This window comes from Ipomoea triloba, chromosome 4 (assembly GCF_003576645.1).
Source record: "Ipomoea triloba cultivar NCNSP0323 chromosome 4, ASM357664v1".
NCBI lineage: Eukaryota > Viridiplantae > Streptophyta > Magnoliopsida > Solanales > Convolvulaceae > Ipomoea > Ipomoea triloba.
Genome location: NC_044919.1, coordinates 3,546,960 through 3,672,197, shown reverse-complemented (window position 1 = coordinate 3,672,197; position 125,238 = coordinate 3,546,960). Strand labels below are relative to the sequence as shown.

Below are 125,238 nucleotides of genomic sequence, written 5' to 3'. Positions count from 1 at the left end.
GGGGGGGGGGGGGGGGGGGGGGGGGGGGGGGGGGGGGGGGGGGAATGTATTTAATGATGTCTGTAAAGCATATTGTCAGTAGTTCCCAATGTAACAGTTGTCCAGGATTATCACTTACCAGATTGATAACATTGCATGATTCAGAAGGAAGATGTATTAGAAGAGAACACTCTACACACCCCTATGGAGTAACCAGATATTTTTAAAATACATAAATCATAGCATAGATTCCAGATGCAGTAAAGAGTAGTTGCACAGAACTTAACCACTACGTAAGACTTAGAATCAGTCATTACATATAGAACAAGGCCATGAAAATCACCAAGTAGCTTTTGAATCTCATTCACAAAATCCAATTTAAAAAAATGAGTGAAAAATTGTTCACAAGTATTCCTTGTATAGAAGCCTGCGGCCTGCCATATTTCTAAATAACTCCATACACTAATATGCAGTATCACCAAAAGGGGGTAATTACTGCACCATAAATTTCACTTTATCTGCTACTAAGTACTACAGGCTATACTCCAAGCTTTTTATTCTAGTCTTATAATAGTTTTTCAAAAAGCATGTAAAAAAGGGACAAAGAGCACAAGATTAAACCAATCTGTAAAGTGGTAAACAATGAACCTTCTCCACCAGCATATGTGAGCCTGAATGAAATATTTGCTTCTAAAGAACTAAACATTACTAACATCACGAACAGTTACTTTTAAGACAGCATTTGCGACAAGCCTTAGTGAGGCTAATGACACAATTTGTGCAAGTTATACACTTATACCCTTTAATCCAAATATTCCATCTCCAGTTTCCATCTTAGATAACATGAATTATGCCATTTAGAATAAGCTGAACTAACAAAAAAAATTCTCAAAGCTGCATTTTTTTACCATGGGCATTGTGGTTTCCATTGTTGGTGTCCGGTCTCACACCTAAATCAAGATTAGAAAAGCGCAAAGCCTCCGAGTAGAGCTCCTCCTTTATAGTACCATCCATCTGCACATCAATCACAAGTGACTACAACTGAAAATCAAGAAAATGGAAAACGAATGAAACTCAAACCAATACCAAATAAGTAAGAAACCCATGATAATAATCTCTAATTCAAAGAAAGCGTAGTTTTCAATGGAAACGAACAGTGGCAGAGCCAGGATTATTCTCGAGTGGGGGCAAAATTAAAGCAATTCAAAACACAGTTAAAAAATATTCATGACAAAATATAATGCATCACTAATTAGATAAAACAGTTCGAATACAAAACGCATCTCATATTCTGTATAGCTCTAAGATTGTTTCATTCAAAATGCAATGTTCACAATTCACAATTCTTAATCACAATAAAACAATTGATCAATTATGAATAAATCTCTCAAATTAATTTTCCAATAGAATTCTTTTTTTTTCAGCAAATCAAATTCTCTAGAAATTGGTTACAAGTACAAATTACAAATCTCTATCTGTTGACATGCAAAAATCAGTTTATTAGATGACAAGCTATTGAGCTAAACTACTGTAGACAACATCAGAAACAATGGATAAGCTGGAACAAGAATTAGATTTAACAGAGTAGAATTGTATAGACCCACAGGCCATTACTGCTATGAATCAGAATTCGTGCTAGTGTGCTATGGAACACATTCGTGACCAAATGATAATCCTTTTTCCTACTCTTTATATTTATTTTTTATTTCGTGGCTTATATATATATAATATAAACTACTCTCTCAAAGCATCAAAACAGTATAGTTGCAGCAACAAATCAATAATGGTTCAAAGAAATGATAGAATATTATCAGAGTTAGGGGATTTAAGAATTAGGGATTTAGGGTTTTATATTATTAGAATTAGGGGATTTAGGAATTAGGGTTTCGGACCTGGTGCCGCTTTCCGGACGAGTGGACGACGGGAATCGCTGGCTGCTGAGTGCTAACAACGGCCTGCTGAAGGAGCACGGCTGCGGGTGTGGGGGCTGCTTGCTTGCTGGGACTCTGCGAGAAAACTAAGGAAAAACATCTTTAAAAAATGTAATGAAATTTTTGTATTTTAAAATTTTTTTAAAAATACTATTTACTCTGTTACAACGTAGTATCTGTTTATAATTATTTTCTCAACCTAATGACTCGAACCATTCATTTTCATATGGGGTGCAACTAGATGTCACTAGACCATAAGGTCATTGGCATGTGTGCAATTTTATATATATATATATATATATATATATATATATATATAGTGTAACTTTTTTGAGTGTTGAAGAGAACTCGTAGTCATTATCCGAATGTATACATAGTGTAAATCTCATCATATAATTTTAACAATAAATGACTACAATAAAGTAAATTAACTTAGGATTGATCGACTCAAATCAAAAAAGTTAATAGAGCACCCTATCAGGTATCAAACTTATAACATTGTAGTTACCAAGTCAACAATTTGACCAATTTTATTGGGTTGTTCTTTAAATAGAAGGTCAATAGACTGCTTCCCCAAGAGCCGAACTTATAACATTTGGATTATCAATTCACGAATTTAACTATCTGCTGATTATCATCACTTGCAGTTGCTTCCACTTGCTTGGATGAATCTGCTCACCATGGGCCCCTGCCTTTTTGTATCTATTCCTTTAATTTGTATGTATGGTTATGATGTTACCCATTTTTTTTGGCTAGCCTATAGTGTCAAAGAGAGTCTCTTCCATAAAAAATCAATGAGTTCGTTCAAGTGAAAAGGACTCTAGACTTTTGTAAATACAACAATTATTGAAACTATTTTGATTAATGATGTTATTCTTTATTTAATTGTTTTTCAATCTCTTAAAAAATGGAGTCTGACCAAGATTCAATTGAATTAGTTTCATTCCCGAGCTATAATGCGAATACTATAGTTAAAAAAAAGGGTTTAATTTGTGTATTTTCTCTCTTTGTGCCGTAGAGGTTGGAATAATCTCCTTAGCCACCATAAGCCTCCCACTCCAATGGTGGGTGGGTGATCTTTAATTTCTAAAATAAAGAAGGAAAGACTAAACACTACAAAGTACAAACAACCAAGAGTACTACGTTTTTGTCGTGTACCCAAAGTTCATATGATGTGAAGAGCATATCTAGGACAAAAGATTAAAATAATAAGAGAGAGCAATAAAAATAATTAATGCCACTATAATGACAACATTTTAAAGGTCTAGATATGCAGACAATCCAGGCAGTAGCATCCAAGGACCCATCACACCAAAAGTTGAGTGCTTCATCAACTTTTGGTGTTTTCTCTCCACAACCACCTTGTATTTTTTTGTCTTTGTTGTCTTGATGCAAGAAAATGGTACTAAGTGGATGGTCTATGCCTGAGACAAGTGGACAAAAACATGGGTTTCTTTGGAGGTTTTTTCCCCTTGCAATACCCACTATCACCCACTAACCAACAACTTAAGATGTTGTTTTCTTTTGGTTACACATACTTGGACTTGTGTTGCTCTGCAGAATAACACCAAGGCCTGGCCAGCTCTTATTCCCATCCACTTCATGTACTGACAAGGCCATTTCTGGGGAGATAGATAGGCTCTGGTTTTCACAAAATTCCATATTCCTCTGAAGTCCCCAAAGGACACCCCAATTCACTAAGGACAACAAATCTAGCATATAGCAGCCCCTTGTTTACTTACACAAAGCAAGAAGCCATGGAAAATGTCCCCATATTGCCCCCGTGGGGCTAGCTTTTCGACTTATCACCTTAAAGTCTTGCTCTAGCAACAGTGTGGGAACTGAATGACTGGTTAGAGGTGATAAAGACCCTTTCTGTATTGAGTGTATAAAGAAGGGGTGGGAGCCGAGAACTGACGGGGTGACTAGGCAAGGGTTCTAGATACTTAGGATTAGTCTGGCATAAGTCGAAACCTAATTATTTAAAAAAAAAATAAAAATTTGTCCCCATGACCTGCTGTGTTTTCCACTCTTTTTGACCCACTTCTCCATTTCCTCAGCCCAGACAAACTCCTTTTCTTAGGTTGAGTGCTCCTGAGTATTTGAGCATATTCCTGGTTGGATATATCTGTCTCAAACACTCTCTTGGGACATTTCAGGTTTCTGGGTTTTCAACTGCTCTTTTGATTTGCTTCAAGGTATTTTAACTAATTGGAGTAAGTATTTACCCCACCCCCACTTCCTTCTCAGTTATGCATTCAAGAAAATAAGTCAAGTTCACTTTATCCCTGTTAATTCTTGATTTTGCATGTCTCTAGCACAAGTCTGGGCATATGTTACTACTTTGCCTGTATGTCATCTGAAATTCTGAAAATTTTACAAAAGCTTTGACCTTTGGAAATTCTATGTTACTTTTAGCCTTTATCTCTTTAAGCTTTAAAGTTTCTTTTCTGCAAAATCATACCCATATGAAGCTTTGGGAATGTTAGAAAAAGTAGAGGCACTAGGAAAACTAGCAAGCTTTTTGCCTACAAAACCCACCCAAGTTGTTCAGATTGTTACCTTGGTAATCAAAAGGTTAGAAAAAGTAGTGGCCTATTGGCCTTCTTGGTTTGAGCCAGTTGCAGGCTAGGGTCATAAGGCGGTGGGTTTACTCAGTGCAAACCCTCGGGCATTGGTGAACTTTGTTGAGGCATGATTGTTTGTAGAATGTTATGATGCATTAGGAGGAAACAAGTTGAAATTTGAAGTGATGAGAACTGAAACAAGTATGCTAGTGAAGTTTTCACCATTTGGACAGTAAAAACATACTGTAATTCATTCTTTATGGTAATTAATTACATTAGAATTCTTGTGTGCATCTGTGATAGCAATGTTTTCCCTGGGCTCAGTTCATGTGTATGGCTTGTCTTGGCAATCTGTTTTCCATTTGAATTAATGAAAAGAATTTGCTTTAATTTCAAAAGCCAAATTAAAACTTGGGATTAGAAGGAATGCTTAGCTATGTTGTGAAAATCCAGGTGCCAAAATATAATCTGTTGATGGTAGCTATGGTCCAAGAGGAGGGTTCATCTTCAATTGGTTCGTCGCCACTTCAGTACTTCTCCATGATGTCGCTCTCGCCTGGAATAGGGTCACCGTATCCCTGGCTGGGAGAGATGAGGTCAGAGCGACGGGGTTTGTTCCTAGTCCATCTTCTGGTCACCTGTGTGAACCATGTTGCTGCTGGGAACATTGAGAATGCTAACATTGTCCTCGAGCACATCTCGCATCTCGCTGCTTCTGATGGCGATTCGATGCAGAGAGTGGCTGCATACTTCAACGAGGCGCTTGCTGACCGCATCCTTAAAGGCTGGCCGGGGCTGTACAAGGCCTTAAAGTCCACCCGAATAACGTCTGCAGCTGATGAAAATGTTGTGCAGAAGATGTTTTTTGAGCTCTGCCCGTTCCTGAGATTGTCTTATGTGATCACGAATGAGGCTATCATGGAGGCGATGGAACGGGAGAAAGTTGTCCACATTATTGATCTCAACGCGTTTGAGCCTGCACAGTGGATTAGTCTTCTGCAGGCTATGAGTGTGCGCCCCGAAGGTCCACCACATATCAGGATAACAGGGATTAACGAGCATAAAGAGGTGCTGGAGCAGATGGCACACCAGTTAAATGAAGCTGCAGAGAAACTGGATATCCCGTTTCAGTTTAATCCTATAGTTAGCAGATTGGAGAGTCTCAGCATCGAGAGCTTGCCCGTGAAGATGGGCGAAGCGATTGCAATAAGCTCCGTGCTGCAGCTGCATCCTTTTTTAGCATTCGACGACGAAATGCTGCAGAGGAACACCCCCCCGGTGGTGTCTAGGCACGCGAATTCTGTCCATCTGCAGAGGATCCTGCAGGTGAATCCTCGTACCTTGGGGGATTTTCTCGAGAAAGAAGTGGCTAATCCATACGGTGCTAGCCCCGATTCCACTTCCTCGTCGCCTTTGCCTTTAGCCACTGCACCTAAGATGATGAGTTTCCTCAATTCCCTGTGGAGCCTCTCCCCCAAAATAATGGTCATGACCGAGCAAGAAGCAAACCACAACGGGTTCAGTCTGATGGACCGAACCATGGAGGCCTTAAACTTCTACGCTGCCCTTTTCGACTGCTTGGAATCCACCATCCCGAGAGCATCACCCGAGCGCCAGAAGATCGAGAAGATGGTATACGGGGAGGAGATCAAGAACATCATATCCTGCGAGGGACTAGAACGAAAGGAAAGGCACGAAAAGCTCGAGAAATGGATCCCAAGGCTCGAGCTGTCTGGTTTCAGGAAGGTGAGATTGAGCTATCACATCATGATGCAAGGGAGGAGATTGTTACACAGCCATAACTACGATGGATACAACCTTAAAGATCAAGACGGGTGTTTCCTCATTTGCTGGCAGGATCAACCCCTCTTCTCGGTCTCGGCCTGGAGATTTCAAAGGTACAGCTAATGTTAATACCATAATAAACACATTGTTGTTCTTTTCATCCTGTTCTTTTACCTGTACAAAGGATTGGATTGCAATTCTTCCATTGTAGGCCTATGAAAGAATCAAGCATTTCAGACTGCAAACCATATATAGGAATTGTATTATATTTTCAAAAAGTACAAATTATCTCGGGCTGTAATGCACATGGGTCAAACCAGACTAAAAAACTTAATCCAGTCATTCAGCTAGTCTAATCCATGACCTTATAAACCCATATGTTTCTGTCTTATTTTTCAACGTGGGACTCTTAACGCATTCCATATCAATTCCCTATTCCTGAAACCAAATGTGCATAGAGAATTTGAGCCCAGGTATCAGGAACACCAGCAAGGCACCAGTGTGTGCAGTCCATGGTGTTTAATCCACTGTAAATTGCAGGGTGGCCATCTTTTCTGAGCTCAGAAAGTCTGGTTATGTCCAGCAAGTAAAATGGTTTGGTCATCCTGTTCTGGGCTTGTTTCACAATCTTTTCTCCCACTGGCAATCCAACTGCATAAGTTGAACCCTTTATAGGCCTGGTTTCTTTCAAACAGTTCCTCACTCCCGGCTCGCCCCACTCCGCTCCCCTGTCGAATATAACGTCAGAGTTCAAACCCACGTGTATGCAGCAATGCCATTAGGCGGGTTGAGCTCGACCAGATTAACCTCATCCCGCCAAAGACCTTATGGTCAAGCGGCATGAAGTCATGGGTTTGAGTCTCAGTGGGGGCGATATTGACTCGCTGACTTCAGTAGGTTGAGAAAGTATATATGGACAATACTACATGTAACAGAGTCAATAGTACCTTTAAAAAAAAAAAAAAAAAAAAAAGATTAATCTCATCCCGGAAATTCTTACTTGTAATGTGAGGGAGTTACACCTTGGTAGATTACATGGGTTTTGGTGTGATTCACTTCAGTTTCAACCCATTTTGCCCAGGTATCCAAAGCTGCACTGAAAGCTGCAACTCTGTTCATGTCTTTTACAACCTTGCCATCATGTTCAATATAGTCCCACCTGCAAAAACCAATAATGTTCAGAACTCTAGTTTACCTTAATTTCCCAGAAAGTCCAGAGACAATTTGTCAAGATCATATCAAATCAGATCCTACGGCTGTCCCTGCCCTCTCCTCCCCCACCACTGCCAAGTGTTAAAGATCAGAACGTCTGCTTGCTTCCATACATCGCCATTTTTAAGGGAGTGGAGCTTCAGTACACGTCCAATGTCCTTTCTTTCGATGTCTACTAGGAAATTAGTGTGAAACATTTTAACTTCCACTCCATAATCCTGCAAAGAGGAGCACGTATTTATACATAGCAACAGAATCTATGGATTATAAGTATCTCGGTCTTAGAGCTAAAGCTAAGGGATCGAGGTTGTAACAAATAGCCTTGGGAGCGTTCTATTGCCCTTCTCGATTTGAGCAAATTAGCAATGGATAATCTAGACTAATTTATCTCCGGCTAAAATCATAGGGGTTTATCCCATGCATACCTTTAGATAGTTGTGGTGGGTTTTTCTTGTCTCCACTTTTGACTTTGACTCACCGGAGACTGCAGCGTTGAGCAAACATTTAAGAGATTCATAGAAATTTAAGCTTATGGAATCCCCAATGAACATGATTGTCTTGCCCTTGAATCTCCTCAAGAAATCTCTTCCATCAAATCTAGAAATGATTAAACAAAAAGTAAAAGAGAAATAACTTATAAATTGTTTTGTAGTTATGTCTATCTATCTCACACGTTCTGATGTTAGTATCTTAAAAAATTGTTGACATTTCAGCTAGATACGATTTAACTTGGTGAGATGTTCATTGTATTTTTTGTATACAACATTTGATTTTTTCACCACTATCAGACTAGTCAGATTTTGACCTACGTCAAAAGTGGTGATTAAGTGAGTAGAGTATGATTCTTGTATGTTGAGTTTGATTCTTGTTGACTTTTCTTAGTCAAGCTTGTCGATCAAGTCATCACACATGATATTTCTAGTACAGTTTATTTTTCTTGTATGGTTTAATTTGCGAGTTATTACAAGGAAACAATATTTACCATGTGCATGTTTTTGAGCAGTGACTGCGGATTGATAGTGCCTATTATTAACCGTGGGACCAAATTTAACTTTTGGGGTACCTGGGCAAGTCACAATCATTAGGTTGCCATCTGTACTTAAGGTATTGGAGATTGGTTCGTCCATATTTAACGCAGTTGAAGTCGTCGCGAATGAAGGGACAGGCAGCGGAGTTATACAGAGGATATGAATCGTCGTAAACCCAGCTTCCCTCGAACATGTTACAACAACTGTGGCTCATCCTCGTACGCTTGTCGTCATGTGCTTCCGACAAGAAACATGCAGAAACCATGAAAATGGCTGCGCCCACCAAACTGCAGACCCCTTTTCTCATATTGGATGAGTATTTTGAGGACGTATGATGGTATTGGGTACAAGAGGATTGTACCTTTGATGATTTATATACGGCATAAATGGTGGTTATAGTTTGCTGTATTATTTAAGGTTTTAAGGCAAGGAAAAGGCTTACATGCAGGACGAATGATAGTATTAAATAAAACATCAAAATTTGTCATTTTTCGAGTAAAATAATAGAAACTCGCAATTACTACCAAAACTGTTTATTAAATAAATTAAATCAAAAAAATTTCAATAGGTCACTCCGTAAGAGTCAAACTTGAAACTCAAAAAATTAAATACAAACTCGACCCATTTCGGCAGGATTGGACCCGCCCGTTTGCTACAATAAATAAGTTAGGGCAAGCTTGTTTTATACTACATGTAGAGTTTGACTTTAATTTTTGGTTCGTGGACCGGACCATCCCGTTGACCTATACATTTTTAAATAATATAATATGAGTATATATATTACTGTTGAGTATAATATAAATGTATAAATGAATAATATGGTACTTTCCCATCAATAATTAATTTTTTTCTCAAAAATACTTTCCAGTAATGTATTCAATGGGAATAACTTTGCTGGCCGGAAAATTTAATTAACATGTTGGGTGTTACGTTACCGGAAACATATATAAGAATTAAATTACCTAGAAAATTAATTAAGATGTTTGATTCGTTTAAACTTTTGTAGATTTTTTTAATCACTAATATATCCTTACTATATACAAATATTTAAAAAAAACATAAGAATAATTGATAGTTTAATAAATTACTTTTAAATTAATAAACCATATGTCAAAAGTTTCAGTCTACAACAAGAATATTCAAAATACAAAAAATACTTAATGTAAAAAGGTGTTGAGAGATAAATTTCTTCGATAAACATTGATGCTATTATCATTTGTATGGTGTAATTGAAGAGACAAACTTCTTATATTTATAAAATATTTTTAACTTTGTGCCAAAGGCTCAAAAATGATAAATATATAATTGAATAAATTTGATAGATACTCAGTCTCCCGTGCAAAAAAAAAAAAATCTTACTTGTCCTGATAGAAATATCATGAAATTAGATTTCCAATGACTTACATTTTTCTTAAATCAAAGACTGCACTAATGTTTTAAATTTTATGGAAAGTTGGAACTTTAATTTCCTTGGTATGAAACGCCTTGTAAGACAAATTCATATGGAGAACATTGCATTTTTCTTACTAATTAATTTAATGAGCTGCATTCAAAAAAAAAAAAATTAATGAGCTAGATTTCCCTTGAATTGACTACTACACAGACTCTGTTTGGCAGAGTTTATTTAGGAGCTTATAGCTTATTTTAAGTTACTAATAAGCTATAAGCTCTGTTTGGTAATGTTCTCAAAATAAGCTAGTAGCTTAAAATAAGAGTTTATTTTGAAACGCTACTTGGGGTAGCTTTTCAAAATAAGCTAGTAGCTTTTTAACTTTTTTCCATCTTTATCCTTATTATTTTAAATAAATGGCATCCTTTACCCCTCTCAATTAAAACCCTCTTGACATTTTTTTTTTGAAGATAAACGTAGCTATTCCATTAATTCATAACATAAAACGTTTACATCAATGATAAATGAAATGGTAAACCATTCCTTACAGTCAGACATAGAAACAACTTTTCTAACTATGCTATAAAAAACTTGAATCACAGACTGTTTCATAACTATGAAGCTATGTTCCTTCAGGGAGCTTAAAGCTTCTTCACAGATCTGGGTCTTCATCATTATTCTTTTTTGCTCGCCCAGGATAAGATCAATACTTGCCGAAACCAAACTAAACGATTTATGCTAATGAAAAATGAAAAGCTCGTGAAAGTAACGAGAGGAAAAATGCTCGTGAGACTAACGAGAAGAAAACACAATAATAGAGAAATAAAAAAAGCAGGTAAAGTCAAAGTAGGGTTGGGAGTTCAAGACTACTAACACAAACCCTAATACCTACCTACTATTATTTTATTCAAAGGGAGAGAAAACGGAAGAAGAAGATCTGTGGCGGTGGTCGGAGGCGGACGGAACTGCGACGGTGGTCGGGGCGGAAGAAGAGCGAGAGCAAACATGGAAGGTGATCAAAACCGCCGGCTCAAAGCTCCATTAGAGCTCCGGCCGGAGGCCGGTGGTAGAAGCCAAAGTTGAGCGGCAGAGAAAGGTGTTTAGTTTTCCTAACGTAAAGGAAAGATGAAAGGAAGGGGAACCGAAAATTCAAAAAGTTGCAGATGAGCGCAGATTTGATACGACAGAAAATTCCCTCTTGACATTTTCTTTTCATTATATTTGGTTGTAATTTCAGTTTGATATTTATGTTTGAACATTAATTTTTGTATGAACTAATCTTATGAATTATAAATATTTTTTTTTACGTTATATATTTTCAAATATATGTTGTTACTTTATATTTTATTTAAATATATTAATTTCATTATTTTATATTTTAATATATAAACAAACCTATTTAAATTTAAAATTATTTAAATTGTATGAAGATGTCATTTTTAGTCTTTTTACATTTATCAACTTATCAAAAAGTTAATTTTACCAAACACTTATAAGCATAACAGTTCTTCAAATTTCAGCTTCGAGCTTATAGCTTATAGCTTATCAATTTTCAGCTACTTTTCAACTTTCAGCTACCTTTTCAGCTAAGTTTGCCAAACATAGTCACAATACAACATCACATATTTACACGCATGAACGAGGTACACATTTGCCTGAAACATCGGACACACATGCATGAAACAGTTTCATTGAATTCAGACGTCCATCTATAATCATGTGTGAGTGTGAATTCATATTGCAGACGCAGCATCATGTTCATAGTTGCCTTCCCCCTTTCTTCAACTTCCATTTCAGGTCCCAAGTCGACCAATTTCGTCGATGAGCGCCGCCGCGGACAATTCGCCGTCAATTGAAATGGGGAGAGAATACGGAGGGTGGTGAAACTGAAACCGCCGCCGTCGCCACTGAGACATCGGCGGCTCCGACCAATGTTGGGTCGTCGTACACGTCGTTGATGAAAGTTGTTTGTCTCAAACTTTCCAAGAACCCTAATTAATACTTATGCATGCTTTCTTGGTCTGATTTGGGCCCTCATAGCCAATGAGACCAAGAAAACATGCATAAGGTTCAGGGTTGTTGGAAAGTTTGAGACAAACAGCTTTCATCAACGACGTGTACGACGACAACAACATTGGTCGGAGCCGCCGGCGTCTCAGCGGCAGTGGCAGTTTCAGTTTCACCACCCTCCGCATTTCCCTCGGAGGCGATGAACGGATAGTTAGTTCTGTAGCTAGCTAGGGGTCGACTTGGGACATGAAATAGAAGTTGAATTGAAGAAACAGTTGAAGCTAGCGGTTAATGGCGTCGGAGGATTAATGCTCTTATAGGGGACATATATATTCGTGCAAATATTGCCCTGCCCTCAATCGGTTTGTGTGCTATGAATTTGCCAAATGAATTGAATCTTTGTGTGAAGCTCCAAATTCACTGCTTCATTACCGCGTCACAAAAAGAATATATTACCCTTCCCACACCAAGGCCTTGTGGTCCAGTGGCATCAAACCCTTCTTTGTATACAGGAGGTGGCGGGTTCGAGCCTCAGTGAAGGCGTTGCTGTCTCTTTGTGCTCTGTAATAGAGTCCGTAGCTTTCAAAAAAAAAAGATTATATTACCCGCCCCATTGCATGCCCATACATCCTCCAAGAAGGTTTCTTATCTCCTTTATGCACTCTAGGAATAAAAGATTATGGAAAGGGCACATCTCAAATTTTGTGAAAATGTATATATGATCGTTTACAATTTTGTGTTTTTCATTTTCTATTTTTCATTTCTCCAATTTTTTTTCATGTGACAAAAGAAACTCGTAATCACAATTTGAGGGCATGTATTGAGTAAACAATTGTTCTGTTGACTCGACTTTGTGCTTTAGTAGGTTAGAAAGTAACTATGAACAGATACGTACTCAAAATTTTTTATTATGAATTCTAATTTGTATATAATATTTATTTTAGAACTTTGTTAATATTTGAATTTAATTTAGAACTTTGTTAATATTTGAATTGACATTATTATTTTTTCCATATAGTAATATTGTTTTATACCTTATACCTTATTCAAGTATAATAGTGAGATAGTGTAGCGAAGCGAATGCACTGCCATTGTGCTATAGAGGCTAGGCAATTAAAAATAATTTATTTTGCTTTTCTACTTACTATCCACTCACCCGAAGAATACTTAAAAAAAAAAAAGAATAAGGTTGAAATAAGCTCTCAATTTTTTTATTAGAACAATGCAATTGGTGTATTACTTCGAAAAACTTCAAATTAATAAATCATTAAACTTGAAAAAAGAAAAAAGGCAATTGACCTCATTGTTACCAATAATCAGCATGTTACACTTCTAAATTAATGACGTGAAATGCTTTTATTGACTTGACACAACATGTAATCTAATCCCTTCCTAGCTTTGACGAAGGTTGAAGGAGGATTGGTCCTCCATCGTCCAATCTACATGTCTAGAAAGGAACACATGCACACGATATTTTTAAAATTCATGGCTCTATTATGGTAGTGCTTAAATTATTTTCTTCATCCAAACAGACAATATAATAGATAATGGTTTGAAAGAAGAAGTCTTCTCAATATAAGTTTTCTATTAATAATTATTCCCTTTGCGAATACTATTTTCATGAATGAAATATGATATAAAATATTTGCTAGGAAACTAGAGAAAAAATCCTTCACTTGACTGGCATTCTCGTTTAGCAGGGTCCATATAGTTACCAATATTGATTTCAAAAGAAAACAAAATTTTAAAAATTACTTGTTTAATCCTTATTTAAATTGTGTGAAATTGTTATGAAAATCAATTGGAGAATTTCACTTTTGGTTCATGAGTTACAAAGTAATAATGGATTTAATGCATATGCTTTTGCTTAAATCAAGGTCAATAGTTAACTCCACACTTGTGTGGGGTTGCCCAACCCCATTATAGTTAATTTTTCGAAACATAGTTTACTAGAGTTAGTAATATCATATCCCATCCAAATTACAAATACAAAAATGTAAACCATACCACTAAACATTTCCCTTGTCCCATTTTACATCTTGTTTACTATATATTCTTTGTCAAACTAATTCTTGATCTTTTTTCTTTCCTTATTTTCTTTAGTATTATTTCTTATTATTTTTAAATTTAGATTTTCTTTCTTCTATCAATGCTTTTAAGTTTTAACTTAGCTTTTTTTTTTTTTTTTTTGAAAACAACTTAGTTTCTAAATGAGAAGTGCTATAAAGTATAAACCACGGCCTCTTGTAGTAATACTAAACTTATAAATAATATCAATTAAACTTCGCTAATGGAACAAGACACATAACAAGAATTAATTGAAGTAAATTTTTGTAAAGCACGTGACAATAAGTTTTGATAGATCAAAAGTACAGTGTCCCTCCCATAACACATGAATTAAATATGTTAGTTATTACCTTACAACTCAAAATTTCCATCACTTTTTATTCTGAGAAAAAAAAACATTTTTTTTTTATGTAAGACATCATTTTAAGCAAAACAAAAGTTGCTTTCATTTAATTTGTCAACAAAAGCTTATTGTTTCACTTAATATTATTATTGCTAGTGCTTATGTAGTGCTGTTGTTGGTCATCAACTAGTCAACTGCTAGCTACCACTGTAATAAGCTATTGTCACAAATACCTTTAATTAATAATTTCATATAAAAAAAATTAAATAAAACATTGATTTTACAATCTAGGTAATGTTACATCTCTTGAAAATGTCTCATACAGATATTAATTAAGGATGTCCCATAAAGATATTAATTAAGGTAAAAGGTCCAGAACAACGTAATATCCGATCAACACGGGTAAAGAAAGGATGGTGCCAATGATGATCCTGCACAAATTAAAACAAAGAAAAATATATATTAAAATCTAATTCACCACATGTATATATATTACGGAGTATTATAAATTTTGAAATAAAATGTAAATATTTTTATTTAATGAAATATCTTACGCTGTGCTGAGAACTTCGGCATGCAATCCATATTCTTTGGCATAAATGAATGTCGTCACAGCTTGCGGTAATGCAGACTGTACATGCATATATATATATATATATAGAAGAATATCAATCACATTAATTAATTAACAAAAAATTTGGCCCGAAAACTTTTATTCTATTTTGACTTATTATTCTGCGAATTAATATTATATTGTTGTCTATTAATTACCTGGACTATAACTATTTTCAATACGTCACCGTGCAGACGTAATATTCCGGCACCAATCGCCGAGGTAGCCGGTCCGATTAGAAACCGGAGAACTAAACCGTACACGGTTAAAGCCCAACCGCACGATATTATCCTGTCTTGCAACGCCATGAAAAGCCCTATAAAACATGCAAATTTTTTTTAAAAGATTATTAATTGGGGAAAAAGCAGCTAATTAACAACTTTGGTGAACATGTTGGTAATGACAGGAATTAACATTTTATATAAATCACACTAAAAAGACTGAAATAGAGTCCTCTACTAACCAAGGGTGTGTAATGGGTAAACACTTATAAAATAACAATTTAAATTCTCCACAGTTGACAGGTGGTCGGACTAGAACTTGAAATGTTACAATTACCCAGCTAATAGGTTAACCAACAAAGAATATAATATATTCTTGATTTGATAAAGTCTTGAAGAAGCTAACAGATACTCCCCTGGTCATGGGGCATAAAACAAGGGGTAGATATACGCAGAAAATGGAAACCTATTAATCTACTAATCTGTCACAACTGAATTGAAATATTATTGGTATGAATATGATGTGATTAATTACCTGTACTGAACATGGCAACACCACTGCCTGCCTTGGCCATGATCAAGATAGAGTTGTCTACTATGCTAGGCATACTTAAATGCCACCTGACATTAAAATCCAACAATTTAATCACATTCAAATGCATATATAAAAAAATTCCGAAATATCAATATAATCAGTACCACCAGTATCTTTTACACCGAGTATAATACCTATTGGCAATGAGGGCCCAAATCAGACCAAGAAAACATGCATAAGTATTAGGGTTCTTGGAAAGTTTGAGACAAACAGCTTTCATCAACGACGTGTACGACGGCCGAATATTGGTCGGAGCCGCCGGCGTCGCGGCGGCGGTTTCAGTTTCACCACCCTCCGCATTTTCCTCGAGATCTCTCCCCATCTCAATTGACGGCGGCGCATTGTGCGCCGCCGCGCTCAACGACGAAATCTGCACCAACCGCGTCCGCCGGAACTCATGCCCGAACAGCAACAACGTGAACCACAGCAACGCCTGAATCGCCGCCGCCTGGAGGACGAGGTCATAGCCCAATTTCCCGTACATGGCTTGCATCAACGGCACGCCGACGACGAGGGTGTTGTTGAGGGTGGATAACGAGAAAGTGGTTATTGACCAATCTAGCCCTCCGTTCTTAACGAAATTCGCCCATATCACCAGCGCCACCACCACCATCGCCTTCGCCACCGCGTCGGAGGCGATGAACATATAGTTCAGGGTGTAGGGGTCCACTTGGGACATGAAATGGAAGTTGAAGAAAGGGAGGATGAAGAAACAGTTGAAGCGGTTAATGGCGTCGCAGTGGTCGGGTTTAAACATGTGCCACCACCGAATTGAACCGTAACCTAAGACCATCGCTACGTATAGCGGCGCCATGGCCACCACCACCTTGTATATGTCGTCCCCCCTTATCATTTTTCTTTTTTTGGGTTTTTTTTTTCTTTAATAATAATTTTGTTGTAATCGTAATTCGTAGGTTGTAATTGTGTGGGTGAGTGAATGAATTAAGGAAGGTTATATAGTGTTACGCCACGCGACTTTATTGACTTTTAAGTTTTAACACCTTCCTCCTGTTTTCCAGTGAAGCAGGCAATCTTAGTGGCATTCTCAAACCTAGGGAAATTAGAAAGTTCTAACTAATATGGGTATTATGGATGGTACTTTTATGATTTTTTATTATTATTAATCAAATTGTCCGGTCCAGAAAGAAATAATAAGGTTATGTACCATGGCGTAGACATTGAAATTTTGATAAAAATAATTATTTTTTGGGATAAGGGTCAAATAGACCCTCAAACTATAATCAATTGTGCAATTAGGCCCTCGAACAATAAAAAGCTTCAATTAGGCCCTCGAACTTGTTATTTTGGGGCAAATAGACCCTTTAACCTATTTGTGACCTATAATTGCAGGTCACCAAAAATTCCGGCCAACCCCAGCGATTGTCCGGCGAAGTTCCGGCAAACAACACAAAACCATCAACCACCGGCGACCTCACGGTCGCCGGTGGCGTCCGGCAGCGGAGATGGCGACCAAGTTGGTCACCATCTCCGTCACTGGGGATGGCGACCAGTTGGTCGCCATCTCCGCTGCCGGACGCCACCGGCGACCGTGAGGTCGCCGGTGGTGGATGGTTTTGTGTTGTTTGCCGGAACTTCGCCGGACGATCGCTGGAGTTGGCCGGAATTTTTGGTGACCTGCAATTATAGGTCACAAATAGGTTAAAGGGTCTATTTGCCCCAAAATAACAAGTTCGGGGGCCTAATTGAAGCTTTTTATTGTTCGAGGGCCTAATTGCACAATTGATTATAGTTTGAGGGTCTATTTGACCCTTATCCCCTATTTTTTTATTAAAATATTTGAATAATATATTTTAGAGAATACTGATATTATTTAATTTGTTTAATTAGATAATATCAAAAAAGTTTGAACTTATCAAAACTCTTCTTATTCTACAACTATAAACAGAGCTCTCATTCATCATATCTAGAAATCATTATGGGTACAATTTGGACCATATAAATATAAAATAAAAAGAGAAAAGTGCTATTTTAATTTACCCCTCGGTCAAACTTGTGGCACAAGGTCTTTCTAGTTTAATTTGTAGAGTTTACCTGTGCATAAACTCAAGTAGTGGGGACATGCTTTTATTGTCAGCCAAAAAAATGTTAAGATTTCAATTTACACCCGATATGACAACAACAACAATAATAATTAGTACTCAATACAACTAGGCCAGCATGTAGCATTTTGGTGTGCATCTAGTGCAAATTGATATCTTACACTTTTCTAATTTCAATTTTATTATCATAATTAATATTTATTGGTCAAATTAACTTTTTCTTCTTTTTTTTTATAGCATTTTCTTATTAGTTTTAAATAGCATTTTTATATTAATAATTAACTTAATACTATTAAAATCTATAAATATATAAAAGACCAAGGGATGTAGCGCATCCAATCAGTTTCTGCCACGTGTTTGATATGTTATTTTAGGGTTTCATTTAACTGATCCGTTTCAAAAAATGAAGAGTCTCGCCTATTTTTGTGTATCAATACTGAATTATAGGGTTATGGTCAATTTGATAGAGGTGGCGTGTGGTTTTGGTTAATTGGTTAATTTTCCCGCCCATTAAAAACGGCTTCGTTTTCATTTTTTAATCATTGTTTTGCAAATCCAAAACTACGTCGTTTTGGATAGTTTATTTTATTTTTATCTTGAAATGCTTGTCAGCTTATGTTCTTTTCACACATGTAATTAAAACTACAGCGTTTCGTTTACCCATAGACATTTTGTTTTCTTTTTCTTGGAATGCGTGAAAACTAATATTCTTTAGGCACAATTAATTAAAATTACGTCATTGATTACCACATGTAGTATGGCTCAAATCAAGAAAACCAATAAGTCGCTTTCCTTGGGAGTCAAACTTAGAACATTGTGGTTACTTCCAACTAATTAAAATTACGTCATTGATTACCACATGTAGTATGGATCAAATCAAGAAAACCAATAAGCCGCTTTCCTTGGGAGTCAAACTTAGAACATTGTGGTTACTTCCACCTTTTTTTTTTTTTAATTCATATATAAAATTTTGTATGTATATTAAATTATACCAATCGATGAAATGTGTTTGAAATTCTAAAGGCTATTTATTTGAAAAAAGGTAAGCTATCATATTTGTATATATTAGTTATTTTATTATGAATTCTAATTTATATATTATATTTATTGACAGTGTAGTGACTAAGTTGGTAAAAGCCTCTAGTGAGGATCGAACTCACAACCTTTCGCTTACGAAGCGAATGCACTACCATTATGCTATAGAGGCTAGGCAATTAAAAATAATTTATTTTGCTTTTACGTACACTTACTATCCACTCAACCGAAAAATACTTAAAGAAGAAGAAGATCGAAGAAGAAGAAGAAGAAAAGGGCGAATAATGATGAAATAATCCCTCAAATTTTTTATTAGAACAATGCAATTTGTGTATTAACTCCGAAAAACTTCAAATTAATAAATTATTAAAATTGAAAAAAGAAAAAAGGCAATTGACCTCCTTGTTACCAGTAATCAACATGTTACACTTCTAAATTGGTGAAGTGAAATGTTTTTATTGACTTGACATAATGTAATCTAATCCGATCCCTTCCTAGCTTTGACGAAGGTTGAAGGAGGATTGGTCCTCCATCATCCAATCTATAGGTCTAGAAAGGAACACATACCTACGTTATTTTTTAAATTCATGCATGACACTATTATGGTAGTGCTTATTTTCTTCATCCAAACAGACAAAGAGATAATGGTTTGGAAGAAGAAGTCTTCTCAATGCATGTAAGTTTCCTATTAATAATTATTCCCTTTGCGAATACTATTTTCATAAATAAAAAATGATGTAAAATATTTGCTAGTAGACTACAGAAGAAATCCTTTACTTGACTAGCATTCTTCGTTTAGCAGGGTCTATATTGTTACCACTGATTTCAAAAGAAAATAAAATTTTAAAAATTACTTGTTTAATCCTTATTTAATTTGCGGGAAATTGTTATGAAAATCAATAGAAGAAGTTCATGAGTTATAAAGTAATAATGAATTTAATGCATATGTTATATGTGTCGCTACTACTTTTGCTTAAATAATCAAGACGACCAATAGTTAACTCCCACACTTGTATGGGGTTGCCCAACCTCATTATAGTTATTTTTCCGAAACATAGTTGACGTACTAGAGTTAGTAATATCATATCCCATCCAAATTACGAATACAAAAATGTAAACCACTAAGCATTTACTCCCTTGAACCATTTTACATCTTGTTTACTATATATTCTTGATCAAATTAACTCTAACTTTTTTTCTTTCCTTATCTTCTTTAGTATTATTTCTTATTATTTTTAAATTTAGATTTTTTGGTCTAATAATGCTTTTAATTTAGTTTCTAATAAATGAAAAGTGCTATAAACCCCTCCTATACTAATACTAAACTTATAAATAATAATATCAATTAAACCTGGCTAATGGAACAAGAGACATAACAATGGGCAAATTGAAGTAAATTTTTAAAAAGCACATGACAACAACTTTTGATAGATCAAAAGTGTCCCTCCCATAACACATGCACTAGCTAACACATGAATTAAATATGTTATTACTTATTACCTTACAACTCAAAAATTAAAAAAACAAAAATTCTTATACAATATTAACATCACCCTCACTTTTTACTCTGATTTTTTTTTTTTTTTATGTAAGACATATTAAGCAAAACAAAAGTTGCTTTCATTTTGTCAACAAAAGCTCCTTGTTCCAATACTATTTTACTTATATTATTATTGCTAGTGCTGTATGTAGTGCTGTTGTTGGTCATCAACTAGTCAACTGCCAGCTACCACTGTAATAAGCTATTGTCACAAATAACTTTAATTAATAATTTCATATAAAAAAAATAAAACATTGATTTTACAATCTAGGTAATGTTACATCTCTTGAAAATGTCCCATACAGATATTAATTAAGGATGTCCCATAAAGATATTAATTAAGGTAAGAGGTCAAGAACGACGTAATATCCGATCAACACGGGTAAAGAAACGATGGTGCCAATGATAATCCTGCACAAATTAAAACAAAGAAAAATATACATTAAAATCTAACTCAGATCACCACGTGTATATATATTATTATAAATTTTGAAATAAAATTTAAATATTTTTATTTAATGAAAAATCTTACGCTGTGCTGAGAACGTCGGCATGCAGTCCATATTCTTTGGCGTAAATGAATGCCGTCACAGCTTGCGGTAACGCAGACTGTACATGCACATATATATACATAGAAGAATATCAATCACATTAATTAATTAACAAAAATTTGGCCCGAATTTTATTTTTCTATTTTTGGCTTAATTAATATTATATTGTTGTCTATCAATTACCTGGACTATAGCTATTTTCAAGACGTCACCGTGCAGACGTAACAATCCGGCACCGATCGCCGAGGTAGCCGGTCCGATTAGAAACCGGAGAACTAAACCGTACACGGTTAAAGCCCCACCGCACGATATTATTCTGTCTTGCAACGCCATGAAAAGCCCTATAAAACATGCAAAAAAGAATAAATTAAAGATTATTAATGGGGAAAAATAAGTTAATTAACAACGTTGGTGAACATGTTGACTATGAAAGCAAATATATTCCTTCTCCTTTTTTGTTAAGGTGAGAAGTCTGCCGTCAATCTGCCTGTCATTATATAAATCACTCTAGAAAGACTGACATATTTAGCAGGGAGAGTCTTTTATTGACTACTATCTGATGGTGTGCACTGAATAAACACTAACTTATAAAGAAGTAAAACAACTTAAGTTGTCCATAGTTGAAAGGTGGTCCAACTCAAACTTAAAATGTTACAATTAATTTGATAAAGTCTTGGAGAAGCTATCAGATATTCCCCTCGTCAAGGGGCACAAAACAAGGGGTAATATACGCAGAAAATGGAAACCTAGTAATCTGTCACAACTGAAACATTATTGGTATGAATATGATTTGATTAATTACCTGTACTGAACATGGCAATACCACTGCCTGCCTTGGCCATGATCAAGATAGAATCGTCTACAATGCTAGGCATACTTAAATGCCACCTGACATTAAAATTCAACAATTTAATCACATTAAACTCTACATATAAAAAAAATTCTGAAGTATCAATATGATTAGTACCAGTATCTTTTATACAGAGTATAATATATATATTTTGAGTTATATCAGATACGAGAATACCTATTGGCAATGAGGGCCCAAATCAGACCAAGAAAACACGCATAAGTATTAGGGTTCTTGGAAAGTTTGAGACAAACAGCTTTCATCAACGACGTGTACGACGGCCCAACATTGGCCGGAGCCGCCGCCGTCTCGGCGGCGACGGCGGCGGTTTCAGTTTCACCACCCTCCGCATTTCCCTCGAGATCTCTCCCCATCTCAATTGACGGCGGCGCCACCGCGCTCAACGACGAAATCTGCACCAACCGCGTCCGCCGGAACTCCAGCCCAAACAACAGCAATGTCAGCCACAGCAACGCCTGAATCGCCGCCGCCTGGAGGACAATATCGTAGCCCAATTTCCCGTACATGGCCTGCATAAGCGGCACGCCGACGACGAGCGTGTTGTTGAGGGTGGATAACGAGAAGGTGGTTATTGACCAATCTAGCCCTCCGTTCTTAACGAAATTCGCCCATATCACCAGCACCACCACCACCATCGCCTTCGCCACCGCGTCGGAGGCGATGAACGGATAGTTCATGGTGTAGGGGTCCACTTGGGACATGAAATGGAAGTTGAAAAAAGGGAGGATGAAGAAACAGTTGAAACGGTTAATGGCGTCGCAGTGATCGGGTTTAAACATGTGCCACCACCGAATTGAACCGTAACCTAAGACCATCGCTACGTATAACGGCGCCATGGCCACCACCACCTTGTATATGTCGTCCCCTCCTATCATTTTTTTGGGTTTTTTTTTTCTTTAATAATTTTGTTGTAATCGTATGTTGTTGTGTGGGTGAATGAATGAATTAAGGAAGGTTATATAGTGTTACGCGACGCGACTTTATTGACTTTTAAGTTTTAACACCTTCCTCCTGTTTTCCAGTGAAGCAGGCAATCTTAGTGGCATTCTCAAACCTAGGGAAACTAGAAAGTTCTAACTAATATGGTATTATGGATGGTATTTTAATCATTTTTTTTTATTAATCAAATCGCCCGGTCCAGAAAGAAATAAGGTTTATGTTATGTACCGCGGCGTAGAGATTGGAATTTTGATAAAAAAAAATTTATTAAAATATTTGAATAATATATATATATATATATATATATATATATATTTAGAGAATTAAATATCGATATTATTTAATTTGTTTAATTAGATAATATCAAAAGAATTTGAAACTATTAAAACTCTTTTTATTCTACAGTCATAAACAAGAGCTCTCATTCATCATATCTAGAAATCATCATGGGTATGTACAATTTGAATTGAAACTATATATCTAGAAATCATCATGGGTACAATTTGAATTGAAACTATCTAGAAATCACCATGGGTACAATTTGAATTGAAACTATGTGACGTAATTTTAATTATTTGTGTGCAAAAAATATTAGTTGCCACGCATTTCAAGAAAAAAAAAAGAAAACAAAATGTCTCTGGCTAAACGAAACGACATAGTTTTAATTACTTGTGTGAAAAGAACATTAGCTGGCAAGCATTTCAAGATAAAATAAAATAAACTATCCAAACGAAGTAGTTTTGGATTTGCAAAATAATGATTGATTAAAAGGGAGAACGATGCCGTTTTTAATGGGCGGGGAAATTAACCAATTAACCAAAACCACACTCCACCTCTATCAAATAGACCATAACTATATAATTCAGTATTGATCAGCCTAAAACAACACAAAAATAGGCGGGACTCTGGCATGTTGTGACTCTCTTGGCAGGTCATGAGATCGAGTCTCAGTGAAGATATCAAGTCAAGCGACGAACAATTATATGCTAAGTCTTGGGGGGTCATGCATGTTTTTTTAATCCCTACAAGGGTACTCGATCTATCGGATCAACTTGATCGAAGTTGCCTCTCATTTTCGTTTCTCAACTTCATTAATAATAAACTGACTACTAGTACTAGACGATCTATTGGAGACATTATTTCTTGAAGAAATGGAGGGCGTTCTATATTTCGAGCTGGCAATTCATATATAGTTTGGTGGTATTTGAAAACAACACAATGGGCATTGTTTTCAAAAAAAAAAAAAAAAAAAAAAAACACAATGGGCATTTAATAACAGTGCTTCAATTTCCTTTATTTAGGTGGCTCTGTCATATGCGACTATAAAGATGATGCCGCGTCTGCAATATGAATGCATGCAATATGCATGTGTCCCATTTATGGATTTACGTTGTATGTAGTCGAAAGAAATGTGTACCTCGTTCATGCGTATAATATGTGCATGTCCGAGTTGTATTGTATAGTTGTCAATTCAAGCTAATTAAGGGAAATCTAACTCATTAACTTAGTAGAAAAATACTATGTTCTCCATATGAATTTGTCTTTTGTTTTCAAAAAAAAAATTTGTCTTTTAATGTTTAACTTCTGATAAGTTAACATAACATATGTTTTGTATTTATTGATTATTGTTTATGAATTGACCGAACTTACCTTGCTCAAATTATAAAAAAAATAAAATAAAATTATATATACAAGTAGCTAATGCTACATAAAATATGAATATTGATGAGATAATGCCCTAACGGGCCGGGGCTTCTGTCTACCAAAACAAAGAATATGAATATTAGAAGGGAAATATAATAACACTTGTATTTCCCTCTCACATGTTTGATTGGTTATTTTACTCTTTTTTTTTATTATTATTAAATGTTAGTGGTGGCAGTTAATTCATGGCACCCAATAATTATAAGTTGTCATTGAAGGAATTTAGGAGGAGAAAAATTAGAAGGGGTATTAAGAGTTTTCCATAAAATAATGGGTGACAACCCCAAACTAAATTTGATCTTGGTAACCATAAAAGTTCCAAGTTACTTTGACTCTCCATGGAAGTAGCTTATTGACTTTATTAATTTGAGCTGGTCAACTGAATAACTTAGGTTAATTTACCTTCTTGTACTCTTTTGTTGATTAGAGTCACAATGTGAACTTCACACATAATACATTTTTAGGAAGAGGCTTTAAGAAAATGATACCTCAGCTCTTAGTCTTAAATTGGAATGTGATTCCCACCAGTATATATATATTTATATATACACACACGCACGCACATAATTTCTTCCACTTGCGGAGAACCTGGTATGGGTATTGATCGAAAATGGTTTTGATTTCGTAGTTTGTGGATTCTGATTCAAAAGCTGACAATTTACTAATTATTTCTTGACTAGTCGTCACTGTACTAATGCTCTGGGTTGGTGAGTATCGAATGAATGGCAAGCATCATTATTATTATAACTTATAAGCCCCAATCCTAATTAATTTCCTCTTTGAACGGTAATGCATATATGCTACTAGAAAACTCGCTCATGTTCGTTGCATGATTGGACCTGCAAAGTTAGGTATATTATATTCGTCGAGAGACCAACCGTTGTACGTGTAGATGTATGGCTTAATAGTTAATAATATTTGAGTATGTTCCGTTTAATTAGAGGTGAATAATTGTGTAGATAAATGATGATTAACTTTGAGTATGTTCAGTTTAGTCAGAAGTAAACAATTGTGTATATTAAATAACAATAATCAATTTTGCGTGTATATGTTAACTTTCGTCAGAAGTGAATTGTTGTGTTAATTGAACGATGAACAATTGTGTAGATTGAATGATGATAAATTTTGAGCATGTTTAGTTTAGTTAGAAGCGCACAATTTTGCAGATTGAATGACAATAAATCTTGTGGCAGAGGTTTTGTTCGGTTAGGGTTCAAACTATTTGTTAACCTTCTAATAATTTCTATTTTTGAAATTATCCAAGTTTAAATTTCAATAATTTTTAATTCTAAAATAAAATTTCAATCAAATATTAAAAATTTTAAATTAAACAACAATAAGAACAACAATTTGGATTTGCATGATTTAATTTCAAATTTAAAATTACTCATTTATTATTTATTTTTCCAATTTAAAATGGGAATGGTGATTCCGGTTCTTATATTCTTGAAACCAAGTAAGACCAAAACCAAAACGGTACATATAGTTCTGATTCTAATTTTATAGTATCCAGTTCAATTCAAACCGGACGGTTCAAATCTAGCCATAGTCATCTTTATTAGCTCTTCATCACGTTTTTATAGATTTATTTTAGTGGTTTTTTGTGTTTGTTTTGTGTGGTTTATGATTTGTGTTTATAATTTCTGGGATTCGTACGGAATTCCGGTGCAAGTACATTTCTCCCATACACCAAAACTGTGTACTTTCAACTTTCGCTCCTGCATTTTTGTTATCTTTTATTATATATGATAGTGGAGGAAGAAGAAAAAGAAGAATGGCATACGTTACTTGCACAATACCATGCTTGCTTAAAGTGGTGGACCATAATCTCCAATTAACAAGTGCTTGCACATGACAGTTAAAATAATATATATAATAGGTATTGATTATATATTTCTTAATACAATTTATTTCAAAAGAAAAATATACAAACATATTTGTCACGTTGTAATTAAATATTTAAATTAGAATAATTAATAGCCCTTATCATCTAACAGTTTTTTGTTTTCTTGATAAACATAAGCGATCATCCATATTAATCTGCATGCATGGCTTATAGAACTTGGTGCTTGCTCCTGTAAACCGCGAGGAGAAGCACAACATTCTGCAATTTTTACGACAATTTTCAGGGAAGACGAGGTTGACTTTACTTTTCCGGTGACATCATGGGCACACATCCCACGCCTTTTTCGTTTATTTAACTACTTTTGACTTCATAAATGGATCAGAATATATGTCAGATGCAACTGAGTCACGTCTCCGATCCAGTACTCTAATTTTGAATTTTTTAAAACCAGGTTGAAAAACAGTGAACTTTCCTGTCGGCGGCGGCGGCGGATATGGGGGTAGGCGGTGGTGGGAAGCTGGCATGGCAGGCGGCGTAGCTTTTGCCTTTTGGTATTAGCTCATGCATGGCTGGGAGTAATTTTAGAGATGACATTATAAGTATTTTTAATATGAAGTATTCAGTTGGTTCGATAAATGTTGTCATCATATTGAGAATGATACTTCAATCAATCGGTCACTCCTTTCAAAATAGCTTATTCTTGAGGGTATTAATAATATTGTCATAAATTTGGATTAGATTAATATCGATTCTTTCCTCCTCTCATATGATGTACGAAAATTCTTAAAGAAAAACATTTTCACATTTCAAATGGGTTTAATTTTCATATTAGAAACTCGCTAGAAAAATCCGAACAAAAAATATGCCACGGCCATTTACATGATTAAACAAGTTTTTGGAGACATTTATTCAAAAAAAAAAAAAAAAACATTTCATGGCATTAAGGGTCTAATTGGAAAATTTTGGGTAATAAAAACGCCACTTCTTATAATTCTTACTTACACTTATATTTTTTAGAAGTATGCTATTTTTCCTCCTAATTTTGCCTCATAATATTTACTTCCTAACACTACAATAAATTTATTTTTATTTATTGATTATCGTGAATTTATAAAATTATATAAGAAAGGTGAACATTATGAAAAAAATGTAGTATTACTCTTTTATTTTTATAAGCATATATCCTCGCTAATTACTTTTATTACTCTAAGCTAATAAGATATTAATATTTCTCCATATTTAAGGAAACTATATTTGCAACATACCTTATATTTTTCATACTAATACGTTTCCTCACATTTGTGTCCTACATTTTCAAAAGGAAAAAAATAATACTTTTGGTCAGTAAATTATAAGAAAACAATAATATTTGTCATCACTCAATTATTTGTGAAATGATAATTTTTATCTATGTATTTTATTAAAATATAATAATATCCTCTCATAAACAACTAAAAGACAAAATTGACAAAAACATAATTGAAAGATTAAAAAAAAAACTATTTCACTATATATTATTCAAAATATCATTTTTCTCTGATCTTTCAAAATTATCATTTTCTCGCATTTAATTTTCCATTTCTTATTTTCCATTTTGTCTGATATAACCTAACTTCCAAGGAATGTAAACCCCCCACCCCCTCCCTCTCCCAAGAAAAAAAAAAAAAGAAAGAAAAAAACTATATAAGAAGCTAAAAGGTGTTTAATATGCAAATATTATTTTTATACATATAAATTAAAGGAAAGAAAAATGGTCAAATGAAACTAAGGAAGCATGAGCCCATTGTTGTGCTGACCTGTGTTGAGTCTTCGCCTTTGTCGTTTATAGCCACTTGCAGTGAAGAACACGTTTATGTTTGACTTTTAGACTTTAGTGGTGGAGGTGAGGTGAGGCTCGAATAAGGAATTCCAATCTCAAATAAAAACACAATTTTATATTAATCTTTCTATATTCTATTTATTATTTTATTATACTTATATTATATTGTATTATATTTTCACTCAGCAAAATGGTAATAATTTTATGACTAAATTTCGAAGTATAATTAACAATAATTGTCTAAGTATCTCATAATTATACCAACATGCATGCTCTATTGATCAGTTAGGTGTCTCATAGCCTAGGAGAATTCATGTTTTGCAAGGTTGTCAATAGTGTTCTACTTGAGTTAATTTCTTTCTAATCTTTTAAAAAAAAAAAAAAAAAAAAAAAAAAAAAAAAAAAAAAAAAAAAAACTGAACTAGTTACATTGTAAGTACAACGTAACTTTACATAATTTTTTTTTAATGTGATAGGACGTACTTAGACAGTTCTATCCAGACCTTGCTAGTTGCCACCATAGGCTAGCTAGTCTTCGCAAAAGTTCCGCCCATGGCCTTGACCCATCATCTTTCAATACATTTCCACTCATGAGCCATCTTACATGCTTAGTCCTCAACCTGCATTCGTGAATTTTAAACTCTATCTATTAATATATGCAACTCAATAAATTAAATTTTCACTAGATTTGAACTCTATTTAAATCTAAATCTCAAGTTTTCAAAATTTGAAATTACATTCTATCTTTTTCCAACTAATCAATCGAAGAAGATGAAAAAATAAAACCATTTGCATATATTGACTACTCATGTGAAACTTCTCTTATTTTATTTAGAGAATTCCATTTTTATAAAACGGCTGGTGTTGCAGTACACTCATAGTTTATGTACATTATGCATTTATATGGAATTTTTGCTCAAAAAAGGAAAAAGTAGTTTTCAACCCCACACGCTCTCCCAGTCTCCCTCGAATCTAAGTACTTTAGTAATCGATTCGTCGTGGATTTTGAACGTATAACATTATAGACCGTCAATTTCTTTAAGTTCGTTCTGTTTCTATAATAAAATGACTAATTTCTACGAATATTTACTTTGAACAATTTGCTTCAATTGGTGTACTCTGAATCTATCTATCTATACACTCCAATATATATATTCACTCCGTCCCATTTTATGTGTCTAGTTCGGTTAACGGGGCTTAAATTAATATATATGACCATGTTCATTTTTATTGCTAAATGATCAATTTTCCCCCCTTTTTAAGGTTATTTTTATACCTTTTGTATAATTGAAGCATGTGTTTCATCTCAACTAAAAGACTAAACTAATAATTGGATTGTACATTTATGTTTATATATTATTGGCTCAACTTGCATCACCCTTTTCTAAGTACTCACTAATTAATCTACAACTCTATTTTAAAAAAAAATAAATTTATTATGGAAAAGAACACTTCAAAGTTACAAACAATAAACTCAAAAAAATAAAAGTTGAGCATTTAACATAATCAAAATTAACATTTACGTACGTCACTTTAAGGACTAATTTAACCACAACGTTTTTGGATCTTCCACAAAATTAAATTCCATAATCAAATTCTTGACTTATACTCCAACTAGTTTTAAATCAATTAATAAACTTTGCACATGACAAAATAATCACATTTGAGGGGAAAGAATATTGAGTTTGGTTTATATATGGACTTTGGTTATGGATGTGTCTAATTTTTCCATTTAATTGATTAAGAGCATTTGAATTTGTTATAAAACTATTTTTATTCATTACTTAATTGCATGTCTATAAATTGATTGATTCAGTCCCTAATAAGCTAAAGAATGAATTCACTTAATAATCAAATAAAACAACAAATCTTAATTGAGTATTGTCACAATAATGAGTATTGCATTAGAATGTAAATTTAAGAAAAGAAATCAGGAGAACTTGTGAAAAAAACTAATTTTCAAAAATAGTATTACTATGGAATCTTGCACAATAAATAATTTAAAGTTAAGTAATGTAAATGAGAAAGTCTGCATTTGCATAAAATAGCGATTTCAGTCCTATAATTGTTTGCATAAACATTATTATGAACCCTCTAACTATATATAAAAGATGGCGGTTTTGGCTCATCATCAACGTAGATTGTTAAATATGTTACCTTAAATTAAATTATATGTTGGAGCTTATTAGTTAATTTAGTGGTACAAAAATGCCATAATATTCCTAAGTACCTCTAGAATGAGGTCATCAGTGTAAAATTCCTAAAATGCCATAATATAAAATCAATAATGGGACAGAAACAATAACTGTGCCAATTATAATCCTGAAACCAAAAGAAATATATACCATCATTAAATTAGTTTTCTAAAAAACATAATTAAATCCTTTAATTATATTTTTTGTTGATAATAATATAAGCATGTGCGCATTGTCGCAAGGTGCAAGGTTCGAATCATATCAATGACAAAAATAAAATAAAATTAACTTTGCTATAAGCACTACATTCATTTGATGGTCTATAGGCTAACTAAGACGCATCACACAAACCATAGTACCTATGCAGACCCATGATTGCGGCAATTTGTATCGTGGACCACGGTGCACAATGCATTGTGCACCCCGTACCAAAATGAGTTCTGTGTATTCTAAGTAATTGTTCTGTGTATTCCAGACAATCGTTTTGTGTATTCTAGGCAACCGTTTTGTGTATTCATGTTTAATTTGTAGCACATGTTGTGATGTGTTTGTGCATTCGAATGTTTAGGAGGTTGAGTTCTGTGTATTTTGTGTCAATATTCTGTGTATTCATGTTATTAACACATATTGTGATGTGTTTGTGCATTCGAATGTTAGGAGGATGAGTTCTGTGTATTTTGTGTCAATATTATGTGTATTATGGGCAAACATTATGTGTATTCTAGGCAAACGTTCAATGTATTCTAGATAATGATTATGTGTATTATAGATAATGAATTCCTTGGAGTCATTCGCGTCCGCGTCCACTAACATCGAAACGACGTCATTTCGGACCATGGTCCACGATATAACGATTGCATGATTGCCTACATGGCCATAACAACCATAGCCCTAAACCAATCATTATTACATGGACTATGGTCCACACAGTTGTGTGGACTATAAATAAAAAGTACATTTTTAATAATATTAAAATTACATTATTTTTGTACATAAAATATATTATTTAAGTACTGAAAAATGAAAATACATTATTTTATATATACTATCAAATAATGTATCTTCAGTATACCAAAGACCTTGTGGTCAAGTGGCACCTGGTGTCCCGATTAACACTTTCACATTGATGATGGGAGTGGGTTCAAGTCTCAGTGGGAGCAATTGTTAAAATAATTTCTTGCCCTAAACGTTGCCCCTGGCACAGCCAATTTGGGCTTATTTAGTGCAATAACTTTGTAATTATTCTACAGATTAAAAAGGCTTTAATTTCTTGATAGCCCAATATCCAATGTTATTTTTCTTGTATCAATTACCCGAATTGTAATCCAGTTTATAATGGAGCTAGCCCAATAAACTATATATTAAAACTTAAAAAGAATACAATATTTCTATTTATACTCCATAAAAAAAAAAACCCACGCACGACTTCTTTGCTACTTCAAACTCTTCTATCATCTCTTCTACAAACCTTGCTCCTTCTTCAAGTTTTGTTATCAAGTCTTCTACTAACTTGGCTATTTGTATTCTTTACTTCAATTTATTTGATTTTCATTTGAACAAAGTTTCTCCTTCTTAAAGAATTCTTTCAAGTTGACACTAATAGAAATTTTTGAATTTTTAATTTTTGAAATTAAAATACACTTTGACATTTCGCTAATCAAAATCTAAATACAATTATTCCTACACCCTCTGACGTTTGGCATTGTCTACTGAGACACTGAGTTACTGTGATTTACATCCTGCCAAATGCTCTGTCGGACTAAGGTTGGGGATCCAACCTTTTGGGACAAGCTTTTATATATTAAGTATTTGGCTCGAGTTGTACTAATCCTAAATTCTAAAACTCTGCTAAAGACCTTATGTTCAAGCGGCGTGGAGTGACTCTCCCAAATGGGAGGTCATGAGTTAAATTTCAAATTATCACAATTTCAAAATAGGTGATGCATGTTAGCTACTCCAATGTTGTTATAAAGACTCCCATCTTGCATTGTATGTGTTTTGTCTTTCTTCTTATTATCTCTCTGTTTTCAATACATGCTCTTTACTTATTATTATTATTATTATTATTATTATTATTATTATTATTGGAAATGAAAATATTTCACCATTTTACTTTAGGTTGGCTAAATGAACTTGTGCAAATAGATGTATTGAACTAATTTTACATTAGTTTTTTTTTTTATACTTATATATTGATTTTAAGTTTGAATTATAAACGCATACCTTAATTTTGTAGGTTAAGAGTGTCTTTTTTTTTTTTTTTTTACTATACACCCTAGGCTCATATAAAATGATAAGGCTAGCTGCCTAACCCAACCAAAACATATTGGACCTAGCTAACTTCAATGTGGATTGTTATACCTTGTGATTAATTACTCTTAGCCTCATTTCCTAATTGTGTATGTCAAGGACCTTTTATTTATTTATTTATTTTTATCTATATGCCTTCAATAATCGACTTATAAAATGATAAAACTGACTCGAACCCAAGCAAAACATGTTTGACCAACCTTCAATGTGGATTGTTGTACTTTGTGATTAACTTCCTGTGACCTCATTTCCTAACACCCCAATGCAAAATTAAGATGACTATTACTTGTTTGTGATGATTGAAATTAAGATAACTATGCAAAATATATGGTGATCAAACAGAGAATGTGTGATTCCCAAAAAAACAGAGAATGTGTAACTACGCACTTTAGAACCTGTAATGCTGCGAGAGAAGTCTGGTACAGACTGATCTCTAGAGAGAAAAACAAAGACAAGCTCACCTCTCTTTCGACTCTTGGTTATCAGCCAACATTATGGAAAAGTAGGTGATAAAACTGACACCAATTGGAAAAATACTTTTGCTATTGTTATATAGTGGTTGTGGAAGTGGAGGAACACCACGACTTTTCAAGGCAATGTGTGAAATATCCAGCGGAAAATTGATTGGATTGAGAAACAAAGGCAAGACACTAGAAGAGCTTTTGCTAGAGTTTCTAAACCAGGGGACCCCATGTAAAGTTCGGTCCCAAAAAACTTAAGTGGTAGCCCACGACCAATATTGCCAAATTCATTTTGAACGTAGACGGCAACTACAGAGATAGCGACAACATTGCGGGCGGAGGAGCTGTTCTCAGAGACAAACATGGTAATTGGATTGCGGGATGTGCCCAGAAGTTTCAGACTGCGACGCCCTTAGAAGCAGAGTGGAAGGCCTTGGCGATGGGGATGCACTGGGTTAAAAGCAGAGGATATGAAAACTGTGAAATCCACATTGATTCTAAGGAGATTGTAACTTCATGCATGCACCTCTCACAACAGGACACCATCATGGAACATCTCAGGGAGATGAGTATTGATGGAGGGTGCAAGATAGTGCACGTGTATCAGGTAGCGGATGAGCTGGCTAAGCTTCCACTTGGTGGGGAGACAGACTGGATGGAATTTGATGAGCCACCCTTGGGATGTAGAAGCCAGGTTTGCAATGACCTTATAGGTGTCTGTACGGGGAGAGTTGTCTTGCTTGACGCTTAGTTTGTGGTTGGTGGATTGACTGGGTTCCTCCCTCGTATGTCCAAAAAAAAATATATAAGAGCTCTCTTATCAGGTATTTGAGGAGGTTATGCAATTGCAATTTGCAAATATATATGTATGATTCACATTCTTCAATTCAGATATGCGAAGAGCATTATATGAATTTAAATATATAAAATAAATAAATAAAACATCACAGACTACATACCGATGGAGAGGTGATTTTCTCCTGGACTCCGGAAAAATGAGCGATGATGCAATAACTTCTACACCGCGAAGAATAGGCCGACCCGGCCACTGTTGCCGTCGCCACCATATATATATTCAAATTAAAGTAAACATTAAACATGTAAAAGAAAGTAAAACATCAAACCAAGATGACAAAATTAAACTATAAACAAATAACCCCCTGACATGTGAATGAAATAAATGAAGAATCTAAGGAGGATATATATAAACATACGTACCCTTTTATGCTTTTATTCAACTATGTCGAAAGGGACGCAGAAGCAGAAGGATTTAGGGAGAAAACCAAGAAGAGTTACTGTTTCATTGAATACTTGCATTTACAGACTGATGCTCTCAACACAATTAACTACAAGAATGATTGAATATTTTGCAGGGAAGAAAAATAGAAGTATTTAAACTCTAAGCTAACCAAACTAACTCTAAACTAATCTAACAACTGTCAGTTACAGAGTTAGTTAATTAGTTTGATGTCAAATGGATGAAGTACTGTGTTGGATGGTGAAGCAGCTCAAGTTTGAGTGCCAACTGTTGACAAACTATGGCTCAAGTTCATCATCAGAGCTGGAGAGAGGCTGTAATGAGTCATTGAAAACAAATTACATATTAGGATATGATGAAACTCTATAAAGAGAGCGAAAAAAAAGAGGCAATAGCAAAAGGGTAAAGGAGAGAGATGGACCTCTATTGTGTCTTCCTCAATGACAACCATATTATCATTTCCATGCTCATGTTGTTCTCTTTGAATTTCCTTGGCAGAATCCACCGCAGATTGAAGACATCTATGCAATTCGATTAACTTCAAGTTTTGAATTTCTGCAAACTCAGCTGGGATCATTTCCAATTCTTCGCACCAATGAAGGACTAGACGCTCAAGATTCGGAAAATGACAATCACTTGCTTCCCAACGCTTAAGATTACTCGCAATAATTTTCAAATAAATTAACTTGTCAAAACTCTCATTTTCGAGTAGTTCCCACCCTCCACCGATCCACTCACACTGTATTAGCAGTAGCACCTCAAGTTTAGGCAACTTGCTAAAAATATTAATTGCGTTCCCCTCAAAGCTCACATAAAGCAACCTCAACTTCATAAGATTTTTCAAATTAACAATGCAGTTGTTATTTGGAATCAGAATCCGATGCCTATTACTTAAAAGAAACAGACTCTGGAGTTGGTGTAAATAGGCAATGTTATTAATGCAATCATTCCAACCTCCTTCAGATTCAATCTTTACCTTCTTTACGTATGGAATACTGGTAAAAAATTCTTTTGTGCAGTGATCAACTCTCAACATACCAATGCTCTTCAAGTTTTGATGAAAACATATGGGAAAATCCATAGGAATTCCGAGACTACGGAGATGTTGTAGTTGTGGAAACTCTAAAAAGCTCATTTCATCAATACGGCAAACGGAAAGTGTTTGAAGATTCCAACTACGAAATGGAATGGTAGAAGCTGCCACCCATGACAATATGCATCTCAAATGGACAAGATAAGCAATCTCACACTGAGTATTATAGAGTACTCTTAATAGAGGGCTAATTTTTGAATTTGAAGATGTATGCGGTCTAGAAAAGCAGAAGATGGATCGACAGTTTATTAAAGAAGAATATAATGTTTCTTTGTATAACCTTCGTGATTGGATGCTTACCCATCGGAAATGTTTCTGAGGGAATTTGGACCCACTTTCATAGACAACATGTAGAAGATTCTCCTTTTTAGCTTCCCTCACACAAAAAGAATGCAATAAATCATGCATTCTAAATGTCTTTACTTTTCTTCCACAACTACTTGGCTTACTTAAAACAATTAGGTTCCTATCCTTGAGTTCTTGAATGTGCCTTCTTGCCACTGCATCAAAGCTCATATCCTTAGATGTCTTTACAAGCCCTTCAGCAACCCATAACTTTATAATTTCTTTAACATCGATCTCCGCATCTTCTGGAAATATGCTCAAATATAAAAAACAAGCCTTCAAATTGTGAGACAAGTGATTGTAACTGGATGAGAGTATCCTTGAGCATTCTTCATCAATTGTTGTTGTTGTTGCAGATGAATTTAGAGCTTCTGCGACATTCTTCCACTCGTCTAGCGTATAAAGTTTGGAAAATAAACCTGCAGCAACAACAATTGCCAAAGGCAATCCTTTGCATTTCTCAACAATCTGTCTCCCAATCATATCGAATTCAAAACCCTGAAATTTGCCTGTCATTTCATGAAATAGATTCCAACTATCACCTTCTCCTAACAATTGTATTTGATGTGAAAAGTCATTGTTAGAGCCTATAATAGTAGCCACCTTTGCAGAGCGAGTGGTCAACAAAACTCGACAGCCATTTCCATTATCCGGAAAGCAAGCTTTGATGGAATCCCAAGCCTCTACACTCCAAATGTCATCTATCACAACCAAGTACCTTTGCTGCATCAGATTTTGGTACAGTTGTTGTGCTAGCCGATCCTCTTGAGTGCCACTAGCTACACGACCCGTTGATTCAAGAAGATTTGTGAGCATTTGTAACTTATTATGATATTGTGAGGCAACAGCCCAAGCTCGGATGTCAAAGTGGGAGACAACTGATGAATCTTTATAAACTAGTTTAGCTAAGATTGTCTTGCCGATGCCTCCCATACCTTGAATGGAGACAATTTCCAGTTGCCTTGATGAATGCTGAATTAGCATAGCCTTTACAATGTGGAAGTCATTGTTTTTCCCCACCATTATGCTGCTGCCGTGCAGGGGCTGGGCGTGTGAAGCGTGTTGGTGATGGGAGGAATCCCCCCCCCCCCCCCCCCCCCCCGCCATCATGGTAGAAGCTTCGGCAAGTGTAGTTGTTTTCCTTGCTTGCAAGGCGGCTGTGACACGCGGCTTGTACTCCATCTTCACTTTGGACAACTCTTTGTGGATGACATCAATGTCTCTTATTGCTTCTTCCAAAATACAACCAAGTTTGAATGAATACCCTGTTTCCCCAAAAAGATCTGCAATTCCCAAATCTTCTTCTTCATCATAAAGATGTACGATTTGGAATTCAATTTCATCTTCCACTCGGAAAGCCACATCTCTGAGCTTAGTTTCCAATTCTTTAATAGCTTGGATATTATCCATCCTGTTCTCATCGAACAGCTCTATCAGATTACCAAGCTTCTGGTGGAGATTTTGGATCAACTTTTCATTGCTAGGGATGAGTTGCTTTTGTAGTACGATTGGGCGAGGTTGAGGTTGCAAGAACTCAAGCTCAATAGTTCTCACAAGAGAGTTTACAGCTACACAAGCCATTCAATTCAATTTGCTCTCTAATCTGATCTGATCTTCTTCTCACTTAGTATGTGTGTGCGTATAGTAATTATCATCAACTGGGAATTGCCTTATGGCTCTAAGTGCAGTGCCATAATTGCAAGATAGACGAAAATCATTTTTAATTGCAAGAGGGCAGTATTTTATGTTAAAAACTCTGCAACTTGTAAACATTAATTAATGTTAGATAATGACAACATCGTATATATTGTTTAAAATAATGTTAGGTGGGAATCTTACAGCTACCGCAAATCTCTCTCGATCTCTCTATATATATAGTTTTATTTTATTTTGTATGTGTTCATACAAAGCCAAGTACATCTAAATCGGATGGAGGACAACTAAGTCACAACTTAGAAAGAAATATTATATACAAAATATTTATTTTTGATCTAACTACTTAAAAATAATACAAAATTTACAATTCATCTTAAAATACATTAATTTTATCTCAAATCACTTTTCTCTCCTAATAATTAGGACCTAATTAATTGAGCATGTTAAAATCATTCTGTTTCTCTAAAGGTATCTGCATAGATAACTTGAAGTAAAAATCATATATTTTACGTTTTAAATTTAAATATTGCACTTATACTTTTGATAGAGTCTCATTTATTTACAAAAATGGGCCACAAAAATCTAAAAACCCGCTCTGCCATTATACAAAAAAAAGACATTCAATTACAAGCTAATTCCTGTTTAACGATCCGGGGTCCACCCACGTTCGCTCCGGGAGGCACGGGAGCTGGCCCAGGGGGAATCGTCACTTGTGGAAATTGAACCCGGGTTCTCCCAAAATTCCTCCCCACAAAGAGAGCTCATTAGCCACTTGAGCTACCCCGCTGGGTTAGCGATTATATTTGTTCTTCATTCTCTCATTTTAGAATGAAGCTAGAACAAACTCCTACAATCAGCCAAAGATCTTGTGGTCCAGTGGCATCAAACCCTTCCTTTTATACGGAAAGTGGTGGGTTTGAGCTTCAGTGGAGGCAATACTGACTCATGTTTCAATAGATTGAGAAAGTAGCTGCATTCTAATAGAGTTAGTAGTATTCAAAAAAAAAAAAAAAAAAAAAAACTCCTACAATCAATGGACAAAATCTAGAGCAATTGTTCAAAGGCTACTCAAAGCCACTCTTTCCTTTCTCTCGTTTTTGCTATATTTTCTTCCCATATTTCATCAATTCACTCATTAGTTCATATTCATCTTTCATGTATACACTACATACACACATGGTATATTTACAACCTGTAGTCAATAACACCATCAAAGTTAAAACTCTAACAACAATAACACCATCAAAGTTAAAACTCTAACAAACATTCTATAACTTATTGTGTAGAGTACGGTAACTGTGAACCACGATCCAAAAACACATCAAATACATTATTTTAACTCATAAAATATATTAATCTAACACATAAAGTATATTATTCTAACTCGTAAAATACATTATCTTACCTCAAAAATTTTATTATTCTAACACATAAAATACATTATCTTACCCTAGAAATTTCATTATTCTAACACATATAAAATACATTATTCTAACACATAAAGTACATTATTCTAACTTATAAAATGCATTATGTCATCTCAAAATGTTCATTATTTTAACGTAGACGCGGAGCAAGATATTTTTTTTTAAACATCAAAATTTGTCATCTAAAATCGGATCACACAATAATTTGTCATCTAAATCGGATGAGAACACGTGAGTCACAACTTCAATTAAGAAATAATTAAGAGACACAAAAGTGTTGATAGGTTCATGCATGTTCACAGACCATGACTTTTAATTTCACGTGGTATTGCCATCCCAATATGAAAATCAACTTTTTTTTATATGTATAAAAAATGAGATTTGAAAGATTCAAGATCATATGTGAAAATTAAAATAATAAAATAAAATGAGATCTCTGAAACATTAATAAAATTAAATGAGATCTCTGAAATATTTTGTTTTATATATTTATATATTATTATAGTTCTAAAATTTTTAATTATCTAAATTATACCTACTTTTTTTGAAAACAAAAGTATACCTACTTTTTTTAATTATCTAAATGAGCAAATACCAATTTTAGTCACACAACTATTAACAAAATGACAATTTTGGTCTAAATGTTTAATTTCTACCAAATTTGGTCCCACGACTTTGTTTTAGTACCAATTTTGGTCCCACGACTATTGTTTTAATGCCAAAATTCATCACGCGGTCACCCATCCGTTTAAAACGTGTCGAAATCTAAAAATTTTAAAAGTATTTTCGTCCTTTTCAACTCAATATTTCAATTTGAGCATGAATAACGAGATTTAAGCGCTAAGATTGATCATAATTCACAGTTCTCCTCCTCAAATTAAAGTAAAATGATGAGGAAAACTGCGAATTTTGATCGATATTAGGATTTAAATTCATTTATTCATGTTCAAATTGGGATATTAAGTTGAAAATGACTAAAATATCATTAACGATTTTAGATTTTTGCACGTTTTAAACATATGGGTGACCGGCGCGATGAATTTTGGCACTAAAACAATAGTCGTGGATGAAAATTGGTACTAAAACAAAGTCGTGGGACCAAAATTGGTAGAAATTAAACATGTGGACCAAAATTATCATTTTGCTAATAGTCGTGGGATCAAAATTGGTATTTGCTCTATCTAAATTATACCTACTTGTTTTCAAATTATACCTACTTTGGCTTCTAATTCTGCTTTAGCACTTTGTGTTTACTGGGACGTGCAATTTATATCGTGGATCAGGGTTCACATAGCATTGTGGATCCTAGATTAAAAGGACATTGTTTGATATTTAAGCTTTAATAAACTTCGTAGCTTCCCATTTCTCATGTTTCAACACAAATTTTAATTTATTCTAGATACAAAATCCTTACACTTAAGGTATAAAATAGCGTAACATAATGTACAGAAACACATAACACGAGATACGTATACACTTGTTTTCTATTTCTTTTATTCTTAGATATGATTTATGTAAATAATTTATATCCTATAGACACATAATTTCATAATACAAGACATAAATCATATAGTTGATATAATACAAATTTAATAGTCAAGGACCAAAATTGATACATATATTATAGTTGAGGGACTAAAAATGATATTTGCTCAATTCGTAAAATAAGACGCACGTTTAAGGTACAGAATTGCATAACATAATGTACAGAAACACATAACACGAGATACATACACATGTTTTCTATTTTACTACGTGATACATAAACATGTTTTCCATTTTACTTATTCTCATATATGATTTATGTTATTTCAAAAAATATATATATGATTTATGTAAATAATTTGTCTTATAGGCACATAATTTCATAATACAAGACATAAATTTGTTATTAATAGGATAATTGGTAAATAAATATATAACATTATTTTGTATTAAACCGGGAAGCCGATCTCATTGGTCGAGCATCTCCGTGGCTTTCGCTTCCTATGTTGCAGTTCTTATATCGTGGACCGCGGTCCCAAAACGACGTCGTTTTAGTAAGTGGGAGACGGAGCCCCGTAATTGACACTACAGTTCATTCCAAAAGATACTGCCTTACATTTGTTTTGATATTATCGAATGAAACTGTAGTTATATCAAAATGTAACTGTAGTTGTGTTGAAATATAACTGCAGTGTATATGAAAAGATACTGAATAACAGTTTTACATTTGTGTTTGATATTATCAAATGAAACTGTAGTTATATCAAAATGTAACTGTAGTTGTGTTGAAATGTAACTGCAGTGTATATGAACAGATACTGAATAACAGTTTCACTTTTGTGTTTTTATATTATCGAATGAAACTGTAGTTATATCAAAATGTAACTGCAGTTGTGTTGAAATGTAACTGAAGTTGTGTTGAAATGTAATTGTAGTATATATGAAAAGAAAGTGAGTGGCGCGAATTCATCCGTCTGTTTTCATTAATCAAAACGACGTCGTTTTGGGACCGCGATCCACAATGCATTGTGGACCACGGTCCACGATATAATTTGGGCCTATGTTGTAGGTGATCCGACCCCAATGGCCAACCCCGACAACATAATAGTTTGTGTGCTCAATTATTTTGTAGTAAAACTCATTTTTTATCTTGAAAACTATACTACAACACTTTTAGCGTATTTGAGGGATTAAAAATAAAGTTTTAAGAAAGAATGTGAGTTTCAAAACTCGAAATTTCAATTTTACTTGTCTGTTATCGTTATTTCCTGTATTTTGTATATAATTATTCATATATAATTAATACGAGAAGTTATTACTCTCCCTCCGTCTCTAATTGATTGTCTCATTTACGTTTTACATGCTTTTCAATTATACCCTTCACTGTTTTCACTTTTGGAAATAAAAGCAATAAAGAAAACAAAAGTCATAAGAGTAAATTAAAAAAAATAGAATGATAATGATGTTCAATTTAAAAAAGATGATAATACTTTGAGACAAACTAAAAATGAAAGTAAAACAGCTAAAATGTGAGAGAGAGAAATAGTTTTAAAACACCAGTTTAAAGTCTGGCCAAAAGCTGGAAAGGAAGACTAAAGAAAGTGGGGACTGGTTGACTCGTTGACTTGAGACTCCAACAATCAAAATTGACGAATTAAATATATACGTCTTTGATCTGAGAGTAGTCTAAATTGCAAACAGTACAAAGAAATTGTTGGCGAAACAGAGGGAGTGAGTGAGACGATGGAAGCAGCGGTGAGCGTGGTGGCGGAGGCAGTGGTGAATGTGCTAGCGGAGACCTTGACGGGCTTATTGTCCGAGAACTTCCAGCTAATCTCAGGCGTAGACGACGACGTTCAGAAGCTCCTCCGCTCCGTCAATGGCTTCAAGTCTATCCTCAAAGAATACCGGAAAATCAGGACGGAAAACGAAATCGTTAAGCAGCTGGTGAAGGACATCATGGACGTCGTCTACCGATCGGAAAACCTCATCGACCAATACGTCGTCGACGCCAATATCCACGCCGAGAAAAAGCTCACCAATTTTGTCGATTTCGGGAAGAAAAAGGAGGTTGCGAAAAATATCAAAACTATTCTCGATGAGATCAAGGTAATCCAGGAGAAGACGGAGTACCAGAAAGTGATTGAAAATAGCGTCTTGCCCCGAGAACATGCCCCCTCTGTGCAGCAGAAGGTACACTTTTCCTTCTAATCATTCCTCACATAAAAAGTTTATTAGTTTCAAAACTTTTAAGATTGATTTAGCATAATTTTGTCTAGGGATGTGAATTCTGGTTCGGGTTACTCCAGATTTCAGTTTGTTATTAAAAATCAATGGCTTCTGCATCCGACTGTATCGGTTAGGTTCGGTTTTAACCCAATCCAACCAAAATCAATAGGTTATATATATATTATATGCACAAGGCATAAAAATACATGTTCAATTGATATTAAAACATGAATTATATTAGGACAAAAATAATTCAAAAGGATGAAATTGTAATTTGATTATGATTTTTGAAAATTGAAATAATCAAATATAATAATTTCCATATATTAAGGATCATAATCATGGTAAATTATCAAAGGTCCTGTGGTCAAGCGGTATAGCTGTGACTCTCCCAAGTGAGAGGTCACAGTAGTGGGGGCATACTGTGGGGGCATACTGCTTCAATAGGTTGAGAAAGTATGTATGAACTGATACTACATTATAACAGAGTCAATAGTATTCAAAAAAAATGTTAAAATTTTAATTATTATTATTATTATTTTTTAAATAATAGTATTTCTTTTTTTTTTTTTTTTAATCATAGTTGTAGAATATGTATTATATTAAAATGAATATATTACTTGTTATAATAATAATAATAATAATAAGTGGTGATGGTGTCAGTAGTACTCAAAAAAAAAAAAGTGGTGCTGGTGGTGGTAATAATAATCTATAAACTAGCTTCAAGAGAGATGGAATGAAAAATAAGAGAGAGATAGAAAACTAAAAAAAAAAAAAAGACTTTTGACTAAAAATCTAGGAATATATTTTTGTGGAATTAGATTTTTTTCCGTTGACCAATATTTTTCTTTGACTCTATTTTCTTTGAATATCCAAACAGGGACAAATTCAAAAAATGAATTTTACTTTGTATGGTTGAAGTGGTTTAATTGGAAAATATATTGGCTAAAGACTCGGATCTTGGTTTAACTATAAAATAGATAGATTGGGCATGTTTTCACAAGTGTTACTTGTTTGTTTTGGTAACTTAGATTAATTATTAACCCTATTAACCCTAAAATAGATAGATGGGCATGTTTTTTTTTTTTTTTTGGGTAAATTCACGGGGTCTTTTTCCGTCCATTTAACTGTCCGGGCCCACCCACGTTCGCTCCGAGAGGCACAGGAGCTAGCCCAGGGGGAATCGTCGCTTGTGGGGATTGAACCGGGTTCTCCCATATGTTTTTTTTTTTTTTTTGGTAAAATAGATAGATGGGCATGTTGAATAATGCAAATGCTAACTTAGATTATTATTTTATATTAACCTTAAAAAGGCACCCAAAGTGGAAGAAGAGTATGTGGTGGGGTTTGATGGAGAGGCGAAAACAATTATCCAACGTCTTAGGGACGAATCAAGTTATGAAGTTATTTCAGTTTTGGGTATGGCTGGCCTCGGCAAAACCACATTGGCCAACAAGGTATTCAAGTCCCAAGAAATTGAATATCATTTCATGCATCGTGTTTGGATTTATGTTTCTCAATTGTACAAGAAAAAGGATGTCTATCTGCAAATTCTAAAGAAACTACAGCAGAGCAATGATACTGATACCAGAGTGACTGAAGAAGAATTAGCTCTCAAGATTAAACAAGTTCTGGGGCTTGGAAAATATCTCATTGTACTAGATGATGTTTGGACTAAAGAAGCATTCGAAGATATCCTGCATGATGCTTTTCCAGAGAGGGCTGGTTGTAAAGTCTTAGTCACCACTCGGAAAGATGAAGTGGCTATGATGGTAAATTCTTTGGGAGAGCCTCATCGCTTGAAATTTCTAGAGCCCGGAGAAAGTTGGGAGCTACTTGAGAAAAAGGTTTTTAAAAAGGAAACCTGCCCGGATGACTTAAAACCTTATGGAGAAGAAGTAGCAAAAAAATGTGGTGGTCTACCACTAGCAGTAGTGATAATTGCTGGTGTTTTGTCTGGCAAACCAAAAATTCTATCAGAATGGCGTAAAGTGGCCAATAGTTATGATTATTTCTTTAGCAATGAAATACAGAAGAGCTACGAGGACTTAATACGATTGAGTTATGATGATTTGCCAGATGAGTTGAAGTGTTGCTTCCTTTATTTGGGAGCCTTTCCTAATGGCAATGATATCCCTGCTGCAAAACTTATGCAGCTATGGATTGCAGAGGGATTCATTGAGGAAGAAGGAGGATTAAACATGGAAGGCATAGCATGTGAAAATTTGTGTGGTTTGGTGAGTAGGAATCTAGTGATGGCAACAAAAAGAAAGCCAGATGGTGAAATAAAAACTTGTCGCGTCCACGACATGTTGCTCCAATTTTGCAAAAAAGAAGCTAAGGGTGAAACTTTATTCAATGAAATTAATGAAACTAATGACATGAATCAACAACAGGGTTCTTCTTGTCGCCTCCTAAGTGTTCACTGCGCTTTTGAGAAGTTCATTTCTTCTACAAAGCCAAAGCAAAAACACCGGTCCTTATTATGTTTTGCGGCCTCAAATGGAGTTCAGGTTCCTCCAAACACCATTATATCACTCCGCAAGGCCTTTCCATTGCTGAAGGTGTTACACTTTGCACCAGATGATTCTGTTACTTTCACTACTTGTCATAAAGACATTTTTCGGTTATTCCATCTCAGGTACATTGCTATCTCCACTACTGTCCAAATTCTCCCTAAAGAGATTGCGAACTTGCAGAATGTGCAGACTCTTATAGTTAGGACAACACGTCCTACTCTTGAAATTAAAGGAGACATATGGAACATGCCAAGGTTAAGGCATTTTCAAACAAACGCTTCTGCCAAGCTTCCTTCGCTTTCTGCTTCGAAAACCAAGAGAGCTCCCTTTGCAAATGAGAACTTGCAAACTCTGTCTAAGGTTTCACCATTTAGCTGCACCCCTGCTGCACTTGCTAAGGCCTCCAATATCAAGAAATTGGGCATCCGGGGGACTTTGGCTAAACTATTGGAGATAGACCCAACTAGTGGATCTAGTTTGTTCAAAAACCTGGGAAAGTTGAAGAAACTGGTGAATCTTAAGCTGATCAATGACGGGGAAAAACTACAGCGCCTTCCTCAGAAATATGAATTTCCAGAGAATCTAAGGAAGCTGACCCTGTCTAAAACTTCCCTCCAATGGAAAGAATTAACTGTATTGGGAACACTAGAGACGCTTGAAATCCTCAAGTTGATTGAGCGTGCAGCGGAAGGAGAGTATTGGGAGCCTACCATTGGCGGTTTTCTTTATCTTCAGGTTTTGCATATTGATAGGACGGATTTGAGGTCCTGGAATGCTTCAAATAAAAACTTCCCAAGACTCAGAAGCCTTGTTCTTAGCCACTGTGAACAACTTGAGATGATTCCACTTGCACTGGCTGATATAAGCAGTCTTCAAGAGATAGAGTTGAAACATACCAAGAAAGCAATCAAGTCTGCACAGGACATACTCAAGCAGAAACAGAACCCAACTGAAAAAAGTAACCGCAGATTCAAGCTCACTATCTACCCTCCTCTGCCTCGGGATCCTTCTCAAGCGATATGATCGAGCTACTTTAATTTTTCCAGGTACGGTTGGTTTCCTTTAATTTTATGACTAATTAATCACGTTTATATTGTACTATACGTCGTTTTTCCAAGTGGTGCATCTAGCAAATCTGTATGATTGAGTTACTATGATTAATATAATTGCCTTCCTTGCAATGTTGGGATGGATATGATTATATATGTTTCTTTCCAAAATGTTAGAATCCTCAATCTCAAAGGCACCACTCCCAGAACGGACAGAGCATATGGGAATATGTAAATCATGATAACTCAGCTGCACAGAGGATATGGTTATATATATTACTTAAATGGAAGATTGTGCTAGCTAGCTTGCATATATGATTTTATTTATTTATTTATTTTAATATTCAAAACCAAATAACATAGAAGCTAGCTAAGGGTTCTGTTTGGGGATTCCTTCTCTATCCATATATAGCTGTCAACATGCATCTAAATCCCACCTCGATATACAGAGTATACACTACATTCATTCTGCACTTTTAATTTGCGGCTCCAAATTTATTGGTAAAATATCAAAACAATATAAATCAGGGGTTTTTATATTTACCATTTTATATTTTTTGCAATTATATATGTTTTTATTAATCTCTAATTTATTCCTTTGTATTAGTGCTGGATTATTGCATGCAGTTTTATTAATTGCACCAACCCACTTTGATTATATTTCTTAAGGTGATGATAATGGCGGGAGTTTGATCTGATGTTTGGTTGTTGTGTGGGACAACTAGTATTTCAATTCTTCGGATGTTTGATTGTTGAGTGGGACACCTGCTATTTCGGATGTGGTCGTTTTGATGTTTGATAATTGTCATGTGGGACACTTACTACTTCTTCGGATGTGGTCGTTCTGATGTTTGATTGTCGTGTGGGACACCTACTACTTCTTCGGATGTGGTCGTTCTAATATTTGATTGTCGTGTGGGACACCTACTACTTCGGATGTGGTTGTTCTGATGTTTGATTGTCGTGTGGGACACCTACTACTTCTTGGGATGTGGTCGTTCTAATATTTGATTGTCGTATGATGCACCTACTACATACTTCTTCGGATGTGATCATTGTTTGATTGTCGTGTGGGACACCTACTACTTCTTCGGATGTGGTTGTTCTGATGTTTGATTGTCGTGTGGGACACCTACTACTTCTTGGGATGTGGTCGTTCTAATATTTGATTGTCTTGTGATGCACCTACTACATACTTCTTCGGATGTGGTCATTCTGATGTTTGATTGTTGTGTGCGATATCTACTACTTCTTCGGATGTGGTCCTTGTTGGTTTCTTCCCAAAATACTATATATTTCCAAATAATGCAACAAACGTGGGAGGCAACAACCCAAGCTCGGATGTCAAAGCGGGAGGCAACTGATGGATCTTCATACACTCGTCTAGCTAAGGTTGTCTTGCTGATGCCTCCCATACCTTTAATGGAAACAATTTCTCGTTGCCTTGATGAATGCTGAATTAGCATCGCCTTTACAATGTGGAACTCACTGTTTTTACCCACCATTATGCTCAGGGGCGGAGGCACATGGTGATTACAGGGGGCCTTGGCCCCACCCCCCCCCCCCAATTTTTTTTTGGTTTGTTTTTATTACTATTATAATTTTTTTTTGACCCCCCTCTACCCATCCAGAAGTAAATTTTGTAAAAAATATATATTATAATGGCTTTTTGGCCCCCCTGCCCCCTCTAGCGCATCCTATTTTCCCTTCCATTCTATTATTATATTATATATATGCATATGCATTAGGTGGACTTGAAGACAAAAGGTTTGGGAAAGCACCAAGCAATATTTCATTTCGGCAGTCACAGTAGTGGAGAAAAAAACAAGCAGGCAACAAGTAATGGTACTTTGTAAAGAGGAAAGCCAACCATTTTCTTAAATTTCGGTAGAAGAGTGGAATTACTCCGTATTATACTCCACTATTCCCATTCATTGTATTCAGTAGGTGAGCAGGCAGCAAGCAGAGAGAGGAAAACCAAGTTCGTCTCTCTGACTCTCTCTCTTTCTCATTTCTCTTTTCTTAAATTTCTCATAAATTTCGAGATTATTCCATCATTGACTTCCTTAATTTATATTTGTATCCCTTTCTGGGTGCCATTGAAATAAATGCAGGAAGAAAAAGGGAAATTATGGGTATTATGAATTGGAGAATAAAGCTTTGAGCAATTAAGCCTGTTGATTGCGAGGCCTACAGTGCACGTAATTTCTCTTCAATTTTAAAGGTCCAAGTCTATAGATAATTTTTTATCCATTCTCATCATTGCAAAAAGTCTAGATATTATAGTTAAATGATAGTTAAATATCTCTTAGAGCACTATACTTTTAGTGCTAAGAAAAATGAAATACACTACAATTGTTGGCCCCGGCACCAACAAATCCTGGCTTCGCCCCTGGCAACAACCCAAGCTCGGTTGTCAAAATGGGAGACAACTGATGGATCTTCATAAAGTCGTCTAGCTAAGGTTGTCTTGCCGATACCTCCCATACCTTTAATTGAGACAATTTCCCGTTGCCTTGTTGAATGCTCAATTAACATCTTTTTTACAATCTGGAACTCATTGTCTTTCCCCACCATTATGCTGCTGCTCTGTTGGTGATGGGAGGAATCCCCCACCCTCGCCATCATCATCACATCACTACAACTAGATGTGGTAGAAGCGGCAACTACTGTATTTGTTGTTTTCCTTCCAATTCCAATTCCTTGCAAGGCGGCTGCGGCATACTCCATCTTCACTTTGGATAACTCTTTGTGGATGGCATCAATGTCTCTTATTGCTTCTTCCAAAATACAACCAAGTTTGAATGAATCCCAACTTCTATGGGCATCAGTAGTTTCCCTTGTGGTTTTTCCACAAAAAGACCTGCTATTCCTGCAAGTAACTCTTTATGTTCCTCTATCTCATGAAGATGTACGATTTGGAATTCAATTTCATTTTCCACTCGGAAAGCCACATCTCTGAGCTTAGTTTCCAAGTCTTTAATGGCTTGAATACCATCCATTCTGTTCTCATCGAACAGCTCTATCAATATTAGGATAGAGATTGAAATTTAAAAAAAGGCAATAGCAAAGGGGTAAAGGAGAGAGATGGACCTCTTTTATTGTGTTTTCCTCAATGACAACCATATTATCATTTCCTTGCTCATGTTGCTCTCTTTGAATTTCATTGGCAGAATCCACTGCAAACTGAAGGCATCCATACAATTTGATTGACTTCAAGTTTGGAATTTCTGCAAACTCAGCTGGGATCTTTTCCAATTCTTCGCACCAACTAAGGATTAGATGCTCAAGATTCGGAAAATGAGAAGCACTTGCTTCCCAACGCTCAAGATAACTCGAACTAATATTCAAATAAATTAACTGGTCAAAACTATCCTTTTCGAGTAGTTCCCACTCTCCACCGATCCACTTACACTTTATTAGTACTAGCACCTCAAGTTTAGGCAACTTGCTAAAATTATTAAATGTCTTCCCCTCAAAGCTCACACACCTAAAGTTCAACTTCATAAGGTTTTTACAGCTAACAATGCAATTGTTATTTGGAATCAGCGGATACATAAAACCATAAAGTGACAGACTCTGGAGTTGGTGTAAATAGGCAATGTTATTAATGCAATCATACCAACCTCCTTTAGACTGAATCATTACCTTCTCTAGGTATGGAATACTGGTAAAAAATTCTTTTGTGCAGTGATCAGCTCTCAACCAACCAATGCTCTTCAAGTTTTGATGAAAACATATGGGAAAATCACTCAGAGGGTTGTTACTACGCAAATGTTGTAGTTGTGGGAACTCTAAAACGCTCATTTTATCAATACTTCTAACTGAAAGTGATTGAAGATTCCAACAACAAAATGGATCTGAAATGACTAAAGCTTCTAGGAGTGCCGGTCGTGCCGGCGGTGCCAATAGGCATCTCAAATGGACAAGATACTTTAGATCTATATTACAGTTATAGACTACTCTTATTAGGCGGCCAAATTTCAAATTTAAAAATATATATAGTCTGTCAACAAGGGAGTCAAAAACAAAGATGGATCGACAGCTTTTTAAAGAAGAATATAATGTTTGTCTGTTAAACCTTCCTGATTGGATGCTTACCCATCGGAAATATTTAGGAGTGGAAGTGGACTCATCATTCTCATAGACAACATGCAGAAGGTTTTCTTTTTTAGCTTCCCTCACACAAAAAGAATGCAATAAATCATGCATTCTAAATACCTTTGCTTTTCTTCCACAACTACTTGCCCGACTTACAAGAATTAGGTTCCTATCCTTGAGTTCTTGAATGTGCTTTCTTGCCACTGCATCAAAGCTCATATCCTTAGATGCCTTTACAAGTCCTTCGGCAACCCATAACTTTACAACAGTTTTAACATGGATCGCTTCGTCTTCTGGAAATACGCTCAAATATAAAAAACAAGCCTTCAAACTGTGAGGCAAGTGATTGTAACTCGATGAGAGTATCGTTGAGCATTCTTCATCAATTGTTGTTGTTGCAGATGAATTTAGAACTTCAGCAACATTCTTCCACTCATCTAGCGTATGAAGTTTGGACAATAAACCTGCAGCAACAACAATTGCCAAAGGCAATCCTTTGCATTTCTTAACAATCTGTCTCCCAATCATATCAAATTCAGAACCAAGAGATTTGCTTGTCTTTTCATGAAATAGATTCAAACTCTCACCTTCTTGTAACAATTGCATTTGATGCGAAAAGTCATTGTTAGAGCCTATAAAAGTAGCCACCTGTGCAGAGCGAGTAGTCAGCAATACTCGACTGTCATTTGCATTATCCGGAAAGCAAGCTTTGACAGAATTCCACGCATCAACACTCCAAATGTCATCAATCACAACAAAGTATCTTTGATGCATCAGTTTTTTGTACAATTGTTGTGCTAGCTGATCCTCTTGAGTGCCACTACCTACACAACCCATTGATTTAAGAAGATCTGTGAGCATTTGTAACTTATTATGATATTGTGAGGCAACAACCCAAGCTCGGATGTCAAAGCGGGAGGCAACTGATGGATCTTCATAAACTCGTTTAGCTAAGGTTGTCTTGCCGATGCCTCCCATACCTTGAATGGAGACAATTTCCTGTTGCTTTGATGAATGTTGAATTAGCATGGCCTTTACAATGTGGAAGTCATTGTTTTTCCCCACCATTATGCTGCTGCCCTGCTGTGGCTGGGAGTGTGAAGCGTGTTGGTGATGGGAGGAATCCCCCACCCCCGCCATCATCATCACATCAACTCCTCCATCACTAGATGTGGTAGAAGCTGCAGCTGCGGCAACTACTGTACTTGTTGTTTTCCATCCAATTCCAATTCCTTGCAAGGCGGCTGCGACACACTCCATCTTGACTTTGGACAAGTTTTTGTGGATGGCATCAATGTCTCTTATTGCTTCTTCCAAAATACAACCAAGTTTGAATGAATACCCTGTTTCCCCAAAAAGATCTGCAATTCCAAAGTCTTTTTCTGCATCATAAAGATGTACGATTAGGAATTCAATTTCATCTTCCACTCGGAAAGCCACATCTCTGAGCATAGTTTCCAAGTCTTTAATGGCTTGAATACCATCCATTCTGTTCTCATCGAACAGCTCTATCAGGAAACCAAGCTTCCGGTGGAGAGATTGGAGCAAGTCTTCATTGCCAGGGATGAGTTGCTTTTGTCTTACGATTGGGCGAGGCAGAGGTTGCAACAACTCAAGCTCAATGGTCCTCACAAGAGAATTTACAGCAACACAAGCCATATATATATATTCTTCAATTCGATCTCACTTAGTAATGTAATGTAATGTTTGGGTGAAGAATTGAAGCTTAATCAGTGAGCAGAAGTAGAAGCGATAATATGAAGTAGCAATTATATTGCCGTGTAGCTCATTGGATTGGAAGACGACCAAGACTTTTATTTGTGATAGACGCTACTTAATTAGCTGCCACCCACTTCATCTCTAGTTGTTGGCAACACTACTTTTTCTGAGTCGATGAGGAGTAGTTGGGATGGTTTTAATTTGGTAGGTGCCTGAATTGCTTCATATGAGAAGAAGCACGGGCCTTCCTGCTTGTGGATCTAAATACTATCTTCGCTAAATAGGTTTTAACCCATGGGCTTTTCACTATCAACATTTCCCTCGACTTCTACAAATCTTGGCCCATTTACCAATGGATTGGCCTTGTTGAACCTGCCTAGTACCTTAGAGCAAGGCTATTAGTAGAATTTTTTTCATGTCAGCCAAATTATTTCAAAATACATAATTTATATACTGAATATTCATAATTAAATATTAATTTACATACCAAATGTTCACAATTTGAATTGTGAACATTATAGCTACCTAAAATGGGAGGGGGAGAGAAAATGAGGGACAAAATAAAAAACAAAAGTTGTAAAAAAAATAAAGTAAAAGATTGTGTTTAACACGCCTAGCAGGCACTTTGTGCGCAGCACGTGCAAACTTTCTCTCTTCTTTTTTCCTTTTTTTCTTCTTCTCATGAGCCCCACAAAAAAAATCACATCAAATTCATTTTCATCTCTCTCATTTCTCTTCCATATCATTATTTCTCTCATCCATGTTATAGAGAAATCCACAAAAAAAAAACTGCTAATGGACTTGTTCTATTTATTTCGTTAGTGACATGAAATTAGAAAATGTGGCTATAATTAATTTTTTTACTACAATCTAACATATTAGTAGTATGTATCTGCTATGTTAACATCCTTAATTGGGATGAGACTCAAGTCTCTGACATTTCATTTAGAAGGACCGTCACAACGGTATCATCAAACCACAAGATACTTGGTGTGGCTAAAATTAATTACAAACTCGTTCTTAGAAATTTTGTATTAACCTCAAATATCACACATTCTCAAGAACTAACTAGTATCCAAGCCTCAAAAGTAATGGCTGAATAAGTAAAACATAACTCTTATACTTAAAAGTTACGAGTTCAATTTTTAACAACATGCACCATCTTAATCAAGCCTCTAATATAAGAACTTTCTAATACAATTACACAAGAACATAATTTATTCAATGTTATTAAATAATGATTATGAATTTTTTTTTGTAGAATAAAAGTCCTAAATTGTATTCTCACTTTTCATTCTACAAAATTGCATGTGAAATCGCATAAATTTTGAGAAGTAGAAAGTCAAATGACAATCATGTGAAGATATTAAGTTAATCACTACAAGCTAAGCGTCATACCCAAATAAGTTAGGGAATGATATATGGAGTATTGTAAACCCAACATACAGTGCATAGGAACCCACCATCACAATATCTCTACAAATATTTTTTTTTAGAATAAAATAAAATAAGTTCCAAAAGAAGTGATTGAGTAGGTATTATAACATAATTCTCATATTCAAATCTTACAAGTTTAATTTTTATTAACAATTTTTTAGTTGAATTCATTACATAGACTTCCTAATGACTTTCCCTTAGATCGTCAAAAAAATTAAAATAATTAAAATAAAAATAGAAATAATAATAATAATAATAATAATAATAATAATAATAATAATAATAAAGAAAGGGTAATCGGCCGTAGAATATGATTATAGAACATAACCAACAAGGCACGTTGTGGAAAACAATGGTATGTCCCATGAAATAGTCCACAACTTTATATATATATATATATATGTGTGTGTGTGTATGTATATATGTATATATATATGATAAGTTAATGTATTTAATTGAACTTTTTTAAAGTTTAAGAGCTTAATTGCACTTTGGTATAATGTTTATGGGTGAGTCTATTTGAACATTTTGCCTTTTAAGTTTGAATTATAAAAATATACCATAACTTTGTAAGTTGAGAGTCTTTTTTATTTTTTTGTTTTCTTTTTTAACCTATACATCCTAGGCTCATAAAATGGTAAAGACTAGCTGCCTAACCCAACCAAATCATATTGGACCTAGCTATCTTTAATGTGGATTGTTATACCTTGTGATTAATTACTCTTAGCCTCATTTCTTCACACACACACACACATATAATTTTGATCTATATGTTCGACCAAAACATGTTGGACCTACCTTTAATGTGGATTATTGTACTTTGTGATTAACTTCCTGTGACCTCATTTCCTAACACCCCCAAGGAATATATCTAATTCCATATATTATAATTTGACACTTGACAAAAATCTCTTATCATTTGAAAACTCATTTGCAGAAAAAAGAGACAATTACTTGTTTATGATGATTGAAATTAAGATGATTATGCAAAATATATGGTGATCAAACATAGAATGTGTAACTATATATATGAAGACCGTGTGTCATATAATATGCTATATGAATGAGAAAGAAAGATATTTAGTTAAAAAAAAAAGTAGTTCACCAAGAAATATTATTGTCTGAGAACTGAGGAGTAGACAACAGATTTTGAAGAAAGGTTCCAACTACTAAAATACATAATAATATTTGAAGTCTTTGCTAAATATAAATAGCAGATTAGTGGAAGAATTCAAATGCCCAAATATCACATACCACACTGAAATGCCCAAATGCCACTCTGAGTATATATATGTTATTCACATCAATTTTGGCCGCGTTTGAGATCGAACATGCCCGCGTCTGTCATGTAATTATATATATATATAAACATTAAACATATAAAAGAAAGTAAAACATTAGACCAAGAAGACAAAATTAAACTATAAACAAATAACGGTGACATATGAATGAAATAAATGAAGAAGATAAGGAGGATATATATAGAGAGGTAAACTGTAAACATATACACGTACCCTCTTTTGCTTTTATTCAACTATGGCTCAAGTTCATCATCAAGAGCTGGTGTGAGGCTGTCACAAGTGATTGAAAACAAATTATATATTAGGATACGATGAAACTCTATAATGAGAGTGAAATAAAAAAGGCAATAGCAAAAGGGTAAAGGAGAGAGATGGACCTCTTGTGTGTATTCCTCAATGACAACCATATTATCATTTCCTTGCTCATGTTGCTCTCTTTGAATTTCCTTGGCAGAATCCACCGCAGATTGAAGACACCCCGTCAATTCGATTGACTTCAAGTTTGGTATTTCTGCAAACTCAGCTGGGATCTTTTCCAATCTTTTGCATCCCACAAGGACTAGACGCTCAAGACTCGAAAAATGGCAAGCACCTGCTTCCCAACTCTCAAGACTACTTGTATTAACTTGCAAATAAAGTAATCGGTCAAAACTCTCCTTTTCGAGTAGTTTCCACTCTCCACCTATCCACCAACACCATATTAGCAGTAGCCCTTCAAGTTTCGGTAACTTGCTAAAAATATTAATTGTCTCCCCCTCAAAGCTCATACCCAAAAAGTGTAACTTTCTAAGATTTTTCAAGCTAACAATGCAGTTGTTATTTGGAATCGGAGTCGAACGAGGACGCCAATTACGACCTGAAAGAAACAGACTCTGGAGTTGGTGTAAATAGGCAATGTTATTTATGCAATCATTCCAGCAGCTTCCTTCACACACAATTATTACCTTCTCTACGTATGGAATACTGGTAAAAAGTTCTTTTGTGCAGTCATCAACTCTCAACCTACCAATGCTCTTTAAGTTTTGATGAAAACATATGTGAAAATCCATAGGAATACTATCACTACGGAAATGTTGTAGTTGTGGAAACTCTAAAGAGTTCATTCCATGAATACAATCAATATCAAGTGTTTGAAGATTCCAACTACGAAATGGATCTAAAATGGTATAACCTTCATCCAATGACAATACACATCTCAAATGGACAAGAGAAGCAATCTTACACTCTCCAGTATTATAGAGTATTCTTAATAGGGGGCTAATTTTTGAATTTAAAGATGTATTCCGTACGGAAAAAAGGAAGATGGATCGATAGTTTATTAAAGAAGAATATAATGTTTCTTCATCTAACCCTCCTGATTGGATGCTTATCCATCTGAAACCTTTTTGAGGGGAATTGGACTCAGTTTCATCAACAACATGAAGAAGGTTCTCCTTTTTAGCTTCTCTAACACAAAAAGAATGCAACAAATCGTGCATTCTAAATGTGTTTACTTTTCTTCCACAACTAATTCGCCGACTTACAAGAATTAGGTTCCTATCCTTGAGTTCTTGAATGTGCCTTCTTGCCACCGCACCAAAGCTCATATCCTTAGACGATGCCTTTACAAGTCCTTCGGCAACCCATAACTTTACAATTTCCCTTACATGGATCTCTTTATCTCCTGGAAATATGCTCAAATACAAAAAACAAGCCTTTAAACTGTGAGGCAAGTGATTGTAACTGGATGAAAGAATCCTTGAGCATTCTTCATCAATTGTTGTTGTTGCAGATGAATTTAGAATTTCTGCAACATTCTTCCACTCATCTAGCGTATGAAGTTTGGAAAATAAACCTGCAGCAACAACAATTGCCAAAGGCAATCCTTTGCACTTTTCAACAATCTGCCTCCCAATCATATCGAATTCAGAACCTACAGATTTGCTTGTCTTTTCATGAAATAAATTCCAACTCTCACCTTCTTCTAAGAATTGCATTTGATGCGAAAACTTATTGTTAGAGCCTATAATAGTAGCCACCTTTGCAGAGCGAGTAGTCAACAAAACTCGACTGTTATTTCCATTATCTGGAAAGCAAGCTTTGACGGAATCCCAAGCCTCGACACTCCAAATGTCATCTATCACAACAAAGTACCTTTGGTGCAACAGATTTTGGTACAGTTGTTGTGGTAGCTAATCCTCTTGAGTGCCACTACCTACACAACCTGTTGATTTAAGAAGATCTGTGAGCATTTGTAACTTATTATGATTTTGTGAGGCAACAACCCAAGCTCGGATGTCAAAACGGGAGGCAACTGATGGATCTTCATAGAGTCGTCTAGCTAAGGTTGTCTTGCCGATGCCTCCCATACCTTGAATGGAGACAATTTCCCGTTGCCTTGATGAATGCTCAATTAGCATGGCCTTTACAATGTGGAACTCATTGTTTTTCCCCACCATTATGCTGCTGCCCTGCTGGGGCTGGGAGTGTGAAGCGTGTTGGTGATGGGAGGAATCCCCCGCCATCATCATCACATCACTACAACATGTGGTAGAAGCGGCAACTACTGTACTTGTTGTTTTCCTTCCAACTCCTTGCAAGGCGGCTGCGACATACTCCATCTTCACTTTGGACAACTCTTTTTGGATGGCATCAATGTCTCTTATTGCTCTTTTCAAAATACAACCAAGTTTGATAGAATGCCAATTTCCTTGGGCATCAAAAGATCTGGTATTGCTGCAGGTAACTCTTCCGCCTCTTCCTCATAAAGATGTACGATTAGGAATTCAATTTCATTTTCCACTCGGAAAGCCACATCTCTGAGCTTAGTTTCCAAGTCTTTAATAGCTTGGACACCATCCATCCTGTTCTCATCCAACAACTCTATCAGATCTCCAAGCTTCTGGTGGAGATTTTGGATCAAGTTTTCATTGGCAGGGATGAGTTGGTTTTGTCGTACGATTGGGCGAGGCAGAGGCTGCAAGAACTCAAGCTCAATCGTCCTCACAAGAGAATTTACAGCAACACAAGCCATTCTTCAATTCTTCTCTGATCTGATCTGAGTTTCTTCTTTGTACTTAGTATGTGTGTGTATAGTAATTATCACCAATTGGCAATTTGCCTTATGGCTCTAAGTGCAATAATTGCAAGACGGCAAGCATTTTTAATTGCAAGAGGCCGGCAGCACTTTTTGGATTTTATGTTAAAAATTCTGCAACTTAATTGTAAAGAATAATGTTAGATAGATAATGACAGCATTCATGATATTGTTTAATGCTAAGTGGGAATTTCTTACAGCTCAAATCTATATATGTTGTTTTATTTTATTCTGAATATGTTCTTCAAAGACAAGGACAGGTACCTTACATGTAGCGCTGAACAGGTTTGAAATGGTACAACTAACATTCATTCGGATTTGAGACAAATTGGGATAGTTCTAAACTTATTCGGGGGGTTCAAGTTGGGGAAGAAGGATTTTACACTATATTCTCCTCTGATCCGATCCTTGTATTCAATTTCATCTTCTACTCTGAAAGCCACATCTCTAAGTCTTTAATGGCTTGGATACTACCATCCATTCTGTTATCTTCCAACTGTCCTATCAGGAAACCAAGCTTTTGGTGGAGAGATAGGATCAACTCCTCATTGCCAATAATTAATCACAGTAGTCTATAGTGAAATTATAGAGTCGGAAAGCGTAATTGTGGAGTGCATCCGATCCGTTGGCTATTTTGAATTGTATAGCAGAACTTGAATGTATACTAAATGCCTGCAATTAAGTTCTGTACTTAAGATCATTGAAATCTTTTAATAATGTAAAGCACATGCTTGTTTTGGAATGAGAATGGCAGTTGGTGCTCCTTTGCAAGGTTGTTCACTTCAAAAGAGTAAAAGAGAAAAGGAATGAGTCAAAAAAGATGATGTTTTTTCTGAATTCAAAACATTAGCAGCTATCTGCGATATTGGTGATTAGAAATCTTTTACATGATGATAGCAGTGAGCGGCTCGAAAACTGTGTTGCATATAGTGTCAAAAAAGGAGTTGACTACTCCAATGTTGTTATAAAGATTGTCATCTTGCATTATAAGACTGACTCGAACCCAACCAAAACATGTTCGACTTACCTTCAATGTGGATTGTTGTACTTTGTGATTAACTTTCTGTGACCTCATGATTTCCTAACACCCCCAAAGCAACATATCTAATTCCATATGTTATAATTTGACACTTGACAAAAATCTATTATCATTTGAATACTCTTTTGTAGGAAAAGAGACAATTACTTGTTTATGATGACTGAAATTAACATGATTATGCTAAATATATGGTGGTGAAACTATATATATATATATATATATGGAGACGGTGTGCCATATAATATGCTATATGAATGAGAAAGAAAGGTATTTAGTTAAAGAAAAAAGTAGTTCACAAAGAAATGTTACTGTCTGATAAGTAGACAACAGATTTTGAAGAAAGGTTCCAACTACTAGAATACAACAATATAATAATATTTGAAGTCTCAACACTTTGCTGAATACAAATAGCAGATTAGTGGAAGAATTCAAATGCCCAAATATCACACACCACTCTGAAATGCTCAAATATATATGTTATACACACCAATTTTGGACGTCTGATCTTGAGAACACGCCCGCATCTGTCATGTGATTATATATTCAAATTAAAGTAAACATTAAACATGTAAAAGAAAGTAAAACATCAAACCAAGAAGACAAAATTAAACTATAAACAAATAACCCTGACATATGAATGAAATGAATGAAGAAGCTAAGCTAAGGAGGATAAATATATATAGGTACACTGTAAACATACATACCCTTTTTTGCTTTTATTCCTTTATGGCTCAAGTTCATCATCAGAGCTAGCTGGAGTGAGGCTGTCATGAGTCACTGAAAACAAATTATATACTCCGTATATATTAGGATATGATGAAACTCTATAATGAGATTGAAATAATAAAAGGCAATAGCAAAAGGGTAAAGGAGAGAGATGGACCTCTTTTATTGTCCATTTCTCAATGACAACCATATTATCATTTCCCTGCTCATGTTGCTCTCTTTGAATTTCCTTGGCAGAATCCACTGCAGACTGAAGGCATTCCCACAATTCAATTGACTTCAAGTTTGGAATTTCTGCAAACTCAGCTGGAATCTTTTCCAAATATTCGCAGAAATCAAGGAATAGATGCTCAAGATTCGGAAAATTAGAAGCACTTGCTTCCCAACACTCAAGATCACTCGTACTAATTGACAAATAAATTAACTGGTCAAAACTCTCATGTTCAAGTAATTTCCACTCGTCACCGGCCCACCTACACTTCTGTAGCACTAGCACCTCAAGTTTAGGCAACTTGCTGAAATTATTAAATGTCTCTCCCTCAAAGCTTACACACCTAAAGTTCAACTTCATAAGATTTTTACAGCTAGCAATGCAGTTGTTATTTGGAATCAGCGGATACAGAAAACCAGAAAGTGAGAGACTGTGGAGTTGATGTAAATAGGCAATGTTATTAATGCCATCTTTCCAAATATATTCACAACGAATCATTACCTTCTCTACGTATGGAATACTGGTAAAAAATTCTTTTGTGCAGTGATCAACTCTCAACCAACCAATGCTCTTCAAGTTTTGATGAAAACATATGGGAAAATCACTCAGAGGGCCGTTACTACGCAAATGTTGTAGTTGTGGGAACTCTAAAACGCTCATTTTATCAATACTACTAGCTGAAAGTGTTTGAAGATTCCAACAAAAAAATGGATCTGAAATGACTAAAGCTTTTAGGAGTGCCGGTCGTGCTGCCGGTGCCAATAGGCATCTCAAATGGACAAGATACTTTAGATCTATTTTACCGTTATAGACTACTCTTATTAGGCGGCCAAATTTTGAATTTAAAAATAGATTTAGTCTGTCAACAAGGGAGACAAAAAGGAAGATGGATCGACAGCTTTTTAAAGAAGAATATAATGTTTGTCTGTTAAACCTTCCAAATTGGATGCTTACCCATCGGAAATATTTAGGAGAGAAACTAGACTCATTCTCACAGACAACATGCAGAAGGTTTTCCTTTTTAGCTTCCCTCACACAAAAAGAATGCACTAAATCATGCATTCTAAATGCCTTTGCTTTTTTCCCGCAACTACTTGGCTGACTTACAAGAATTAGGTTCCTATCCTTGAGTTCTTGAACGTGCTTTCTTGCCACCGCATCAAAGCTCATATCCTTAGATGCCTTTACAAGTCCTTCGGCAACCCATAACTTTACAATTTGTTTAACCTGGATCACTTCATCTTCTGAAAAAAGGCTCAAATATAAAAAACAAGCCTTCAAACTGTGAGGCAAGTGATTGTAACTGGATGAAAGTATATTTGAGCATTCTTCATCAATTGTTGTTGTTGCAGGTGAATTTAGAGCTTCTGCAACATTCTTCCACTCATCTAGCGTATGAAGTTTGGAAAATAAACCTGCAGCCACAACAATTGCTAGAGGCAATCCTTTGCATTTCTTAACAATCTGTCTCTCAATCATATCAAATTCAGAACCAAGAGATTTGCTTGTCTTTTCTTGAAATAGATTCCAACTCTCACCTTCTTCTAAAAATTGCATTTGATGCGAAAAGTCACTGTTAGAGCCTATAAAAGCAGCCACCTGTGCAGAGCGAGTAGTCAACAATACTCGACTGCCATTTGCATTATCCGGAAAACAAGCTTTGACAGAATTCCACGCATCAACGCTCCAAATGTCATCAATCACAACAAAGTATCTTTGATGCATCAGTTTTTTGTACAATTGTTGTGTTAGCTGATCCTCTTGAGTGCCACTACCTACACAACCCATTGATTTAAGAAGATCTGTGAGCATTTGTAACTTATTATGATATTGTGAGGCAACAACCCAAGCTCGGACGTCAAAGCGGGAGGCAACTGATGGATCTTCATAAAGTCCTCTAGCTAAGGTTGTCTTGCCGATGCCTCCCATACCTTTAATGGAAACAATTTCTCGTTGCCTTGATGAATGCTCAATTAGCATCGCCTTTACAATGTGGAACTCATTGTTTTTACCCACCATTATGCTGCCCTGCTGTGGCTGGGAGTGTGAAGCGTGTTGGTGATGGGAGGAATCCCCCGCCCCCGCCATCATCATCACATCACTACAACGTGTGGTAGAAGCTGCAGCTGCGACATACTCCATCTTGACTTTGGACAACTCTTTGTGGATGGCATCAATGTCTCTTATTGCTTCTTCCAAAATACAACCAAGTTTGAAAGAATGCCTACTTCTTTGGGCATCAATTTCTCCTACTTGTGGTTTTTCCACAAAAAGATCTGCAGCTATTCCCAAGTCTTCTTCTTCTTCTACTGCATCAATACTACTCTCTGGTATTTCCACAAAAAGACCTGCTTTTGCGGCTAACAACTCTTCCTCTTCCTCATCCACACAAAGACCTGCTATTCCTGCAAGTAACTCTTCATTTTCCTCTTTCTCACAAAGATCTACGATTAGGAATTCAATTTCATCTTCCACTCGGAAAGCCACATCTCTTAGCTTAGTTTCCAAGTGTTTAATAGCTTGGATACCATCCATCCTGTTCTCATCCAACATCTCTATGAGATCACCAAGCTTCTGGTGGAGATTTTGGATCAAGTTTTCATTGGCAGGGATGAGTTGGTTTCGTCGTATGATAGGGCGAGGCAGAGGTTGCAAGAACTCAAGCTCAATGGTCCTCACAAGAGAATTTACAGCAACACAAGCCATATATTCTTCAATTCTCACTTTGTATGTATGTATGTATGTAGTGTGTAATGTTTGGGTGAAGAATTGAAGCTTAATCAGCAGAAGTAGAAGCGATAATATCAACTACCACATTGGATTGGATTGGAAGTGCAATAATTGGAAGACGACCAAGACTTTTATTTGTGATAGACTTAATTAGCTGTCACCCACTTCATCTCTAGTTGTCGTCGGCAACACTACTTTTTTTTTTTTTTTTTTTTTTTTTTTTTTTGAAAAACAACACTACTTTTTCTCAGTCCTACTCCTACATGAGGGTTAGTTCATAGTTGGGATGCTTTTAATTTGGTAGCTGAATTGTTTCATATGAGAAGAAGCGCCTTCCTGTTTGTGGATCTAAATACTATCTTTGCTAAATAGGCTTTAACCCATGGGCTTTTCACTATCAACACTTCCCTCGCCTTCTATAAATCTTGGCCCATTTACCAATGGATTGGTCTTGTTGAGCCTGCCAAAACTACGCCGTTTCACTATATATATATATATATATTTTATAAAATTACTAAACATATAATCTGAAATGTGTGAATGTGGAGGTTTCAAATTGTGAATATGGAGTATAGAATTTGTGAATGTAGAGTTATGAATGCGTGAATCTGTAGTAGAGTTAACAGAGTTCTAGCAACTTATAGCCCTGTAATGTGTGAATGTGGAGTTTCCAAGTTGTGAATATGTAGTATAGGACCTGTGAATATAGAGTTTTGAATGTGTGAATGCATAACAGTGGTAATATAGTTACTAAACATATAGTCATGTAATGTGTGAATGTGGAGTTTTCAAATTGTGAATGTGGGGTATAGAGTTTGTGAATGTAGAGTTTGTGTTCTGCTGCGATGAGGAGCCGCCGTTAATAAAAAAAAATTGTGAAACGACGTCGTATTGGACCCAGGTCCACCTTGCAATGGCAGTTAACAAAGATCTGGCCATTTAATTATCATCATCATAAGGTATCTGGCCAACCTCGGAGAAGAAGACTATCACTCGGCCACCAAAGATCTGCAAAAGGAAATCTATCTTGTCCCACTGGCTCGGGACCCAACCTTCGTCCCAAAAGAATGGGGCCTGCCTGGTTACCATCCCCGAACATCAATCCCGGCCACCCCCGCAGTCAACCAGGGGGTCGAGGACACTGCTAGAGTCACCTCGGAGGGCACCCATGTCTATGCACTCTACACACAAGGGATCCTCATCTCATCATATCGGTCAAAGTGTTCACTTGAATCATTTGTGTCATAATAACCAGTTGTTTCCAAATCATCGCAATTTCAAAACAGGTGATGTTAGACTGACTCGAATCCAACCAATGCAAGATGACAATCACCTATTTTGAAATTGGGATAATTTGGAAACAATTGGTGATGTTAGCTACTCCAATGCTGTTATAAAGATTGTCATCTTGCATTATAAGACTAACTCGAACCCAACCAAAACATGTTCGACTTACCTTCAATGTAGATTGTTGTACTTTGTGATTAACTTTCTGTGACCTCATGATTTCCTAACACCCCCAAAGCAACATATCTAATTCCATATGTTATAATTTGACACTTGACAAAAATCTCTTATCATTTGAATACTCATTTGCAGGAAAAGAGACAATTACTTGTTTATGATGACTGAAATTAACATGATTATGCTAAATATATGGTGGTGAAACTATATATATATATATATATATAGAGACGGTGTGCCATATAATATGCTATATGAATGAGAAAGAAAGGTATTTAGTTAAAGAAAAAAGTAGTTCACAAAGAAATGTTACTGTCTGATAAGTAGACAACAGATTTGGAAGAAAGGTTCCAACTACTAGAATACAACAATATAATAATATTTGAAGTCTCAACACTTTGCTGAATACAAATAGCAGATTAGTGGAAGAATTCAAATGCCCAAATATCACACACCCCACTGAAATGCCTAAATATATATGTTATTCACATCAATTTTGAACGTCTGATCTTGAGAACATGCCGCATCTGTCATGTGATTATGTATTCAAATTAAAGTAAACATTAAACATGTAAAAGAAAGTAAAACATCAAACCAAGAAGACAAAATTAAACTATAAAAAAACCCTGACATATGAATGAAATAAATGAAGAAGCTATATATATATATATAGGTAAACTACGTACCCTTTTTTGCTTTTATTCAACTATGGCTCAAGTTCATTATCAACCTTTTTTGCTTTTATTCAACTATGGCTCAAGTTCATTATCAAGGGTGAGGTTGTCATGAGTCATTGAAAACAAATTATGTATTAGGATACGATGAAACTCTATAATGAGATTGAAATTTAAAAAAAGGCAATAGCAAAAGGGTAAAGGAGAGAGATGGACCTCTTTTATTGTGAATTTCTTAATGACAACCATATTATCATTTCCTTGCCTACGTTGCTGTCTTTGAATTTTCATGGCAGAATCCATCGCAGAATGAAGACATCCATTCAATTCGATTGACTTTAAGTTTGGAATTTCTGCAAACTCAGCTGGAATTTTTTCCAATTCTTTGCACCCATCAATGACTAGACGCTCAAGGTTCGGAAAATGACAAGCACTTGCTTTCCAGCGCTTAAGATTACTATATTTAATTTCCAAATAAATTAACTGGTCAAAACTCTCATTTTCGAGTAGCTCCCACTCTCCACCGATCCAGTCACACCCCATTAGTAGTACCAGCTCAAGTTTAGGCAACTTGCTAAAAATATTAATTGTCTTACTCTCAAAGTTCACAGTCCAAAACCTCAACTTCCTAAGATTTTTCAAGCTAACAATGCAGTTGTTATTTGGAATCTGACCCGGCCTATAACAAAAAAAATCCAGACTCTGGAGTTGGTGTAAACAGGCAATGTTATTAAAGCAATCATTCCAACCTCCCTTAGAACTAATTTTTACCTTCTCTACGTATGGAATATTGGTAAAAAATTCTTTTGTGCAGTGATCATCTCTCAACGTACCAATGCGCTTCAAGTCTTGATGAAAACGTATGGGACAATCCATAGGAATTCCGTAACCATGGAAATGTTGTAGTTGTGGAAACTCTAAAAAGCTGATTTCATCAATACGAAGAACTGAAAGTGTTTGAAGATTCCAACTACGAAATGGAATGGTTGAAACTGTCTGCCGTGACAACACGCATCTCAAATGGACAAGATAAGCAACCCCACACTGATTATTATAGAGTACTCTTAATAGGGGGCAAATTTTTGAATTTAAAGATGTATACTGACCGGGAAAGCTGAAGATGGATCGACAGTATATTAAAGAAGAATATAATGTTTGTTTGTTAAACCTTGTTGATTGGATGCTTAACCATCGGAAACCTTTCTGAGAGGAATTGGATCCATTTTCATAGACAACATGCAGAAGATTCTCCTTTTTAGCTTCCCTCACACAAAAAGAATGTAATAAATCGTGCATTCTAAATGTCTTTACTTTTCTTCCACAACTACTTAGCCGACTTACAAGAATTAGGTTCCTATCCTTGAGTTCTTGAATGTGCCTTCTAGCCACCGCATCAAAGCTCATATCCTCGGATGTCTTTACAAGTCCTTCGGCAACCCATAACTTTACAATCTCACTAACATGAATCTCGTAATCTTCTGGAAATAAGCTCAAATATAAAAAACAAGCCTTCAAACTGTGAGGCAAGTGATTGTAACTCGATGAGAGTATCCTTGAGCATTCTTCATCAATTGTTGTTGTTGCAGATGAATTTAGAATTTTTGCAACATTCTTCCCCTCATCTAGCGTATGAAGTTTGGAAAATAAACCTGCAGCAACAACAATTGCCAAAGGCAACCCTTTGCATTTCTTAACAATCTGTCTCCCAATCATATCGAATTCAGAACCTTGAAATTTGCTTGTCTTTTCTTGAAATAGATTCCAACTCTCACCTTCTTCTAAAAATTGCATTTGATGCGAAAAGTCACTGTTAGAGCCTATAAAAGCAGCCACCTGTGCAGAGCGAGTAGTCAACAAAACTCGACTGCCATTTCCATTATCTGAAAAGCAAGCTTTAACGGAATCCCAAGCCTCGACACTCCAAATGTCATCTATCACAACAAAGTACCTTCGATGCAACAGATTTTGGTACAGTCGTTGTGCTAGCTGATCCTCTTCAGTGCTGCTAACCACTTCACAACCCCCAATTGATTTAAGAAGATCTGTAAGCATTTGTAACCTATTATGATATTGTGAAACAACAACCCAAGCTCGAATGTCAAAGCGGGAGGCAACTGATGGATCTTCATAAACTCGTCTAGCTAAGGTTGTCTTGCCGATGCCTCCCATACCTTGAATGGAGACAATTTCCCGTTGCCTTGATGAATGGTGAATTAGCATGGCCTTTACAGTGTGGAACTCATTGTTTTTCCCCACCATTATGCTGCTGCTGTGTAGGGGATGGGAGTGTGAAGCGTGTTGGTGATCCCCCGCCATCATCATCACATCAACTCCTGCAGTTGTTTTCCTTCCAATTCCTTGCAATTTGGACAACTCTTTGTGGATGGCATCAATGTCTCTTATTGCTCTTTTCAAAATATAACCAAGTTTGAAAGAATGCCAATTTCCTTGGGCATCAATTCTCAAGTTTTCTCCTTCTTTTGAATCAATAGTGCTCTGTGGTGTTTTCACAAAAAGACCTGCTATTCCTGCATTTCCCTCTATCTCATAAAGATGTACGATTTGGAATTCAATTTCATTTTCCACTCGGAAAGCCACATCTCTGAGCTTAGTTTCCAAGTGTTTAATAGCTTGGATACCATCCATCCTGTTCTCATCAAACAGCTCTATGAGATCACCAAGCTTCTGGTGGAGATTTTGGATCAAGTTTTCATTGGCAGGGATGAGTTGGTTTTGTCGAACGATTGGGCGAGGCAGAGGCTGCAAGAACTCAAGCTCAATGGTCCTCACAAGAGAATTTACAGCAACACAAGCCATATATATATATTCTTCAATTCGATCTCACTTAGTAATGTAATGTAATGTTTGGGTGAAGAATTGAAGCTTAATCAGTGAGCAGAAGTAGAAGCGATAATATGAAGTAGCAATTATATTGCCGTGTAGCTCATTGGATTGGAAGAAGACCAAGACTTTTATTTGTGATAGACACTACTTAATTAGCTGCCACCCACTTCATCGCAAATTTTAATGTGAACCGCGGATTGTGGACCACACATCAAAACGACGTCGTTTTGATTAATGAAAACAGGCTGATAAAACGACATCGGTTTTGTGCAACTGCAATTTCCTTTCAACACAACTGCAATTCCAGACGGATGAAACAGTCTTCGTCCCATGCATAGTTTCCTTTCAACACAATTGTATCAATCGTGACCATGATACATAATGCATTGTGAACCATGTTCCACAGTATAACAATTGTCACTTCATCTCTACTTGTCGGCAACACTACTTTTTCTCAGTCGTACACGAGGGAGGGGTAGTTGGGATGCTTTTAATTGCTTCATATGAGAAGAAGCGCCTTCTTGCTTGTGGATCTAAATACTATCTTCGCTAAATAGGCTTTTTTTTTTCTTTTTGAAAACACTAAATAGGCTTTAACCTATGGGCTTTTCACTATCAACACTTCCCTCGCCTTCTATAAATCTTGGCCCATTCAGCAATGGATTCGGCCTTGTTAAGCCTGCCTAGTACCTTAGAGCAAGGCTATTAGTAGAGTCTTTTTCATGTCAGCCAAATTATTTCAAAACACATCATTTATATACTGAATGTTCACAATTTATATACTGAATGTTCACAACTAAATATTAATTTTACATACGGAATGTTTACAATTCAAACAATTTGAATTGTAAACATTCAATATGTAAATTATGAACATTCAGTATATAAATTGTGACGGGTCCATGGTCGGGAGAGAGAAAATGAGGGGCAAACAGAAAAAGAACAAAAGTTGTAAAAAATAATAATAATAAAGTAAAAGATTGTGTTTAACGGCTTAGTGGGCACTTTGTGCGCTACACGTGCACACTTTCTCCCTTTTTTCCTTTTTTTCTTCTTCTCTTGAACCCCACAGAAAATCACATCAAATTCATTTTCATCTCTCTTGTTTCTCTTCCATATCATCATTTCTCTCATCCATGTCATATAAAAAAGCCACAAAAAAAAAAAAAAAAAAAAAAACTACTAATGGGCTTGCTCTATTTATTTCATTAATGACATGAAATTAGAAAATGTGGCTATAATTATTTTTTTTTACTACAATCTAACATATTCGTAGTATCTGCTATGTTAACATCCTCCATTGGGATGAGACTCAAGTCTGTGACCTTCCATTTAGAAGGACCGTCACAACGATGTCATCAAACCACAAGATACTTGGCGTGACTAAAATTAATGAGAAACTCATTCTTAGAAATTTTGTATTAACCTTAGCTCAAATATCACACATTCTCAAGAACTAACTAGTATCCAAGCCTCAAAAGTAATGGTTGAATAAGTAAAACATTACTCTTATACTTAAAAGTTACAAGTTCAATTTTTAACAGCATACACCATCTATATCAAGCCTCTAATATAAGAACTTTTTAATACAATTACACAAGAACATAATTTATTCAATGTTATTAAATAATGGTTATGAATTTTTCTCGTGGAATAAAAGTCCTAAATTGTATTCTAACTTTTCATTCTACAAAATTGCGTGTGAACTCGCATAAATTTTGAGAAGTAGAAAGTCAAATGGCAATCATGTGAAGATATTAAGTTAATCACTACAAGCGTCATACCCAAATAAGTTGGGGAATGATATATGGAGTATTGTAAACCCAACACACAATGCATAGGAACCCACCATCACAATAATTATGATTGCACAATATCTCTATAAATAATTTTTTTAGAATAAAATAAAATAAGTCCCGAAAGAAGTGATTGAGTAGGTATAACATAATTCTCGTATTAAAATTTTACGAGTTTAACTTTTATTATCAATTTTTTAGTTGAATTCATTACATAGACTTTCTAATGACTTTCCCTTGATCATCAAAAAATTAAAAATAATAATAATAATAATGAAAGGGTAATCGGCCGTAGAATATGATTATAGAACATAACCAACAAGGCACGTTGTGGAAAACAATGGTATGTCCCATGAAATAGTTCACAACTTTATTCTCTTTCCCTTCTAAGGAATATTATCTCATTTATATTATGATTGTACCATTGTTGGTGGTGGTTTTATTAAGGATGTCCCAATATAAATTTTAAAATAAAATATGAATATGAATAGACAATTATACACGAAACAATTTTTAATTAGAAATTCAAATTTGATAATATTAAATTAATACTAAATAATTTTTGAAAAATTATAAACAAGAAGGTAATAATTGCACAGAGCAAATATTTTGTATTCAAGTTCAAACTATTCACCAATACAAATTGTGTTCTGATCAAAATATGACAACCTCCAAGGTATTTAATTTATACATAGGTAATAATAACAAAGAAAATTGTTCCCTTAGCACAACTGTCCAATTTTGAGTCTTATGGATGTAATAATGTCATTTAGTAGTGGTACGTGTGGGACTAAATCTCGTTAGAAAAGGTTTTCTAACTAAATCTGAGTCGACTTTCTAACACATATGTCGCCATCCATCATGATAGAATAATAGATCTTTTTGGCACGCACGGACTTAGCTCATTGGTTCAATAAGTACGTAATATTTGGGGGAAGAGACAATGTTCCAATTTTGGCAGCGGCAATGTGAAGATTATATCCAAAGTGGGCAGATCTCGATCTTGTGATAAATTAATTACAATTTAATTAAATATAATGTGAAGCTAGCAGGTCTTTTTACAAATCAGATGCACATGTGCATCATATCATGAATATATCCTAAGATCCAAATTGTATGGCTTAGGTTTTTAATGTCCGTGGGGGATCGGAACGAGGCTGCACAAAGATATGCTTTAATATGCCATCTAGTGTTCACACCTAAAAGTACAAAGATAAGTGTAGAACCAATGCATGTAAGACATCACATTCAATTCTATTCTACACTTTCTAGTAGTTTGACATCCCATCCCATCCTATAAAACAACAACAAATTAAAGCTGTCAAAAGTTGTATGCTTAATTTCAACATCCGCACATCGATCAAATAGTTAGGCTATATATTTATATTTTGAATTTTTATAAATAAATTTTACTATCATATCATTGTATTGCAATTCATCACTATTTTCTCTACATCCATATGATTCAAACATACTTTATTTTTATATATATAGAAGAGAGTTCATGTGATGAGAGCATACTCTCACATAAAAAGTGAGAACTAATCTAATCCATCCATTTTGATAGATCATCAACAGTCGAGTGTTGCTAAAAAAAATAAAATGAGCGGAGTTAGTTTTATTTTCTTCTTCTTCTTTTTTTTTTTTTTGAAAAAACTGAGTTACTTTTATAAATATTGCAAATAAAAGTTACCAATAATTTTTTTTTTTTACCAATCATTATAAAATTGACATTGTCTTTTTTCTTATTAAAAGTATCAACCATTGATGAAATGATTAGATCTATCCTCACTTTTCATATAAGGAAATTATTCTTATTTAAACCTACTATATATATATATATATATATTCTTTTTAAGAAAAATTAAAAATCAATCTTAATTGTTCATTTGAACAAATTTAACGACTTTAAATCAAAAATTAGAAAAAAAAAAAAAGAACATTGACATTTAATGATTTAAGTAAATAATTCAAATTCTAAAGTACGCTTTAACTAGTAACAACATAGAGTCTCTATTATGTAAATTAAAGTGCAGTTGTAATATTACAAAATATTATTATACAATTTAAAGTTGAAGATAACTACTACTGAAGTGACATAACTTACTTATTTTATTCCCTTATTTTAGAGCCTTTAAATTTAACCCAAATAAACAAATGCAACTTTTTTCTTGAAAATAGGTTCATTCTCATGTATATTGATCATTTGATCTATATATAATAATAATGTAGGCATTTGTGGTGGCATAAAAACTGCATTCTTTTTAGGAGAGCGAATAGCATTACACTTTAACGTTGTTAATTAGTTTAAAATGACCTAAATTTATGTGCTGTCACATTTGCAATATTCTTCCATCTTTTGCATAGAAAATAAATTTGTTAAACATTTTTTCCCTTCTTCGCAGTTAAAAATTAAATCTACTCGATTACATTAAAAAACGACAAATAATTGTAACTATATATATTACAACAAATAAAATAAATCATGAATCGAGCTTGTTCTCTTCTATATATAGAAAACTTAACTAGTATAATCTATATATCTCTTATTTTTGCAGGCGTGGCCTCCAAATCATCATGCACCTGTCTTCTTCTTCTTCTATGGAGATTTCTTCAAGACTAATATTGTTCTTTCTGCTCTCTTTCTTTTTTGTCGCCGCCGCCGTGCATTCTTCTTCTTCTTCTTCTTCGCCCATTTCGTTGGCGGACGTGGTAGTGAAGTCGGCGCCGGCGGAGTTTCGAAATCACACTGCAATCTCAGAGTTTCGCGTAGTGAACAGAAAGCCTCTGACGCAGTGCCTGGAGACAAGCACTTACCTTAAACTCAGGTTGGACTCCAACGCTAGTCTTTCCGATGACGAATACGTTAGGGTTCATGTCGAGGGAGTTTTGCGTCCCTCTCAGAGTCACTGGGTTGCCCTCGTCTCACCTTCCCATTCCAGGTAAGAAAATAATTTCCATTCTTCATTTCTAATATCGTAAATTGTGAAGTGATACTTAAGTTGGAACTCGCAGTGTTTCGGATTGTCCATTGAATTTGCTACAGTATGTACAGACAGGAGATTTGAGCAAACTTCCTCTGCTTTGCCACTATCCTGTTAAGGTAAGCAATACGAGAAGTGTGCGTTTCTTTAACGTTTTTTTGGTTTCTTCTAAGTCATGTCTTTGTTGTTCCGGTTAATTGCCTCTTGCTTCGCTTTAGGCGTTTAGATAGCTTTTGACAGAGCCACCACTAATACTATTAGCCACTTTTGATTGGTTAGGATTGTGTTTTAAAAAATTTCCACCGACTATGCTGCATGATCCGCAAGTTGGGAATTTTTTTGGTTTTAAATTTGGTAGATTGGCCTGCCCGGGGAATACCATGCATTTAATGCCCATCAATATTCTGGCTTCCTTAACACCATTTATGAAATACACTTATTAGTACTATTAAATACTTATTATTACAGAGTACTAATTAGGTGACTTTTGAAAAAAATTTCTCAATTTAAATGATAATCAAATTTTTCTAAAACAATTAATTGTTGACCGAACTAATGTAAATGGATCTTAGTACATTTGGATGGAGTCTGACTAAAACTCAATTAAATACAGTATGCAAAAATAAAATAAAATAGCATAAACCCTACAAAAATTGGGCATATATGCATGAGCTTTTTCTTCTTCCACTTTATCAGCAACTCCATGTGAAATTGGCATAAAGGTTCCAAGTTGGAGGCTTATCGTGCCAACCCATTAACTACACTTGTAGGCTGTAGCACACCAACGTGACGTGCATTATTTGCCATAAAGTTGGTTATAGATCATGATCAGACAATGACGCTCATAACTCAAGTTAGTTAGTTACATAGGAACTTCAATTCTAATTGCTTCTTGTCTGTGATTCCATTAAACTAGGTTGTCAAAAACGAAACGAAACAAGAAATATGTCTACTCTAACTAATCAAAGCCTAACTTAGCCCAAAAGCTACTAACAAGTACTTGGATGACTAAACTCCTTAGATAGTTAGATGAGAAACAATTTTGGTAACTAATTTAAGAGGGCATTTAATTTGCTTTATATTTTACATATGGGGTCTGAACTTAATTGAGTTATAATGGGTTTTAATAATCCTCGGATAATGAATACAAAAGATTATAACACTTATCACAAGTCACGTCATTATAGAATATCATGCATACAGAACAAATTATTTAATGAAAAGTAGCATTCTTGCTTACCAATTCAATGAGATTGATTTGTAGGAGTAATAGTAGTGAGATGATGAATATGGATGGTGCAGGCACAATATGTGAGCAGTGATCCTGCATACCTAAGCTGCAGGAAGAAGGAATGCCAAATGCTCATTAATGGGAAGTGCGTGTTGCATACTTGCAGCGCCACATTAACATTTCATGTAATCAACTTGAGAACAGACATTGAGTTTGTTATGTTTTCTGGTGGATTTGAGACCCCTTGCCTCCTGGCAAGATCAGGTGCTTTGAGATTCTCCAACCCCCATAGCCCTTTGTATGCTCATCTGTCCAGCATTGATTCCACTGCAACCTCAGTAAGGCAACATTCTAAGCTAATTTCACCTACAAGCTACTCCTTATGTATGATTATATGACAATATGAGATTGACCTAGAAAATGATATATATCTCTATATCTCATGAATGCAGATGAGAGTAACGTGGGTTAGCGGGGATAAAACCCCTCAACAACTTCAGTATGACAACGGAAAATCTCAGACATCAGTAGTAACCACCTTTACCCAAGATCAAATGTGCAGTAAGTTCATTACCTTAATTAATCAAGCCATCAATTCCTATGTAATGATGTTGGAGTAAGTTCTATCTGATCATATCTTGTAAAAAGGTGATGTTCTAAAAAGTCCAGCCAAAGACTTTGGATGGCATGATCCAGGCTATGTTCATTCTGCTATCATGACAGGACTTAAGCCTTCTACCACATACACCTATACATATGGAAGGTAAATTAAGAAAAGCACAAAAGATAAAAGCATTTTCTGGGCTCATAGCACAAGATTTATACCAGTAAACTATTAAATTGCAGCGACTCAAGTGGTTGGAGCAACAAAATTACCTTCAAAACACCACCTGCTGGGGGATCAGATGAAGTGAGATTTCTAGCATTTGGCGATATGGGCAAGACTCCTCGCGATCGATCTGCAGAACACTACACCCAAGTACTGTCTATCTGTAACTAGCTCTGCAAACCTTAATGCTCATGAATTGATCTGACTAGGATTCTTTTTTTTTTTTTTGAGAATTGATCTGACTAGAATTCTATTCATCAAAGGTTTTACTTAATTTAGCCAGGAGCTTTGTCAGTGGTGAAAGCTTTGGTGCAAGAAGTATCTTCAGGGAAAGTGGACTCCATATTCCACATTGGTGACATAAGCTACGCCACAGGGTTCTTAGTAGAATGGGACTACTTCCTGCACCTCATAACTCCAATTGCTTCTCGTATTTCTTACATGACTGCAATTGGGAACCACGAGAGGTATATATTCTTCTCTCTTGCGTGTATCAGTATGACAACTGGCAATGAAAGGCACCATTTGCTCCCCAATATAACATCTCATAACCACTCTGCCTCAATTCAGGGATTATGCAGGAACAGGTTCGGTTTACAAACTGCCGGATTCAGGCGGAGAATGTGGAGTACCTTATGAGACATATTTTCCTATGCCAACACCGGCTAAGGATAAGCCCTGGTATTCTATAGAGCAAGGCAGTGTTCACTTCACTGTCATTTCAACGGAGCATAGTTGGTCCAAAAACTCAGAACAGGTACTATATAATCAATGTATAAACTCCATCACTTTGTTCATCTTACATACTATATGATACCAATGACTATGATCTGAGTAAAAGAAACTTGATTGGCTTTAAGCAAGGTTTAGAGTTCGAGCCTTGTGAATGGAACTCCTAAATTGTGTCCATACAACTCAACTTTGAATTAGTCAGAGACTCAGAGTTTAATGTGACTATCAAATACTAAAAGATTATGGTACCCCCAAAAAATACTGCAGGACAACATGATTACCTCAATGTTTTTTATGCAGTATGAATGGATGAAGAGGGACATGGCTGCAGTAGATCGAGCAAGAACACCTTGGTTAATTTTTACAGGGTAATTAAGGCTGTTTAATGTCAACCTCCCTACTTGTAACAAAGACTTGTGGTATGACACTCCTTTCATTGCTTTCATCAATGCAGGCATCGTCCCATGTATTCCTCTTATACAGGGCTGTTTGTTAATAATGTAGACAAGAATTTTGTAAATGAGGTGGAGCCACTGTTGTTAGCCAACAAGGTAAGCACATATTCTAAACCTAGACAAAGACAATGGCATCGGATAATATAGGATGACTGAATAGGAAAGCATGAAATATAGGTTGATCTCGCTTTGTGGGGACATGTTCATAACTATGAGAGGACGTGTGCTGTTTACGCCAAGCAATGCAAAGCAATGCCTGTAAAAGATAGGAGAGGAATCGACACTTACAATAACACGGATTATAAGGCACCGGTTCATGCTGTTATTGGAATGGGTGGCTTTCGCTTGGACCCCTCCCCTATCACTGTAAGCACACTCCCTGGCTACCACTTTCTCTCCTCTCTTCGAACTAACATTGAAATTTCTATGCTCAGGCTGATAATTGGAGCTTGGTAAGAATATCTGAATATGGATATGCAAGACTGCATGCGACAAAGAAAGAATTGAAAGTTAAGGTCAGCGGTTTACAGGATGATAGAATCACATCAGCATATTATGCATCTGAATAACATGCCCTTGATATTTTTAACTCTTTCCCCCTTGAATTTTGCAGTACATAAATGCAAACTCAGGAAATGTAAGAGACAGCTTCCAGATCACCAAAGCCACAAGCAAGTAGAGTCAGATAGGATACCTCAGCTGAATATACTGTAACAATGTGAAAAAGAGTAGAAACATTCATACAAAAAATGTATACTCCCAAAAGAAAATAATGTTTCTAATGAGCTAAATGTGCTTTCATACAAAGAAGCTAACCAGAGAAAACTTATCACATATTTACACCATGTGTTGCCGGGATTGGAAATACAAATCCTCCCTTAACCATTCCTACCATCAACTCTGAGCAGTGACCAAAAGACAATGCATGCAGTGACTAACTCCCCCAAATCAGTTGGAAAATATTTTTGCTAACGGCGGCACTGATTAAGTTATTGCTCTGCTTCTTTAGCAATTCCTCCTGAGCACGTAAATCACCATCCTTACCAGAGCCAAGTGGGGGAAAAAAAACTATTAAGATGAGTAAGAGATTTTAAATGCTTTTAAAAAGAATCCATTTAGGTAGATCCCAAATACATTACTGTTTCTTTCACATCTTTCAGCATGAAATGTATTTTGAAGTGATATTTTAAGCAACAGTATTCAAATTTTGTGACATAAGAATTCTCAATTCACCATTTTTCTTGAAGTGCAACTTTAGTAGTTGCCTCCTTTTAATTTTTCCTAAAATCAATTATCCTCAAAAACGCAATTGCATAAGCTGCTAACTTTTGTAAACTACAATTTACCTTATAGTTAATCATAACTTATAAGAATATATTAATGAGCCTCCTCAAAGATGATATGTTCAATAATATTTGTAAATTTCATTATATAAACTGGCTAGACACATAAATAGGAACAAGGTACATAAAGCACATCACAAATAGAGATTAGAGAGCTGACCAGAAGAGAGTATGCCCGTGCGAGAGAAAACAAAGTTGGATACATATCCAAAACAGTCCAAGCAACCTCTTCTGTTACCTGTGCAACCTGCATAAACTAATCAATTAAAAAGGCAAACCACACAATTTCAACCAAAAAGAAAAAAAAAACTTGGTACTCCATAATCCATATTAGCAAAATAACAGATTGATTTATCGCAGATTGTTCAAGTACAACGTTCACATACTTAAAACAAACACTTGTCCAATAAGAGTCTGAAAAACTTATCTAACAAATGAACATTATCGGTTTGAAAAGTAGGGAATACTTTTACACATTTGAAACAACGTCAGTGGCTTCTTGGCTGATCGCTTCATAGCAACTCAGGTTTATACCGAGATGAGGACTTCTCATCATGACTCCGAATGAGTCATTACCAAGAGGTGCGAGGTCAACAAACGCTCGCGAGGGGTTGGCCAGTTCACCATTTAAGAACTGTGCATGTGTTACAACATCGATTTTGTTCACTTCTGGCAGAGGACACTGTAGCTCAAAAAATCCTTCTGCAAAGTGTTGACGAAACAGCCACCACGCTGTACCATCCTTCTTCTTCAGGTTAACGATATGAAATCGCATTCCTAAGGTTCTTGCATACTCAACCGCTTCGGCGTAGGCGTTGGGATTCCAATTGACCAGTTGATCATCTGGGATGCCAAAAGAGTGGCCCTCATTAGGAAAGCAAGGTATGAAGATACGCTCTGTAAGTGTATCAGCAACGTTCACAGCTCCTAACTGTTGAATAGCAAATGCGAAACCAGCAGGGACGGCTAAAGCATCACTGATACGGGGCATTTTCAGACTATTTGAGGTGTGGCGAGCAGGAAGCTCGGAAGTCACAATGTTCTTGACTTTGAGGTAAGCTGTAATGCAGCATCCGCAAGCAAGGACACGCGCGATAGAGGCGCAGCATTGAATAGCAGTGGAGTTAGAGATCTGGACCTTCAACTGAAAGAGGCGACGGAGAAAGCCATGAAGAGTGGTCATGATGCCTTCGTAGAATGGGGTCACCTGTATCTCAATGGGAGTGGGTTCATAGCAAGTATCTTGGCGGCGGCGCCAGAAACCTATGCTACCATTCTCAAGTAGTTCGGTGGTAAATTTAAAATTCCCAGCAGTTGCAAGGTCAGCTTCAGGGGTTTGAAGCACGTCGATAGTGTTTGGCACGGCAGGGAGTTCTGATCGCATCTGGAACTCAGTTCCGACGGCAGACCGGGTGGTTTCTACTGGCTTGTCTTTAGGCTGAACCTTGGACGGTGATATACATCACAATAGAGCTAACAAAGCATCTCAACGTGGATAAAAAGATAGGGGAGGGTGTAATATCAATATATCATACTCCTTATATTTTCCTATAAGTAGGGAGAATATATATACAAATTACCAGTCTGAAAATCATAGAGAGTACAAACAAAAAGGTTTTCTAAAATTACCTTTACACAGAGTTTAAATGTTATCTAAACTTAATATATACCTGCATGAGTTGGATGGCAAATACATCACTGACGGTCATTTTGTCCAAATCCTCACACCTCCTAATAAATGCTTTAAAAGGAGGGCACATTTCAGGACTTTTATGCTTGTCCTCCATGGATTTATAGTAATGATCAATTGCCTGAGTAAGATAGCCATACTTCCTTAATGTATCTCCCAAGCCAGCTGTTCTTTGCACATCAAATCCCTCCAAGATCTCAGTCGTAAAACAACTGCCAATAATCAAATGTAGTTTAAGAAAAGTAAAGTTCTCAAAAATCTATTAATCTGCAATTTCAAATGATAACTGGTCAATCTGAAATTGTGTAAGGAAAGGTGTTTCACGTTGTTTTAAAGGCATCTACCTAGTGTATATTTTTTATTTCATTAGAAAAAATACTGAAATGGAGAAAAGAAGAAACTAACAACTTAGTCTATTAAATACAGATGTTCGAAAATATTCACTCGTAAAAAGTATGGGTTTATAGCTTAGCAAAGCCAATACTATGGTGTCAAATTGGACACAAATTTTAAATAAACATAATACTTTTTTTCTGAAGTTTTGTGCATTTAGCTATCTATCAAATATTCAAATGCAACACTCACACACACAAAATGTTGATTCATTAAGAGAATCTCAGCACAAACTTGCAGCCAATCTTTACAGAGGCCCACAAAGCAATCTATACTTGAAGGGACAAGGTGGTTAATTTTAGAACTGTTTCGAACTCAACCTCAGTGCATTTTAATAGCTAGTAATCATTATAGTGAAAAAAGGAAAACTTACGCTGTTTTAATGCTTTCAGCTGCTTCTGATACATTTGCATCTCCTTCTACTACATATATCATCTTTTTGAGCCCACATCTCTTGCACAGGGAAATACAATACCAAAAAATATGGCAGTAAGATTTTATACTTAATGAGTTAATGTAAATTGTCTTAAAACAGTACCGACGAGGTGCTGCCAAGTGCAGCCATTAACATATAAAAGGTAATTCTGTCAGCTTCCAATGCACAAAAGAAAATCTAGAAGTTCTAAGAGAAGCATCCCTTCACAGCAGGAATAGGCAAATTTAAGAATTGCCACTCATTGTGATTTACATAGAGAAGAAGAAAAAACAAAACAGTATTCAAATTCAAACTAGGATGCAAATGCATTTGTTGCATGAAAGCAAATAAAATCTTCAGATTATCAGGGTGAATTTTGCAGAAATAGTTTAGGAAGGAATAGAGGAAAGCAAATACCAAAAGCCGCAACTTCTGATCTTTATATCGGTTATCTCTGATTGAGCTGCGCAAATCATCAACTTTCTTCCTCTCCACAATGAAATCAAGAACATATTCACTGCCAGTATTTTTATGCCGAGCTATCCAGATTGCATCCCCAACAGGTAACCGTCTAACCTATTGAAAGTAGAGAGTTAAATTTATTTGGTTTAAAAGATGGTAAGAGTCCCACATTGAAAATATAAGAGAGAACATATGGGTTTATACGGCCATAGACTAGCTAATTGATTGGATTCAGTCATTTAGTGTAGTTTGGCCCATGTGCATTATAGCCCAGTTCAGTGACATTGGCCAAATCTTAGATTATAACATGGTATTAGAGCATGTCCGGTCTACTTTGTGTTCACCATGTTGTCTACCCGTGGTATTGGTGGCATCTAAACTTTCGTTTGAGGAGAAGGGTCCAATTCCCAAGCCCCCTTGTTTGGTCCACTTTGGTGGCATCTAGAGCTTTCGTTTCAGGGAGGGTCCAATCCAAGGTCAACCGATTAGATTCAAAATGGTCCGGTTGTCCACTCGAGGGGGAGTGTTAAGAGTCCCACATTGAAAATATAAAAGAGAGCATATGGTTTATAAAATCATAAGTTAGACTAGTTGATTGATTGAATTCAGTCTTTTAGCGTGGTTTGGCTCATGTGCATTATAGCCCAGTTGAGTAACCTTGGCCCAATCTTAGATTATAACAAAAGATATTCAAATGTAACAATTATAATATATATATATATATATATATATATATATATATACACTTTTAAGAATTGGCATATCTAAATTTGGTCCACTCAGTGTCTTATCAAGCCTAACAACTATACTAACCTTTATATTGAATAAAGTTTACATTGGAGGCCAACCACCTCATAGACCACAGTATCAAACCATCCAACTCCCGTGATTACCAACTGCCATTTCCAGCTATTCACTCCACTACTTAACTCTTTCCGTCTTACTACTACAATAATGAGTTAATTTGGACTGTAGGGATCTAGGTAAAACTTAGGGGTCGTTTACTTCATTTCTCTATTTTTCCATTTCCAGTTTTCCATTTCTCAATTCTCCAGTTTTCCTTCTCCATTCGTCTAGTTTTTCATTTCTCCATTCCTCCAATTTTTCATTTCTCTAACTTTTTTATTTTATTAAATACAATCATTCCCATATAGGCATATAGCATTTGTACATTTCTACAACAAAGATAATAATAATAATAATAATAATAATAATAATAATAATAATAATAATAATAAAGATAATAAAGATAATAATAATAATAATAATAACAATAATAAAAATAATAAAGATAATAGTAATAATAATAAAGATAATAATAACAATAATAATGATAATGATAATAATAAACAAAATAATAATAATAATAATAATAATAATAATAATAAAGATAATAATAGCAATAATAATGATAATGATAATAATAAAGAAAATAATGATGATGATAATAATAATAATAAAGATAACAATGATAATAATAATAAAGATAACAATAATAATAATAATAATAATAATAAAGATAATGATAAGAATAATAATAATAATAATAATAAAGATAATAAAGATAATAATAATAATAATAATAATAAAGATAATAAAAATAATAATAATAAAGATAATAAAAAATAATAATAATAATAATAAAGATAATAATAATAAAAATAATAATAATAAACAAAAGACGAGGCGAATAGGCAATAAAATTTAAAATTAAAATAATAATCGGAAGAAGAGGCAATAAAAAGCAGGGAAGAAGTGAGTCACCAAGAAGGTTTTGAACCTAGACCTCTAGGTTAGCATAAAATTGTTCACCCATGTTTTTCCCAATTCTCCAAATGGAGAACTCCAATTTAGCTTTCTCAAAAATTATACACAAATGGAAGAATGGAGGTGGAAAGCTATGTTTGAGAATTAATTTTAGTAAACAAGTTTTCCATTTTCCATTCTTCCACTTCTCCAATTCTCTGTTTTTCTAGAAAATCCTCCATTTTTCCATTTTAGACAACAACCCCTTAGTTTCCTTTAGTTTCTTACACCTTTTCATCTTATTCCCTCTGATAAATTTTAAGCCCATATACCATATAAGTTTCATTTGGTTATCAATGCATTTTGTTATTCCAAATGGTGTCACTGATAATTCAACAGTAAAACAAGGGTGCATGCTTCATTCATTGCACATGCACATACGTTCCCAATGGCTAGTCACCACGTATTGACACCCTAAACTGGCTGATATTAAAAATATATGGTCGAAAATAAAGGATACTAAAAAATATAAAGCATATTGCCAAGTGATGAAAACATACAATAGAGCTATGACATTACCACTCACCTCTATTCGAATTTTAAATTGCATACTGATGTTCTCAACAATTTTCCTAGAACGCGACCTGAAATTAATAATGTGATTGTAAAATTTTATAGATTTGAGAAACATCATCTAGGAAAATGATAAGATATATTTGTCACATTAGACCACTAAATAATACAGAAAGGTTTCACTCTAAGAAAGAAACAGTTAATTAGAAGACAATATGGTTGCAAACATCTAGAATCAAATGGAGCCCTTGGCAAATTTGGTATATCCTCTTATACTTTTTGTACATATGATAAGAAAACAATTTGTTCACAAAAGAAGACACCAAGGAGGTGCAGAGAGAGAAAGATTCAGCAAGGGGTTTAGGAACTCCATAAGTACTAAAGTACCTCTATGCAAGGACTACCCTGTTACCCCTTGTTAAATCTACATGTTTGGGAACCACTAATCCTATGTGAATTGTGATGTTTCTAATAGTAAAGTTTTATAGCAAGAGAACATACTGCAAATCAAAATGCAAAAATTGCCTTTAACATTCAATTTAAAACTGAGTATTACAAAAGATGGAATCCTCACCCTTGACTAACAAATTGCTCTCGATCATCCAATACCAAAATTACTTCATAAACATCTTCAAACCTCTCTCCATAAGTCAGAGGTGGCATCGATAAAATACTAGATTTAGCTTCTGAGTATTCTCCACCCTTACTGCCTACAGAGAGTGCCTACAACCAGTTAATGAAGAGAATCAAATCCAGTTCCCAATTCTGTGAATGGGAAATGCTTGATGTAAAACTCAAAAGACTTGGAAAAAAATGAATGATAACCATAGTAATAATTCCAAGGTTTGTTAATCAGAAATTGGGATGATCAACAAAATGAAACCCATTACACTTCTCTGCAGCAAAAGAGTATCATTCAAGAAAAATAATTACTGAGTAATAAAGTTTGACTCTTGGATGTTTTGGCATCAACCTCATTTAAATACCCCTTTCTATTGGGGATCAGTATTTTTGGCACACCAAGACCAGAATAATTTCAGCTAAGTGCAAAAGAAATATGGAGTAAACTACAAAGGTAATAATAATTGTTCGTATGATGGAATTTGCAGAAAAAGTTTTTCATTGTACAAATTGACTAAAAACTTACAGGGGATGGGAAGGCGAGCAATGTAGTTGAATTCTGCTTGAAATCAGCAAAGCTAGAAGACTTTGGATCATCAGATGGTCCCCTGCAAGCAGTCTTGACTACTCTTTCCTCAACTGTACTAGAACTTAGGCCTGCCCACCAGAAGGCATGAGGTCATTTCAAGTAATTGAAGTAAAGCTTCCCAACACTTCCACCAGTATTTACTATTTACTAGAATCTATCCTCATATTCAACTGTAGTTTGGGCGTCCAAATATTTTCTATGAGAAAAAAAAAAAAAAAAAAAAAAATAGAAAGCAAAACAATGGCAAACAAACCATAGACTTGATCTTCTCGAAGTTGACACAGAACAGTCGGCCAAAGTGATGATATGTCCTTGCCTTGTGAGGTCTCTGAAACCTTAGAAAAAGCAAGAGTAATTTGTTCCTTGGAAAACCCCATTCCCATAAACTACAAGAAATAAATAATATGAAATTACTACATTCATATAGGAACTAAGAGCAATATAATGAAGCAAAAATGAAATTCTCACAAGAGAAATAACTGAATAGCTTCATGACTAGAATTCAGATTTTTTAGTTTTTAAATCTTATATATATATATATATATATTAAGACACAACTTTAAGTTGTATTTATTTCCCTTTTTCATAGATAATATAACAGAATAAGAAAATGGTATTGTTTCTGGCCCCTCTGCAATAAAGGCAGCCCTTAGAGCAGTGCAGCAAAGAGAGGAGCTTATAGGAAGTATTTGGCAGAATAAATACTTCAAGTTTGAAAGCATAGGAATACCCTGTCAAGACACCCTGGGGGAATATCAATCACTTTCTTCTGCCCACCCAATTGAAGACAGGGCAATGCTACTTGTTTTTCTGAAGATTCACTTTCAATTTCCACATCTGACATGTCCTTTTCTGAGAAGCCCTCATCTTCCATGACCTTCCCATCCAAATTTGAAAATTCTTCCATGTTGACCAGACTTTGATCAGAAGTAACAATTCCAGATCTTGATAGACATTCACGTGCAGTTTCCTTTCCTTCTTCTGTTAGCATATACCTGTGGCAATCCTCATTAAGGATGTCAATGTATTATAACCCCAAATTAAAGGTTAAAAATGAGAAGAAAAAACATATACAGATTTTAAGTTTACAAGAATTTTTTTAGAATGCGAGTCTAGGAAAATGAAGAGAATATCAACTCTTGTCCCCAAATGTATCTACAATGTTAACTTCAAGCATCAAATATTATGATTGACCACCAATTGATTAACTATTCATGTCTCAGTTCTAAGTTCTGTATTTCTGTGTAATGACTCTACATATTGCAGGGTGAGGTTGACAATTGAAGAGATAAAGTCTTCAATCAGCATCAAGCAATAAGGATACAAGCAGGCAACAGCCAGCAAAATAATTGAAGCACATGTGTCCTTGGTAATGGAAATATAATGTTAAAAATATGCATTGATTGAGAAATGGATGACATCACAGAAGTTAAAATTATGAAAACTGAATGATCTACATTGCTGCTAGTTTCAAAGACACCCTAACTCTCATACATGATAATCTATTACTACACAGTTTGAGTTCAATGAATCCAAAAAATTAATCCCTTTTGGGTTGATTGAAGTATGGTAACAACTTTCATATTCATAATGGAATTTAGGGCAGGCGCAAAAACATAAAGAATATAAGTACACATCAACTAGATAGAGGATCTGGCCTACTTATTAAGGTATATTAAGTTACAATATAATTGCATAAAAAATCAACCACAATTTGCATATTGCATCATATACATAACAGCATATATATCAAAGTATATTTTTAGGTTAAGACAAAAAGGCATGTTTACTTGGCCGGGCAGCTAGACTTGACAACCAGCCCTTTAGTTACTAGTGTTTTCATGCAGCTCCATCCACTGTACCAGTCCCTAGGTGAGTTTCCAATCCCAGGTTTCCCTTTTCCTTTCTCAGGTCTATAAACATGTGCACAGAAAATTAAAAGCCATCTAATTCATCATGTAATATGTGTTAAACATGTTAACAGACTAAATTTAAAAAAAAAATAAATAAATAAATAATGTATTATTACCCGATTGGAGCCCGGGAAAGACCGCTAGCCTCCGCAGCATCAATCAGCTCCTGTTTGCGCATAAACTCCTTTCCATCTGCTAAGGCCCTACAAGTCAAACATTTTTCATTTCATGAAGGCATGATCAACAAAAAGAAACTAAATCAGCAAAACAAAACAAACCAGGTCCAAACATAGTTTAATTAATTTACCTATAGAGTGTGATTATCAAGGCATATGCCACAGAGTTCCTCTGTGGCATATACCTCCTAGTCCCCTTCCTCTTCTTCCCTGAAAAATGTTTCAGAGTACTTTTACTATCCTTACAACACACAAACCAACACATTACTAAAACAATCACTTTAATCCAACCAATCAAAATAGCAACAAACAAAATATTCAAATTAATTTCATAAACAGAATACACAAAGGTACTCGACATTAATAAACATTAATAAACATTGTTTAACGATTACCTTTATCACTCAAGTTCTCATTTCCAGGAGCCTCCGAATCAGTCTCAAAAAAGCCTTGCATTAGTTTCAAAATCCACTTCCCCACACCCCTGCATATAATTCAACCATTAGCAACCTCGTTACAGCTCTGATCTCTCCCAAAACTTTCTCCGATTTATATATAAAATCTATAAAAACAAAGCAAAAACAACTTAAATTCACGATTAATTCGACTTTCATTTTGCTTACTTGATTTGAGAAAGTTCTCGGAGGGTCTTAATAGGGGCCTTGGAGTTGCAGACGTTAGTGTAGGCCTTGTGAAGAGTCTTATAAATGTTATCTGATATCCCTCTCTTGTCTTCCGCCATATTCCACATGTACGCCGCTAGCTCTTCGTTTTCCCTGCACGCTACTTCTCTTTCGGTCTCCATTTTCAGAATTTTGCTCCGAAACGCTCAACTCACTGTTCGGTATAAACTCAATTCTGAATGTTTCCCTGCGGGAAGAGACGGAATGGCGCCAGATTCTTCTCTTCAAAATGCTGACCTAAACCCCTCTTTTCACATTGACTACCATCGCCCTTTTTACCTCTTTTAAAATTACAAATGGGACCCTCAAACTAAAAGAATTTCAAATAAATCATTCAACTCTATAAAATTGCAAATAAGTCACTATTATAAATTATTCTTGGTATAACATAGTGATTTTATACTTACTAGTAATTTACTTGTGGGATGTACCAAAATCTTTAAAATAATTGTAGATAATTCACAATTTTGTGCATTTTATTTTGCAAATAGAAAAATAATATATATTACACATTATATGTTTAAACAATTTATATATAGTGTAATATTTTAATTCTAGGTGTTTTAGAGCACACAAGTGTAATAGTGGATTTTTTGTATATATATTTCAAATTTATATACATTTAATAAAAATATGAGTACATTTTAAAGGTTTAAAATAAATATTCACATAACTTTTGATCCTATAATGATGTAATTAGATTACAAATAATTAATTAAATATAAGGAAAAGAACCTACTAACTCGTATCACTTTTGATAAGCCCACTCTTTTTATTGGTGAGGACTGAGGAGTTGAGGACAACGAGGAACCAAACGACCAATGCTATGTGATAAGCGATAATGGTGTCTAAAGAGAATGGGATCCCTCCACCCCACCCTTTTGTACTAATTGTGGAGTTGCTAATTCTAAAGAACAAGTGAACTAGGATGCTCAGGGATTCCCAACTACACGTGTTCCACATAGCGCCCTGATTATCCCACCAATTTGTTAGACTACCTATCATGTTGCCAAACAAACTCCCATTGATGAGACACCATCGGTAGCTTTTGTCATCCTCGCCCAATTTCATAAACAGGGCGAGTGGTAAAAACACCCCTTGGTGAGCTTGACCTAAAAGTTAGTTTATAGTCACTAACACTTGCTAGCAGCCATCAGTGACCACATGCAACCCTTTGGTGCACATGTGGGCAGGGTGGGGGTGTTGGTCAACGTTCATACTAGCAAGGTGGAGGGAAAATGTTACCCACCGCTTGGATGGACATATGATTCGACTCCTCAATTTTACCCCACCCGCTTGGATGGACAACGGATGGGCAAGCAATTTAGGAGCCTCAAGGTTCCATTCCTACCTTTTTTTTTTTCACTAATGTGGGAAAAAGTGGGAAAATAAGAGGGGATGATACTCCCATTGTGGTTGTTGTTAGGATTAAAAGTCAAATATGCTATCCAACTACACACCAAACTGCAATTAGGTCATCTAACTAAAAAAATTACAAGTAGGTCCTTAAACAACACAAAATCATGCAATTAAACCTAAAATGGCCTATTGACATGGCATCCGTTGACATTGTGGTTACCAAATTAAAAAAATTTAAATGTAGAAAAAAAAAAACCACCCCCAATATCATCTAGATATGGTTCGATTTTTTCCCGATCAAGTTCGCTTCTCAAAGCCTATTCAATTTTGTTTTTGACTACCAGAGTTAGATTGTTGGAATACATGAACTAAGCAACGTTGCGGCGTTGTTTTTATTCGTCTATATATTTTCGCATATCTATTAGTGTAAATTGACACCGCCAAACCAGTGTTCCCCCGAACGATGAGTGATGTGGGGACCTGACTATAACACCTTTTGCGTGCAGTCATACATCTTGATCGCTATGTGATTTGTCGAGTTCATGTTTTTGCATTCACCTTCCTTGATTTTGGGTTTTCAAATTGTATGCTTTGTAATGAATGACTCTTCGTTTTGTATATAAAAAAAAATAGTATTCACTTTTCACCCATTCATTTGGCTTTGATTTGGGTATGTGGCCCAAATGTTATGTAACTTATGTCAGAGGTGGCGTTGATGAAACTCCGACAACTACCCACGATGACGCCTTTAGATCGAGGAGAAAATCCCCAATGTCTCGAGTATGACCAGCTCATGAGGAAATACCTTTCAAAACTATTACATATATATCATTATATGCTATTTTATATATTAATTACTAATTCTAAACAACTAATTTTACTAAACATTTTTTACAAATGACTAATAGAATTGGGAGCTCAACACATTATTTCATCGGTTGAAATAATCATAATCATAATACAATGACTAAATTTACACTCCGTACTTAAAAACAAAAGATATTTCATTTTGCTGACAAAACCCTAGAATAAATAAATCTATATATATAAAAAAGGAAATTGTAGAGGGAAGACCCAACGGGCAACCATAGAATTTGAAATTCAAACTGATAGTATAAAACCTAAGAAGGAAGAGCGACCTTAAAACCCCACGCCAGACTAGCATCCCCATTTCACGGAGTTGCAGAAACTCACTGCAGCATACACGAAAGAAGAAATGGCCGATCAGAAGAAGAAGCAACAACACCTGAGCCTCAATCAACGTCACAATCGCGTTCTCTTAGACTTTTCTGCATCCCATTCCAAACCCCCTCCATCTTCTCGCTTCCATCGTAAGTATCCCTTCCACCCCCAAACATGACTGTGTTTGCTTGTTTGTCTGTTTGTCTGTTTGTTTATGCATTTGATTTGACAGCATTTACAGATTACAGACTCCTGTTTAGTTGTTAACAATTGGATCTTTCAGTCGTTCACTATATACCAATGTATTGTATTTGTGGGTGCGTGTGCATATGCTCACTGTCTGATTGTCTTTTGAAGAGGAAAAGGAGAAGATCGGAGCCCAGGGTCATTCTGGAGATGAAAAACAAAAATATGACGTTCCTAGTTTTAGTTTTGATTTTGACTCTCCCTCTGATTCTCATTCTCTCGGTATGGCTTCCTTTTTTTATTAAACTGTTGTCTTAGACATTGCATATTTTGGGGCTTGTGTATACTCACTGTCTGATTGGTTTTTAAAGAGGAAAAGGATATCACAGCTGGGAAAAATCTCCAAGATGAAAATGACGAAATTCCTAATTTTGGAATTGGTTTTGATTCTCCTACTGCTTCTCATCCTCTTGGTATGGCTTACTTTTCATGTTTTAATTCATGTTTGTGGGTGCGTGTGCATATTCTCACTGTCTGATTGTCTTTTGAAGAGGAAAAGGAGAAGATCGGAGCCCAGGGTCATTCTGGAGATGAAAAACAAAACTATGACGTTCCTAGTTTTAGATTTGATTTTGACTCTCCCTCTGATTCTCATTCTCTTGGTATGGATTCCTTTTATGAAACTGATGTTTTAGACATTGCATATTTTGGGGCTTGTGTATACTCACTGTCTATGCTTGGTTTTTAAAGAGGAAAAGGAGATCACAGCTGGGAAAAATCTCCAAGATGAAAATGACGATATTCCTAATTTTGGAATTGGTTTTGATTCTCCTACTGCTTCTCCTCCTCTTGGTATGGCTTACTTTTCATGTTTTAATTCATGTTTGTGTAGGGTTAGGTCTGCATTTTTATATTAATTAGAAGGATTCTTATAAGTTTATTGAGGCATATGCTATGTATTGAATGCATATTCATCAAATACAAAGAGGAACCAACCGAAGAATCAGATTCTCTCGAAGACAATTTTGCCCCTCAGTGCTCTGAAGTAGCTGCTTTAGATACAAGGCCCAAGAGTTGTTTTGATCACTCCAAAAGTGGAATTGAAGATACACTGACAGAAGACTTTTCTCACATCTCAGAAGTTGCTCATATTGATTCTAATCTGCCTGGTACGCACTGTCTTAGTTCCCAGTCTCGTACAGTCTTACATATTTAGATAGAAGATTTATAATTCATTTGAAGATGAATCATGAATTAGCTGTTCACTCCAAAATTGGAATTGAAGTACATTGACCGAAGATTTTTTGCACTTATAAGATTTTGCTTATACCAGCACACATGTACCTGGTACTGAATCTTGCAATTCCAAATCTCCCATGTGCAAAGTTGTTGATCATCAAGCCAATTAATCATTAATTTAATTGCAGTAGCAGTTCAGCTGGTTTACACTAAAAATGTAGAAGTTTCCAAAAAGTATGAATTGATTGCATAAAAAATACAATCCTTTTACCAGTAATGGTTGAAGTAATAACCTTCTACAGTTCTACATATTACCCCAGCCAATATGCATATATGCTATGCCTTTTTTTTTTTTTTCTGCGATAAAAACCCAGAATTTTTCTTTTGCACATTGGTGACTGGTGAGGTTTAAATGGGTGCATACCTTGCAGGAGAGAAGGAAAAAGTTGTAAAGACGAGGATCAAAGGTCGACGTCGCCTGTGCAAAATTTCAGATGACATTGATAGAAAGGAAAAGAATCTGGATGCCAATGAAGGGGCAAATGGTTTGGAGATTTCAGACTTTGATTCACCACCCCAAGTGAAAAATGCAGTTGAGAGTGAATATGCTGGTGGTGGGAGTGAAATTAGGGATATCCTGAATGATTTAAGTTCGAGACTCGAGATTCTTTCAATTGATAGGAAAGGGGTTAAAAAACACATTGACAGGACTGAAACGAAGGATGAGCTTCCCGAATACCAAAGTGCTGATTCTTCATTTTCTCTCTCATCTGATTCTGGTCATTCTGCCAATGGATCAGGGGTTGGTGATGCAATTAAGGAGCAGTCTCCTTTGGATATTGGGTCAAGGAATGACCTGGAGATTCAGAGTCTAGGTGGAAGAGATTGCATGATCAGGAGTTTAAGTGAAGAACTAAAAACAAATGAAGCTAAAAGAGTGGTGGGAAAATCAGAACATGTGAAAAAGACTAGTTTTTCTTATAATGCTCAAGAAGATGACAGTGATGATGATTGTGTACTTATGAGTGACAAGAATGATTTTAAAAGAGCGGGAAGACCAAATAAGAATTTTGCACAGGAGCCCCGTGACTGTGATGATGGAGATGATTTTGTCTCAGTTGAAGAACATTCATTCACTTTGGATGGCCCAAACTATAGTTATAAGCTACCTGAAAAAGTTGCAAAGATATTATACCCTCATCAGTGTGATGGTTTGAAGTGGCTTTGGTCTATTCACTGTCAGGGGAAGGGAGGCATTCTGGGTGACGATATGGGTCTAGGAAAGACAATGCAGGTAATGAATCCTAAGATCCTACATTTCCCCCAAAAGAATGATACTAACATCATTATGTGAATAGAAATTTATTTGTACCTGTACCTTGCTTCAGATATGTGGTTTCTTAGCTGGGTTGTTTCATTCAAAGTTGATTAAAAGGGCTATGATTGTCGCTCCCAAAACACTAATGCCTCATTGGATCAAAGAATTATCTGTTGTGGGGCTCTCTGAGCAGATTAGAGAGTAAGGCTTTGTGTTCATAGTTCTCTTTGTTTTATTATTTATTGCACCATACTTTGTATGGAGAAGTGATTTGTGCTCTTTTGCTGTAGATATTTTGGGACTAGTATGAAAGCTCGGGATTATGAGCTCCAATATATACTGCAGGTGCATGATTTCGTCTTCAAAATACTTGCAATGAAGTATTTAACACAATTAGTCTATGTCTTCTTCATTCTATCATCATATTGGAACTATTTTTATTGAGTTTTCCTAATTTTTAATAGAGCTAATGCCCACTTTGTTCATGCCTTTTAATATTTTTAATATATTTTCAACAATAGTGAAATTAATTTATTTTTTTGACTAAATTGCATTTAATGTTTTATTGTTCCTCTGCTCTCTTCTTTACCCAGTGCTCATTTGTTTTATCAATGAATGAATTTGAATCCTGATTTTAGTTTGAGATCATTGATGTTCTTATTCTATTATATACTTAGTTATGGGATCTGATTTCTGTTTCGTTTTTCAGGACAAAGGTGTTCTCCTCACAACTTATGACATTGTTCGAAATAATGTAAAATCTTTGTGTGGGGATTATTATCGCTATGGTGATGGAAGTGAGGATGATATTATATGGGATTACATGATTCTTGATGAGGTAGATCCTAATCTAGATGTTTTTATCTCAATTTCCATATGTTGACAGGTCTTATAATTGTAAATACGGAGTAATATATTATGATTATGTCTATATTTGTTGGGTTTTTATAGGTGTGCGTTTTTTACATATCAAAGTTCCATGAGCAACTTAAGAACTGTTGAAATTATCAATTTATCATGTTGGATACCATGTTGATCTCTAGGTCTAAAGTACAATAACCTTCTAGGAGTTCTAGCCTTTGCTTTTTTCAACCTAAGTAAGAAAAGGTTGGGCCATTTAGGAGATTTAAACATTATAATTCTAGTGAGTTCTAGTCCAATATTTGAGATCCATGCAAGAAATTATTTTTGGCTGAACTCATTACACTGTACATAATGGGTATTGATAATATATAGGTATGCATGCTGTTACTTTTTTGCTTAAAAGATGTTGGTATTTTCTAACATGATTGCTCCAAGATGATCATCATTTGGAAACTATAGCAGGACTTGGGTTTTGCTTGAGACCCCAAACCCCCTTGCCCCTTTGTTTAGGGTTAAGTTTCTGCTTGTCTAGTATTCCCAATAACACTCCCTTTTATCGGGCTATTATAAGGATTCCATAACTAATAATTAATATTGCCAACTTACCTGATCACCACTAATAAAAACTAAAAACACAATACTTCACATTGTTTACGTCTGCTACACAAGGTAACCAACTAATTTAATCTGTCAGCTTCAATAACTTCTTCTGAGCCTTGTTTTCTGTTTCTTTGGTGGTATCCACGTCCCCAGAATGCATCATTTTTCATCCTTATAACTTGAGAAAACAGTTTCAATCCTTTGGATTTGTGGTGCGAATTTTGATAGTACATTCTGCAAAAGTTGGAATCTAAACAGCGCATACAAGATTCTTGACTTCTGCCTTTTTATGTGTGAACTTTAAATCCTTATTTGGATTTCTTACTATGTTGCGTATCTTTTGAATGCTTTTTGTTTTGGACTGTTATAGGGACATCTGATAAAAAATCCCAGTACACAGAGAGCAAAAAGTTTGCATGAAATACCTTGTGCTCATCGTATCATCATTAGTGGAACACCTATTCAGAACAATCTAAAGGTATTTTTTGTTTGCAGTAGCCTTTACTATTTCTTTTGAGCTCTATGAGTCTATATAATCTTTTTTCTGTCTTTTTCACTTTAAGGGATGTCAATGTCAAGAATTGCTGCAGCTTTTTTAATCTTTTTCATTTTATTAATGTAGGAACTGTGGGCACTATTCAACTTTTGTTCACCTGGATTGCTTGGTGACAATAAGTGGTACTTATCATCATTCTTGAGAATATAATCTAATTTTGCTAAGATCTTAATTTCATAGACATGAACCTATTTTATATCTTCACTTCAGGTTTAAGGAAAAATATGAACATTATATTCTTCGTGGAAATGAAAAAAATGCAACTGATAGGGAAAAGCGTATCGGTTCAGCAGTGGCAAAGGTAATGGTTCGGTGTAGATTCAATTTTCTCTTGTTGTTTCTATTTTATGGTATTTTATTTAATTTTTGAACTTAAGTTTGTATACCAAACAAAGTTTGTACATCCATGTAATAGTATTTCCTGTTTAATGCTTTTTATGCATTCTTTTGATTCTTGATCCCCTTATCTAGCATATTTAAGGCTTCATTTAGGCATCTTGAAATCTCCTATTCTTTTTTTCTTTTTTCTTTTCTAACAAATGTATTTATTTGCATATGCCTTGATACACATGCACATATGTATCTAGACTCTGGACATTAGTGCATGTATGGTCATATGTTCTAGTATAGCGTGTTTCATAATTCATAATGCTTCAATCCACCATTGGACTTTGCACTTGACATAGTTAAATTCTGATATCCATTTTATATAACCATATGGATTGCTTATGTCTTGCTATAAATTTATTTTTTTAATTTTGTTTTAACAGGAATTACGAGAGCGTATACAACCTTACTTTTTGCGACGTCTTAAAAGTGAGGTATTTTCAGGAGATGCCTCAACTAGCACAAAGCTGTCCAAGAAAAATGAGATGTGTGTGTGGCTAAAATTAACTAGTTGCCAGGTATAAATATGCACCTTCCTTCCTCTGAAGGTTTTTTTTTTTTTTTTTTTTTTTTTTTTTTTTTTACTGAAGTGATCCTCACCTTATAGTCTTATACTCTGTTATTTGGTATAGCGACAACTGTACGTTGCCTTTTTAAAGAGTGAGATAGTACTTTCAGCTTGTGATAACTCGCCATTGGCAGCATTAACGGTAATGCTCTAAATGAAGTTTACTTGCACTCATTGTATTCTATATAGAGCTCTATTTTGTTATATTCTTAATTTATTTTGAATGCTATCTTGTATATTTGACATAGTGAACCACAATATAATGCTACTACAGTATAATATAAATATCCCCTTCTCCATCCTAATGAATATTAGAAGGATTGAGTTTTGATTTGTGTGTTTTGGTCAATATATCCCACACAAACATGCATGTATATATAGTCAAACAAGTATAAATAGTAACGTGACATTCTTCTATAGTGCTACGTACTAAAATTATTAAATTATATTGCTTATTTCTTTATTTAATCTACTTATCTACTAAATTTTATAAAATTAGTATGATGATTGGAAATACAATTTTCTGCATGCAGATTTTGAAAAAAATTTGTGATCATCCTCTTTTATTAACCAAAAGAGCTGCTGAAGAAGTTCTGGAAGGAATGGAATCAATGTCAGTCCCAGGCCAAGAGGATCATGCTATGGCTGAAAGACTGGTAATGCAAATGGCAGATGCAGCTGAGAAGTTTGATATTGAGGAGAATCAAAATATTTCATGCAAGATTACTTTTATAATGCAATTACTGGTTAGTTATCATCAACATTAATACATATCTCCTCCCTACATCAAGTGCATTTTGTTAATGCCAGTGATTCTTTGCTGTAGGAATTTTTGATTCCAAATGGACACCATGTTCTTATTTTTTCACAAACGCGTAGGATGCTTGATCAGATCCAGGTACTACCACTTTTGTTAATGTATTATTTTAATTTTTTTTTAAATTTTTTTAATTTTTCCTTAACTGTAGATGTGATAATTATTTTACTATCTTCTGTTCCAGGCTTCTTTAAACTGTAGTGGTTTTAAGTTCTTGCGGATTGATGGGACTACTAAAGCTGCTGATAGATTGAAGATTGTTAATGTTAGTCTTCTTCTTAGAGTGTATCTTATGCTTTTACAAGTTCACATAATTATGTTTGGTTTCTTAATTTTATAGGATTTTCAAGAGGGTTGCAGTGCTCCTATTTTCCTTTTAACATCTCAAGTTGGTGGTCTGGGTCTCACACTCACAAAAGCAGATCGTGTGATTGTGGTTGATCCAGCATGGAATCCAAGGTACATGGTTGAAAATATCTGTCTTTTAGGCTTTTTGGATGACTCAGTGTTGTATGGATATTTACTGATATGCATATTTGGTGACATTTGATGCCAAGTTGAAAATGTTGTTTGTGCTTTCCATATTCATAATCTTACCAGAGGAGTTTTGATGCTTTGCAGTACTGACAATCAGAGTGTTGACCGTGCATATCGTATTGGGCAAAAAAAGGATGTAATTGTATACAGATTGATGACCTGTGGTACAGTTGAGGAGAAGATCTACAGAAAACAGGTCCATACATATTTATTTATTCATTTAACCCTGTAGCCTATGGATACTAATTATGGCAAATGCGTTATAAGTTGACCTCTGAAATTTTTGATTATCTTTTCTTGAGAATTCTATTTAACTTTCTGGAATATATTCAGATTGAAGAATTTGAAATCCTTAATTTTTCTAGTTAATTTTTCATAATTTTGGTTGTTGCTTTGATGAAAACTTCTAAACCTGATTCTCTAATTTTGTTTTTACTTTTTTATTTTTTAAATCCTAACACAGGTTTTCAAGGGAGGTTTGTTCAAAACTGCAACTGAGCATAGAGAACAAGTCCGATACTTCAGTAAAGGGGTATGTGTAATTGTGTGTTCAGAATACAATGTTATCTACATTTTGTTAATGACCATCTTCTAGCTGAGTTCCTCCATCTATTCATATATATGATATGTACATTGTACATATATGTAATATGTACTTTTAAATTTCAGGATCTTCAGGAGCTCTTCAGTATTCCTCAACAGGGTTTTGATGTGTCTTTGACTCAACAACAATTGGATGAAGAACATGATCACCACCACATAATGTACTCCATGCTTCTAAAATTTCTTCGTCCGATTTTATGGCCATGCATGCATTTTTTCTCACCCTTTTCCTCATTTGTTTTGCAGGGAAGGGTCAGCAAAAGCCGAAATGGAGTTTTTGGAGACGTTGGATATAGCAGGAGTTAGTCAACATAGTTTACTATTTTCCAAAACAGCCCCTGTGACAGTTGATCTGGATGATGAGGATGTTAGAAGGTGAGTCAGAGATTAGATTGCACATTCGCATACAGTATGTATATATGATCTTAAATTTGTCGGAAATATGTGGTTCCATATGCATGAACTTGGGATGCTAACTCTACCCCCGCTTTTATTCCTGGATGCAGTGTGAGAGGGGCTGCAGCGTATGTGGGAAATGCACCATCACGCTCATCAGTTGAGCCTGCTGTCATTGGGTAAGTCCTCGACTGTTTTAGGCATACACCATATTTTTGGATTGGAAATATCATGTTCTTTTAACTAGTTCGTAACATTGCTACGCTTTCCAGAGGGGCACAATTCGCCTTCAATCCAAAAGACGTGAAGTCACAGGCGCCAGCGCCAAAGAAATCATACAATGTCGTTTCTCATCCAACTGAGTCTGAAATTAGAGATCGAATCAAAAGACTGTCATACATTTTTGCAGAAAAGGTGTTGAATCTCTTGCAACAGTAGTTTCTTACATGTGGTTTATTTAACATGGATTCAACTATTGAAGTTTTTTTTTTTTATTTGAATATCTCAGGGAATGAGATTGCCTGATAGAGGAGAGAAGCTGCAGAAGCAAATAGCTGAGCTATATGCAGAGCTGGACTTGGTTCGAAATCAAGGAAAGGCGAATGAAGTCATCGACTTGGATGATATATCTGGGAAGTTTGAGAGGGTGGTTAATGTGTAAATATAGTCTGTTGTCATGCAAAATTTGATCAATGTGGTATTGGCTTCTATCTAAATAGTAGTTGTGTTCACTGGCTGTTTTGGACAGGTTTTACATATTTTTGTAACTGGCCTATGAACTCATCACTTATTTTGAATGGGAAGAAGCCACAGTGTGTTGAACAGCTCTAGTAATAGCTCATTACAGTTGATTTGAGGAGGCTATAGTTCATGCCTTAAGGTTTCTTTAATGGTGACTCATAATTTGTTGTTGAATGGGGTTTGCAAGAGGGCATTTGCATCAAGATGGGAGGGAAGCCTTAAACTTATGCTAAGAATCTCAACAATCGACCCCAATAGTCTTAAACTCTTACCATAAAAGGTTGAAAATATGCAAAAAAAAAAAAAAAGAGATCGAAAAATCTTATTAGAAAAGCCATCGTTTATAGTAGGGGTGGAAATGGATTCGCCAACCCAACTCACTATACCAAATGCTATTTAAAAATTTATTAGTTTGAATTTAATTAGTTTAATATTAAATATAACTAGTATTGTTCTGTGCGATGCACAACTACATATTATAAATATTCTTGCGATGCACGACTATAATAAATAAATCATTATAAAAAATAATTGTAGTTGTTTAGGACAAAGAAAATTGAAGTACACTAAATAAGTATGGAGTACATGAATTACAAATATATTTTAAAGAATGTAATTTTGTATTTAATATTATGTAGAAAATTTAATATTACACATTATTAAACACTTCATGGTAAACTACGTTCGTTGTTGAAGTACTAACGCTATTTAGGTCACTACATATTAATATTTTCAAACCATTTGGACTACTTACTCTGGAAGTATCAACATAACTAATGCTATTAAAAAAAAAAAAACTAATGCTGTTTAGGTATTACATATTAATATTTTCAAACCATTTAAATTATTCACTCTGGAAGTATCAACATACAATTGACCAATAACAAATACTCCCTCCGTCCCATTTTACCTGTCCTATTTACTATTCATTGGTCAAACCAACTCTTTCTTCATTGCTTATTTTCTTTAGTAATTTTTTATTATTTTTAAATTTAATTTTTTGTGTTTAATAGTACTTTTGATGTAGTTTCTAAATATATAAATTTTATATATTAATACTAAACTTAATATTATGAAAAATTGGATTAAAAATAACTTCAGTCAAGCCTCGTTAAACGAACTAGACAACCAAAATGGGACGGAAGGAGTACAAGTTTCTTTAAAAGTAATTCAAGATGTGATAGTATTTGTCTTCTCTGGAATTTGAAAGGTAACCTCATATATGATTATGTCATAGTCATACGGGGGACTAACACTTTAGTTCCTACATTGCTGCCAGACATGATCTGTTCTTCAATCACATGGTCTACTACTTTGATAATCACCCACCTAATACCATTGCATAAATCAAGAGAATGGTCTATGATTCTCAACAACATCACAAATGGGTCCCTAAATTGTAACTTATATAATAATAATAATAATAATAATAATAATAATAATAATAATATTAATAATGTAACGTTAATACTGAACATCACAACATACTATAATTATAATTATTTATATGAGAAAATTGCATATTTGGTCCCTGAGAGGCTGAGATATACCCAAAGTACTGTCTCAGTCCCTGAGTTATGGTTATCCAAGTGTAGTCCCTCAGTTATGAACGAAATGTCGCATTTGGTTCCTGACCATTAATTTTGACGAAAATTTTTAATAATGTTTAAAATTTGAGGGGTAAAATAGGAATTTTACATTTTATTCTCTTTATTATATCAAACTACATTTACAACATTATTTTTCACTTATTAGCCTCTTATTTTAAGGTTATTCAATTCTAAAAGTATTTTTATAACTTTAGTATAACTTGTTAGGAACCTAACTTTCGTATAATAAACTTTAAGCTTAACACAAACAAAGAAACATTCGATCATTGTCTTTTGGCGTGTAAAACATACATTCCTGACATTTTTTTTTATCTTCTTTACTAAGCAACAAATGCAATCAAACCAGAATTTTTGAGATACAAAATAATGACAAAATTTTCAGGTTGCTTTTAGGAGAAATTCACCAAAATAGTTTGAGATTTGTAGTATGTAAAAAATCATTATTTGACATACTAAGCAACAAATGCAATCAGACCATAATTTTTGAGATTTTTTGTATGTCGAATAATTATTTGACATACTAAAAATCTCAAAAGTTATGGTTTGATTGCATTTGTTGCTTAGTAAAGAAAATCGAAAATTGTTATGATAATGTGTTTCACACGCATGAAGACAATAATCAAATGTTTATTTGTTTGTGTTAAGTTTTAAGTTTATTATACGAGAGTCAGGTTCCTAACAAGTCATACTAAAATTGTAAAAATACTTTTAGAATTGAAGAATCTTGAAATAAGAGGCTAATAAGCGAAAAATAATGTTGTGAAAGTAGTTTTGATATAATAAAGAGAATAAAATGTTTCTTAAAAAAAAAAGAATAAAATGTAAATTTCATATTTTTTACCCCTCAAATTTTAAATATTTTTAAAATTTGTCGTTAAATTTAACGGCCAGAGACCAAATGCGCCATTCATAACTGAGGGACTAAACTCAAATACGGTCATAACTCAGGAACTGAGTCGGTACTTTGAGTATATCTCAGGGACCAAAGATGCCATTTTTCCTTTAATTTATTGAATTTTGAAAATCTCTTTGTATAAATCCAACAAAACTTTATAAGTTGATAATAATTTTATTTGTTTGACAGTTTTAAAAGAAATTAAAATAAAATAAGAATTGAGAAAGAACATATAAAATAAGAATCTCTTTATTCTTGCTTTTTATTTTGCTGGAAAATGGGCCCAATACATATTTTTTAGGTCCAACTAAACCCAAACCCAAAAACCACCAGCCCAAAAGAAATTTAACTCATTTGACCCCATATATAAATTTGTAGTACCAAACTCTAATCTTTTCTTCTTGGCCTTTCGTCTTCTTCTCTGTCCTCTCCGTCTGCCCTCTCTCTCTCTCTCTCTCTGCACGCCAAGACTTCATTCTCTCTACATAATTTTTTTTAGTGATTTTTTCCCTTATTTTGTAAGTTTTTGTGTTCATTTGTGATTAATCGTTCCAGTTTTGAAAGCTGATCACTTTAGAAGTACATAATCAGCTACTGTATATGCGGTTACTTTAGTAGTGTTAGTATACTGGCGAGGACTTCTACGTTGCACACGCCGGTGAAAGTATTTTAACGGCAAGACACAGATCCACATTTTTTATCAGAGGATCTGGTTTCTCCGGCATTACCTCAAAAGTAACGATTGTACACAATTAAAGCACACCACTCAAAAATCACCGATCTACAAAAAAGTAAGTTTATTCTCCATTTCCTAAGTTTTTATATTCAATCTATGCTTTAGAACCACATTTTGTATAATATTTATATATGAATAATATGTTTTTTTTGTGTACATAGGCATATATGCATCAGTTAGGGTTATTCATGTTTTATTTAAAAAATCAATACATTACAAAATAAGTTTTTGATATTTCAAATGTGATCTTCGTCACCATATTGCGATTTCAATTTTATAATGTTGCTACTTTGTGATGTATAAACCTAAAAATTTGTTATTTTAAGTTTCAATTTGTGTAACCTGTTTCATATTAGTATAGATCTATTTTGTGAAAGAATGTCTAAGGTCGAATCAATTTTTTTCCAGATCTGTACTTGATATGTGTCAGAAAAGTGTAGATCTATTTTGTGAAAGGGAATCAAATTTATTTCCATATTTTACCTGTATGAAATCAACATTAGAGCTAATCATATATAGGTGAATGATGGAATGCTTACATTCTAAAGTATTGGTATGTGTGTTCTGTTTGAATTAATTAATCTGCAGAGTGCAAAAATTCACTTTTGCAGAAAGGTTTCCACTTTCGAGCCAAGCACTCCCAGTGCTTGGCTTAGCACTGGTAATTGGTAGTGTGTTTGGACTTTGGATTGTTATTTTGTTATGTTTAAATTTTAAACTTTGGCTTTGGACTATGTGAATATGTGTTGTTTGGAAAATTATGAAATGTTGAGACTTTGGGGTTCCTAAATCGAACCGTAAATTGAATGATATCATATTTTAAAATCATAACTGAAACTGAAAAGAACCGAACCGAATACCGAAACACTCACCACTACCGCTCCCCATTCACCACCACCATCCTTACCTACCTTCACCCCAATGTAACTATTGCTCAAAAATTCACCAAATCCGATCAATCTTTGTTGCTAAAACCTCGCATCCACATTCCACACCAAATCCATTTCAAAGTGGCACCCCTCTCACCACTACTAACTTCTCACTACAAGTCTCAGCTCTAACATTCCTCCTTTATTTTCGAAAAATGATAAGATATCTGTTAGCATTATTCATAAATTTTAATACCTAATGGTTTCTACAAGTGTTTTTTCCCTTTTTGTTCATAAGTTTAATAAATATCTCTTTTTTTTTTTCTTTTTTTTTTCATTTACAAATAATGGTTCATAATTTCCTACAACTTTTGAGAGGAATTTCTTCAAAATAAAGTGAAATATATATATGTATATATATATATATATATATATATATATATATATATATAATTTATCTATCTACCTTTCTATAATTTCTAATGAGTGAAACATTTCTTTTTGTTATAAACATACCAACTACTTGTCTTTGTCAATAGACTATGCTATCATGCTTTGGTAAGTACAAAGTAAATAAAAATGACTAGGCATCCAAATGTATGTTGTTTTACACTTTTTACCTGAATGGGTTATTTGAGTTTCTATTATACTATTCTTAAAAAATTATATTACCTATGTTTCAAACTTATTATGAAAAAGTTGAAACATTCATAACTTTCTTTCACTACTTCAAGCAGGATACGTTCATTCCTATCTTAATAGAAAATGGAAGAAGTGGACGTTAGTAGATGTCAGATCCAAGAGTGGTACCCAAAATTCAAATCTGACTCCATAAAAACTGAAATCCTTGATCTTCCAGAATCATTTATAGAGTACCTTCTTGATGATAATGGCCCCTTTCTTCTCCCCCTCTCCATAGAAAATAATGATGCCCTCCCTTCCCAATAGAGTCCATAAACCTGAAGATGAAGATGAATGTGAAGTTACTGGAGGATCTCAAGATGAATCAGAAATACCTCCAACACCCCCTTCATTCCCTGAACTCGAGATGAAGGTTAAGGAATCAATTCAATCTTTGGGGGGTTCTGCGTTCCCTAAGCTTAATTGGAGTTCACCTAAAGATTCTGCTTGGATTAGTTCTACGGGGAACCTCAAGTGCACATCTTTCAGTGAGATTGCACTTTTATTCAAATCATCAGATTCCTTAGTCCATGATTTTTGTCATGCATATGATTCCTGCAGCAATAAGACTATTTCTAGGCCTCCTAAGTTTGTCCTTGCTCTTCGCAAATGGTACCCTTCCTTGCATCCAGAGATGGAACTCCGTTGCTTTGTGCGAAATATGGTTCTGGTAGGGGTTTCCCAACGTGAGGTCACTGGTTTTTATCCTTCTCTCATTGAGAGGAAGTATGAGCTGAAAACAGCGATCCAAAGTTTTTTCTCTGCTAAAGTGAAGGGCAAATTTGAGTCAAAGAGTTACACATTTGATATTTATGTTACACTGGATCACCGGATCAAGCTTTTAGATTTTAACCCATGGGGTGCTTTTACCTTGCCACTGCTCTTTACTTGGGAAGAATTGGAAGAAGGTGTAAATGAGTTGGATTTTAGAATTGTAGAGAACCAATGTGGAGTTTGACCTGGTTTGAAGACTGCAGTTCCTCGAGATTACTTAGATACCAGTCCAGGAAGTGGTTGGGATGAATTCCTGAGGAAAGCTAATGAGGAGATGCAGCTGTAAGAAATGCAAAGTGAGGAAGGTTTTTTCCCATGTCAGTGATGTGGTGAATGTACTATATATTTTATGATTAATAAAACTATTGTCTTGTGGCATACAGTTGCATAAAGTCTAATTTTCTCTTTCTGCATTTCTCATCTACCAGCTTTCATTTTTTCTTGTTTCCAGGATTTAATTGTGCATTTCTATATTAAACATAGTGAAGTGGCTTATCAGAATAACTATATTAGGGAAACATTTACCTGAGAGTAATGGAATAAGAATTTGAGTGTTTGTTGGTTGATTGTAGAGAATTGATGTTCTCTGGACAAATAACAACTTCAACTAGAGCCTTAAAGAGTTTTTCCTTGTCTTGGGGATAGGTCGGAGGCAGAGACAAAAACTAAACAATAAGGAGAAATATGAGAAATAGCATAAAAGAATTAAAAATATTCAATAGTAGAATTGTTATTTGCTTTTGAGAGTATTTATAGTGTAATTTTAATAGTCAAATAATAGCTTGTATTTTATTCAAAATTATGAATTGCCGATTCTTTTCCCCCTTCTTTTTTTCACAATCTTCCATATATTAATGTTCATTACATTAATTTGTAATTTTTCTGAACATTATGGCTACTTGAATTCTGAATTATTATTATTATTGTTGTTGTTGTTGTTGTTGTTATTATTATTATTACGCAAACCTTAATAGTATAGGAGTGTTTTGGGCATAAATTTAAAATAGAGAATTTGGTTTTTATTAATAATATAAATATAAATTGGGAAATATATGTACTGTATTATTACGATTATTAATTTTAATTTAGAATTGTATTAGGAATAGAAAAAGTAGGAAAGAATATTTGTATTAAGAATTATATTATTGTATTTTAATGTACAATTATAGTACGAATATTGTATTACTATATAATTTACAATATTATGCAAACCTTAAATATGTTTTGAGCGAGAAGTTAAAATTGAGGATTATGTTTTTATCAATAGTATAGATTTGTGAGGTAAATAATACTTCCTAACTCTTTCTTCTTCGTTTATTTTCTTTAGTATTTTTTACTCATTTTTTAATGTAATTTTTTGTGTTTAATAGTACTTTTAATGTAGTTTCTAAATATATAATTTTTGTATATTAATACTAAACTTAATATTATGAAAAATTGAATTAAAAATAATTTCAGTCAAAAGTCTCGTTAACCAAACTAGACACATAAAACGTAACGGAGTAACATTTTAATAAAATTTATGATTTTAAGATTATTTTTTAAAATTCATTTTGTTCCACAATAATAACATAGTTCTCACAAATTTTCACAAATATTTATTTAACACAAAAAAAATACATAAAAACAAATAAATGATATATTTAGAATTGAAATAAGAAATGCCACCAAACACCAAATTGCAACTGAGAACAAATCAAGCAAGGATGAGGCAGCTTTGCATACCCATCAACAAAGACACAATTACAACAAAACCAAACCAAGAAACTACATGGGAGGGGAGGGGGGGATTTACACATAAAAGAACACTGTTAGCTTGTCTGCAGACCAAAATGTTGGTTAGAAAGCCTAATCACAGCTTGAGGAACAGCTCCATCTGCCCTGCAAATAATCCTCCACTGAGATGTTTTGACCATTACTGCTACTTGCAGGGGAATCATCTTCCAAATTCAACAATGCAAGATTAATCAAGGATTGGATGTCGGTTCCGGGTTTTTCACAATCAACCCCGTCCAATTCCTCCGACCCATCCACATGTTGCCTCGCCAAATCAATTGCATCCGGTTCGCCTCGGAGAAGTCTAACCACCTGTTTAAATTTGCCCGTGCAATTGAATATTAGAATACCACGGTTGGTAATGAAAGCGGGGTCATTGAATGGAAGCGAGATATGGCCTTACAAGGTTTATTTCAGGGCGAAATCTCGGGTCATGGTTGATGCAAAGTTTTGCTGCCAAGACGACTCTCTCGAACTCATCATGGTCGTATGCGTCAACCAAGCTTTCGTCTAGCAACGCTGTAGCTTTCCCGAGCCTCAACATTTCTTCTGCCTGAGGCATTATCGGGCAAATCCAAAGTGAGAGTATGTAAAATTGGAGATCGAATTCAAGTTTGGTTCAGGAAGACTAACTTACCCACAAAACCAAGCTTTTCTGTGCATTGGCATTCCTATTATCAATTGGCTTTCTACCCGATAAAAGCTCGAGCAGCACAATACCAAATGCATACACATCAATTTTTTCATTTATTTTTCCATGGGCAAGATATTCCGGAGCCAAGTAGCTGCACGAGATAAGTTAGTTAGCAGAAATTCATAATGTTTTGGAATTCAAGGGGAGGGAGTAATCTGTTAGTTACCCGAATGTTCCAGCAACATCAATGCTTTCTAAGTGACACGATAAACTTGAAGCCATTGTTGTGAGTCCGAAATCAGACAGCTGTAGGACCAAAATATTTCTTAGTATTGTCTTATTATGTGCTTTAAGTTAATAAATAAAACAAAAATACGCACCCGTGGCTCAAAATCGTCAGAAAGAAGAATATTTGAAGATTTAACGTCCCTGTGTATAATAGGTTCATCAGCTGAATTGTGCAGATGGTCCAACGCCTCAGCAATGCCCAAAGCAACCTTGTACCTATCGCTCCAACCAAATGTGTTACCGACATTTGGAGTACCTAGTATACATAAGACAGCTGTCAGTAATGATATCAGCAATGCAGGCTTCGAGAAAATTAAAGCTGATAATCTACTCATTCACACAACGAGGCTCTTTGAATACCACGGAGATTGTCCTCGAGGCTTCCTCTGGATAACAGATTATAGACCAACAGAAGATTGCTGTCTCCGAAGCAAAACCCCAGAAGCGATATAATGTTTTTGTGATGCAAAGTTGTAAGAATCTCGATTTCTGAACAAAATTGGATCACCATAGTTTGTGATGGCTTAAGCGTTTTCACTGCTACTTCCTTGCCATCGGGAAGGCACCCTTTGTAAACCATACTGCTACCGCCTTTTCCAATTATATTCTCTGGAAGTATAATTGAGAAGAATTAGTGATACACTAGCATTAACGAACGTCGCAAAATGTAAAGGTTCAAGAATGACCACGTACCAGATGTGAAATTAGACGTTGCTGTCAAAAGTTCCTCGTAGCTGAACAATCTGCAGAGAGATGCATACTTTTTCGAAAGATCCTCTAGCTCTTTAGGAACAGAAAGAGAGGTCGTGCCACTTGAGGCAGACGCAATTTCATCGTTCTTTTCATCTGATCTAGGAGAATGGCAATTGTCCTCGCATATACCATGTTTGTGATCAGGGTAGATAGCTGCAAAAGATTGCCTACTTTGCAAAGTCAGAACCCGTTGCACTAAAGACGACATTTTTGCAGATTTTCCAGACTTCTTCCCGTTTTGAAGTAGCACTCTTCTAAGCAGCGACCATCCCGGCTTAGATTCAGGCAGGTCCATAGACTTGGCGGGCACCAAAGCTAGAGGGTTACTCTCATTACCACCGCCACTACTCGAAGAGGCCAGTCGTGCTGTTCCAGGAACATCAACATGACACGTTTGGCCAATCAAATCCGATGCTCCCCTTTGAAAGGCAATTTTCCCATCACTAACAGCAATAACCGAAACGCTCCTCTCAACATTCCTGGCACAATACTTGGCAACTGAAACCGTAGACCGGATTGTATGGTGGGTGGACGAAGTACCAACAACCAAATTTGCAGCTCTATAAGTTTTCGCTTCCCGGACTAGGATCTTACGCACCGGTGATCCCCTACAAACCTTAAACTTCAAATCAACCTGTAAAAGATTTCACCTTACTTCAGATCAGTTGCCAGCTTACAATTCAGAGAACAACATAGGAGTAAAACTAACAATAACCACCCTTTCCCTATAGACAACCAACAATATCATTCCTAAATTATTATAATGCCAGTAAGGGTATCAGCAAAAGATGAAAATTTAAAACCTGCATTATCTGCAGATAATTACATACAACAATTATTACCAGTTACTAGCACAACTTACACAGTTCAATTATTATGCATATCATCATCATTATCACCACAATGTAGAAACATTTATTACCCTAATTACTATGACAACAAATATCTTCTTTTTTTTTTTTTTTAGTCAGTATTGACTCCACTGAAGCTCGAACCCCACCACCTCCCGTATAAAGGGAAGGGTTTGATGCCACCGGACTACAAGGTCCTTGGCATGACAACAAATATCTTTGTGCACATAAAGCAAAATTCCCTCCTCCAACCCCCACACCCCAACCCAACAATATTGTAGCGGGGTAAACACGATGACTCAGCAGCCCATTATATGGGAGGCCTGGCCCGAGCCGGCAATAATCCCACCATATTAGTGTATAATTTGGTGTCCTTACCCACAATTTACCACCCAAACCAACTAAACTGTCCGTGCGAGCATACAGAAACAATCAATCTCAAAGAGAAATTACATTTGAAGAGAGAGAGAGAGATTGAATAAAGGCACCTGCTTTAAGTTGCAGAAGCCTTCATAAGCTGCCAGCACTGAATCAAACGTCTTCACCAACGAAAGCAACTCCCCTTTATCTTCTGCAATTGAACAAAATTAATGAAATTGATCGACACCCAGAAGATGAATAACGGCAAGATACACACACACATATATATATAGTACCTGTATTGAGATTGAGAACGTGAAGAGCAACGACGCGATCGCCGGGCCGAGCGATTTTAACCAGAGCCCAAGTCAACAACTCTTTACTCCGGCCATCCATTTTCACCCCGACCACCGTCAAACCTCCTTCCCCACCACCACCACCATTCCCGTCTCCGGTGAGCCTCATTGCGGCCGAAGGAACCCCGCCGTCGCCGCCCTTCACTTCTTTCTTTCACTCTGCCTCGCTCTTTCTGAAAAAGGAACGCTTTTTCTTTCTCTCTTTTTCTTTTTCTTTTTGTTTCTCTCTTTCAGTAAAAGAGGGAACAAAGGGCAGTGTTGATGGTCAGTGTGTTGTGGGGACTCAATTGCAGATTCTGCGGGGGCGTGCCTTTTCGTTGTTGGGAACACAACCGAACATCATCGGAAGATAGATTCAGGAGAAATTATACGATGCTTCACGCCCTATATTTTCGTTCCGTGATCTTCATTGATGCAACAACCCATTTTAGGCAAACCGTTTTTGCGTGGGAAAACGCATAAACCTTAAAATGTATTTGTATACATACGTTGTATCATGTGTGTCTGATTTGCTTACTATATTCGTATACAATCTAATCTGAGTTTTGATCGAATCTTACTTAACCAAATCTCATTATTTAAACAATCTAAATCTCTTTAAATTAGTTCGATACATTTTGATTATTTGTATGTCTAATTTGATTAACATAATTTGTGCAATTTAATTTTAATGAAAATGTCGAATTCTCTCGTTATATTCTCAGGGACAGATCCAAAATTAACTGAGTGGGAAACGAAGTTTAAATAACGTTAAAATGTCAATAACAGTCATAATAAGGTTAGTTGTCCCTACTGTCCCACAGCGGTTCCGTCTCTATATATTACTTATTATAGTAAGTATTGATCAATAAACGAAATAACAATTACAATACGTGTTGTAATGTACAAATCTATAAATAACATAAAACGTGTTATATTTTGTCTTTTTCCATTTTTCAAAAAAATTGAAGTAGTCAAGTAACTTACATAAGTTCAATTATTTTTCTTGCCCATTTTATTAATGGTTAGAAAATGATACGTAACCATAACTTCTCACCTAAGTTAATGCATACTTAAATAGTGAACAAGAAAATGAGTGAATTGAATTGACTAGCATGGAATCTAGTCATGGTCATGCATGACTAATTAAGATCTGTGTCAAAATGTCAAAAACCCATGGGACATGTTGCACTAACAAAATTGGTGCCTTGCCCATAAGGGGATTTAGGGCTGACTACTTCCAAGGTTAGGAATTTATTTATTTATTTTAGGAAAATGACATTTTTATTCAATAATATGAATTTAATTTTTCATTATTTGTGATGTAAATTTTTCACAGGTATACCGTATTTTGTTATATAGGATAAATAAGCACTAGTTCTAATCAATCATTATATCGTGGACTAAGATCCGTTATGCACATTGTGAACTATAGTCCGAGTTATGTACATGCAATTAACATATTATACATTCAATTTTTTAACATATACTTCACATATTATGTACCTTCAGAAAGTACATAATGTACATAGTGAATTTTAGTTCACGATATAATTTACAAGTTCTAAGAGTACCTAGTAAAATTGGGTGTATCGTATTTTATTATACTTGATAGAAAATTATGTGAAAATATAAAATCAATTATTAGCGGATAACTATAAATTAAATGCAAATTAAATATCTTTAAAATATGATGTTAAATATATACATAAGTAATCGTGTTGTCTTGTTGAAGCCTGATCTCCGTATCAAGAAGTCAAAGGACTTCATTTTCAACTAACAAGTCAATAGAGTATTAATAGATAAATCATAAATGCATGACTTAGTAATAATCAAAAGAAAATTAATTCTTATTTTATGGATGAACTTAAGAAAGCATGATATATATAAACATTCACCTCTGTTAAATTTATTTTAATACAACGGAGAAGAATGCATCAAATTACATAGAACGAGAAAAAACTATGCCATTGTTGTTTAGCATCTCCAATAGTTGTAGGTTTTGATGAGTTTTTTGCATGTGTAATTAGGAAAGAGAATGTGGGAGGAAAGGGAAAAAAGAAAAAAAATATATTATAAAGTAATACGTTCAAGTGGGCTTTGTCTACTGATTTTACCCATTTGTAGGCACTTTTGTCTAATGAGAAAACGTAGGCCCATTGTTCTTTACACTGGTCCGGTCATGCAGCCCGCAACAGACAGAGCCGGCCATAAACCGCGGTGGGACAGACCAAATTCGGCCCAATCAAAATCACTTTAGAAGGTTGATATGGGTTTTACTCCCAAAATCACACATTTATTATTGGGCAAATTTTACTTTGGACCATGATTCAAAACGGTGTTATTTTTTAAATAAAAAAATGGCACTCATTTCGACTAATTAATTATGTTTTTATGATGTATTTAGTTTCATTTTATATACACTGTAATTTTATTACAGCACAATTAAAAGAATCATTTTGATTCAGCTACAGTTCCATTTTACATTATATACTCTACAACACCACTAAAGTATAATTCTAATTTAACTACGATTTCATTTGACAATACACACTCAAATATGTGAAACCAGTTTCATTTTATACATATTGTAGTTTCATTACAACACAACTCAATTATCATTTTAATTCAATTATATTACAGTTTCATTTGACAATATACACGCAATGTATGATACATGTTATTCAATTTTATTTTAGATATATATTATAATTTTATTACAGCACAACTAAAGTATCATTCTAATTCAACGACAGTTTCATTTGATAATATGCACTCAATATGTAAAACATGTTATTCAGCTTCATTTTAGATACACTATAATTTTATTTTATTATAAACACATTATAAATACGAGATTAGTAAACATAGCGATGATGCTTTTGAACCATTCCGTATAACAGGTGTTGTTATTGTTAAGATATACTCCAAAACATTGTAAATTTTCTATTCCCATAATATATACACACATATATTGGGTTTATCGAGGCAAACCCCACTCCTCTTCCGAGTATGTGAGTAAACCCTCGCCCTGTGATCCTAGCCGGCAAAGGACCACAAGGAGGTTAACCAGCCTAGGTTGCCCATAGCTGACCGGCTCAAACCCGGGTGGCAGACGGTTTCGAACTCAGGACCTCACGGCTGCGAGCGTCTTGGTCTTGCCACTCAGGCTGCCCTTACGGGCAAACACACACATATATGTGGAGTCTAATAGATGCCTATTTTATACACTAACAATTTCAAACTTTAAAGTTCAAATTTGAGTGTGGTCCTCCCCACATTAAACTTCATGCTTTCGGCATGTCACGGTTGTGCAACATTTCCAAGACATAATTGTATATTTAATTCATTATTATCAAGCCTAACTAATAGACCTCAGTATTAAAAATTCATTTTTATATATCTTGACAGAAAAATGACATTTCATTTTTTTGCATAGTTTCCCTACCATAGCTTATAGTTCAAATCTGGTCCCATCGTTTTGAATCAATTAACATAAGAGAGAGAATTTGGTTTAATTTATTAGTATTCAAATTATTATTTATTTGGAGCTTTAAGAAAAAATCTATAGAGTATTTACAATTAATTCTGTTTTCGATTAATCAAAATTTGATGTAGTTATCAAATTTCTAGAGGTCTCTAGTCAGAAAAAAATAAAAAATAAATAAAAGGAATTACTTATGACTTCTTATTTAGAAAATATATAGTTGCGCTATTGAGCTACAAGTTACTTGGCAATCGTTTAAATAAATTACATAAACCGTGGTCACATGCACTCCGATGATATTAATTACAAGGATAGGCCATATGTTTTTTTTTTTTTTTTTTTTGTATTCGGGATTTTCATCATCGAAGACTGCTTCATACCTAATGTCAATGATCAAACGCTTAACCTTTGGTTAAGGATGGATGAGTCCTTTGCCACTCAAAACACCCTAGGTTTAGGCCATATGTCATTTGATATAAGAGATTCAAGAAGTCGAGGATTGAAGTGTATATATATCTTTTACATTTGTTAGTTATTTAATTTGTACAAAAATTAGTTTGTATATATTTTTTAAACCATTTTTTTAATGTGTAAGTAAATTTCCAAGCAGACAAGCAAGCTCCATATGGACGAATATATCCTTGTTGGAATCACACCAAACAACCTTAATTTGGTCGGCTATCATGGTCAAAAGGGAAAAAAAAAATGAAGTAATTTCATATTCCAGAAATATATACGCAATATCATAATATCCAAATTATTACATTTTTGTGAATTAACTTACTAGGAAGTAGGAATTATCATATTCTTAATTATATGTTATGTTTTATACTTTTAGTAAACAAGTTTAATTATATCATTAAATAATTAAAAATTATTAAATTATATAATATAACATGCGTGTGTATATATTACTGATAATTTATTATAAATTGTTCAAAAGTTACCCGCTTGTGCATGTTCTTTGACAGTAATTGTCTACACCTTGATTGTTATATGCTTGGACTGGTTTTATTATTATTATTTTTGAACCATAGTTTTGTGATTAATTAATGATTATTGAAGTTTAAACTTGATTAGTGGAATTTACTAGTCAAATTTCGAACTAGTGGATTAGTGGAGATTTCTAGTCAATGTTTGGTGATTGGATTAAGGTATTGATAAAGTTACAAACACACACACACATATGTAGCAACTACCAAGCAATAATATAACAATAATATAGAGACAATCAACCAAGTTGATTGGAATAAGTTTTTAAGTTTTAATTCTTGTAATCACTGGTAATATTAATTCATTGTGTATGCAACTATTGCACAACTTTGATTAGCTGGTCTGGGAGAGATGGACCTTTTCTGACTTTTAATTTTATGCATGGGAGTTCTTCGCCGTTGATGTGATAATTGTTTATATATTTTTAATATAAATATTTTTCTTGATGAGACCCACTGAATAAAAACAACTTATCAATGGTTGCTACGTCAGAGAGTAAAAGGTAAGTGAGGGAGTAGAGATTGGGAGTCAATGCATGTAGTAAAACTCTTATAGATAAAAAAAAATACGTATATGTAAATCATTGTGTCTAATGAAACAAATTCAATTACAATGCATGAACACTTTTATCAGTAGATACATCGATATATATGTCTCACAGTTTTATCATTTTTCAATCTTATTCTACAAAATTTTATATTATTCAAAATTTCGCCATGAAACTATGCTCAATTATATTCATCTCCATCTTAAAAAACCATAAATACTTAATTAGCTATTTAGATCCCCCACCCCACCCCAAACAAAACAAGGTAGCTAGGTGGTGGTTAAAAGCCATAAAGAGCGGTTTGAACCGGCGGCGTCCTCGTAGTAGTATTTTCCAATTAAATAGCCGTTACATGCATGCTGAATGGTTAGCCATTTTAGTCAACTCACAACATAAAATTAACATTAACATTAACATGCGTGTTTATGAAGCATGCAAGATGTTCACATTTTTCTAGTAAATAGATATGAGTGTGAACAAAAACAATAATTAAATTGATAAATTTATTTGTGATTGAGATATAAAAAAAAATATGAAATTTAAGGTGTGTTTGGTTCGCACATGAGAATCAGAATCGGTATGGGTATAAAATACATGGTAAGGGTAATGAGTTTTGGTGAACGTATTTTGCATGTTTGGTATTGGTAGTAGGGTGGAATGATAATGATTATTAATAGTAGAGAAGGAAATAAGGAAGGAAATGAAACCCTTATTTAATAAAGGTATGTGTTTTTTAATTAATGAGATATTCCAAACTCATAGTAGTATTCTAAAAACCTGTCAACCAAACAATAACAATTACTTTGATACACGTACCTTATACCAAAACCTATCAACCAAACACACCCTTAATGTCATATATATATATATATATATATATATATATATATATATATATATATATTGACTTTAAAAATGTGTATAACTTTGGAGCTTATTATTATTTACAACACAACATGTTAACAAAATATAAATAATGAGTTAGTTTTTACATGTAATGTATTCCTGGTCATTAATGAGTTGACCTGTTAAAATTCATGTCTTACCCTCTTAATCCAGTACTATTAGCATTAATTATGATTTTTTTTTATGATTTTTAAACATTATATTACCATTTTATGAATATTATAGTATATTATGAATTAAATATTTTTACTATTTTTTGATTTAATAAAAAAATTTTGTTCTAAATGTTTATTTTCTAAAAAAAAACTTATATGAATATGTCTAACGAGTTTAAAGAAATTATTGTCATGCAGACTCAAAGCCTATTAACTAAACATATATATCGTGTCAATCTATTTAAAAATCAAGTTTGTAATTCATGTTTAAAACTTTAATCCGTTAACATTAACGGGTCATGTCCATGTTTAATTTTATCATGTTTATGTCATTATTATCATTCCAACCCATTAACGAACTTATTTTCATAAATTATCATGTTTAGAAAAAACCTAGCTAATTATAAAAATTACACTTATATTGAGTAATGACTGCGGATTTTCTTCATCACCCAAAAAAACATATAACTTAACATTGAAGTATATCTTAATATTTATAAAACATATAGACCAACTTCTTTGGACCAATAAACATTAAAAGCACCAACTAACTTGCCAAATAGCTTGTAGTTCAATAACATCTCTGTAACTCTTTCAAATTAGAGGTTACAGATTCGAACCCAATAAGAACTTGATTCTTTGTATTTTAATAGATTAAAAAAAAATATGTATAAATGTAATGAAATTAGTATTATTTAAAAATATACACCAACTTTAATGTCTCGTATGTTTAATGTACGCTCCTTAAATGAAACAGAAGCGTCATTATGATGTTTCGTAAATGGTTGTGTGCATGTCATTTGTCAACATCCCAAAATTTAATATTATATGTCTGTTTCGAAATAGTAGTTGTAATTATTTGTACAAATTTTAAGAAAAATAAGAAAAAGTATTATTTTTTAATTTAATTCTGCCTTTTTTTTTTTTGAGTATTATTGACTCTGCTACCATGTAGTATCTATTTATAGCTACTTTATCAACCAAATGAAGCACAAAGTCCCATGTGGAGTGCAATCGGGGTGTCACTATACCACAAGGTCTTTGGCGTAGACTAAATATGTTATTAGATTAAAAAGGTAAAAGAAATTATTTTTTTTTTTGGATGATGAAGATTCAGGTATTCATTATCGGTATGAACAAGGTAAATCCTAACTACTCCTCTATAAATAACATTACTGTGATTTATCTCTTCTAGCATGTTTTATCCTACCGAAACGGGGTGGGCCTTTAGAGTTGAAAATTCAACCTTTGGAGAGACAAAAACCTGATAAATTCCTTAAGAAACTCATGATTAATTCATTCACTATCCACTCAGTCACTCCTCCCGAAACAGTACAAAATAAATAAAATTTATTTTGTGTAATAAAAATATAAAATATACATGGTAGTTGCTTTCTTCATTAAAGGGTTACCGAGGTCTATTTATGCGTACCGGCTTTTGGCTCCATCTTCCATTTTGCATTTCCATTAACGTCTCTCTGGAAAAGCTCGTTTCCTCCCTCCCTGGATTTCACTCCTCCAATCCCTCTTTCCATCCATCAACAACAAACAAAATGCCGCACTCAACACCAAACCTTCCAGTCCCACACTCAACGCCGCCGCCGCCGTCTCTCTCATCTCCCTCCGCCACAACCAGCACCACCGGCAGCAGCAGCGCCGCCAGCAGCGATTCGGACGAAAGCCCATCCCCGTCGCGTAGACACAACTTCCAAGACCTCCATCCCCACATTCCAAGAACCCCCGTTTCGGGCCCCCAATCCCCCAAGCCCCTAGCGGTTCTCTCGGGCCACGTGGGCGCCGTCTCCTGCATAGCCCTGTGCGGAGAATTCATCCTCAGCGCTTCCCAGGGCCAAGACATCATCGTATGGCAACACCCAAATCTCCGCCAATTCACCAAATTCGGACAGGGAGACGGCTCAGTCAAGGCCCTGTTAACCCTCGGAAACAAAGTCTTCACGGCTCACCAAGACAGCAGAATCCGGGTCTGGAAAGTTTCTAGAAACTCCGAGAATGTTTTCCGCCTCGTCGATTCCCTCCCCACCACAAAAGACTACCTCCGAAAATTCTTAAAACAGAGTAACTACGTCCAAACCAGACGCCACCACAAGAAGCTCTGGATACAACATTCCGACACTATCTCCTGTTTGGCCGTCACAAATGGGAACATCTACTCAGGCTCATGGGACAAGACTCTCAAGGTGTGGAGAATCTCAGATTTCAAATGTTTGGAGTCGATTAAAGCTCACGACGATGCGATTAATGGATTGGTTACAAGCAAGGGAATGGTTTACTCATCTTCTGCGGATGGGAAGATTAAAGTGTGGGGGAAAGAAGGGAAAAAAAAGCATTCTTTGAAGGGGGTTTTGGAGGGGCACAGAGGGGTTTCTATGAATGGGGTTGTGGTTTCTGGGGATGGGGGTTTGGTTTATGGGGCAGGGTCTGATGGGTATGTGATGGGGTGGATGAGGAATGGGGATTTAGAGGATTGGGAAATGGTTTGTGAGGTGAAAGCTCATGAAATGGCTGTTTTGTCCCTGTGTGTAATGGGGGGTTTTTTGTGTAGTGGGTCTGCTGATAAGAGTATTAGGGTTTGGAAGATGGGAATCAATGGGGGATTGGTTAAAGTTGGGGTTATAAATGGGCATGAAGGGGGTGTCAGATGTTTGCAGGCTTCTCCAGTTTATGTTGGGGGTGGGTTTATGGTGTACAGTGGGAGTCTTGATAGAAGCCTCAGAGTTTGGTGGGTTCCAAACTATGATACATCACAGAAATCTCAGGTGATTCAAAGTACAGATCAGTTGAATACTAAGTTCTTGTTGTCCTAGGATGTTTTTTGAGGTTGTCAGTGAATGAAGATCAGAAGCATTTATGACTATTTATCCCTTTTTTTTTTCCTGAGGTTTGCAGTCCTTTTGACATCATTATATTCTTCTTTTGGTTCTTTCTCAATTTTTTGATAGCATTGAAAGGTTTGCTGGGATTTTTAGGAGGTGGAAAGGCAAACATATTGTAGTTTTAATCTTTGTGATTTCAGACATAGCAGAGGGGGGTAAAGAAAATTTATGTCTTCATCCTTCATATGTGTGATAATTTGTTTATATCCTTTGTATTGTAAGTAGATCTGAGTGATTAACATTAATGAATATCTTATTTCTTGTTTTCTTCTCCTCAATACTCGTATGTATATATGTTTCAATTATTACTAGTTTTTTCTCCATCTTCTTCCTCTTGGTACTCCCTCAACCCCTCCCAGAACTAACTATAAATAATCTCGAAGATGGCTTAACATCAATTCATAAGAAAAAATTAAGAGTACAGTTTTGCTTTGTTGACAGTCGCAGGATGCATGGTGTAGGGTTTGATTATGTAAAATGTTGATACACGTGATTCACTCCCTCTTCCATTTGAAGAGGAAAAAAAAAAATCATATAATGATATCCACACTCTTGATCTAAAAGTAGTTCTTCATGATACTCAAACATGCTTGATTTAAAAGTTTCTGACAACTTTCAGAAAGTTTTGAGTATTCACTGACAACGGTTATTGTAAAGATCATCAATATTTGTATAATATTTTAGCGAATTTTTATTTCTCTAGATAAAAGTTAATTAAATTAAAAAAATTGGATAGGTTTGAGGAGTTAGTTATCTGACAGGAGTTACAAGACAAAGGAACAAATAGTGAAAATCATGTGGGATTTGCTAACCCCAACCATCATTAGGGTTGGGGAAGTTGTGTTGAGATTCTCCATTTGCTTTTGATGTAGTTTATTGACAGATTGTGTCTAGGAATGAGCTAAAAAGGAATCATTCCCTTAATTTAAGGGTTCTTTTCTATTTGATGTTTTCATTAAACTAACTATATATTGTCAGACTGTCAATGGTGTTTGGTCCATTACTTGTGCTTATCCAACAGGAATCCTTTGGACTTTGGAGCTTATGAAAACAAAAATATATATTTGTTTAAAAACAAAAGCATAATTATGAGCTCCAAGAGTTTGTCTATACTATGAATTACAATGAAAATTCAAACCTTTTCAAATAATAAATTTAACTAGTGGTAGTGTAAATATCTTTGATTAATGTTAGTCTCCTCTTAAAGTTATTTAATACGGAGTAATATTTACTTTTTGCATGTCACTAATTCATGGTCCTTTTTTAATTTTTTGTTTGCTTATTTTTCTTCTTTTTTTTTACTATACCTAATAGAGTTGTTGCAGTGGCAATTCACTTATAATAATAATTTATTTTTTTTAACTCCGTGGTGTCGAACTGCCGCTGATTGACTGGATAACCAACTGAGCTGCCCATGCAGGCCCTCTTTTATTTTCCTTGTTTTAGCCATTTAGTCTAGAATTTTGCAAATTATTAAATATCTTTTTTATGATGAAAACCTATAGTTACTATATAATGATGTGCATTGAGTAAACCTCATTCCAAAACATGCGCGACAAATTCAACCAAGATGGTGTTTGAAAGAATTAAACGTGTGACATACAGGATTCACGATCTATCCACTTGACCGTCCATTTTAGAACAATTACTTTTTTATACCTTTCTTGGATAAGTTGGCCAATTGGCCTGCAATATGAGTGGAGATATGCCTCTTTTTTCTCTCTTTTTCCCCATTTTCCAGTTTATTTGATAGGAGTGGATGCGAAATTAACCCCTAACCCCGACCGCATTTGCTTCTTGGAAGGGCAAAACTATTGAAGAAAAGTCATAAAGCAAAGCATAGTTTTTCCTATGCAGAAGAAGAAGAAAAGCAGAAAAAAGAGGAGTTTGGATCCCAATCAGTGGACCACAGACAACTCAAAAGGCCAAAAAGCAAACAAGAAACGACTCAGTGTTCTCCCATTCGTCTCAAAGAAAAGAAGCAAAGCAAACTTACACAAAGTAGGAGTTGCTTAACCACACCATTCACCAATATAAAATATTCATAGTGATCAGACCAAACAACCACCCTGATGACTCACTGTTTCGGAAATATTTAATTTCCGATGCGCTTCACACGGATGCACACAGAAACATCTGTCTCTGTGTGCACACCTAAGAGTCTTCTAACAACATATTTCACACTCGTTAAAATGTTCAAATAGAAAATCTCAACCAAATTAGTTAGAGTGTTCACTTGGTAAGAACCAAACTTTTAAGTTCAACTCATAGTAGAAGCAATCTATTGGTCTTCTTGAATTGAATCGGTAAACTATAAAAAACCTAGGCTGATGTAGCTCATTGTGGTCATTTGACAGCTAGGATCGCAAGTAGATTGAATCGGTAAACTATAAAAAACCTAGGCTGATTTAGCTCCTTGTGGTCATTTGACAGCTAGGATCGCAAGGCGGAATTTATCTGGTGCACACCCTCGAGTAGTAAATGTGAATTTCCCTCATCACCCCCAAAAAATGTGAAAACATACATACATGCACAAGTGCATCCGATGATATGTAAAAATACACTCAAGACAATTACACTTTCACCAATCATCAAAAGCCTGAAATATTTACCAGATTGTCATCAACTCATATCAACGGCTAACATTAATTTACACTTTTTAGTCCTCACCCCGTCTTCGACCAAATTCAAATCGTTAGTAGACCCCACTCAAAATAATGTTTTCCAAAATACCCAGAGGAACAAGATCAAACCCAAAGTTGACCCCATGTTTCTGGAGGAAGACAAAAACGCGTAACCAGACAATTGCTAAGAAAATAAGCTTAGGTAGAAAACTAGACGTGCAAGGGATGCTTCCAAGATTCATCCACTCCACACTTCTTTAACAAACACTGCAGGGACCATTAGGAAAGTGCAGAATGCAGACAACTAGGCTAATCACTTTCCGGCAAAGAAATCATTTTTATTTAGCTAAAATATTGGACTATTCATACTCTTTCAAACCCCTCATTTTTTAATGTCATCAAAGTGTGACCTTGGGAGATTTAACAATAATTTAACTCCTGTGCAGATAGGATGGGAATTGGGATAGAACTAAGAACACAGACTTTTGACTTCTCTACCTGCATTTTAAAACAATTGTCGGTTGGAATTTTTAGGAAAGGACAATGAAGAATGGAACAGGAACCTAGTATGATTTGCTAAGACAATGACGTCAAGGGACATTTCTCAGTTTTTCAATGCAATGGGGACATGGTTTTCTTTAAGGAATAGAAAGATTCAATACATAAATAGTAACAAAATTGCTAGTATGTGTTAAATTTGTCTCCTAACAGGCACTGGATGGATATAGCATTTGATTGTAGGCAAACAAATACAAGTGTTAACTAAACTGATCATATCTTTGAGATAGAGTAGACACTGCACTTTGGGAATCGCCAAGTACCTGGTTTGTTGACCAGATCTACTCTTCAGCATCGGCCTGCATTCTTTTCCTTGTATTGTTACTGTGTAAATTGCCGTTGATCTTCTATACTTGTCTGTAGAAAAGAATGTAAGCCTGGTCATGCAGCACCTTGATGGTGCTGACAGCAGTAACAGTCGCATCATCAAACCGTAGCCATTTCCCACCAGGGTAGCGGCAGTCAGCAGTATAGTGTCCCCTTGATGCTTCCCTCCCATGGTGAGTTATTGTGGAAACCAGCTCGTATTTCCGACTCTGAACCATGGTGAATAAACAAAGAATATAGCCATCGTAAATTTATACTCTATGGAGGGGGCAAACGAGAGAAATAAAGTATAATCTAGCATACTGAAGGGTATCGATCACCATAGAATGTCATCCAATATACTAAAGAAATCAAGCAAGTGTTTGAAAACCAAGTTTGCACATTACCCTTCGCGTTCACTATTATGAGGGACATGTCCAACGAGACGGGAAGATTAATATCAACCTATAGAAATAGATAATATACTCCCGTGTTTCATAAAACTTCAAATCAATGTGTAATAAACTCCATCATTAGTTGTAAAAGAGTTCATCCACCCTCAGCATTGAGGAAAATTGGTTGGCAGAGACTTCAGTTTTTATGATTATGATAAATAAATGATGATAATAATAATAATAATAATAATAAGTGTCAGTTGACTCAATTGTTACAACTATACTAAATTAATACCACTCAATCAAATATTCAATGATGACATTTCTATTGTGCTGAATTTTCCAACTTGGTTGATAGTTTAATACCATTCAAAAAGCTTTCATTAGATTGTAGAATGAAAGTAATACCCAAAGATTATGTTGTCTATAAGGTTACCAACATTGTTTTTTTCTTCCTCATAATAATTTATTAGCACTCACTGCTGTTGACTAATTTTTTATATTGGATTAGAGAACAAATTTTGCCAGCAAGGACAGGCAATTCCTTTGGTTAGGCTATTATGCCATATACAACTAATACAAGGTAGAGGTTTTTATTATGCAAATACAGCATATGTAGCGAGAGCTTATTTCATGGGCAAGAAAAGGAATATTACCTCATTAGTTGAAGCAACAAGTAAATCACGGCTTATCACCAGTTCAAGTGGAAACTGCACAGGTTTATGCAATTTGGTGCTTCCATGACTTCCATAGCCAAATCGCTTCAAGTGTAAAATCATGATCCTAGGAAGTGTTTGTATGCTAATAGATTTTCTGGCAGTCCCTATTTCAGCCTGAAAGGTATGTAATACATGATTGCATCATTTATGAAGCATTAAAGACACACAAATAACAGGTGCACACGAGAGACAAAACTAGCAACTTGATTGTTGATACTTCAGCAAGGAAAATATGAAAAATAAAAAGGAGCGAACTGAACATTTTTAGCACATTATTTTTCAGAATAAAGGTCCTACAGCTTTCTTGCAGTTCCTCCTATTGTAGCCAATTAAATCCCAAGATATGAGTAATGCTCCCTGTGCACAGCCAATATACCTAAGGAAAAGGCTTGTAGACTCAAACACTGATAGCACCGAACATGCAAAATATGTCCACTGTTACATCAAGGTAGTTTGAGAAAACAACCCACATTCCTAGCATTCAAAAATAAAAACTAATACGGAGTAATAAAATTAAAAAATCTTCTTATTAGAATGCTTCATTCGTAGCTTCTTGTGTTTGGCATGTTTTATTGCAGTCATGACATTTTAATGGATCCACAATTTAAATGATGAGTCATAATATCATTACTGTTGGAAATGTAAATCAGCAATAACAATATCCTTCTTTATGATAACAAAGATTAATCAGAAATTCATAATCAGTTAGGCTGGTTGGTTGATTTAGGCAGGTATTGAGCATCCCTCTAACACCAAATTTTAAAGAGAAGTGGCAACCTTCCTAGAAGCACAAGGAATTTTAAAAATAAAAGTAAAAATATTCTAAACAGTAAATGCACCATAAAAAATGCAATGAAAGAAAACAGTCTTTCACAAAAGCAACTTTGGCTGTTTTCAGGGGCAGATCTATGCACATTCAAGTGGGCACACTTGCCCCAACTCAACTTTGGAAAATTATACTATATTACACATAGTTGTAACAAATTCAATTAAGCACGGGTAATTTGTGGAAGTTCATCTCCACTAAGTTCTAAGAAAAATATCAATGGAATATAAAAATAAATGTATCCCCACCAAGTCAAAATTCTGGATCTGTTAAGCACATAATGACAACGCATTCCATGTTGTGCAAATGAACTGAATCACTCTACATAGGTAACGAGAATATAAACAAAATAAAAGTCAAAACTGTAACAAAAACAATAATAAATATTACCTTCCCCATTGGTGATGTTCGGTACTCCTCAAGTGTCTCAGGGGCTGAAAACAGATGAAGAGCATCTTGAATGGTATGTACAGCTTCATGTGAGATATCAAGGTGGAGTAAAAGGAATGGCTGAACCGTGGCAGAGGCTTTATTCCCTGTCATAGAATGCATGCAAAAGCTATCGATCAAAGGCTGGCTAGAAAAAAAAAATGCTTGTTTTTCAATAAATTTACCAGGAAACAGATATAAAAATGTGTTTTTTTTTCTCTTTGGAATTGATCAAATGCATTACCTCTAACCTTCACAACACTTCGTAATTGTCCTCCAAAAATTGTACTTAATTGTGAAGGAACAAAGTTTTGCATTCTTGTTACAGCAGACTTGTTCTTTGGGCCAACTGTCTCCCACCCATCATCTTCTTCTAAAGAAACAAGAGATGATTTTCCTCCATCTAAATTTGATTGCCCCTCAAGCTTGAGTAGTTCGTCATGCATTTGATGCATAATAAAGCATAGAAATTCTTGTGCATCCTCTTGTCTGTCGAGTAAAACTCATCAAAGCATTAACTATTGCACTTTATATACGCTGGTACAATCTAAAAGAAATTCCACTAAATCCTCAAACACAAAAAATGCAATGGGGACTTTGGATACAAAGCCATTAGCAAATCTCAATCCCAAATCCCATAGTTAGATATCCAGTTAGATGCCAGAGATCTATTTTTAGGTCCTTCCTCAAGAGCAACAGCAGAAAAGAGTCCACTGTGAAGTCGTCATATTCAACTAGAAATGCATCATGTCAATAAAAAATAAATAAATAAATAAAGTTCCAAGTCTTATGTATGCCACCAGAGAGCAGGGTGTGGGAGGCAAGGGGAGGAATGAATGGGAGAGGCAGAGATAGCAAAATGAAAAGAAGGAAAATGAAGAATAAATAATTTTTTAAAACTTTCATGCCATTCAAGAATTTGCAAGTCCACAGTAAGAGAAGTGACTTAAACTGCAATCAGCAAACAATCACTCAAAGATTTAATAGCAGTAGAAAAGAAAAAATATTGAGAAATACAAGTAATACACACCTTGGCCTGCCTGAGAAAGTAGCTGGCACATCAGGGGTAAAATTCTTCAGAACCATTTCAAACATAGTAGGACTAAATGGCATGCCAATTTCAATATCATTCACATCTTTCTTCGTAGCAATTGACGAGCTTGGAATGGTAAAATGAGCAATAAATCCAGAAAATGCAGCTATTGTTGGATACTCAACCTATACATACAATTAAGGTCAAAATTACTTCTTGACCAATGCTGAGTTCATGAAGAGAAGGGCAAATATTGAAAGAGCATACCTTGGAAATATTACGAACCCTCAGCCTTTGCAAAATCTCTACAAATGGAGTGCAGGATAAAAGGGCTTGCACTGTAGCATTAAGGAAACATAAATTCCCTGAGTTGATCAAGCCTCGAGGTAGCAAGTCACCAATATACAGCGGCCCATCAGATGACTTTAGATCTTCAGAGTGTGGCATCCTTGCTGAATCATTGATCATCCCATTTGAATTTTCTCCATTTGAGCTCAGATCACTGCAGGTTGCTTTATGGAACTGACTGCTTGCTTTATTTTGGTTCTCAGAGATGCACAAACTGGTAATATTGACATTCTTGACCACTGGAGATCCTTCATTTCCATTTGTGATTGCATTGGGAATCCCTCCATTTTGTTGAAGAACCACTGAAGAGATATCTGCCACTGGCTTAACACCCCTGGCTCTCTCCTCGTGAGTGTTACGGGATTCTTGTCCTTTTGAGGAATCAGGCTTCATGATTGATGCAGTGCTGAAACTGCCAAAAGATAATTCAGGGGCTGATTTTGATGAATCATCCTGTGATACTTTCTTGTCAAAAGTCTTCGTTTCAGTATTTCCAGATGACTGTGTAAACCATGATTTGGTTTCATCCTCAGTAAAGGAACCAAATAAAAGCATCTGCAAAAGGTATTTCACTTCCACATGAATAAAAATACTGAAAGTACCAACAAAAAATTGATGACAGTATAGCAACAGAACAAGAAGAAACAAAAGTGAAAACAGAGTGAATAAGTAATCACCTAATAGACCCATAATAGGTTTAAAATCACATCAGAATAGTCCATGTTGATACTGACAAATTGATGGAACTAAAACGACATCAAGAAGAAATGGGGAAGGAAAAAAACAGTGAATAAACAGTCAGCTAATAGATCCACCAGTGGGGTTTAAAACCACATCACAAATTCACAATACAAGAGAACAGTAGATTAGCAGCTTTGAAACTGATTTCCAACAAGATCTTGCTGGATTGATATGTAAACAGACATCAAATTAATATTTCATGTCCAGAGTCCAAACCAAAAGTCAAAGAACAATTTAAATACTGTCCCCCCCCCCCCCCCCCCCCCCAAAAAAAAA

General features: G+C 35.0%; 16 protein-coding genes, 1 long non-coding RNA gene, 1 other non-coding gene and 2 pseudogenes across 34 annotated transcripts in view; 6 read left to right on the top strand and 14 right to left on the bottom strand.

The window, feature by feature from the left end:
• Window positions 1–1,990, bottom strand: part of LOC116015153 (protein YAE1-like) — a 5,208-nt gene extending 3,218 nt beyond the window's left edge. For 2 of the 3 annotated variants that reach the window (XM_031255176.1, XM_031255174.1), the window contains exons 1-2: window positions 1,872–1,990; window positions 888–993 (exon numbers count right to left, since the gene is read on the bottom strand). In XM_031255176.1, the coding sequence (XP_031111036.1) occupies window positions 888–993 (106 nt within the window). In that variant the 5' untranslated portion in view covers window positions 1,872–1,990. Of the gene's footprint in view, window positions 1–887; window positions 1,021–1,871 lie in introns of all 3 variants that reach the window. The other variant, XM_031255175.1, reaches the window with a different exon arrangement.
• Window positions 1,991–3,976: 1,986 nt separating this feature from the next.
• Window positions 3,977–6,550, top strand: LOC116015418 (scarecrow-like protein 3). Of its 2 annotated transcripts, none has more exons than XM_031255478.1 (2): window positions 3,977–4,108; window positions 4,931–6,550. In XM_031255478.1, the coding sequence occupies exon 2, from the start codon at window positions 4,952–4,954 to the stop codon at window positions 6,383–6,385; it is 1,434 nt and encodes a 477-aa protein (XP_031111338.1). In that variant the 5' UTR covers window positions 3,977–4,108; window positions 4,931–4,951; the 3' UTR covers window positions 6,386–6,550. The 2 variants fall into 2 exon arrangements, with proteins under 2 accessions (XP_031111338.1, XP_031111339.1); XM_031255479.1 differs by having other exon boundaries at window positions 3,977–4,126.
• A 136-nt stretch (window positions 6,551–6,686) lies between these two features.
• On the bottom strand, window positions 6,687–8,809 carry LOC116014795 (protein trichome birefringence-like 41). Its single transcript, XM_031254744.1, has 5 exons — window positions 8,538–8,809; window positions 7,900–8,071; window positions 7,517–7,692; window positions 7,263–7,421; window positions 6,687–6,990 (listed from the first exon to the last, which is right to left on the bottom strand). Exons 1-5 carry the CDS (start codon window positions 8,807–8,809, stop codon window positions 6,687–6,689), a joined length of 1,083 nt encoding a protein of 360 aa, XP_031110604.1.
• Window positions 8,810–14,670: 5,861 nt separating this feature from the next.
• LOC116014999 (auxin efflux carrier component 5-like) lies at window positions 14,671–16,683 on the bottom strand. The gene is made up of 5 exons (XM_031254984.1): window positions 15,876–16,683; window positions 15,682–15,767; window positions 15,084–15,241; window positions 14,867–14,943; window positions 14,671–14,743 (listed from the first exon to the last, which is right to left on the bottom strand). The coding sequence occupies exons 1-5, from the start codon at window positions 16,592–16,594 to the stop codon at window positions 14,671–14,673; spliced, it is 1,113 nt and encodes a 370-aa protein (XP_031110844.1). The 5' UTR covers window positions 16,595–16,683.
• Window positions 16,684–18,936: 2,253 nt separating this feature from the next.
• Window positions 18,937–19,008, bottom strand: TRNAT-CGU. Its single transcript has one exon. It is a non-coding gene; the product is annotated as a tRNA-Thr (tRNA).
• A 1,601-nt stretch (window positions 19,009–20,609) lies between these two features.
• LOC116017866 (auxin efflux carrier component 5-like) lies at window positions 20,610–22,683 on the bottom strand. The gene is made up of 5 exons (XM_031258518.1): window positions 21,955–22,683; window positions 21,730–21,815; window positions 21,111–21,268; window positions 20,909–20,985; window positions 20,610–20,787 (listed from the first exon to the last, which is right to left on the bottom strand). Exons 1-5 carry the CDS (start codon window positions 22,671–22,673, stop codon window positions 20,715–20,717), a joined length of 1,113 nt encoding a protein of 370 aa, XP_031114378.1. The 5' UTR covers window positions 22,674–22,683; the 3' UTR covers window positions 20,610–20,714.
• A 10,453-nt stretch (window positions 22,684–33,136) lies between these two features.
• Window positions 33,137–37,349, bottom strand: LOC116014791 (putative late blight resistance protein homolog R1B-17). The gene is made up of 3 exons (XM_031254740.1): window positions 34,752–37,349; window positions 34,291–34,644; window positions 33,137–34,120 (listed from the first exon to the last, which is right to left on the bottom strand). The coding sequence occupies exons 1-2, from the start codon at window positions 37,347–37,349 to the stop codon at window positions 34,609–34,611; spliced, it is 2,634 nt and encodes an 877-aa protein (XP_031110600.1). The 3' UTR covers window positions 33,137–34,120; window positions 34,291–34,608.
• Window positions 37,350–42,032: 4,683 nt separating this feature from the next.
• Window positions 42,033–48,301, top strand: LOC116015299 (putative late blight resistance protein homolog R1B-14). Of its 3 annotated transcripts, none has more exons than XR_004097593.1 (4): window positions 42,033–42,529; window positions 43,879–46,130; window positions 46,803–47,662; window positions 47,882–48,301. XR_004097593.1 is itself a non-coding variant. In XM_031255342.1 (3 exons), exons 1-2 carry the CDS (start codon window positions 42,080–42,082, stop codon window positions 46,105–46,107), a joined length of 2,679 nt encoding a protein of 892 aa, XP_031111202.1. In that variant the 5' UTR covers window positions 42,033–42,079; the 3' UTR covers window positions 46,108–46,130; window positions 46,803–47,808. The 3 variants fall into 3 exon arrangements, 1 of the variants encoding a protein (XP_031111202.1); XR_004097594.1 differs by having other exon boundaries at window positions 46,803–47,525; window positions 47,882–48,081; XM_031255342.1 differs by lacking the exon at window positions 47,882–48,301 and having other exon boundaries at window positions 46,803–47,808.
• Window positions 48,302–48,344: 43 nt separating this feature from the next.
• On the bottom strand, window positions 48,345–52,098 carry LOC116015297 (putative late blight resistance protein homolog R1A-3). 4 transcript variants are annotated; one of them, XM_031255341.1, is made up of 3 exons: window positions 50,822–52,098; window positions 49,227–50,698; window positions 48,345–48,996 (listed from the first exon to the last, which is right to left on the bottom strand). In XM_031255341.1, the coding sequence occupies exons 1-3, from the start codon at window positions 51,891–51,893 to the stop codon at window positions 48,961–48,963; spliced, it is 2,580 nt and encodes an 859-aa protein (XP_031111201.1). In that variant the 5' UTR covers window positions 51,894–52,098; the 3' UTR covers window positions 48,345–48,960. The 4 variants fall into 4 exon arrangements, with proteins under 4 accessions (XP_031111201.1, XP_031111199.1, XP_031111200.1 ...); XM_031255339.1 differs by having other exon boundaries at window positions 48,345–49,136; window positions 49,227–52,098; XM_031255340.1 differs by having other exon boundaries at window positions 48,345–49,005; window positions 49,227–52,098.
• A 2,530-nt stretch (window positions 52,099–54,628) lies between these two features.
• Window positions 54,629–55,203, bottom strand: LOC116015301. Its single transcript, XR_004097595.1, has 3 exons — window positions 55,069–55,203; window positions 54,905–54,961; window positions 54,629–54,731 (listed from the first exon to the last, which is right to left on the bottom strand). It is a non-coding gene; the product is annotated as an uncharacterized LOC116015301 (long non-coding RNA).
• Window positions 55,204–55,250: 47 nt separating this feature from the next.
• Window positions 55,251–57,291, bottom strand: LOC116014785 (annotated as a pseudogene).
• A 1,747-nt stretch (window positions 57,292–59,038) lies between these two features.
• LOC116015296 (disease resistance protein RPP13-like) lies at window positions 59,039–62,586 on the bottom strand. Of its 2 annotated transcripts, XM_031255337.1 has the most exons (4): window positions 60,698–62,586; window positions 59,690–59,782; window positions 59,511–59,583; window positions 59,039–59,330 (listed from the first exon to the last, which is right to left on the bottom strand). In XM_031255337.1, the coding sequence occupies exons 1-3, from the start codon at window positions 62,447–62,449 to the stop codon at window positions 59,581–59,583; spliced, it is 1,848 nt and encodes a 615-aa protein (XP_031111197.1). In that variant the 5' UTR covers window positions 62,450–62,586; the 3' UTR covers window positions 59,039–59,330; window positions 59,511–59,580. The 2 variants fall into 2 exon arrangements, with proteins under 2 accessions (XP_031111197.1, XP_031111196.1); XM_031255336.1 differs by having other exon boundaries at window positions 59,690–62,586.
• Window positions 62,587–64,173: 1,587 nt separating this feature from the next.
• Window positions 64,174–67,559, bottom strand: LOC116015300 (late blight resistance protein R1-A-like). The gene is made up of 2 exons (XM_031255344.1): window positions 64,828–67,559; window positions 64,174–64,464 (listed from the first exon to the last, which is right to left on the bottom strand). Exons 1-2 carry the CDS (start codon window positions 67,426–67,428, stop codon window positions 64,423–64,425), a joined length of 2,643 nt encoding a protein of 880 aa, XP_031111204.1. The 5' UTR covers window positions 67,429–67,559; the 3' UTR covers window positions 64,174–64,422.
• Window positions 67,560–71,776: 4,217 nt separating this feature from the next.
• Window positions 71,777–76,285, top strand: LOC116016353 (probable inactive purple acid phosphatase 27). Its single transcript, XM_031256586.1, has 13 exons — window positions 71,777–72,193; window positions 72,267–72,354; window positions 73,538–73,804; window positions 73,919–74,027; window positions 74,115–74,229; window positions 74,313–74,445; window positions 74,575–74,762; window positions 74,866–75,052; window positions 75,328–75,395; window positions 75,482–75,578; window positions 75,660–75,848; window positions 75,917–75,997; window positions 76,096–76,285. The coding sequence occupies exons 1-13, from the start codon at window positions 71,829–71,831 to the stop codon at window positions 76,159–76,161; spliced, it is 1,953 nt and encodes a 650-aa protein (XP_031112446.1). The 5' UTR covers window positions 71,777–71,828; the 3' UTR covers window positions 76,162–76,285.
• Window positions 76,174–86,327, bottom strand: LOC116016352 (crossover junction endonuclease MUS81). Of its 8 annotated transcripts, none has more exons than XM_031256583.1 (15): window positions 86,027–86,208; window positions 85,799–85,887; window positions 85,535–85,613; window positions 85,344–85,430; window positions 85,105–85,227; window positions 84,045–84,309; window positions 83,568–83,700; window positions 83,252–83,382; window positions 82,679–82,827; window positions 82,118–82,175; window positions 79,741–79,899; window positions 79,282–79,361; window positions 78,496–78,727; window positions 76,986–77,072; window positions 76,174–76,521 (listed from the first exon to the last, which is right to left on the bottom strand). In XM_031256583.1, exons 1-15 carry the CDS (start codon window positions 86,206–86,208, stop codon window positions 76,417–76,419), a joined length of 1,959 nt encoding a protein of 652 aa, XP_031112443.1. In that variant the 3' UTR covers window positions 76,174–76,416. The 8 variants fall into 8 exon arrangements, with proteins under 8 accessions (XP_031112443.1, XP_031112444.1, XP_031112437.1 ...); XM_031256584.1 differs by having other exon boundaries at window positions 76,174–76,500; XM_031256577.1 differs by lacking the exon at window positions 76,174–76,521 and adding an exon at window positions 77,293–78,269.
• Window positions 86,328–88,530: 2,203 nt separating this feature from the next.
• Window positions 88,531–97,613, top strand: LOC116015388 (protein CHROMATIN REMODELING 24). The gene is made up of 26 exons (XM_031255436.1): window positions 88,531–88,776; window positions 88,985–89,095; window positions 89,185–89,286; window positions 89,365–89,475; window positions 89,564–89,665; window positions 89,800–89,982; window positions 90,484–91,346; window positions 91,441–91,571; window positions 91,661–91,715; window positions 92,080–92,208; window positions 93,205–93,312; window positions 93,457–93,512; window positions 93,601–93,691; window positions 94,161–94,295; window positions 94,410–94,487; window positions 94,879–95,091; window positions 95,172–95,243; window positions 95,347–95,427; window positions 95,503–95,621; window positions 95,784–95,895; window positions 96,163–96,231; window positions 96,369–96,463; window positions 96,549–96,677; window positions 96,809–96,877; window positions 96,971–97,112; window positions 97,207–97,613. Exons 1-26 carry the CDS (start codon window positions 88,662–88,664, stop codon window positions 97,357–97,359), a joined length of 3,624 nt encoding a protein of 1,207 aa, XP_031111296.1. The 5' UTR covers window positions 88,531–88,661; the 3' UTR covers window positions 97,360–97,613.
• Window positions 97,614–100,358: 2,745 nt separating this feature from the next.
• LOC116014768 lies at window positions 100,359–103,396 on the top strand (annotated as a pseudogene).
• A 1,225-nt stretch (window positions 103,397–104,621) lies between these two features.
• On the bottom strand, window positions 104,622–108,379 carry LOC116015203 (cold-responsive protein kinase 1-like). Its single transcript, XM_031255226.1, has 9 exons — window positions 107,963–108,379; window positions 107,795–107,877; window positions 106,396–107,089; window positions 106,063–106,311; window positions 105,795–105,958; window positions 105,641–105,720; window positions 105,418–105,565; window positions 105,184–105,333; window positions 104,622–105,092 (listed from the first exon to the last, which is right to left on the bottom strand). The coding sequence occupies exons 1-9, from the start codon at window positions 108,129–108,131 to the stop codon at window positions 104,853–104,855; spliced, it is 1,977 nt and encodes a 658-aa protein (XP_031111086.1). The 5' UTR covers window positions 108,132–108,379; the 3' UTR covers window positions 104,622–104,852.
• A 7,184-nt stretch (window positions 108,380–115,563) lies between these two features.
• Window positions 115,564–117,261, top strand: LOC116015645 (protein JINGUBANG-like). Its single transcript, XM_031255783.1, has one exon. It carries the CDS (start codon window positions 115,643–115,645, stop codon window positions 116,912–116,914), a length of 1,272 nt encoding a protein of 423 aa, XP_031111643.1. The 5' UTR covers window positions 115,564–115,642; the 3' UTR covers window positions 116,915–117,261.
• Window positions 117,262–120,215: 2,954 nt separating this feature from the next.
• Window positions 120,216–125,238, bottom strand: part of LOC116016590 (ubiquitin carboxyl-terminal hydrolase 24-like) — a 7,273-nt gene continuing 2,250 nt past the window's right edge. The window contains exons 2-7 of the mRNA XM_031256926.1: window positions 124,141–124,776; window positions 123,871–124,058; window positions 123,085–123,329; window positions 122,802–122,947; window positions 121,523–121,699; window positions 120,216–120,701 (exon numbers count right to left, since the gene is read on the bottom strand). Coding sequence (XP_031112786.1) covers window positions 120,513–120,701; window positions 121,523–121,699; window positions 122,802–122,947; window positions 123,085–123,329; window positions 123,871–124,058; window positions 124,141–124,776 — 1,581 coding nt within the window. The 3' untranslated portion in view covers window positions 120,216–120,512. The remainder of the gene's footprint in view (window positions 120,702–121,522; window positions 121,700–122,801; window positions 122,948–123,084; window positions 123,330–123,870; window positions 124,059–124,140; window positions 124,777–125,238) is intronic.

Bases quoted from the DNA above. Each gene is read 5' to 3' on its own strand.
- LOC116015300 (XM_031255344.1), bottom strand. From the start codon at position 67,428: ATGGCTTGTGTTGCTGTAAATTCTCTTGTGAGGACCATTGAGCTTGAG. The intron at 64,465-64,827 runs GTCCATCTCTCT...ATCACATGACAG, and splicing joins AGAAATTCACAATAAAAGAG to ATGCGGCATGTTCTCAAGAT.
- LOC116015297 (XM_031255338.1), bottom strand. From the start codon at position 51,893: ATGGCTTGTGTTGCTGTAAATTCTCTTGTGAGGACCATTGAGCTTGAG. The intron at 48,997-49,226 runs GTCCATCTCTCT...CAGGAATAGCAG, and splicing joins AGGAAAACACAATAAAAGAG to GTCTTTTTGTGGAAAAACCA.
- LOC116015388 (XM_031255436.1), top strand. From the start codon at position 88,662: ATGGCCGATCAGAAGAAGAAGCAACAACACCTGAGCCTCAATCAACGT. The intron at 91,347-91,440 runs GTAATGAATCCT...ACCTTGCTTCAG, and splicing joins GTCTAGGAAAGACAATGCAG to ATATGTGGTTTCTTAGCTGG. The intron at 96,678-96,808 runs GTGAGTCAGAGA...TCCTGGATGCAG, and splicing joins GATGATGAGGATGTTAGAAG to TGTGAGAGGGGCTGCAGCGT.
- LOC116015645 (XM_031255783.1), top strand. From the start codon at position 115,643: ATGCCGCACTCAACACCAAACCTTCCAGTCCCACACTCAACGCCGCCG.
- LOC116014795 (XM_031254744.1), bottom strand. From the start codon at position 8,809: ATGAGAAAAGGGGTCTGCAGTTTGGTGGGCGCAGCCATTTTCATGGTT. The intron at 7,693-7,899 runs GTATGCATGGGA...TCCTCTTTGCAG, and splicing joins CCCACCACAACTATCTAAAG to GATTATGGAGTGGAAGTTAA. The intron at 7,422-7,516 runs GTAGGATCTGAT...TGGTTTTTGCAG, and splicing joins AGGAGAGGGCAGGGACAGCC to GTGGGACTATATTGAACATG.
- LOC116015203 (XM_031255226.1), bottom strand. From the start codon at position 108,131: ATGAGGCTCACCGGAGACGGGAATGGTGGTGGTGGTGGGGAAGGAGGT. The intron at 105,566-105,640 runs GTAACTAACAGA...TATCTCGTGCAG, and splicing joins GATGTTGCTGGAACATTCGG to CTACTTGGCTCCGGAATATC. The intron at 105,093-105,183 runs GTAAGGCCATAT...AAATTTAAACAG, and splicing joins TTCGCCCTGAAATAAACCTT to GTGGTTAGACTTCTCCGAGG.
- LOC116017866 (XM_031258518.1), bottom strand. From the start codon at position 22,673: ATGATAGGAGGGGACGACATATACAAGGTGGTGGTGGCCATGGCGCCG. The intron at 21,269-21,729 runs GTAATTAATCAA...CATGTTTTATAG, and splicing joins TATTGCCATGTTCAGTACAG to GGCTTTTCATGGCGTTGCAA. The intron at 20,788-20,908 runs GTAAGATTTTTC...TAATTTGTGCAG, and splicing joins GCCGACGTTCTCAGCACAGC to GATTATCATTGGCACCATCG.
- LOC116014999 (XM_031254984.1), bottom strand. From the start codon at position 16,594: ATGATAAGGGGGGACGACATATACAAGGTGGTGGTGGCCATGGCGCCG. The intron at 15,242-15,681 runs GTAATTAATCAC...CATGTTTTATAG, and splicing joins TGTTGCCATGTTCAGTACAG to GGCTTTTCATGGCGTTGCAA. The intron at 14,744-14,866 runs GTAAGATATTTC...TAATTTGTGCAG, and splicing joins GCCGAAGTTCTCAGCACAGC to GATCATCATTGGCACCATCC.
- LOC116016353 (XM_031256586.1), top strand. From the start codon at position 71,829: ATGCACCTGTCTTCTTCTTCTTCTATGGAGATTTCTTCAAGACTAATA. The intron at 72,194-72,266 runs GTAAGAAAATAA...TGGAACTCGCAG, and splicing joins GTCTCACCTTCCCATTCCAG to TGTTTCGGATTGTCCATTGA. The intron at 75,396-75,481 runs GTAATTAAGGCT...TCATCAATGCAG, and splicing joins CCTTGGTTAATTTTTACAGG to GCATCGTCCCATGTATTCCT.
- LOC116015418 (XM_031255478.1), top strand. From the start codon at position 4,952: ATGGTAGCTATGGTCCAAGAGGAGGGTTCATCTTCAATTGGTTCGTCG.
- LOC116015299 (XM_031255342.1), top strand. From the start codon at position 42,080: ATGGAAGCAGCGGTGAGCGTGGTGGCGGAGGCAGTGGTGAATGTGCTA. The intron at 42,530-43,878 runs GTACACTTTTCC...AACCTTAAAAAG, and splicing joins CCCCCTCTGTGCAGCAGAAG to GCACCCAAAGTGGAAGAAGA.
- LOC116014791 (XM_031254740.1), bottom strand. From the start codon at position 37,349: ATGGCTTGTGTAGCTGTAAACTCTCTTGTGAGAACTATTGAGCTTGAG. The intron at 34,645-34,751 runs GTCCATCTCTCT...GACTCATTACAG, and splicing joins TTGAGGAAGACACAATAGAG to CCTCTCTCCAGCTCTGATGA.
- LOC116016352 (XM_031256578.1), bottom strand. From the start codon at position 86,208: ATGGAGACCGAAAGAGAAGTAGCGTGCAGGGAAAACGAAGAGCTAGCG. The intron at 82,176-82,678 runs GTGAGGATTCCA...TATTAATTTCAG, and splicing joins GAGCAATTTGTTAGTCAAGG to GTCGCGTTCTAGGAAAATTG. The intron at 78,270-78,495 runs GTATATATTAAG...TCACCGTCCAAG, and splicing joins TTGCCATCCAACTCATGCAG to GTTCAGCCTAAAGACAAGCC.
- LOC116015296 (XM_031255336.1), bottom strand. From the start codon at position 62,449: ATGGCTTGTGTTGCTGTAAATTCTCTTGTGAGGACCATTGAGCTTGAG.